The sequence below is a fragment of the Strongylocentrotus purpuratus genome, unplaced genomic scaffold, assembly GCF_000002235.5.
Source record: "Strongylocentrotus purpuratus isolate Spur 01 unplaced genomic scaffold, Spur_5.0 spur5_scaffold_4, whole genome shotgun sequence".
In the NCBI taxonomy this organism is placed as follows: domain Eukaryota; kingdom Metazoa; phylum Echinodermata; class Echinoidea; order Camarodonta; family Strongylocentrotidae; genus Strongylocentrotus; species Strongylocentrotus purpuratus.
This window is the reverse complement of record NW_022145610.1, coordinates 18619391-18763569: the sequence shown is the minus strand read 5'-3', so window position 1 is coordinate 18763569 and position 144179 is coordinate 18619391. Positions and strand designations below refer to the sequence as shown.

Here is a 144179-nt window from a genome sequence, read left to right as displayed (position 1 = left end):
CATTTTAAAGTAAACATTGACATTAACTATACAGGAGGCGAATTACCCCCGCATCAAGCGTCCAATACTTGTTATCAATTCATCATTAACAGTTAGCACGTAAGTCAACATGCCGAAGAGCTGTACAATCGTTTTTTAACACTTTAAAAGAATGATGTGATCATTTCCGGAAATTGTATTACTTTACAACCAATATAACATCTTAATTTCTCCATTGTATTTCATCCAAACTGTGTAAACGGCATCATTTTATTTTTCTGCGCTTGCGTATCCGCCCTATTAACACGCAAATTGTCTGTCCTAATAGTATTTAACCAAAAACAAGAGTTTTAAGACAGATTATAACTGATGACGTATGGGTTGTGCATTCGCTATTTGCTAAAACCCTTTGTTCAGGTCAAAGTAATCGGATTTTAATACATTTCCAAGCGATTTTGTAGTGCTGGGAGCACGGACAGATGTGACAATCTCGTTACCTCGTTATCATTCTATTAAGAAAGTGATTAATGCATCTACTGTGTCATCTAATTTAATGTTTAGAGATTTCGAGAACGATATGAAGACATTTTTTTACTAGTCATACGCTTTCATTTTTAATGACAATTTCCACTTTTCGTCATATCGTATTTTGACATCTTTAGAAACCACAAGCGTTAAAACAAAAATGTATATGTTTAGACATAATATTACGAAAAAACAATGTTTTTTTGTTAAACAAACGTTTTCCATCCTAGTAAATTCAACTAAATCCATTTTTTAGCTTGTTATCATGCCCTTCTGAATATCCGGGTAGTTAAAAATTGATTCTATATCCATCCATATCTTCATTTTCATTTTCTTTATCTTTCTTTCTTCCTTCCTTTCTTTTTTGTGTAATCCACAGAAATCCAAGCTCTGCTTTTTTGTTGATTCTCAATTTCCTTTAAAATTCGACTTAGTTTATAACAAAATATATTATCTCTTAACTTAAAAATGAATGCGTTTATTACTTATCGACATTAAATATTGTATAATTCAAAATAAGTTTCATTTTCTATTTTATATTGCAAATGTCATTTGATGTTTATTTTATGTAGGTATTTTTTAATGTTTTGATTGGGTTTTGGAAACAAAAACTATTTGAATTGAATCTGATTCTTTACATTCTTCGAAGTATAATTGTGTCCTTTTTTACTTCTTTGATTTTTCTTCTACTGTGTTAACAATGTATTGTCTATCATGAAAGTATGAAATGCGAAGTATTTACTGAAACGTAAGTGAGATTCCTGTCAACCAAAATTATTTTAAACAGCGCATCTGTTAAACACACAGTGAAATTCAACATTTTAATAAAAAAAAAATCATACACCATTAAATCTAATAAGAAATCACCTTAGTATATTATGACATATTCTTTGTCCGTTTACATCCTAAATAATGGATTGTTTGATTTTCCACGCCAAGTCTTATTTTGAACGTTTTAAACATAAAATACACCATTAAAATATGTTAAATGAAAAATCACAATATATGCTATAGGACTTAAAGTTTATTTCCTTATTTTTCTTTATATGCATTATAAAAAGACATTGTTCAATTATCCACATCATTATTCTAATAATTGCGAGTACAATATTGTTCATAGTTATAAAGAAACCTTTATTAATACTATATCTATAATCTAGGTGCCTTATCCTCAATGACACACTGTGAAAATGGATATGAAACTGTATAAATAGGTGAAAAAAACGCCATACGTAGTCACATAGACGCCACATAGTCGCACATGATCCACTACACGACATACATGTAGGTATTATCTTGAGACCTTCATCGACTAGTTTGTATAGCAATCATTATTGCTTGTGTTTATCATCAAGATCTGGGACACGTACCTTCGCTATAGGAAATGAAGTGACATCATCTTCTTTACACGGAAAATGGCGTCTTAAAGGCTATAACAAGCTTTGGATGGAGGTGGTCGACAAGGGGCAGTTTTTACCTCCTATATAATGGCCTAAATAAGAAAAAAAAATCACATATTCAATAAAACAGTGTGCAGAGCGTGTAGGGCTTAGAACAAGCTTCTAGAAAATATTTTGTTAAGTGATTTAGTTGATGAGTTATCTAGTACATTGTATTTTACTCTATATTCTTTTTCTATACGAACAAGTTATTATTATGATTGAGAATTGAGAAGCACTGGATTTATACTGGAACCGGAAATGAATTAACATTTTCATTACAAGATAAATTATTTGGTTTAAGAGGTTCAGATTATTATGCATTGATTGTGGTGCGACAGATGGTGTATACTTGCACAATAAAGAAACAATTGCCCGACTTTGATAATATTAGAGTTTCGTTTATATATTATTTCAAAAACGAAAAGTATATTGCAAATTCGAATTGTAGAAATAATAAATTCACAGGAATAATAAATTCACAGGAAAATGGTTTCAATTCAGGAATTGTTTACTTAAAATGATATTTTTTCTGTATTTTTTTTCTTTCCATGAATATCAGAAATGAATTATTGATTTGTTAGTTTTCTGTTAACTCAACAGTTCAACAATTATCTTGAGAAGACAATTTTATTTATGTTATAAATGTAAATTACCTTGAATATATATTTGTTAATAAGTTTCAAATGAAAATCAATAAAATCCCTGTGGAGGGAAAAATATGGAGAAAAATATGATTGAGAATTGCTTTGATAAATACTTTAACAACAAAGAAAAGCTTCTATAAAATCATTATTATGTATACCCGTGGGTTCCCGAGGGAGGGAGGGGGTGTAGGAGTGGGGTCTCCTCTATGTCATTTTTTTGTGCATCTAAATCTAAAAAAACTCATTGTTGCGTCTGTATTGATGCAATCTTTACATCTTGTTCGGGTGCGGCCTATATCATTACATAATTATCTCCTATAACATTTTGAAGAATAACAATATAGTTAACCCGATCAGTAGACCATTTCAAAATCATAATGACGCGATACATCTTCGAGGTGAAAAATCTTTCCCTCCGAAAGCTAGATCATCCTTGAAAAGTGTCACGCGAAAATGCGTTAATGATAAAGTGAGTTGATAAAAAGGGCACGTAAAAGTCAAATCTATATCCAAAAGTCAACCTTCGCTTGCCGCTATCTCTCTTGAATTTTTTCTTCAAAGTATTTCTGTAAGTTATTTTTTGGATAATGATGGATTTTCGGACAGTCAGCTTCGATTTTCTCAAATTTTGTAAGCTAGAAGGATTCATTTGATCCGATTGATAGTGTTTTGTGACTTGTAATCCATCCGATATTACTTTCCTGTCTACTTAGCTGTATTTCTCGAAAACGCCATACAATCTATAGGATTTAAAACGGGTCTATTCTGGATTTATGTATTTTTTACCTTTTCAATCCGGCCGAAAATGTATTTTATCCAAACTGCGTTAAACCCCCATATTATACCCCTTCTCTCTATTATTTTGGTGAACAATCTTCCCAAATTCATACGACAGTCACCCACTCCTGCAACGTTCAAATCTTTACTAAAAACGCACCTCTTTGGCCTTAATCAATTAGCTTAAACTGTCCTTACTTACGTTCTTTGTTTTGACCATGTTAGCTATCTCTTTATTATGTTAATTACTATTTTAAGTTATTCGTTTTTAGTATAGTTATAAGAAATATATATTTCTCTTTGTTGATTCCTTTTACGTGATTATAGTTCTCGACATTCATGCCTGTTCATCGCATAGAGAAACTTTTGTTTTATTATGCGCTTTATAAATATTGTATTATTATTTATTATTTTTTTAATCGTTATCTTTCGGGGTCTTTTTCATTCCGTTTTTTTCTTCTTCCCGCGAACTCTCCACCTTCTGTCTTATTGCATTTATTCAAGCAGATGCAAACAATTCCACGAAACCCAGAAGTCCGATATGAAACTTGGTTATCTATCCTTGATTATAGTTCTCTCATTATCGTTATATTAGATATTTGTTTACGTTTCCACCTCTTCCCTCTTCTTCATTATATGGTCCGTACCACAAATGTCATTTACAAGGCGTGTTGGGGCTGACGCCAAAAGCCGTCTAAATATCGATAACTTGACATCGATACCAAACAACAATCGCCCTCTTGTTTAATTAGGCCTAGAATCCTTTCATATCCTCTCATTGCACAGACAGTCTTTTCACAAGTCAAGCTCGTAATTTACCGATCGATCCCATGCCATTTCACGCTTATTGTCGCGAGGCCTTCTCTGCCCAAAATAATCAAACATAATCGTTAACATTTTACCCCTGACGTCTTTTACGATCTGTCAACTCTCTCAAAGGGAACATCCCCGGCACGAAAGGTCAGGAACCGGTCGACAAAAGACTCACACCACAGTTTACGAGCTTAACCCATCTTCCTCAAAGGAAAGATGGGTCTCCATAACAGTTTGGGTTTCTTACAGATAATGTTGGCGTCGGATCGGGGAAGAAAAGCCCAATGAAAAGAGATAAAAAGATCAATCCAAATGTCATTTGGGAACAAAACATTCAGTCGATATCATGGTTCCATGAATTACACGGATGAAGAGGGAACACAAATGGGTCTGGGTAAGTTGCAGTCATCCAACTGATATGTAATTATAAGAATAAATTGTAGTTTACTCAAGTAAACGAGGAATTGTTAACTCCGGCCACGGTGTTTATCGGGGCATTGACATGAGCGCTGCATCAGAACATTTCATGATAGCTATGTTCGTTTCTTCATCTCAACTGAAAAATCATTCATCATTGAATGAAAGAAAATCAGAAAGGTCATGGAAAGGGCAATATTCTACTGACCCTGGTCGATTCCCCAAATCTAACCAGGGACCTCGATTGAGGGGCGGTAGGGGCAGCCACCTTGTATTTCGAAATTAACCGCGTATCCAATACAGCATATATTACAAATAAATGCGTCCATTTTCCAATCCTGAAGATAAAATCAAAGCCCCTTTTTATAGTTAGAACATTTTTTTTGAAATTGTCTTTAACATTTATTTCATCCCTCTTTCACCAACACTTTTTTTTGTTTATAGTTCGGGGATTTTTTTTTTATTGTGTTAATCTATTTTATGAGTTTTGGTTGGGGCTGTCGTATTATCAAGCAATCTGCTTACGATGACAGTCCTTCTTCCGCAAATAATTTTACAATGTATTATAATGTTCGAGAAAATTTAGTATTTATGACAGTTTATCATTTCGTTTTTGAAAATAGCAATTTATATATATATATATATGTATTTACTCATTTATGATTCATTGTCAGAAATAACAATTATTGTACTTTATTTTATTATTGTTATCGAAAAACTGTGTACTTACATGAATGCAGAAGAAAATCAAATCAAATAAAAATCAAATCAAATCAAATATACACCGTCTGATGAGAGCAGAATGTCATGAAGACAAATAAACGCCCTTCTGGCTCTCAACAGACTACAATCTATTAAGTTTTGCTTGTTAAATTTCTCCTTTTTGGTATACTTAATTTTGTTCAACACAACCGGATATCTTTCATTTTATTTCCTTTATCATCCATCTCTGTTTCATTCTTAATTTTAGCAGTAAACATAGAACTTTACTGCGATGGTTGGCACTTTTCACACTAATCTCATCTTTAAGATAACACTTCAAAGCAGAAATCGTTGTTATTCGATATGATATAAATCATAAAACAAGTTTCGCTTTTATTTTTGTCAAATAATTTCCGCCCTCGACACTCGATGGAAATAGACATTAAGATCGCAATAATTATCTGATGGAAAACATGAGAACCATTTTCTGGTTCGATGAGGATTGAGTCGACAGAATAAGTGGAATATTGTCCATTAACACAACGACCTTCGTTATGTCATAGTCATTATTTGTAAAGTCGATGAATACAATGATATTCGTCTCATATTATCGGATGTAAGATACCATCACTAAGGTGAGGTCCTCTTACCGCTAATTATATTTTTTGAGTCTTGTAATCATATCCAAGTTGTCATTGTTTGTCATAATGATATCCCTGCTCTTAAGAACACCTCGTGGTCATAAACGGAAGACTATATATAATTGCTGAATAGTTACTACTGAATAAGTATTTAATAGAATCAGTTAGAAACATGAGAGCATTATACACTTTTCAGGAAGAAAAGTATAATAACGGACACGAAGGAGCAATTTAAAAGATGGTCTGTAGGAGATTGCCGCACTCAAGTATTAGTTTATTCAAATCTAGCCCTGAATAGTACGCCGGAAACCAGACAAATTAAAGGGGAAGTTTGCTCTGATATTAAGTTGGTTTAAATAACAGCAGGAAAATATGAGAAAAACAAATTTAGTGAACGTTTGAGCAATATCTGATTGAGAATCGGAATTTTAGGAATTTTTTGAAGTTGTCATCAGTGAAACACGAATTTGCAACAGTGTGACGTATCTTCCGAGCTCCTCTTCAGTTTTCTGGAGAAAATTTAATAAACTTTAATTTTCGTTTTTTTTTCTCCAGATTCTGTCCGGTTTTATTCTTCAATCATCTTTCTCCCTTACAGCTGTATAAAAGCATATTTTGAAAGTATTATATTAGGGTTAATGTATGAATGACCATTTTCTGAATGGATTTTTTTTTAAAAGTTTATTTTTTGGTACAGGGCAGAATTGGAGGGAACCTCGCACGATACGTCACAGAGTTGCCAATGTTTGATTGATTAAAATGCTCAACTTTCTTGTTTTTCAATCGGTTTTCGGTCAAGATGTCGCTAACCAGTTCCTTTTGATCAGGGTGTACTTCCCCTTTAAGATATCTCAAAGTGAGTGAGGGGGAAATGAAGGACAGAGAAGGGAGAGAGGGAAAAATAGAGGGGGAGATAAGAGAAAGTGGAGAAAGAAAAAAGTGGGAGGGAGTAGTTGATGTTGGACCCATAATTATGTAATATTTCTATGTTGACCAGAATAATAACAAAATAAAAACAATTATACGTTAGTGCAAGCATATGCAGTTTAAGTTTGAAAGTTTAAGCGCCACGTTACAGCAAAGAAAATACCATAATGAATATCATAACATCCACGTGTATGTTTTTTTTTTTTTTTGGGGGGGGGGAGGGATATTATCATATACCTGTGCAAATTATTCCAAATTTGACAGACAACATTGTGGCATACAAACAAGTACATAAAAGAAAACATCCTAATAGACATCGCTTTTACGTCATGAATATTTGTTGTACAAAAAGTGGCGTTGACCTTCGGCAGAATACGGAAGCTTATGCTATTCCATTACCTTCATGTAATTTATCATTTGAATAAGCTGTAGTTGAATAGTCAGGCAAATAATGTGGGTGTATCATCAGACTATATACTCAATATCAAACGATGTACAATTTGTTATTTAATAACGACAGATAACAGCGAGATACCTTTATTTTACGGTTGCCCCCCCTACCAATTTGAACTCACGGTAACAAAAATGCTGTAAAAGGTAAGATGGTATGCTAAAGCTTTGATAAATCCTGTTATATCGGGATTGGTTTATTGGGCATAAAGCCTGACTTGCGTTGGAATTGGAAACAACTTCATTCTTCTGTTCACACAGTGCTAAACATGACAAATCTTCTACACACATCATCACCTCTTCAAAATCATCAGCAAAACTTCTCGCGCAGTATTTATGCAAAGCCAACCACGCTTTGAAAGTCAGATCGCAGATAAGCTGCTCAAATCAAAAAGTCCATTTTACAGTAAACTGAGCGGCAGATAACTTTTCTCTCAATGCATTTCTATTCAGGCCGTTAACGCGAGGGGATTTGCAGATAATGATCTCTGATGGATATCGCGCGATTTTAGGTGCGAAGCGGAATCGGAATCGCATTATTATTTGACTAAAATATGAGGTTTGCACGAGGTACGGTGAACATGTCGAATGACGATTCCTTCAGTGCAGTATGTATTTATGGTTATTCAAGATTTGTTGTGATAATCCCTCCTGAGTGTTCGTTGTTTTATAATTTAAAAAATATATATAATGAAAACGAAATCGACATTTAAAAAAAAGATCCGAAATACAATGCACGCAATAAAGAATTTTATTTTGTTTTGCTACTAATATTGGCGTTTCAACGGGTTTGGCAATGTTTTTTTGCTTTATTATTAATTTCACTGCATATCATTTAATATCGTGTCAATAGATTATTTCCTTTTATTTACAGGAGTTTTAATTAAATAAAGATACAAACAAAACATTAACATTTAGATTCTGATTATTATAGGCCCCTATGTCTAAATTGGAAAAGCATAGACTATACAGTCAGGCCATTATTATAATTAAGGTATATACCTAAATTGAAAACATATGAATTACTGTAGTGTAATGTTATTTTCTTTACATCAATGCTAATGATTGTTTGTAATTAATATTGTGATTTTTTTTTAGGGAGCGAACAATAATTCATATGTCATGATTCTAATAAGTCACTTACAACACATTTTCACCTATTCTAACTAAAATAAATAACTAACGCTATACTTAGTCTTCCATGATCTGATTCGGAATTATCTTCGATACACTCATAATATCAACCAGTATCATTATCAATCTAAGTTACCGCTATTTATAGGTAAACTAAAAAATATTTTGTGTTTTTATATTCTTGAAAACATTTTCCTATACAGCTCATTGTTACTATAGAAATAACAACAACAACAACTACAATAACTATTTGCTTTACTTGATATCATTAAAACAATTGTGTGAAAAGCATCCACGATTCACTTTGCCAATAATGTAAAGGCTTTGTTTGCATTAAGTGAGAGAAAAGGAGAATATATCTGATAAACTATTTCATCTTGATTGCATGCTTTCGATACTTGTCATGCTTGTAGATAACAAAGATATTTCCGAATCCCATCATGAATTCACCATATTCGAATTCAATCAAATGAAAATGAATAGTGCATTTTTGTGAAAGGGGAGACCGACAAACAGAAAAGAGTAAAATAAAACATGAATGCACGGGATATTGCTGCGATTAAATGCAAGAGATAAAATCAAGTTTTACACGGTATGTCACGAATAAAGCATGTAATAATAATAATCCCTTTAGCTATGTACATCGAGGTTTCTGTTATAGCATAAAGAGGTACTTTTGATGAATAATTGTGGTTGATTTAGCGATTAATTGCACTAAATTTAGTCCAAGGTATAGATGGAATACATAGATTAATATTCCCCTCGTATACGTAATGATAAATCGCAGTGAAAGCTTGATGATGTTTATCATGAACATTTTTCCCCCTTTTTTGTTATATAGTGCTGTTGTCTAGACTCTCGAGAAATATGATGTAAGGTGATAATGAAGCTAGCATTATTGTGGAATAAAATGTATAACTTGTATAATTATCCCTCGATGATAATCTGTAATGATGTAGTTGCTTCTAAACCTCGCCCATGGGTTACCTAAGGTAATTTCGATTGTGACATCACAAGTTTGGTATGACCAGAACATTTTATTGATAAAAGGTTCAATCATGTTGCCCTAACTTTCCCAATCGTTTCATTGAGGTATTCAAAGGAAATGTTGAATATGTGATTTTGCATTGACAAAACTTGTGTATCACGAATATTCGAAGTGTACGATATATTGTACACATGATTATCTTAATTGAAGTCAAAGTGAACGGATTTATGTGCGGTTTAATAATCATTTAAAAAATCAATTCCAGTTGTATTATATTCATGGAGAAACAAAAGCAACTATTTTCTTTTTCCTAATTTTCACATATAGGTCTTGATAGATTTAGAATTGTTCATATATTTTATTATCAATATTCCATATTTTGTTTAACTTTAACAATTGAGATACACAGAGTGAAATACAAGTTATGATAACTTTGATACAACTCATAATTACATAAGGTGACGTCAAACTGTAAAAAAAAATGGTGGGATCCATAATTAGTATAATATGATTGTCTCTTTGTATACGATTTCTTGGTTTTGGAAAAATAATTGTCATCGCAATTTTATAGTAGACTTGTTTCCGATGAACATGAGAAAAGAAGTAATATATTTGAATTTAAAAGAGAGAGAGAGAGAGAGAGAGAGAGAACTATTGATCTTAGTCAAAAAGAATATAATTAAATTAATTCATTTAAGCAAATAATTATTACAGTATGCTACCCTTTCAAAGTGGCAGAATAATAAGGGGTTCGCTAACAAGGGGTAAAGAAAATACATCGGAGTTGCGTAGGCGTAATATTTAACTCAAAGTGACCAACGCATCGTGATAAAACTGACAATAGTAATTATTGACAACGTTGCGTCCAAGATTTTTTTTCCTTGTCAAATCGAGGCTAATGTAAAATCTACAGAATGATATGGTTGACCAGGATTAACGCTGTCCAAATGAAACCATCACAAATCCTTCACACCAATGATCATTTGTTTCTCTTTCTCCCCCTCTCTTCCTTTCTTCGTTTTTTTTTTTTTTTTTAAGAATTCGCTCAGCCATTAGGAAATACACGCATCTGTGTGGCGTGGGGCGCTAATTGTTTCCAAATTTGAAAACCACGAGCGTCTAATGGTTCGCCGTCTGTTGAGCATTTTCTATATGATCGTCTTACAGCAAGACAGATTTGATCAGATGGAATCCCTTTTAAAAAAAAGAGCGATTCTGAGGATGAATTGAAGAGGAGTGAAGGGGAAATCTGCACCCCAGGCAGTTCGTCGGCTGTCATCGCATTTCCAGCATCATTCGAGTTGTTATTTTTCCACCCGTCCGCCGTCTCTTATGGTCGTTTAATGGGGTTTTAATAGCAGACCCGTGGTGCGGGGCCAGCGGGGAGGCGAGGGATATAGCCTCGGTCCCCGGGCGCGGAGGGGTCGGGTCGTGCGCTCGTTGAAGCCGGGTGATGGTTGAAACACACACAGGGGTGCCAGCAACGCTTTCCGCCATCTCCACTCGGGCGTGGCCCCCACAACTGTTACCGTTTTTTCTCGTTATCCTTACCCTTTCAAGCCCATGTCAGTGCATTTTAACGCATGCTACAGCAATTATACCACCCTCAAAATGTCATCAGGAGAGAAGAGATCCTCTGATATTTAGGTTTACCCTTTTAACTCTCTCTCTCCCTCTCCCTCCCTCCCTCTCCCTCCCTCTCTCTTGCCAAATTTCGAACGGAAAAATAGTGGTAGATGCACGCGTTTGCAAATTGCGAACTAATAGCTTCTGCTAATGGCTAAAATGGGCTGTACGTTAGGGCAACACGTGTGTGATGATTACCGTTATGTCACGAAAGGGTTTCGCAACGAGCAAGTAACGACAACATAAATTCATGTAAGATAATAGCCCATTGATAACATCAAACGTGTCTCAGGCATACCCACCGTTTTAGAAGGGTAATCACCTTTCTAAGTGCTTTCTCTCTCTTTCCTCCTTTTATTTTCCTTTTTTAGAGGGTGGTGGTGGGTGGTGGGGGTAGTTCGCCGAAATGTATCAATTCCGTTCTTCAAAAAGAGACATTTGCAACTGCTTTCTCAGAATATGTTCATTTGCAATTTACACATGAAAATATAGACACTCGTTTATTTTTTTTAATTTTTGTCATAGGTTTTTATTCTCTTCTCTCATAAAGAGTTTGTGTACATGATTTATAACATTGTATATAGAACCCCTCATAAAGACCGATTTCAATTGTATGATGATACTGATTTAGCTATGAAATATATAAAATATAAATATATTAAAAATACAAAATGAAAATATAAATGTAACCTTCTCAAAGACACTGAGTACGACAGAAAAGGCTAATGTTTTTTTTAAATAGACGTTAAAAGACTATATATATATAGAATTGAATTAATGGATTAAAATGTTCGAGTACTTGAAATAGGAGAGAATTGAAAACAAATATGAATGACTTTGAGTTGTTTTTGTTTTTTTAGCTCATTAGATGTGTGAATTCAAAATTGAAACTTATGAAACTTTAAAGTGCAATTTACCATAAAGAAGAACAAAGAGGTTATATGAAAATGATGATAATAATGATGGTGAGGATCGTAATAATGAAAGTAATAATGGTAATGAAAATAATAATAATAACAATGATAATGATAATAATAATAATAATGATAATATCATTAACATTAATTACGATGATAATAATATTAATGGTAATAATAATAACTGTAATAACATAATTAATAAAGATTATGATGATGATAAAAATTGTGATGATTATGATGATGATGACGACGATGATAATAAAATGCAATTGCTCACATAACACCTTTTCCATATATATTCATAACCAGGTGCTGCTCACTAGATATGCATAACTCTAATTCCAGAATAAAATAATGAATAAATAAATGAATGAATATCTAAATAAATAAATAAATAAATGAATAAATAAATAAATAACTTGGAATATAAGAAAGATATAAAAAATAAGGTAATTTTAATTACAAAATTAAATTGAAGAAAGAAGATGACGTTTTGTCATTTACCAGTGGGGTAGCATGGGTCCGACTTTGGTGGGGGCACCAATCCAGGTGGATGAAATGCTAGAGAACTCGACCCCTTCCTTTTACGGAGCGGGGTTTTTCATATTTTCACGTTGCCTTTGACCGCCCCCCCCTCTCTCTCTCTCTCTCTCTCTCTCTCTCTCTCTCTCTCTCTCTCTCTCCCTATCCCCCTCTCTCTCTCTCTCTTAATTTTTGTTCGCCATTCGAGGAATGGGGGTGAATTCCTACAGTGCCCCTGGTAGCTACTCCACTGATTAAAGTAGAATCTATGTTTGCGTGTGTATAAAACTATTTCTCTCAAATTATGTTGATTAGTTTGGGAGATGGGGGACAAATAAAGTTTAAAAGAAACAGTCAACCAAGGGAGAGGATGAATAATTAATTATAGAATGTCCCAACTTTTGGTTTTCTTCATGTAACGTAATTATATGTCATGTAATTCGTGAAAGGTTATAATAACAACTCAGCTCTATATACAGGCTGCCTTCGACCAGAAAGAGGTCGATAAGAAGTTCGATTCTTTCCCAAAAAGCGGTTGATTCGATTTTGCCTGTGAAGCACATAATTCCTTTTTTATCACGAAATTAAGCATGTGTAGGACATGCAGTATTCATTAATCGTTTCGACTTCATTCATCGCAGCAGACATGGACGGGAAGGAACGAGGAAAAATAATAATTCGTGCTTTGCTGCATGGTAATCAATAGTAAAGCGATCAATTTGAACTCGGTGTCATCTGCTAAATATACAAAACATCGCATCAAATATTCATCGTTTTTCGACAATAAATTGCGCGAAGTGTTTCGGCTTGGAGGTCACTGGCGGCAAATACCCGCCTCTTCTTCCTCCACCGATGGATAACTTTAAAGGGACCATATTACATTATAAGTGCACAAAAAGGGGGGCCTTGGGCTGAAGCCCCCCCCCCCCTCCCTCCGAGAATTTTCGATTTACCGATACTCAGGTAGCAATGTTAGTAGTGATGTACATTATAGATGTAGTCTTTTCATCTTGTCTAGTAGTACATTTTGAGAAATTACATTATATGTCCTCGTCACTATCATAATGTGTTTAATAGTTTTGCTCGCCTGATTCGCTCGCTCGCAATTTAGAAATCGACATTCATGCAAGAGAGACGTCAGCCCCTTGACGAACTCGTTCCCTTACGCTTATAACTATGCACCGATGCATGACTTTAAAGACACCATACAACATGGCCTTCAACTATCTTCTAATGCGAGCATCAGTGTTTCATTTTTTTGTTCTTTCTTTCTAACCATCGATCCGGGTTCTCTTCACAGCGCGGCCTTCTTCCTTCTTTCAAGCGTCTAAAGATGACGGTTAATTGTCCCCGATCCTAACCCAAACACGCATTTGGAGATAATGCCATTGACATTCTAATCAATTAATCAATTAGTTGAAGAACCTCATGTCCCATCGACCCAACAAGGGGGAGGGCAGGAAATTATTAGACAAATACCACTGCATTGACGCACGTAATTGACAAAAAGCGAAACAGTATCATGGTCTATTAATTAATTTTTTCTTTCCTTCATTTGCCTGACTTAACGAATTTTTGCACGCGAGTGGTGTCGTAAGAAAATCGAAGGCGTGAGCGAGGCTATCCAATATGGTGGCTTTATCAAGTACCAGCCTTGGAAGTGCGGTTCTTACCAGCAAATTACACTTGAATTAATTATGAATTCAAAATACCGACATTGTTTGCGAGGAAAAGGCTGCTGATTATCTCTTCAAAATTACTTCTGCCAAATTGGATTTGCTTGTTTGTAGTCCGCTCACTTTCATTAGAAATCGTTTAATATCCAGTGAGTACAAACGGGTGTAGGATCAATTTGTTCATTATAAGATATAGCTTGTGGCGACCGTTCATTTCCTCACACATTCTCTTTTAAATTTAAGAAGATGTCAGGAAATTACTCTGTGCAATGTGATAACTGACTTACTGATATCTCTTAGAATTGTTGTATTTTAAAGACATACCACACACTCCGAATGAGAAAGAGAGGAAAGCGTTTGTGGTAGATAGAGAGAGAGAGAGAGATAGAGAGAGAGAGAGAGAGAGAGAGAGAGAGAGAGAGAGAGAGAGAGAGAGAGAGACATCAGACAATAATAGATTATAAGAAATGGAGTACGGAATAGGAAGAGAGAGAGACAGACATAGAGACAGAGACAGGAAGAGACAGAGAGAGAGAGAGAAAGAGAGAGAGAGAGAGTCTAAGATATTGAGACAGACAAGCACAGCTGAGAAAGGGCAAGTTTGAGAAACGGGAGAGAGAACGACATATACATTACACCAGAGAGAGTGTTGGAGGGAGAGGAACGAGAGAGAGAGAGAGGTTTAGGCAGATAGAGTAAAGAGGGAGGGGTGGGAGGGAGATATACAGATGAGACGGGGGCGGGGATGGGGTTGAGAGGGGATGTATGACGTTAATCTAGAAAGTTTTCACGCAATCAAGGCGAGAAAAGACGTGCAAAGTAGCTCTGATTACGTCGGTGATGAGTTCAACCCTCGCTTGCCAGAGGTAGGCCTATGAACACCTGCCAAGCAATGACATAGCTTCAAAACAATGATCTAACTTCTATTTAAACAGATGACATCATCATCACGACGCATGCAGTTCTCGGCCACATTCATATCCTCATTTATAGCTGTACTTTAAAAAAATTGGTGTTTAAAAAAAAAAAAAAAAATCGACAACAGTGTGAAATGTTGTTAAACGTTGCTAACTCGGCACCATATACCGTAATGTGGTGCCGAGTTCGTAACGTTTTTAAATTATAAAAACATAATCCAAGTTGGACAAATATTATTGAAATATGGATGTAGGCCTTTATGCATATTGGCAAAAAATGATTCAATTTAGTCTACTAGTATTCAATTTTCATAAACAAAAAACAATTTATGGATGCTTCATAGAAATATGTATTATCAATACTTATCATTGGTTAATAAATGGCATTCAGCTATGAATGGTAATATGACAATATATTTTAATGTTATTATTAACAATACATTAGAGTGAAATTTCAAACAAATTTGAATAAATTAAAAGTAGCATTTAAACAGTATAGCTCACTTTGAATATGGTATCTGATAAAGAGTGAATAGCACCTGATTAAGAACCATAAAAAATATAGACAATAATATAGACAATACTCTTTTTGCAATCAATGTTTAATGGCAGTAAATCTCATGTCATACACTAGAGCGAGTCACACCGACTCCAGGCCAACCGATTCTCGGCCATTGGGGAATTGTTATTTGTGTCCGGTCTGTTGTCGCTCTGGCGTCGGTCTCGTCAGTGTGACTTGGGCGTATAAGTGTGAACTCTAAATCTGTTTTCTTTCGGGGTTCTGGGTGGTTTCGCTGCCTGTCGGGACACGTTTTTTAGGATGTCCCTCCCGGCTTCTAGCCCGACGAGACCCGGTGAGGTGAAGCCTATGCCCCGGTCAAACTCAGCGCTCCCAGCGGTTTGGTCTCCAGACGTCTCGCCTGGACGGTCATCCTCGGAGACCGTAAAAGAGCAATACGCAGTAGGTACCATCATGTAAACAATAATACGTTTGTGGCAAAATCTAATTGAAATGATACTGTATATTATGCTCAACTAATGGCGGACTCGGGGGAAGGGGGAGGGGGAAGGGGGAAGTGTGGAAGGGGGAGGAGGAAGGGGGAAGGGGGAGGGGGAGGTGGAAGGGGGAATGGAGAAGGGGGAAGGGGGAAGGGGGAAGGGGGAGGGGGGAAGGGGGGAAGGGGGAAAGGGGAAGGGGGAAGTGGGGAATGGGGGAAGGTGGAAAGGGGTGGGGTCTTTTGATTTTGTTTTTTCTGTCTATTTATTGTCATTGTTTGTTATTGTTATATGATGTTTTTGTTTGGTTCTAAACCAAGTTTCAAATACAATGTACAGTCAAACCGTAATACGCTGTGAATAAATGCATTTAGGCACATCTATAATTATATGAGATGTGGAAGAATTCGATACATTCCAATTTTTTTTTTCCAGTGGCGTATCCAGAAAATGTGTGTGTGTGGGGGGGGGGTGGGGTGGGGGGGGGGGGTTGGGTGGTCTATATATTCTTTTAACAGTCATGACACTTCCCGAAACAGAAAGATTAAAAGGGCAACCGTATTAGAAACAATAATACAATTGTAGCATAATCATCTACATGAGATGTAGAAGAAGTGAGTCGATGCATTCCAGTGTCCTCACCAGTGGCGTATCCACAAAAGGGAGGGGGCTCTAATTTATCGTAACAATACCCAAATAAGGTACAGTAAAGGAGCCATACAAAAGTTCATCCCACGGCGTCAACAATACTACATGAGGCACATCTAAGTTAGATGTTGAAGAAGTATATGCATTCCAGTGTATTTTTGTGTAGTTCCATATTCAGAAAGGGGCTCTCTGATTTGCATTAATGCATGTAATACGTAATGGTGCAAGACGCAGTAGGTACCATGATGTAGATAATAATACAGTTGTAGCACATCTAAATGAGATGTAGAAGTAGTCAAAATAATTACGCAAATCAGTAGTTTATTTGTCAGTGGTAGATCAAGGTTTTTTTTACGTTGGTTAGTGTGTTCGTTTTGTTTCCTTCTCTCTTGCTTTCCTTTTTTATGTGTGTGTTTGTTTGTCAATTGCTAAAAGAGAGAGAAAGGGAGAGAGAGAGAGAGAGAGTGAGTGCGTGTGAGAGAAAAAGAGAGACAGGGGGGGGGGGCACCATACCATCCTCGGCAGAACGTCAGTGCCAGGTTACGCACTGTAGAGACTTCACGCTAACCAATAAAATATTATTATAATGTGCCAGTGCCACTTACGATGTAGTCTGTGGGTATCTCGTCTACTTGGTCTAAGACAAAAATACTCATCCGATTGTTGTATACTCATCCGATTATGTTTAATTCTGTTTTTCAGGAGGGAACGTGTATATCTTGTAGAACAAGGAATAGAGCATTAAAATATTTTTTCTCGATTAAACATCAAACGCTGTTCTGATTGGTTGAAAGTCAAGTTGTGTTTGACTTTTAAAGTAGCACTTAATCCCAATCTCGAGAGCCCGAAAGACACGAATTATGTTAAAAATGATTATGAGTTAACGCCCTTCTGGATCTCAGCCCTCATGCATGACATAGCCCCAGAAAAAGATTTCCTTGTCATAATGCTAAAATACCAAGAAAAGCATTTCTATAAATTCGCTCATGACCTTTTGACTTCAGATGACGCCATCTTGAATATGCTGTTGCTTTTTCCGAATTCTCAAGCATATCGGCATAGCGAAGTCAGTTGGAGGTTGTAACCTGATCTCGTAATTTTGACAAATTCTCTCCAGCCCGGAAAAGGATGGCCCTTGATGCTTCCACCAAGCGTAAACGTGGCAGATAGCAGCGTGACGGACGGACAATAATAATCACACGTTTCCCGTATCATTTTTCATATCATCGGTTGTGGTAAAAGGGCGTAAGTCGCACTGCCTCGGCGGGTGTCAGTGTGGATAAGAGCAACGTTTTGACACTTAACATGTTTTGCGATAGCCTTAAATGAATTGAAGGTTTCATAATTCTTGATTTGTCTGTCGGATCTTCTTGGTATTAAATTTACTATACATCTGATGTTATCATGTATATTTATGTATATTTATATATATTTATGTATACCATCAACCAATGAGGAGAGCCTTTTCCAGAAACTCAGTTTATTTTGGTCATCCACAGTTATTAGTTGATGTCTTCTTTTCTTTTGTGATTGTATTTATTATTGTACTTTGTTTCCTTGTATTCTTTGTTATAGTTATACTCCTTTATGTTCCTGGAAATGAAAACAAAACCAATATTCTCATCGCAGCCAGTGGATGAATTACTAAAGATTTTACAACTTTAATAAACATACAAACAACGAAAATATACAAGCCTACAAATTCTCCTAAGATAAATAATTATGATTTACATATAAATATGATTAACTTCACTGTATATAGTCTAAACTTTTTCATTTTAGATTACCATGTGTCACTGTTGAAAGTCGTCTCTAATTTACTCCAAAAAATTGAATTGAGTCATTCCGTTCATCACTTTTCTCCGTAACTTAACCTGATTTTAATGAACTTAGGATTAATCTGAGATTAATGATGATGTCAGAGCAATTAACCTTCTTATGTCGCCCCCATCATGCCGTTCTAATCTCAAGTTCTCTTAAATGGTTTGCTAATCAGATGTCAGGTCTTGCACTTTAAGAGGTCACTATCAATAAGGTGGTCTAGTCATATTTCGTCGTAAGAAACGATGATTAAAACACCATTAATGAAGCGGAAACGGCCGGGTTAAGTTGATGGTACTTAGACCCTTCTGTCATTCACTGTGCAGTGTCATAGAATCAACGGCGTAACATGAGGTCATTCGGGAAGGGAGGGGGTAGGGGGTTGGTGTCACACGGAGGGGGACGCTGGTTATACTACGTTTGTACAAAGCAAGGGATCAAAGTATTACTTCATGGTGAGGGTGTGTAAGGTGTGTTTCATTTGTGTTACCACTGTCTATTTTTTCTTCTCTCTCTCTCTCTCTCTCTCTCTCTCTCTCTCTCTCTCTCTCTCTCTCTCTCTCTCATTTTTTGTTATTTGAATTAAGGGAGACACTTACACCATAGCCCCATAGCTACACCCTGGTCAAAAGTGAAAGGATGTTAGCACCGTATGAGGTGAGTTCTGCTTCATCACCGATGTCCTAAATTTACTGGTGTCCATTTCAGGAGCATTGGGGTACCCGCAGGAGGAACGGGGGAGGAGGGGGGGGGGGGGGGGGGTATGTGCCCACTCCGAATCGAGTGGTGACAACAATATAAAGACCAAAAAAAAAAAGGGAAAAAAAAGAAAGGGGAGGCAGTAAAAAGGGCGAGAAAATAAGACGCCTGGAATACCTCCTGCAACCTCTACTTAATCAGTGGCCTTGTCACTTTACCATGTAAGACCGGTGCCGCCCCTAAGTTTCGTTTTCAGTGCCCCTTCAATGGTTGGTCTCTCTCTACGCCTCAGATCAGGAGAGTATTCGTGGCAGGCGCGGATCCAGGGGGGGGGCCGAGCGGGCCTTGGCCCCCCCCCCTGCAAAAAAAAAAAAAAAAAAAAAAAAAAAAGAGAAGAAGGAAAAGAAGGGAGAAAGGGAAAAAGAAGAAAAAGGGAAAGAAAGAAGAGGAAGAAGAAAAGTAAAGGGGGAAGAAGGAGATCGGGGGGGCCGAAAGGGCCTTGCCTCCCAGGCTGTTAACCCCCCAATCAAAAAAAATAAGAGAGAAGGAAGGAAAGGGAAAGAAAAAAAAGGAAAAGAGGAGATACTGGCGTACTGATAGAGGGGGGGGGGGGGGGAGGGGCTTGGGGGAAATCAAATTCAAACGTGGTTTATTTCTGATTCCACAACGGTGTATTACAAATAATGCTGAAATGACATAATTTCCGAAATCTTTCCTCACTTTTTAGTAAATTATACGTTTGTATGTGTTTGTCTGAAAATAAAAAAATTCCTAAATTTACAACCAGGCAAAAAATATGATTCTTGAGATTCCTACATGTCAGGGCCCGAGGTACGGCGGGGATCGAGAGTCTCGAGGCATCAAAATATGCTCATCTGACCGTGATTAAATGCCTAAAACCCCTAAGCTTCCGGGGGCTTTGCCCCCTGGATTCCATCTAGGGCCCTACGGCGGGCCCTTAGATGATCATCTGACGGTAATTTAATGCCTAAAACCCCTGATTTTTTGGGGCTCCGCCCCTGGACCCCACGCCAAATAGTGACTTGCCAGTGTCACAAAATAATAAGGTATACACAAAAATATGCTCATCTGACCTTAATTAAACGCCTAAAACCCCTGAGCTTCCGGGGCCGGCTCCGCCGCCTCGACCCCACCTCTTTGAAATTCAGACAAGGATTAAGAGTATAGAGAACGGTACAACGCATCGTTTTCTTTCTCTAATAATAAAACGTCAAAGCCTCGCGCAGGAGCGGAGGAGGGGGGGGGGGGGGGGCTGAATTGAGACGAGGATTCAGAGGCGAGAACGGTAATACGAATCTTTAATTATTTAATGAAACGTAACAGCTTATGCGCTTCGCGCGGGATGGAGGGGGAACTAAATTCCGATGAGGATTATTTTCGAGAACGGTACAATGAATCGTCTTCTTCTCTAATGATTAAATGAAGATAAAAAGGTTCCGCGCTTTGCGCGGGAGGGGGGAACCTGAATTCAGACGAGGATTAAGAGTCGAAAACTGTACAACAAATCGTCTTCTTTCTCTAATGATTTAATGAAACGTAGAAGCTTCCGCGCTTCGCGCAGGAGGGGGAGGGGGGAACCTGAATTCAGACAAGGATTAAGAGTCGAGAACTGTACAACGAATCGTTTTCTTCCTCTAATAATTTAATGAAATGTAAAAGCTTCCCCGCTTCGCGCGGGAGGGGGGGGGGGACATAATTCAGACGAAGATTAAGAGTCGAGAACGGTACAACGAATCGTCTTCTTTCTTTAATAGTTTAATAAAACGTCAAAGCTTCCGCGCTTCGCGCAGGAGGGGGAGGGGGAGGAACTGAATTTAGACAAGGATTAAGAGTCGAGAACTGTACAACGAATCGTTTTCTTTCTCTAATGATTTCATGAAATGTAAAAGCTTCCGCGCTTCGCGCGGGAGGGGTGGGGGGAACTGAATTTAGACAAGGATTAAGAGTCGAGAACTGTACAACGAATCGTCTTCTTTCTCTAATAATTTAATAAGTCGTAAAATTTTCTGCGCTTCGCGCTGGAGGGGAAAAACTAAATTCAGACGAGAATTATTTTCGAGAACGGTACAACGAATCGTCTTCTTTCTTTAATAGTTTAATAAAACGTCAAAGCTTCCGCGCTTCGCGCAGGAGGGGGAGGGGGCTGAATTTGGACAAGGATTAAGAGTCGAGAACTGTACAACGAATCGTCTTCTTTCTCTAATAATTAATAAATCGTAAAATTTTCCGCGCTTCGCGCGGAAGGAGAAAAACTAATTTCAGACGAGAATTATTTTCGAGAACGGTACAACGAATCGTCTTCTTTCTCTAATAATATAATGAAACGTCAAAGCCTGGGAGGGGGAAACTCGCCCCCCCCCCCGCATTACGTCACTGTTGGTCACCATAACGTACCAATATTTGGCTCGCATAATTTCAAATTTGGGCCCCCCCCCTAAGAAATCCTGGATCCGCGCCTGATTCGTGGAGCACACGTCATCATTAATTAGACCTTCTCGCCGTAGCTCCACTCATCTTTGTCTTGTCATGGGTCATCTGGTCAGGAGTACTTGACATGACGCTGGGACAGGACCTTGTTACAGTTCAAATGGTCAATTCCACGTAGGGGATCCGTCCGACCAATGCGGTTTCAGTTTTCAGTTTCATTTTATTGTTTCCTTTTTTACCTACATATATAATTAAAGTGACTCGGTAACATTGTTGAAGGTTGATGAAAAAACTGCGTAATATTTGTATGAAATGCTACTTATTATATTCCTTCTACTGTACTTACCCTTTAACATGCACAAAATCCTAAACAAATTCTCAAACCACAGAGATATTTATGGTTTTCTTAGAAAGGCGTCACTGTGCGACTACCTCTAAAAGTAAATTTTCCCAACCCATTTTTTAATTTTCCCAACCGTTTTTTCATGAAATAATTTTTGTTCAACACTTAGATGTCTGGAAACGTAATAAGAGCCAATTCATTACTTTGTGACGATTAACATTCACCTTAATTTTTATTAAATTGTAATAAAATATTTGAGAGAATTAAGGAATCAATCGGATCATTTTTTTTAAAAGTTTATAATTAATAATGGCCTGTTTGTTTTTACTAAAACTTTCAGATTATTTGAAAGCATTGAAAGCAAGAGAGAGAGAGAGAGAGAGAGAGAGAGAGAGAGAGAGAGAGAGAGAGAGAGAGAGAGAGGTCAGGGTGGGGGAGGTGATGGTGAGAGTCATTGTAGTTTGCATGATAACATTTAAAACAAAATATACCTTCGTTTAATATTTTTGTGAATGTAACAAGAAAGGTTCACATCGTCTTCTGTTTGTGAAATTTAGAAATTGAACAACTCAACAAAATCTAAGACGGGCGAATAGATTCAGACCCGCAATGAACTGATGATGTCACCTTCTTCTTCCTTCGCTGTCCACTCCCATCTCCCCCTCTTGCGCCTCGTCGCCAATTTTCTCGTCAAACTCGGCGAGGTTGAGCGTGAAAATGAAGAGAGTAAGTGCCACCTGCTTCAGCCGAACCCTCAAACGAACGCCGACAAATTGGGGACGGTTACCATCTATCCACGTCCGATAATAGGGGAGACCCTTTTCACCTGGATTGGACCAAGCTTCCTCCCTTTCTCTCTCTCTCTCTTTCTATCTATTCCTCTCTTTGTCCACTACTCTCCTTTCCTTTCTATATCTCTCTCCCTCTCTCTCTTTGTTTTTCTGTGTTTTTCAATCACTATAACTATCTCTCGTACTTCCTCTATTTCTCTCACCACCTTCCCCTATCTCGTTGTCTTCGTCGCATCCCTCTCTCTCTCTCTCTCTCTCTCTCTCTCTCTCTCTCTCTCTCTGTCTATCTGTCTCTGTCTCTCTGTCTCTCTGTCTCTCTACCTCCATCTTTAACTTTTCCTCTTTTTGTCCATCTTTCTCCCTTTCTCCCACCAACTTCGTTTCCCCATCTCTTTCTCTTTCTTTCCCTTCTGTCTTTCTTTCTTCATCTTCTCTTGTCTATATTTCTCCATAAACCAAGCCTTTCCCATTCCCTTTATCTTTCTTCCTGTCTTTATCATTTATATCAAGATTATCGGTCTCTCTGCCTCTGTCTCTGTCTCTCTGCCTCTCTCAATCTTTTCTGACTCCACCTCAGTCGTTTTATCTCTCTTCTGTTTCTCGCTCCATCCCAAACATGACAGAATGTTTGGGATGGCTATTAATTAGAACACACCGCATGATTGCCCCGCATGCTAAGCTTGCTTGAGCACCGCGATTGCCCTTTTCGCATTCAATGAAGTCATTTTGGCACGCGACTCCTCTTACCGATGATGTCTTAACGATCTCAGTTTACCCTCCTTCCATCCTCTCCTACGCTCTCTCAAGGGGGGCATGATGCGGTCTTTGGTAGGTGAGAGGGGTGTAGCCCTGATGATATCCAACCCTCCTAAATCGTAACAGGGTAGCTTTTCTCCCATTTACCATATTTACACTCAGTGATCCAATCACCTCTCCCGTCTGGCTGTAAGCATGTCTCTGTATCACTAAGTCTGTTTTTCATCATTTCACATCCTCATTGGTTTGCTCTAAACCCAATTGCATCATCCTCTTTTCCCACCTTATTCTATGAATTTCAATGTTACATCCCTTTTTCTTTTATCGAAATTTTGTTTTCTTCAAAATCTTCCAATTTTCCGGCAATAAATGAACTTTTCATATACCAGTCAACACCGATTTATACGCTATATAATTAGTATGACGGTCGTAAAGCAAAGTGACCATCACCCACCTGCCTACCAGCTCCCAATTGATACTACCACCACTGGAATATGGAAGGGGGTAGAGTCATTACCCTTACTTTCCCCTCTCTGCGCTCCTGCCCACTTGATGTTGGTACCCTCTCCGTCTTGCAAGATCTCTTTAGCTTCCTCTCCGCTACCAGCCGACGAAGATGATGATGATGATGATGAGGGCCCGTGCTCTTGCCCGGTTGAATCAGAACCGTTCAGGCGCGGAGCCAATTAAGTTTGCCAAACGTTAAACTAATAACTTCGTGTTCTCTGTCGCCTTTAAACCTACCGTACATTTGTCTTCGCGCTAACCTTTCTTCCCAACTACAATGCACTTTTTGCTTACTTACATCACACTCACCTAATCTACTTAAGCGTCTCGTAACTTGTGCTTGTCTTCTTTAGCGAGTCGCACATGTTATCCCAAATGACAGGAAATTAGAATACCATGTTACGACAAACCAGCAATTTGGCCGATAAAATCAGGTGAAAAGCTGAAATATTTAGTAGTACATGTAAATGAAGTATAGTAGTCGCTCTATGCAGAGGGAATATATTTCATTTTCCACATAATATAAACAATGACAAGATAACTACAATAATACACGTAATGATATAACAGAAAATTATAGAGATATCTTTGACATTTTTTTTTAAAGTCTTAATTGTAATATGCGAAATTATTTAGTTACAGGAAATGAAAAACAAACCTACTTTGGAAGCAATGCTTGTTAGGTGTAGGTTCACACGGCTTTCCCGTGAAGAAGTGGTCTTTAAATGATTTATGATAGTTTGTTTGAAAAAGAAGAAAACAACACCTTTATACCTGAGGGAATACATGTAAGCCCCCCCCCCCCACGACAAAAAAAAATTGTTTAAAATGTCACAAATCTGATTTTTCAGAATGTCTTTCCGTTGTATATTAGATTGAATTACTTGACAGTAATGTAAACGGTTTAGAATGTTGCCGAAATTTAGGATGATTTGGGATAGAGTACGCTAATTCATATGTTTTTATTGATGTTTTCATGAAGTCACACACATATATACATAATATATATACATACAATATACAGATATTCATCCATTTGATGTTTACAACCAGAAGTCATTTAATGGATCATTCTTTCTCTGACCACCAGACAGTTGCAATAGGCAGTCGTCATGTTCTATTAACAAATTGTTTTATGCTACATTTATAATATGTCCCATAGTCTGGAAACGCAATTTTCGAAGAAAAAAAAATGCAAATAAATTAGATCACTGAAAAATGAAATATGAATGAAAATTAAAAAAAGAAAATAGGAAGTTAGCAGATGAGTGCATTTCTGAACGTTTAGTTACATTCGTTTCGCGCTCTCTCTCTCTCTCTCTCTCTCTCTCTCTCTCTCTGTCTGTCTGTCTGTCTCTGTCTGTCTCTCTCTCTCTCTCTTCTTTGCAGAATAATAAAGTAATACAAAATATAACGATGAGACCTCAATATATGTTTCTTCAATAAAGTGCTTTTCGTTTGTATTTCCCGTACAGACATTTTTCGTTTAGGCCTATTCACTTTTCATGACTGTCTCTCTATGAATGTAATGAGTGCGTATACCATCAATGACGAGCCAGAGAGACAGTGATCAAGCTTCCTGGATATATTATAAACCGAAATGTAATCACCATTCTGAAGAAAACGATTTACACCTCCACAAATACCACACTTAAACACAGACCCATCCACATTTCGCGTTCCATTTATCTCTATAACTGACAGTATTTTCCCCACAGCCGCATATCTATGTCCAGTTCTAATGTCTCAACAGAGCGCAACACGGAAACCGTCCATACCCAGTCGTATTTAAAGCAATATCATGACACACGTTTTGGTTGGCTACCTCCATTCAAACTGATAATCGAAGCAGTGTGAATGCTCGTCTGGGGGTGAGTCCCCAAAGGCGCTAGCTTGGAAACGGTTGAAATTGAAAAGGCAACGGACCTTTTAAAAAACTGGCGCTTGTTGCGAAGGAAAATGAATTGAATTCTTTTAAGCGTTGAAACCGAGGTGCTAGAATAATTTTAGACCAATGGAATTAACATTTACACATCGCTGATGTCGACTCGGTTAGAAAAAAAGGAGATCTACAGAATGATTGTCGCCGTTTTTAATATTTTGTAACCGTGTTAACGCGAACTGCAGACGTCAACAGAAGTTGAAGTTACAAAAAGATTAAAATAAACGAACATCTATGCTCGATTAATTCAAATGTCATGCAAGCATAATTATAAGTAGAACATAACATTCGTCAACTACATGCGTTTGACATAATTATTTTTTGTAATATCGACTTATCTACCATGCTACTCGAAACGATTATGGACAAATACATAAATATTATTGGGATGAAAAAGAGCAGACCACGCTGTTTACACGCGACAAGGTCACACATATTGTCTCAACTGTTGGTTCAATGTCATTCAGGTGAACTAAACATATACAATTATTTTTAGCACATTTAGCATGCTTAGATCCCATACATTTTCGCCATTTTATAAATACAAATGAGTAGAAATTGTTTAACAAAACTAATAATAATTAATTTACTTATACATTATATTTTATGTATCTCGCCTGAACTGTTAGAAAAATAATGTCATCTCTCTTTCCTCCCCCTCTCTCTGCCCCTCTCTCTTGCTATATATTTCTAAAATATCTCTCTCTCTCTCTTTCTTCTCTCTCTTTCTTCTCTTCCCCTCTCTCTCTCTCTCTCTCTCTCACTCTCTCTCTCTCTCTCTCTCTCTCTCTCTTTCTTTCATTCTCTCTATGACGCGTGTGGTCTATCTAACCACATCCCTCAACTTTTTTCTTCCTTGAGTAAAGCACCATAAAAGAAATTTAGATTACTTGTTAAACTGGACAAAAAGAGTAGTTAAGAAATACCATTAGGGTGCAATTGTGTTGGATAATAGTAATAATAGCATCATTGATGATAGTATACAGCGCTATAGCAGTACCCTGACCTTTCGATAGACTATCACACCATTACGTGGTGGACCGTTTAATTCTAATTACATCCCACATAAACCAGCTATAACGGTTAACCGTTACCATTTTTCTTTACAACTCTCCCCCCCTCCCCCCCCGTGAATTGTAATGGACCTTCTTTCCTTTAAAAAGGAGCGATTCTATTTCCTTGTGTTGGTTTTTCTACACCGCATAAGCCTCAGACGACAATACAAATCGTTTAAGTACAAGACAATCAAAACGGTTTGTATATGCCCTACTTTTTCGTTTTCTCTTCATAATCAACTCCCTTTCCTGCACGAAGTTGTATTTTATCTGTTTGGTCAACGATACAATATATAGGTTTGGCATGTTTGATAAGAGGGAAAGAGAAATAGAGAGAGAGAGAGAGAGAGAGAGAGAGAGGAAAGAGAGAGAGAGAGAGAAAGAGAGAGGGGGAGAGTGAGAGAGAGAGAGAGAGAGAGAGAGAGAGAGAGAGAGACAGGGGGAGGGAGGGGGATAGAATAGAGGAGGGGGGTGAGAATGGAGAGAGAATATAATGATATCAGAAAGACAGGCGCAGATGAGAGAAGGAGAAATGATCGGAAACATGTGGAAGAGATAGAAAAGGGAAGGGTGCGAGAAGGGACCAACGTATACAGTCAGAGACACGAAATGAAAAAACTAGGTCGCGGGGGGGGGGGGGGAGGAGGCGAGAGAGAGAGAGAGAGAGAGAGAGAGAGAGAGAGAGAGAGAGTGAGAGAGTTATATTATATATAGACATAAGAGAACGGGAGAGATATAGACAAAGATATAAATAGAGAGGAGGATAGATAGAGAGAGAGAGAGAGAAAGAGAGAGAGAGAGATTTCTTTATATAATTATGTGTCTAACGAATTGTGCTAGTATAAATGCTGTAAATATTTGCGACCGTTGTTATGCATTTCTGTATATTGTTGTGTACTGAAAATTCATCTTATCATGCATGGTGGCCATAAATAAACAAATACGAATAGGGAAAGGGAGGAGGAGGGGGAGAGAGAGAGAGAGAGAGAGAGAGAGTAAGAAGTGGAGATAGAGAGGGAAAAAAAGGGGTGTAGTGGATAAATAAAAAGAGACAGGGGTGCGTGTGTGTGCGTGTTGATATTGGATACGAGATAAGACTGCGTGCCACAGACAGTCCGATCTCGAAGAACACTAACTTACTAATGGAAAAACACAATTCTCATTATTTAAAACATGTTGTTCATTCTAATTTGAAAGCCTTTCTGAAATTGTCCGTATTTCCATTTTCTAAATGCGACGTAATCGAACAAAATGATGTAGTAATTGCAGCACCTCTTTTTTTTTTTGATAGCAGAAGGTTATTTAGAAAACGTAGCATGGGGTAAATTCGTAAACTATTCTGGAAGAGGGGAAGAGAAATTATCGAAATCTGATTCAAGTTCATGAGCTGATTATGATGCTGTCGATTGGAATTAGAGTCGCTTTTCCACAGTTTATCCATTTTCGATATTATTTCCCCGTCAGTTGCCCCTTTCACTTACACCGAATCAATCTGCCATTATGACATTAATTCGGATTAAGAACCTGTGAGAGTGTTTCTATTTGGGCCCCCATGCTGCTTTGAGGGGCAATTTAAAATTCATAATCATTTTTCGAGGCAATGATGACTTTCCAATCAAACAGGTCTATGTGAAGAGCTTTGTAAGACACCCATAATCCGTGAAAATCTGTCTGAGACCGGCTTTATTCCAACTTTCGGCCATATGTTTCGAATTGACGCAACGCAAGACGCGATAAATAGTTTGTAATATTTTGGAGTGAGAGGAGGAGGAGGAGGGTGACAGTGTGGGATGTTGCGATCTGCTCGGGTTTACGGGATATTTTTTCCTTACCTTTTAGCCAGGCATTGGATTCAACGGGTGGGGGAAGCGTCGAGGACGTCAGTCATCTCTGCGGGGCTTAAAACATATCATTTGCGAGAACGAAGGGCTTACAATCGCTCTCGTTTAATTCTAATTACAGTTATAATCCTGGATTGCGATCCCACTTCGTTTTACGCCTGCCTCGTCCTCTCAACCCTACGCTCGCCTCAGCTCCCCCGGCCGTACGCCTCGATCGCTCGGACAATAAACCAGTCAACAATAGCTACACCGACCATTCATCATTGGACGAGAGTGCCAGCGCCCCGCCCACGTCCTGCTCCGCCAACCAATCACAAGGCGAGGTTGAGCTCTTGCATATGCATGACCAGTAGCACTCGACCAATCGTATGTTGAGCTCGTCAAAAAGTAATCAGCTCTATGATTGATGCGGATGAGAGCTATCTTCGCAAGGGGCAATATGTCTCCCCTGTTTACACTATAGCATGGCTGCGTACACAATAGAGGAGTGGTAGATATATTTGAGAGGGACTAGACTCGACCATTTCGGGTGTTATCGTAAGGGGATTAATAAGAGAGGCAATGATTGGAGTGAATAGGTCTTTTTAGTATAACGATCCCCCTCTCTCATCGTTTGATACAGACCACCGACTCGTACAATCACCATTCGTGACACCTTAGCTGAGGTCACTCGCAACGAGCTGGACAAACTGGCCGCCCAGACCAAACCCTCATCTTTAAATCAATTCCTCCTCCTCTCTCTCTCTCATTAATTTCGAGAATTATCATTTGAACTATCATCGCTATCATCACCACACCCTGCATTCCCACTCGCAATGCTGGAACCCAACTAGTCTAAGTCTTTCGCGTCTGACAGCCTTCTCCGATTCTCTCATTCCAACCCGGCCTCTTCAAATATTGAAGCATTGATCATCTATAGAGTATCGTGATCGAAGCTCATAACGATGCGATCGTCTGTCTGGTGCAGTGTGTAATTGAATGCAACGCCCACTAATTCACGGATAAAGATTGGACGCGTGGAACACTTCCATAACATCGCCTTCAGCCACGGAAAGACCCGGCCGCCCTCCCTCCCCCACTCCCGTCACAACCGACTCTCAACAAACTATACTTGTCGTGTTTTCTCTCTCTCTCTCTCTGCGACAAGAACTGTTCATACCGTTCGTAAGCAGGGATTCTTTCGTGTCACACTGGAAACCACTGTGAACCTGAAAGCTTGCCAACAATTATCTGCCCTTTCACCATCTGTCAGGAGAAACAACGGATCGAATTTAAACGGTAAGTTAAGAAACATTTTACCACAAATTATAACATATTGCATCTCTAAATTATTAAAATTGATGTTTGTGAATAATTTTTGAAAGACATAATTTCGTCAGTTATATTGTTTGTTGACTTATTTTCTTGTCGATAAAAACAAATGATTCCTTTGATACATGTTCACAAAAACGAAGAGAATATCAGCCTTCAATGTTGACTTTATGACTTTCTGTTCTGATTGATATCATGTTTGATTTTATTTGGGCGAATACTGTTCTCTCAATAAATTATCAAAGAATATCTAATGATGTTGCAAACAAGCAATCTGTCATTCTTGCAAATCATCTTTTGTACCAGTGTATTAAATGACGCCGATGAGTTGCTTGTTGAAACCCAACTTCATTTTATTGTAATCTAGAGATTTTCTTTCTGTTTCTATATTTCGCCAGGTTTGGAGCCGATGTTACTCTGGAAAAGTATATAGCTTATCTTTAAGGTGTGATTTTGATCCTGTTTTGGTGATATCAGAAGCCAGTGTGCAACATCTATTTCTTGGTGAGGCAACAATAAATGCTACCTGACCAGATGGAATCGTCTGCGGAGTCGCCACTCCGGGAAAACTTGTCAACAACATCCCCGGGACTGAAACACACCGGGAATACAACAGTCAGTATGCCTGTAGCCAGCCCACAGCCTGTAGGCACCCATAACAACAACAGCAGCTCGACCCGGGACGAATGCTCACGTTGCAGCTCGCCGGCCTCGTCGCCGAACTCTTGCCCCGCCAGCCCGGCGCACAGCACCAGCGATGCCGGGTCGGTGTCGCCCTCCCCTACGGCTGCAGCAACGCATGTCGGTTTCTCGCCAGCCACCACCCACCACTTGCCACACAGGCAACACAAACACATCCACCACCATCATCATCACCTTAACATCAACAACAATAATAACAACACCATCAACCACATACGCGCGAAACATGACTCTGGGTCAGAACTGTTCATTGGTAAGGTCCTGGATTCGAATCCCGCTCACCAGCTCGGACTACCCCCTCATATTCGTCACCCTATGTTATCCCAGGGTAACCTACAGATTCCCTTACCGGTACGTAACCCGGTCGCCGCTCCGCCATCGTTCCTCATCCGGGATATCCTCGGAGATCTCAAAACGCGGGAAACTAACTCAAGAACTGACGCAGAAATTCGCGAATTCGACAGACGATCAGCATTCCACTTCAGGCACTCTGATCTATCGTTACAGCGAGCTGATAAAGACAATAAGGACATTGATGACGATGTCGATGACGATGACAGGCATAGTGAGACGACGTCGTTGAAACGATCACTGTCATCAGACGATCTTACAGATTCGAAATCGAAAGACAACGATTACGACAAAGGTAAGTCTATACCGACTTCATTAATATGCTCACCAATCTGTCTTTCAATCTGTCATTCAAAAGAACCTTCTAATCACAAAGCTCAACTGCTTATTTTCTTCAAGTTTATAACTTTTTGTAATCATTGAACAAAATCATAAACTAAAATCTTGTGTAGCATCCAGACTGTAAACTGTACTTCTATCACTTTCAATCCGCTGTCTACTCCGGTACCTTCAAAATTGAATTGAATAAGCATGCAGTTTTTGAAAGCGTTTGTAATGTATCTGTGACTGAATCACGTTTTCGTCTTTGTACAACCTTTAACGGCAAGACATGAAGACACATTCAAATCAGTGTTGTGTATGGTTGAACAAAATACCAATGACTTATTTTCGATTGCAACACTGTAAACTATGCATAATGGATACACAGCGCAAAGCGAAGCAGACCATTGCAAAACTAGATCTTCAGCCAGATTTAAAAAAAGCAACAACAAAACATGTTGACATTCATTTTATAAATGTTTTTTTCAAAATTAATTATGCGCTAACGATGTAAAGCTGTCAAAATAGATACCGCAACTTGGATATACCAGAAATCAAATTATTATCATTGAAGATGTGAAAAACGCCTACATGTTTACTATACCAACGGCTTAATAACTATACTTTAATGTATTAATTTTCGATACCACTAATAGAATAAGAATAATTACTCTTCTTTTTAAAAACAAAGAATATTTGGATCTCAAATTGTAAAGAAAGCGAGGGGTGGGAGAAGAAATATACTAATGTAAGTCTTGTTATACAAACTCCATTGTTATCCTGCATACAAATGAAAGCATAAAGGTGTCCATAACATTAAAGTAGGCAAGCGTTGACATGCAATCAAGAAAAAATGAAAAACAATAACCCTCCTCGTCAGCCTTCTATACATGACTAGTTACCTTTTCTACTTAACAAAAATATCCACTCCATAATTAAGCACAATAATCTTATTCAAATGCTGAGTAAAATCACCGTTAAAAAAGGTTATCCAGCATTCATATATCAAGATAATTGATCTTCTGACATGAATATTTCTCAAAGAATAATTCTCATCATTATAGACTAATGATAACCTAACTCTGGGCAAGCATACTTAAACATCGAAGTGAGAAAATTATCCAGCCCCCTTTACAGACACTCTCCAACTTTTGAGAGCTGATATGTTAACTCACAAACCCCAAGAGCGAGTTAATATCTTACACTATAAGGAAAGGAGTGAAGTGAGAGTAACGAGTTAAGTATACAGACATTGCACCGGGTGCAGCTCACTGGGCATGCATTTTGTAGTAGGCCTGTTTCGCCTGAACAGACCGGCCGCCCGTCTGCCGTGCCCCGAACCCGTAGCTACACAACACGCCCGGGTTCGTGTATACATCATTATACGCACTTATAATACGAATTTACGAATTGAATCTTGAATATGAAATATGTTTAACGACTACTGACGCTCAGTAAATGCTAGCGTTTTCATTACTCCCTCTCCTCACCGAAATATCCGAAAATACAGACTATGCATCTATTGCGTGTATTATGATAATGCAATGAACATTAATATTCACGTTATAGGTAGGCTGCGAGAGCTGCAAGTAAAATGAATATGCATCACATCCATGTTCCCAGTGCTCTGTTCTCTGCCATCATCTAGAAATATTTTCTTTACCTCATCGTCGGTACTTTGTCTCATTTTCTAAAGGGCATATATTAATAATTCCCTTTGAGATTAAAAAATAAATAAATAAATAAATAAATAAATAGCAGTATTACCCCCCCCCCCGCTTCCTTTTTAGTTTGCACTTTCCAAACTTCCAACAACAACAAAAAGTTCAAAAACTATTATATTCTTTTAAAAAATCTTTTAAAGTTTCCTCCGGCTCATTTCATTCAGAAGCCGTTTGCATTTAAACTGTTTATAATTATTATCATCATCCTGAATCTTATTCCTTAGTGCAAAAACTGAGTGTCTCTTACTATAACCTTTTGCATAACTGATTAGTTGTCGTTTACATGATACAAGATTAGGAATCAATAGAAAATTTCATGCAAGGAATTTATTTAAAAGTTATTTTGAGTTATTATGATTATTACATATTTATTAAGTCAATATACCCCATTTAAATGAAATAAATGGATAGTATTTATGATAATTATCCTAATAATTGGAGTACTGCGGAATACATATCGGTATGCTACTCTGTCATTTGATTGTAGTTTCCAATGAATTAATATCGCTTTTGTTTCTTAACGGCGTTGCCATCTGGCGTTCTATTTAGCGCGCAAAGATAACACATGAATAAAAGAGACAATTTTACAAGTACTAACTATATTTTGTTAACAGGGTACAATGTTATTATTCGGTGTTGACATTACTTGTAAATATTCGTTACAACAATTTTCGTGACAATTCGTAAAGAAATATTTTGTCCGCGATATTTTAAACATGCAATACAATAGATAAAATACAGTGGCGACAGGGGTGGATAGGATAATCACAATTGTCAGAAATAGCTGTAAACTATTCTCAATTATGTTTTGTCTAACCTCAAAACCACTCATAGCTTCCTTTTCTCTGAATGTCTGTCTTGCTTCTTGATTTTAGTTTTCCCATGAAAGACAAATTTTAAATGGTCGGGAGCAAATAATAAATGATAAGAGACGAATAGAAAATATGACAATTACACTAATGATACAACATAATCTTATTTAATACATTTTTTATTTTTTTATTTACCTGATATTTTTCTTCGTTCTTGAGAACTCAACGACAATCAGTATTGTTGCTTAAAGGTCAATTAATTGTCGAGTTTGATATTTCATCCATAATACCCGGACATCTCTGTCCTCATATTCAAAATCTTGTCATCCAGTTGAGGAGAAAACTGATTATTGAAATTACATTCAGTAACGATCGTTATATGACATTTTTTATTCGTTTTTATTATTATTATCTATTTCATCTTTCTTTTTCCTTAACTTTGGCTCATTAATTTTGTTGTAACTAATGTCCTCAGACTGAGTTTCATCCTCTCCTTGTTACTCATTGTCCCTTCATAATTGGCACCCTACTGATGGTTTTCTACCCATATTCATATCCGATGGAGGGTAAAATTAGACAAGATGAGACCTTGAAAGTTATCTTTTATCCAAACTACATCAAAAGAATACCCATTGTTCACATTCCAGGTACTGAAGGTCATTAAGCAGAGTTCAAGCTTCTAAACAATCCATCCGAGTATTATACGTCATTACACATCATTAGCGAAAACATGAAAATAACTAATAGTGCTGATGAAGTTCTTTTAGAAAAGTTTTGATCAGCGAACAATCTTCCCCATGGTTTGCTAGATGATGATGATAATAAGAGCCGGCTCATCAGCAATAATTATGTCCCAGCAATACCTCTATTATTCATCGACTTATTGTTCAAGTTCTTTTGGGGATACATAATCACTGTCCGTAACGAAAGATGCATGCTTTACAAGTTTTAATCATAATATTGCACAAACAGGTATATATTATTCATTGTTTTGATGATTACGAAATATCTTGGTCTTTTGAAATACGTCTTACAGTGGTTTAACAAGCATGTAAGATAACTCCCCGTAACAGCAACAATACTTTATTGCCGAAGTTTATATGTTAAGAATATTTTGGTTAAAGGAAAATAGGTTGTGCTAATGATCTAGCTTATTATAAGGACTTCGGTAGGATACAATAGATTGAAAATTAACTGATCATTACAAGTGCCCCTGAGTCCCCCCTATTATTATTATTATGTTTGATTGAAATTATAATGAATACTAACAATTTACTTGTGGATCTTTTGAATTAGGTGAGGTGAACCCCCCCCCCCCCATTTTCTCGCTTAAATACCCCCCTCATACGTAGTCAATTATTCTGGTATATTCCATAATTAGACTTATAGTAGGCTAGATTCATGAAACATGAACAGATGAAGAGTTTTCCCGTTGATTTGGCTTGTTTCTTTGACACAACATAATGAAGCTTATGCCTTTTGTTTTCTTCCCAAATGATTCTCGTCTTTTTTAATCATCCTTTGAAGTATACATATAATTTCTCTTGAAAAGGGATTGGATGAAAGCGGGAGGCACAGAGAAATAACGAGCACAAAAACCCCTCCCTTGTCCGATTTACCATCCGTAACATCATTGCACAATGGATGAAAGGAATAAACAATGATATCATCATCGAAATGAAATTATTGGTGAAAAGAATACACTAATTTGACCTTGTAATTTGCACGGTACCTGCTTTTGTTGTTATTAATGTGTTCCATCAAACTTTATTCAGAAGAATTTTTAATACTGATTAAGCTAATCTATAATGCACTATTATAGAGAGAAAAGGGACGATGAGTTTTGTTTTTTCCCCGTTGAAATAACTTTCAGCGACTTGTTCTTATGAAATTGTGTCTTTAGAAACAACATGACATTGTGTAGATTTAGCCTATATTAAGCTTATTTGTATTGGATACAGTCTTTTTAAGAGAGAAGAAAGGGCGATGAGTTTGATTTCCTTTTGACATCAATTTTTAATTGATCTTGTGAAGATTTAATACTAATTTGGTAGGCCTAATTAGAAACACGAAAATAACCTAAATTGATCACATAAAAATCAAGCTGCTTGCAATTAGGCTGACGGTGTCTAATTTCGATGAAGATTAAGAAGATGACGATATCCTGTATGACGTTGATAATGACGTAACAATCAATAAAAAGCCTCTTAATTTGTTATGAATATGAAAACAAATTATGATCATTTTATGATCACGAATGAAGGGATAGTACTGTAACTTTAATAGTTTACATTTTTGGGTATTTTTATCCCTTAGTTTCATTTAGGTTGTCATTATCTCGAGATAAACCCCACATCGTTTTACATCATTAAAAGATACAATGGAGTAATGTTTTCTCATAAAAACTATGACTTTCATATATTAGATCAGTTGGAATCACCGCTTTGATAAAAATTGATGTTAAAGAACAATTGCGCCGTAGGCTGTCGATTAGAGTGTCGGGACCGAGAAAATGCGTAACAAAATATCACCAGCGCTGATTCCGCATGCAAGATGTAATATGTGAAATTGGAAGGCTAACACAATTAAAATTACTGCTGCCTGCACAAACACTGCACTAGCTCATACATACATAACGTAATCGGCGTGTATTAATATTCTTCATTCGGTTTAATCATCTCGAATCAATAAGCTTAATTCCTTGCTCATGCACTAATCATACTCGTAATTAGATATGTTAAGCGGGTGCAATCATTTTTTTTCCCTTTCCATTCGGGATATGTCTATTATTATTTGGAGCGGTGGAGCGTGTGTGAAAAGCGTCGCGTTGTTCGACACGTCGCACGCCGGACGCGCTGGGGCGACTTCTTGCCAGTATGGCGTTAGGAGTTTGCGCGGCTTTAACACACCATCGTGTCAAAAGAACGACCCACTTCCTACCACTGTGCACAGGTACCTAGCATTTCATTACTGTTCTTTAACAAAAAAGTTTGAGTCAATATTGCTTGTGACTCTTTATCTGACATCATTTTTTTAATCATGAAGTGGTCTAATCATTTAGATTAGGTTTAAAGCTGCGTCAATAATTCATTCATTTTTTCTTTTCTTTTCTTTTCTATTTTTTTTAAACATCACAGTCATCATGCACAGACAAAAGAAACCTCACCACTATTAAGCCTTTATATTCCCTATTCACAAAAGCCAACATATTCATAATAGTCTATCCTAATTAATATGACCTGTGCTGTTACGGGTCAATAAATAATTCCTGTTGCGCAGCCGCAATGATGTTTCAAGGTGAAAATAGAATTGTAATATTAAAAGCTACAGGCCTATGGGTTACCAAGAAAGACAGTAAGACAATGAAAGTAGAAAAACAAAAACTTAAAAATCATAAAGTGTCTCACGATGCAATTTTCTTCTTTTCTTATATTACTGTGCATGCCTATAAAGACGCAGCGGGTAGTGTTTCATTGGCAGTTCTCACTTGAAATGAAGACGTATGTTTTTCTTAGAAAAGCTCGTTCACTCTATCAAAGAAATCATAGTTTAGAGGTTAATATTTATTCAGGTAGCATACAGTGTATTCCCCACTTCCCCGTGTCATATTCATTCCAATACAAACATTCAATTCATAACACCAGCCACAAAGCGCTCTTAAGAGAATAACACGCTCTCCGCTCGTTAAACGAAAAAAGGTCCCATCATAAATTAACCTTCTAAACACCAAGAAAAGAGATTCCTCCTTCTTTACTCAAGACTGGAGATCGTGAGTCGACTCTAAAAGATATTTTCTGATCCATGAGTATTACTACCAATTTGTGAATGCATTATTTACTGGCTAACGAGGCGAAGGGAGACGAGGAGCTAGTGAGTGCATACGGCGGTCGCAAAGCGCCAAAGGAAAAAAGAAAATAACTTTCTTCTGATCGTTCAGTCATTCCGTTGTGGATTCGGGTACCTATGGGTGTCGTTCGGAGAGTAAACACCATCAAAATGATGACAAATCGTGGTCGTTAGAGAAACGCTTTAAACTCTCCAAATTCAACCAGGATGAGGATAATGGGCGCGGTATTAAAGCCAATGAACTGCCGGTGAATTATAGAGAGCGTGACTCTTCGATATATCATATTGGAATGCTAAATAGGGTTATTAAAATCTCCTGAACTCTCAAAACGACCCACCCCGAATGAACATCTTAATTGCTTCGATAGATCAGGCTACGATATCGAAAAGATGCATGGATCTGTTTCCAAACGCAACCTGAAAGGCGAGTCTCTTTTACGCGTTTTACAGAGAGGATACCCATATTAATTCATAATTTCTTTTCTGTCGCTTTATATGGTTGCAAATGATCCCTATAAGATGCCAATTTGTTAATTCGAGATTAACACGGTTTACTGAGTGTTTAACACGATGACGGTAATTGCCGTGTAAGTGATGGCGGTGTAACGTTAGACAACCAAACTCTTAATCGCTGAGCAATTAAGCTATTATACTTGATTAACAGTGTTCATCCTGTCGTGATAATGAAGGGAATTACCTAGCTGCTGTCTAAGCCCGTTGCCTAATTAAGTACGATGTAAAGCTTATTATTGGACACCGATGCTGCGTATACTAACACAAGGTTGCGTCGATCGTAAAACTCCACTTTTCCCTTGCGTATTCAAACTGAATATAATTATATGGGTATATTATGCTGAACAAAAAAAAAAAAAAAAAAAAAAAGACCCAAAATCCAACAGAATTGTAATACAATTTGTTCCCGAGAAAACACCATGCTAACGATTTCCCCTTTACAATAAACGTCTCGCGCGAAAGGATGAATTATATCATAAAACGAATTTCAACCCCATCTTTAGATTTTAAGATTATGGCTAGTAACCTTTGAATTTAAAAGCGATGAAAATACACGCACTCTTTATATCGAGATAAGAAATTACTCGAACCCGCATGGCATTTATTTATATCTTAAATGCTCTTCAAACACTTAATCTGCTAATGAAATTCATGAAGTTTCGAGATAACAATCGAAACAAATTTAATAGTGTTCTGATTGTAGCCATTTAACTGTCCTAATGCGTGATTTTGTAGACGATGCTTTTCATCAGACATTGGTTTTTTTGTTGTTGTAATAGACAGATAAAAAGCCAAGATAATGTCGGCATGAACTATTAATGAATAATTGATGAGTATTTACGATTTATAAATGATTCAATAGTATTAAAAGTTCAATTTCTGCTGAGTGCTCTACGGAGATATTATGAAATTCAATTCAAACTTATTATCAAACACAATTGACATACTTCAATAATGTGTTTCATAATAGCTTTGATGACGACAAAAACTGACACACACCATATTTATTTTATTGTAATACGTAATACGTGTACCAATAAAATTTGAGTACTGATAATAAATATAATTCTAATTATTCATTATTCCCCACTTTTTCCTCTCTACCTCCCTCCCAACCTCTCTTTCTTTCTTTCTCTTTAACTCTCTATCTCGCCCAATCTCTGTCTATCTCTCTCTCTCTCTCTCCCTCTCTCATTGTGTTTCTTTCTCACTGCCTCTTTCTGTCTCTTTTTACGCCCTCAAATTTCTTCTCTTTAAAATCTCTCCCCTCTTTCTCTCTCTCTCTCTCTCTTTCTGTCTCTCTATCTCTGTCTGTATCCCCTCTTCTCTGTCCCCCCTCTCTCTCTCTCTCTCTCTCTCTTTCTTCCTTTCTCTCTCTCTCAGATGGGGACCCTGATGACTCAGAGACCGACGGTTCGGGGAGCAAGTCGAAGAAGCCTCGCAAGGCCCGAACAGCATTCACAGATCATCAACTCAACACACTGGAGAGAAGCTTCGAGAGACAGAAATACCTCTCAGTACAGGATCGTATGGAGCTAGCAGCTAGTCTTACTCTCACAGACACACAGGTCAAGACATGGTATCAGAATAGGAGGTGAGTTCAAGTTGCTTTCAAACGTTCCTAGCTCTGAAAAAATAAAGTCACCTGAATGTTGCGCATGCCGAAAAAGACGCGCTCATTCTATGCCGCGCCCATTAACTTAGTCTATGTTAACCGACTACACTTTGAGCCAAAGCAATTTACAAACAGTCGAACAGAACAATTAACGCTGCAAGATATAATTATACTTGAACATTATTCATCAAGCAGGGGAAACTAGTATCAGTAAAGCGCCGAAATGACAGGGCTGTATATTATAATGCAAGTTTTTGTTGCGCAAACACCTCTCTTTTCACACTATCACGTTCCTCTCTCTTTTTTGTACTGCTTCGTTTTGAAACAATGTATTCCCCTAAATACTCCTATCATATTCACTGATCTGCTGTTTAACCATGCATCTAGCTCCGAAATACGGTAGACGTTGCAAAGATCTTTATCTCTCCTATTCAATATTCATCGTATTCCTATCTGTTAGAGATGGGAGACAAACGATTCGATGAGTTTAGTTTGATATCGCTGGGTCCAACGACGCGACAGTGATGTGTTTACGCATCTAAAACGATTTACCTCAACTGTAATGCCACAATGCAAAATAACACAGTGTATGGCACAAAACTCAAGAAGAAAATAATTCAAGATGGAAAAGAACAAATCTTGGAAAGTTTCACCGCGTTTACAGAGAAGCGATCGATGAGAGATTTAGTGAAGATGGGTCAATGATAACTTCGGACGGAGCTGGCGCTCTTTAACTCTGGAGCGTAATGCATCAATCATGATAAAAAAAAAAAAAATTGTCAACCACTTTTAATTCTCGAATATTATTTTACGTTATGTTGTATAAAACACACAAATGTAATGCTTAGATTACTGTAGATATGCAATATGATTTTAAAGAAATAATAGAACGCGGACAAATTCATTAAAAAAACAAAAATCTCAAATCAAATTCAATCGTTTTCTGTGATACTGGCAGAGGGGAGATAAGGGAAAGGGAAGCCAAGAGGAGGAGAGGAGGAGATGAGGAAAGGGATAAGTGTATCTTTTATATCAATCGGAAACACTCTCAGGCAAATACTGCCATTTGTCAAATACTCTTAGTGAGTATGAATGAATAATCAGGCTTTTTCTAAAAGATTCCGTAGCGGAACTACTTCAATATTTATGCTTTATACGCTGGCGATTGACGATAGCTTTTTAGAAATCTTTCAGAGCCCGTCATCGTTTTCCCCGTATATCCGAGACGTGTATCCTCAATACAATCAATATGCCCCGAAGCTGTTCTTAAGTCTTCGACTGCCGATAGAGGCTTGGAGCGATTTATAATCATGAACCGCTTGACGGTATTGTGAGCGTAACTCTTAATCATCTAACTGCATGGAAGGAATTTTTTCTTACTAAAAGAGGGAGTTCCAGTTCTGTATTGATACGAATAAACCTTTTTTTTCTGGATGGCTATCTATACGACCTTTTAAAAATGTCTTGTTTTGATAATGTTCTCTTCTGTTTCTTACGTGAATATCTTCCGATCCTTATTCGAAGGAAGATGGTTTCGTTCCATCTTCTTTTTCGCCGACTTGTATTTTGAGATCATCCTCCCGCCCTCTCTTTCTCTCACTCTCTTTTTCTATCTCTTTATCTCCTTGTCCCCCCTTCCCTCTCATTCTCTCTATCTCTTTCTCTCCTTGTCTCTCCCTCTCTCTCTCTCATTCCCTCTTTATCTTTCTCTCTCTCTCTCTCTCTCTCTCTCTCTCTCTCCCTCTCTCTCTCTCTCTCTCTTCATTCACATCTTCTCTCTGTACTTATACCCCAGAGCGAGGCTTAAGCCCTGCTGTAACATCACCTCTAATACACGATTATCTTCATGCTGTAATTATAATGTTGAAGCATAAACGCGTTTATTGCCTGATATCTATCCTTTATGTTAAAGCATTGTCTAAGATTATTCAGTAACCTATCAAAAGTTCACCTTTTTCGCCTTTTTCACCATCTTTACATTTTCTTCCACACTCCCTTCTTCCATTACTCGTCTTCCAGACTTCGTCCCTATTCCTCTCATCCTCTTATCCCCCTCTCGCTCTCTCTCTCTCTCTCTCTTTTCCCCCCTCTCTCTCTCTCTCTCTCTCTCTCTTTTCCCCTCTCTCTCTCTCTCTCTCTCTCTCTCTCTCTCTCTCTCTCTCTATCTCTATCTCTCTCTTTTTCCCCACTCGCTCACTGTCTCTCTATCTCTGTCTCTGCTCTCAATCCCTCTCCTCCTCCGGGAACATGACCTTAAAGTTTCCGGATTAGTTCCTTCCTCCTTTCAATAGTAATAAATATCTAATGAAACGGTAAAAATGAGAAAAAGAGAGATTATTTTATTGTACAGCTAAAACAGGTATATATTACTTTTCCAACATCGTTGAATCGGAAGTCTGTATTAACTCCCATTCCAAGAAACGTCTTTATTGTTACTAGTTCGGTTTGCTCCTTCCAGCAATACTTGATACACTTAAAAAACAATTATTACAATTCTCTTTCGTTCTTGTTAATGCTATATTATGACAATTTTCTTTGAAAATGAATTGTCTTCTAAGTAGCAGGACCTGTTGATGCAATGACATAAGTTATCATTAATATTGAAACCATTCCTTACACAACACACACACACGCGCGCACATCACAATATAGAACTGAAACAGGATATACTTTCTAATATAAACTTGATAAGCAATTATACTTTTAACAGATACCACAATACACACATTTTGTGGATATTGCATTTGACACCTCGTAAAAATAATCGTGATGACCGCCTTTCAAAAGCATGCCAAAGTGGACGGTATTATCCTTATACATTATTAAAGAATTGTATTCATTCATTTTTTCCTGAAAAGACTGGAAGTTCCTATTTTTCGAACCGCAATTAATTTCCATCCTATTAAACAATGTCTAATACATGATATACTGAACGTTTTCTATCACAACTGGATATCCAATTAGTAAATCACTCAATGCATATAAAACTTCAACTTAAATGCAAGAAAGACAATTATCGTTAGTATTTAGGCAGCAGATCACAGCGTGTATGATTTCAATGGCTGCACGCTGTTTTCCCCCATTTGATGTGCATTGTTACGATCAGTAATGTCGGTTAACCAATTGTGTTTTTTTGTTTTTCTGCAATGCTGCACAATTTTGGGTCACAAATCGTTTCTTTCAAAAACAGGCAAGCGACAAAATTGAGGTTTATGCGATTAATGGAAACAGAGAGAGAGGGTAAAAGAAAGGGAGGGGGGTCTTTCCCAACCGATTGCAAAGGATTTTCAAGTGCAAAATAGGGCGCGACAATCGTCAAAAACAGGGTTTAAGCGGGGAACAAAAACGTGCTCTAAATCTTTGAAAAAGCCGTCGGGGGTACAATTACTTTACGCCTCGATAACAATAACGGGCAACACAAACAAAAACAATGTACCCCCATCAGCATTTCCTGCGCCTTTTCTTCATCCGAATTTTTCGGGTATAAAGCGGGAGTTAAGAAAAAAAAAGTATTTTTTGATTAAGAAAAAGTATGACAAGTCGATGTACTTTGGGGTCGGACTTTGGATCCTCTAGATGCTGGCATTATGATAAAGGTCTCATGACTGTGTGTTAATTTGCTCTCTCTTCCTACATCTATTCCGGATCCCGCTGTTGATTTTGTACATCATTATCTCTCAATATCTCTCGTGTTTTATTGATATCTACAATTTGTTATTGTAGTTATACTTTAATTCATTTACTGGGCTAGGCTTCGACATTCCCGAGAAATTGTACCCCATGAGCCACATTCCTTTCCCACTTTCTTTTTTTGCGACCATTCCCTTTTTTCTTCACTAAAATAACAAACATTTGGTGAGCGTTTTGCACCTGTGAAAGCGATCTATTCTACACAATAATTAGTTTACTTATGATTCCATTTTAGTAATTAAACTAATTTTATGAGTTCCTGGACCAACATCATTACCAGCGCCGACAAATAAATATAGCCTATAAACAGAAAAGCAAAACTTGATAAACAAAGAACAAATTAGCAAAAAAATAACTTTGAGGTTCACAAACCGGTTAAAAATTGTTTTGAACAAATAATATTTGAAAGCCACATAATTATGATCAATAATATGGACACCACTCAACCACTTTTAATTAAAAGGTGTTTCTGCCAAATGATAAAACAGTTTTGGAAAATGACATTTAACAATTTCTTTCATTTTCTCTGTCTTTGTAGGACGAAATGGAAGCGGCAGACAGCCGTTGGTCTGGAGCTGTTAGCCGAGGCCGGGAACTATTCGGCTTCGATGCAACGTCTCTTCGCACCGCCATTCTACTACCACCCAACACAGGGCATCGTGTCGAATCTTGACGGATTGTACGGGCTACAGGCGGGCCAGCGTCCCGTACTCCCCCGCCTCTTCTTGCACGGTCTGCAGCAACACGTCAGCCATCTGCCACTCACTCCGCGACCGCTTCATCCTCACTCTCATTGACCTCCGCGTCGTCATGCTGGCTCAACGAACCCGACGACGACGTCGGAGACGATGATGATGATGATGACGATGATGCCTGATTGATCTTCAGTGGCAGAGATTAAAGACTCTGACGGTTGGTTACACCGTTGTTCATGGAACATTTTGCTTATGACGACTCGTTGAAGAAACAAATACGGTTTATTACAGCTTCAACATATTTCATTTATATCTTCTTCATTTAGGGATCCAATTTAATTGATATTGTAGTTATTTACATCATGTTTACAACAAAAAGTTATCCATACCAGCCTCAACAGTGGACTGCTAATTCACGCCTTTGACGGCGAAAACATCTCACCATTTTTCGTCGTTTGCGTCATAAAAAATGTATCACCCTTTAAGATCTCGAACTCAGCATTCAACACGAGAGTGTTTATATGCGATACAAACTTTATCACTCATTCAAAGAGCATTTATAGCAAAATTGATTTCTCAATGAATTAAAAGGCGAGGAGAAGACATAAGTTTTTGTTTTAATATAAGAGCGAAATCATTCTGACTAAAGACAGACTTTTTGAATTATCATTAATGTAGAAAGTGGCAATGTTTAACGTTTTAGGTAAGAGATATAGTTATTAATTCAAATAATTTCGTGAATGTTTCTCGTCATAGCTCAGATTTCATTTCAAAATAATCAAATTGAAAGTCTGATCTAATTTAAGCTCATATATGTCATTTGAATCGTAAGAAAGTGAAAAGTTATCAAATGACAGATAGTAAATCTTTTTGAAACATTATTTTGTTCACCCGCAGTTTCACTTGATGACTATTTAGGGTTAGATTTGAGCATTACATTACACCTTGACGATATTATACGCATTTTTATGTTGTATCAGAATGTTTGAAAGCTTAACGTATCACATTTTCTCGATGTTTTTTTCTTGCTTGATAAGCCTATCCGTGTTAGATGGAACACCAATTTGTTAGTTCCAGTCGTAATCTTATTCAAAATTGATGAGTTTCTTAACCCTTTGCAACCAAGCTGAATTATTTGCGTGTTAGTACCAATGCAACGAGCTTTAATTAAAACATAAGAAAAAACGAAATGTTGGGCGGGGCGGGGGAGGAGGGGGGGGGGTGGGGGTGGTGGGGGTGGATAAGACCTAAAGCATGACTATTATCCTCAAAGTATTCTAAACAGTCATGATACGTAGCACAATGTGACATCTAAATTGAAACTTAATAGAGTCGTAAAAGGCTTTGAAGCCATAATACGTGTCACGATTATTTCTTGAAAGCATGATGAAATTGAAAAAAATTGTCAAGAACGACAATATCACAAAAAGGTTACGAATGGTGGAAGTGATGCTTAAAATGCTCTTAGATTTTTTTAAGATGGTTAAAAATAGTAAATTAATGCTATAGGAAGTTTTACAGCCTTCGAACAAAATAAAGTAAAATAATTATAAGGTGGCAAGGTACGTAATGACTGAGTTAGACTTGAAGCCTTCCTTCAAATTAAAACTCTCTTGAAGTTTTTTTTCATTGTCAATTTTGTCGTTTAATTTGTACTTTCAGACACTTTAATTGTAAGTATAATTCCTCTCGGCAGAGAAAGTCTCGCTATTCGAAATAACTAGCTTGCCCCCACACTCTCATCGATTGGTCTGTCATGCAGGCAAAAAGCTGTTAAAACCTTATGATCGCATTTGAAGGAGTTAATAGCATTAATAATGGCTCATATATAACTTAACATTGGCGCTGTCTAATAACATGTTTCATTGACATTTGTGATCCCAGTCGAGCAGAAAATGCCATGATTTCTTTCTTTCGCCGCAGCACAAGCTCTCTATAATACTTCTAATATGATTACGAGCGTGCTTTCAGAGAGGGATACAGAAACGCAGTATTGCATGGCACGTTTGAATTCAGTGCGCCTGTCATTTCTTAACAGCACATAATATAAGAAAAGTACAATTATGTCCCAATAATCCCCATCATCATCATTTACACCTAAAGTGATCTTTGGGATGACTTTCACAGTCTTACATTAAATCAGGCATGATAAAGCGATGACGGTGTATAGGCTAAGTGAGTTGGACTTCAGCAAAAGAGCATTTAAAAGACCATCCCCACTGCTAGCATTTTTTTGTGTTCTTCGAACAACGCTGACAAGATAAAGTGTGTAGACCTGTGTCTATATCATAATAAAATGGGACCCTTTCCACGGTTCATGTTTGTTAAATTGTTGGTAATGTCTTTTGTACGCCTGCGCTAAAATAAATAAGCGTGAGGCCATCTTGAATGCAGGTTATATGCATGATATTCCAGAATGAGTAAAAACATCGGTGACATGCTAGTATTTTATTAATCATGTGAAAATGCAAGAACTAAATTCATTAGATAAGTTAATGATAGTCTATTATACAAATAATACACATCAGTGAGGGCATTGGTGTTTTTCTTTTCCATAGTCTATGCTGATGTCCATGTTTCTGCTCCATACAATAGAACAGACCAGGCATAGCAATTTACAAATCTCATTCTAAGTTCAATTTCACTTTTCTTGCTGTAAATAGGTCTTAATTTCATTGCCAGATTCCGTGCAATTTCAATCCTTGTTTTGATGTCTGCCTCGTTTCTCGCCACAATTAGGGAATTTAATCGTTTAGTCTATCCTTATAAAATTAATAAATAAAATATAGTGAACAAAAACCTGTTTTCCTGTTAATTGCAATCAGCATTATAGGCTTTATAGCCATGGCAACCATCGAACCCCAGTTGAATTTATCATTGTGTGCAATAGTCACAGCAACATTTATCTACGCACAATCTCATACGCATACATTTAATATATAAGTATTAAACTGATTTAGAATCAGCGAAATACTTTAGAGTGTCATGTACCTATGTTTTTTAATCTGCTCCGTGGAGATAATCGGATAAAATTATCTTTAACAGAACGAACGAGGATATTGAAGAAATCATGAAATATAATCTGTGGTTATATTCTTGACGTTTTAACTAAACTTGTCATGTTTACCCCTGTTAGTAAAAACTGTTTGTTGTTTAGGGAATTTATATTCATATTTTTCCTAAAACGAAATCAACATTCCAACTCGTTTTGAACGGAAAGTCAAACTTTTTATAATGAATTCGATAAAAATGGTTATATTATCTCACGATCTTTGTGTGTGTCACCATTCAAAAGCTGTTTAAAATGTGTCTATTTTCCTATCGCTAACGATAAATGTTTTTAAAATTGCGTTTTTAAATTAGTGAATGGATAGTATAACAGTATATAGTGATATTTTGTGAAATGATATTATTGAGTTTTCTGTCTTGTTTCTCCATTCATAGAATGGTCATGTGATATATTTATTGTGATGAGCAAAGGGAAAGTGTATTGAATGTGTATATACTTTGCATTGTAAAGATGACATAGTGATCTAGCTCGGTAAAAAGACTTTGAGAGCAGCCGGTTTTTTTTGTATAAAATTTGTGATGGTTATATTCTTGGTTGAGTGTATAGAAAGATTCACTGTTTCCCCCATTCTACCTGCTGTACAGTACTATGGATCTAAATTAAAATTAACTTAAATGAAAAAATGATTATGACATGGACTATATTTTGATTATTGAGCTGCTTGTAATACTTAAACTTGTCAACGTGCGCAAGAGTGTCATTGTGACATCAGAGACGAGGATGATGATAAAGATGACGATGGTGATGATGATGATGATGATGATAAAGATGATAGTGAAGATGATGATGATGATGATGAAGATAATGCCAATGTTGTTGACGATGATAATGATGATGATGGCGATGATGATGAATATAGTGGTGATGATGATGATGATGATGATGAAGATGATAGTGAAGATAAAATAAAATAAAATAAAACGGAATAAATAAATAAATAAATAAGATGATGATAATGATGACGATGACGATAAAGATGATAGTGAAGATGATGATGGTGATGATGATAATGACAATGTTGATGACGATGATGATGAATATAGCGGTGATGATGATGATGATGAAGACGATGCTGATGATGATGATAATGACGATCATGATGATGATGATGATGATGATTATGATTTTTTTGATAATGAAGGTGTTAACGATGATTTTGATAGTGAAGAAAAATAAGAACAAGAAATGGTTGACGATGACGATGACGATGATGCTGATGCTGATTATGATTATCTTAAAGAGAAGGTTGAGTTCTGGGAAGAGGTGAAAAATAATTTGTTGATATACTCATTCTTATTATGCAAGCGTGGAAGAACATCAGTTAAGACATGTTCCCTGAAAAGCATGGCTCTTCAAATGCCTTCATATTCTAAATATGCATGTAACATCGTAAAAATCGGGGGCCGGCTTTTTACGCCACGTGTTCGTGTAGTCCCATATATATCTTTCTGTGCAAGTGTTTTTAACTTTACCAAGACTTTGCCAAATTTCTTATCATTTTGATGATTCCAGAACCTTGCAATACACACAAATTCTTATATGCTAGATGATCAACCTTTTCTGGTCGGTTCCACACCGTTTCTTTCACAATGCAATCGCATGACCAGAACTCAACTTCATCTTTAATGAGGAAGAAAAGAGAAGAAAAAGAAAAAGAAGATGGAGGAGGAGGAGGAGAAGAAGAAGAAGAAGAAGAAGAAGAAGAAGAAGAAGAAGAAGAAGAAGAAGAAGAAGGAGGAGGAGGGAAAGAAAAAGAACGAGAAGAAGAGCTGGTGGTGGTGCAAGGGGAGGATGAGGAGGAGGAGGAGGGGGGGGGGGGGGGGGCGGGTGTATACCGACTAGTAAATGCAATGCCAACTATTCATTTACACTTTCACAAAAAGATTTGAGAAAAGTGCCATCTACGGTAAAGTGAAGCGGCCTCTTGAGCAACGGACGGCGACTTGGCGAAAATTACATAGAGTATAAATAGGACAGGATAAATAATAGCAGGAAAACTCGTCGAAGGGAAGACAGTTAGAAGAAGTGGAAAGACGGAGAAGAAATGAAGAAAACAAAGAAAACCTTTTTTTTTATAAACAGAAAAGAAGGAGGAGGGGATGAGGACAGGGGAAGAGATGAAAGGAGACAATCAGCTGATGAATAAAACTGGATAACAAGACAACACTTTATGGAGAAATTACTCCCCAAGAGGGATAGGGATTGATATAATGGAGAAAAGGGAATAAGAAATAGTGATATGAAAAAGCCCAATCAGTTTCACAGACATATCTTCCTGGAGAATGCCTCATTAACAAACAAAAAATGAAATAGACAAATAAATTATAATAATGTTAAGAACGTAAAGTACACGAGCAGGATTACTACCCTAAACTAAAACTTATATAAGAGCAATTTTCAGCATGATGAAATAAAATATGTGATATCTATGTCCCCTTTTAACGTTTAAGAACTAGCCGTGTTACACATTAAAGATTACAAACAAAAAATCTCCTTTGCTAAAAACAAGTCAATTGCATAACCCCATACGCTTGAACGTTATCATCACATTTCGAACTCTCTGTTGTATCTTATGTAATCTCCACAATCAACAACACAAAATCCATGCATATTAAAAACTGGATGTCCCCGTTTCTTTCATTACGCTGTATATCACTAACATCTCTCAAATCGACAAGTAATGGAAAGATATTTCAATTTCCCCTTCAAGGAGAGGATAAAGATCAGCAATTTCTCTCGCAAAATTAGAGATGGTTTGATTGTAAAGAGGATAGTATCTTTATCATAAAGACGATAAAATCTTCGTATACCGTCTAGGCATAATTATTAGAATCACGTCTTTCCATGACCAATTTGCAAGTAGAGATATATCTTTGGAATAATTGCCATTTTGTTGCAGATACGAAAAGAATTATCTGTGTATGGATCGCGGGTGTGATAAGTCCTTCATATTAAAACAAAGTGGATGGTTAGATGAATTAGCATACAGTTTCGTATGTCTATAATTCTAGATCAAGAGGAGATAAACCATGATTTGCGTTCGTACCATTTCCCCTTTAGACAGTATTTTTATTCTTTCACTTCTCACGTAAGTTGGTTGTTTTTTCTTTCTTTGTCTCCCTTTGTGTGGCAGGATCTCTTTTTTTATTTCTTACTTAGTAGCGATTCAAGAATAACAACTCAGAGATGGATGGGGCGCGGGGAGGGGCTTGGGGATACTTGCATTCATTTTCTACATAATGCCTCGCGAAAGGGGGGGGGGGGGGAGGGGCTTGAAGGTTGTTTTTTAGTCCCCACTTTTTTTTAAATCGATCTCTCATCTTCCGTTTTCCCTAATAAATCTTCTTTCTCATCTACCCAATTCTCATTTAGTCTCTCTCTCCTTCTGTGTCTCTCATAATACCCTGTAATCTCTTTCTGTCAGTAAGCGCTCTCCGTTTCTTGCCGTCTTTCATGTTCTCATTCATGATTTCCACCCAGATATCCTCATTTACTTCTTTTTCTCTAAGTTACGACACCTTTGACTACTAAATATATGATTTGTTAGTTAGTACATAAAGCGTGTTGCAATACATACATAGGTGTTTGTGTTGTCTGATAACTTACATGTGTATGTCATGATGAAGCATATTTGTAACATTTCTTGGTGCATCTCTGTCACCATGGCATTTTATTTTAATATTGTGATCAGAATGATTGAGTTTGATGATCTATTTGTTCTCTTTCTCATTCATTTTATATTCTTTCATTTACTCATTCATTCATACATAAATTCATTCTTTCTTTCATTCATTCATTTATCCACTCGTTCATTTAATCATTCTTTCCCTCACTCATCAATTCATTCACTCTGACTCATTTAATTTCATTCATTTTATAGTCAGTAAATAGCCTTAAATCAATGACACTAACCAGAAAAAGACATGTAGGATCTCTTTTTTAATGCAAAATTTACTCATTTCAAGTGAACTTGAATAACAAAAAGAGGAATTATACAATATGTTTATATTTATAGTAACATAGGTACCACATTCCACGTTCACTGACTCCTGAAAGAGTTGACAAAATCAAATGTTAAAACATGAGATTTTAAAGCTTGCATGTATTTTGTATCTTCAATTAATCCAACAATTATGACATGAGCTGAATTACCAAGACACTCTTTGATACACGTGTTATGTCACATGTCTGATTAAAAAGCATGTATCGTTTACTCTGAGATAATCACCCAGTTATCGACAACAATGAATTATCTCTTGATCAACCAATATGCGTTGATAGTTTTAACGATTTAAAGATTTTATTCAAAACGTGTGCACTCCATGATTCCATTACAGCTCACGTGGAATGACGCACTTGTTTTCAGTTATACATCATGGGCTATTAAATGAAAAATAAAGATAATTATTCAGTTATTACAGATAGTGAATTATCTCTTGATCACTAGAATCGTTGATGACGTCTTTGCGGGATTGTAAATGTTAAAAAAGAAGTAAGCATCGTCAATCTGTTGAGCTACCACCTTTTCTCCAACTTGAAAAACACATTAGAATGAACAAAATTTAAAAGCACATATCATCGCCTGGCTGGCAGAAAGGCGTTAGCTCAAATTTCAGGTAAAAAATGAAGCGTTAAGCAAAAGGGCGTTAGCACTAAATCACCTCAAACTTTTATAAAACTGACTTATTTCCCCCCAAAAATTGTGGCCGTGTTCTACTATAACATTTCTATTAGTCTTTTAAGTTTTAAACAAATTTTAGTGACGAAAAGCAGTTTAAATATAAAACAAATGTTTAAATGCGAATAATTCGAAAAGTAGTTTGTAAATAAAAAGTAGTCGGTCGCCCGCTAAAGCCCTTCTGCCAGCCGGCTGACAATGTATTCAATAAAGTTTCTCATTGTATGTATTAGTGTAAAGATGTGTTTTCATCATTGCATAGTTTATTATCAATGTACAAAATTTTCATAATTCCCTCAAGTCTTGGACAGAGACTCAAGACCGACTTGGGTTCCGTGCGTGGGGTTTTATGTTTCTCTTTATCTTTCTTCATACCCCTTGTCCGCAAGCCCATAGAATGCCATGTCAAATTTTTGAAGGTTGAATTTCATACATTCTAGCATAAGTTCTTTTTAGGTTCATTTTGAAATGTCAAGCATTGATAGTGAGATAGTGTGTTTCTTTCTCTTACATGATGATCGATCCATCACTTAAATGTTTGAATGTCTAATAATAATCTTCCTTCTGAGCTTTAGAAAGCTAGCGTCATTCTTTACTGACATCATGATTTCGTGGTACCTTTTTCCTTCAAATACTGTATATCGTAATAATAATAACATAATATTGGATATTCATATAGCGCACATATCCACCATGCATGGTGCTCAACGCGCTCACCCCGACTCTGCTCACAGCATTCAAGGAATTCCTTCCTAACAGCTGGGTGGAGAGTGGCAAATTTAGATAAATATCTCGCCACAGGACATTATGCTGTGATGGGACTCGAACCACGGACCCTGTGATCCACAGTCCAATGAATTATCCACTAGATCACAACACCTCTACTATACCATAGATACTGTAAATACTTTAAACATACTTACAGTACACACAACTTTATTGGAAATAGTTGCCTTTTTCTTATCTCTTTGTCAACTGATAAATCTTTGACTTTCTTGAGTAATTCTCAATCCACATCACTTCTTGGTGAACAAGCTTTTCTCCTGTTACTTAAGTACCTCCTCTTCTTCTTAGCATACAGGGGAGCGTTTCACAAAACCGTTGTAAGTACAAGTTCGACGACAACTCATTGAAATGTGTGTATTATATTTACCATGCGATTCAATGGGATGTCGATGAACCTGTACTTATGATGGTTTCGTGAAATGGCCCCCAGGAGATCAAAACGTCTGGAGTCAGAAGGGCGTTACCTCTGTGTTAAATCACCTGGGGGGTGTTTCACAAAGAATAAGATTGACTTTAAGTTGGACTGAACTAAAGATCATAATTGAGAGATCAATAGTGAGAGCATCCAGTGGCATGAACAGCCTGCCATAGTTAACTCCAACTTAAAGTCGATCTTGGTCTTTGTGAAACACTCCCCTGTTAATTCAGTCCAAACAGACAAAACACTGCTTAGATATGAGTGTAAGTTTAATATAAAGTACAAGAAGGCTTTAAGTATTTTTGCAACCAGTTGTCTACCAAGTCTCTTTCTCATCTTCCTTATCACGTCGAATCAGTATCATTTCTGTGGGTGGGGTCGTTTCTCCTGTAGCATGAGTTTTCTCCTCTTCTTCTTAGCATCGGCTTTCTGCTTCTTGGAAGGCATCAGTGTTGATTCATCCAGGCCACTGTCAAACTCCGATACACTGCTCACCTTCATACTGTTCCTGGGTTGGAAAAGAGATAAACAAAAAAGGAAAATGCGTAACAATTAATATAATAATATGGTTATTGATATAGCGCCGGTATCCGTCAGGTTCTGACGCTCATGGCGCTTTACACATATTACCCTGGTCATAGCCGAGCTGCCAAAGTAACTAGTGCTCAAGCGTATTTACACCTGGGTGGAAAGTGGCAAACAAAAACTTTAAACACCCTACAACCAGCATCACACACTATTTTGACTATGACCAAAATTTTGAAGAATCAACACTTACTAATATATGACCAACTTTTGAAAGACAGTTTAAGCTACTTTTGCAACAACCTGTTTAAAAAGACCACCTGTCTACAAACACCACCATTTTTTTGTTTTCCTTGAAAAACTATTTGTCAATGATACCTGTACAGATGCAACCTGTACATAATGACCACCTGCTGATAAAGACCAAACTCGTTATCGTCTTTTGATACCGGTCTTAATGTGGAAAGGAGCATACTCTCTCCGGTAACTTTGTCTCAGATTCTGAAACAAAATCCTGGATTTAGCTCATGCTGCAATGATAATTATAAACCTTTAGGTCAGTCAGGAACTCCACGACTTTAACTAGCTGATCACCTGTCTGATTATCAATACATTTATGATTGGAAATCAAAACCAAATTTTGCGTTTGCCAAAAGGTTTTCATAGCACGACAGTCTATTGGGAAAAATGAGTATGGTAAAACCGGTCACTCAAAGATATTTTACTTTTTTGAGGCACTTCTTGATATTTTCTGTTTCAATTTTTTTAGGGCTTCAATATCATACCATATTACAGACACTGATAACATGTAGGGCCATGCATCTCAGATTTAACATTGTTAAACGATGCCTTTGATACCCCATCCCAGTCTTATCTCTCTCTGACTGGTATTGTTTTTGGTATGGGTTCTAACAGAGGCAATGACATGTTTCTTTTCTTCAAGGAGAAAAGTAAAGTTTGATACAACGATCTCAACCTCTCTGCACCAATTAATGACTGAAGAATGTGACTAGGTAAGCATGTAGGTCAGGTTAGTCTAGAGCACTAACCAGTCAAACTATTGACATTTTGTACAGACATAGGACATATCAGCTTGTTTGTGGTCTTCACTACCAAGTGAGGTTGGTTTCATGGCAATTTTGTGATTGGTTTGTGTTAACAATATATGTTTTTTCCAAGCAAAGAGATATATGTCCAATATTTCTGCAAATATTATCCACACACTCTGCAACCAATACAGCTCAATCAGATCGAACAAATTCCTTAATTAATTATTTTGGTCTATAACTGTTGCAATCTCACTTTCTGAAGATCAAATATACATCAATCTCTTTTCATCTCGATATAACTCTGACTTTTCATCTAGGATAGTTGGTATATCTCTGAAAGTTTCATCTCATTTTTTTTGTTATTCTCTCTACAGATCTTTTTTCTTTCTCTCTCTCTCTCTGTCTCTCTCTTACAAGGTTTATATATACTCCTTCTGATTCAATCAGAACCCCAAAACATATATCTTTCATCTCCATCTTAATCCAAATTCCCACCATATATTGGTTATTTTCAAGAGTCCAAAATAGAGGCTCCATCTCTTTACTGTCCGAACACTTCATCTTCTATCTGTAAAAATACTCTTTCTCCCACGGCTCTGTCTGTCTGTCCGTCTCTCCCTTTCTCTCTCATTCTCTTTCTCTCTCATCCTCTTTCTCTCTCTTTCTCTGACCAGGCTATTCCCCTGAGTGACTTCCCGCCCTCTGGCTGCTGTTAACCTGAACCAGTGGTTCCTGTTGAGCGTGGTATTGGTGTCAATTGTTGCCTTAGTCCAAGTCCCTCGCTCACAAAGTGCAACAAAGACAGCTCCCATTGTCGCTACCTTGTAAACCTAAACGCCACTCCACAAAGCCCAAGTAATCCTATGCATAAATGTAATGCGCACTTTTGTGAGAACTGAAAGGCATAAGAGGAAATGCCCGCCAGCTACAGGTCCTCTCTTGTTATGGTTCAATTTCCATTTTTTCGTGTTTTTTTTTAAGAGGGGGAGAAAAAAAAACACAGAAATCAGGTGTGGAGGCAGGATAGCAAAAAGAAATGGAAAGAAGGAAAAAGAGAAAAAAACTTGGGGCAAAAGATAGAAACCCCCGAAAAGAGGACGAGATATTTGCGAGGAGTTTATACCCGAAGAAGTTGAATTCTTTCCACGCTGTGTCTTAGTATATTACTTACGGCCTCCGGGCAAAAGACGGAGGACGAGATACAACTTCTATTGTGCGTTGCGTCAACGTTATTGTGTAATCCGAAACATGGTTTACTGCATTCCCTTTGAACTAAGCATCCACGCTACACAGAGACAAGACAAAGGATACGGGATATATCATGACTTTATGTAAAAACTAATCTACTTCTCCATGGCGCATCAAGTTTAGATTGAACAAAAGCAATCCTATACTCTTAGTGACGGAGAATAGAAAAGTCGATTTCAAGGAATGCATATGAGATATGACGGAGAGTACAGCAATGATAGTGTTACATACATCACATTTCAAATCAGATATTTCCTATGAAGAAGTGGTCCAATTTTAACAAGTTTTTGTTTGTTTGACAGAAAAAAGAAAGAAGAAAGAGAGAAAAGACTTGAAGTTTGCTTCAACTCAAAAGGTTGCTCTACTTTTCTCTCTGTCTCTCTCCGTCTCTCTCTCTCTCTCTCTCGTTTAAATATCCTGTTTACCTTTATCAAAACCTGTTTTTCCCCAAGTTTTCTGAATAAGAAAGTAAAGGATGAAATGTGAACAGCAAAAAGTTTCAGAGAATCTATCATGTACTGGTAATTTTCATTTCCCCCCTGGAAAAATAAAACAACTCAATTTCTTGTTTCTAGCCTTGTTTACATTAGGCATATATTCAGAGGTGACACACAAACAAACAAAATTGCAGTATTTGAAGTCTAATAGCACAAAAAATTCAAAGGTTTATAATGAGGATATAAAGAGATCATGTATTTTACTTGTATTTAAACTAGAAATAGTAAATAAAAAAAGTGAATTAATTCAATATCCATTTTCCACTTTACAATGCACATATGGTACATCTAAACAGCCTTATATTCATGTTTTTCTTTTGCTTTCTCTGTAACGTCTTATTTCAATTGATGACCTAGAAATTAAGGGGAGGGGGAAGATGGGGAGGGGGGAGATGGGGAGGGAGATAGTAAGAGAGGAAGAGAAAGATAGTGAGAGAAACACAGAGAGTGAAACAGAGAGTAAAAGAGAGAGAGAGAGAGAGAGAGAGAGAGAGATGTATAATGAGAGACAAGACAGACAGACAGAGAGAGAGAGACACACACACACACACACACACACAGTGAGAGAGAGAGAGGAGAAAGACAAAATATACATTTGAGCAGAGCTTCAGATGTATAGTATAGACAGGATTTATGTAGCAATGACATATCCAACTTAATAAAAGCCCCTAGAGGTCAAGAGAGATGCCAAGAGGGGTGTGAAGGGGGGAACGGTGTGAAGGGGGAACGGTCGGGCTGAATGCTTGTCAAAGACCCCCATTCAAACACTGACAGGTACAAAACAAGACATCAACATCAAAATTTACGCTGAGAGATCGAGCAACCAACGCTTGCGACCACTTTAAGAGGGCGAATTTACCGGTCTGTGGATCTTTTAAAAGGGGGGAACTTGACAGGTCTTTTAATTGGTGGCCCATATACTCCATAGGAGAGGACCTGGATTACGAGAGGAGGTGGAAAGGAAAGGAACAGACGTATTATTAGAAAAAAGTGACATGTGTGGGGAGCACGGCACACAGCTGTTCCAGCCAGCCCCATGTTGTTCTTAGGACTTTCTTGCGTCTGGTCGGACTTCTCACACTGGCAAATTGGAGACACCTCCAAGTTCAATCGAAGAGATGGAGAGAGACTTGGCTTTGGCTTTGGCTTTGGCTTTGGGTAGTGGTGGAAAAAACGGGCGTGCTTTGTCGCGTTGGAGCTCTGATACACGGTCTTAAGCTTGCCCGGGGTTGTCCATTGGTACGTGGGTTACGCTAACAAAAGAAGGGGGGCTTGGACGCAGCGCAAAAACCACCGTGGTGAGGGGGTACAATGGGAGAGGGGGAAATATCAGCGGCTAATCTCAAGCAATCTGTTATCATTGAGACTGACGTTGATGGCAACGGGGGAATGGGGAGGCAGAGAGTGAGAGAGAGAAAGAGTGAGGAAGAGAGAGAGAGGGAGGGAGGGAGGGAGGGAGGGAGGGAGGGAGGGAGAGGGAGAGAAATAAGTGGGAGAAGAGAGAAAGTGGTGGAGAGATGGGAAAGGAGAGAGAGGGAGAAAGATAACGGATAAGATAGAGAGAAAAAACGGGGAAAATAGAGAGAGAGATAGTCGTAGAAAGATAGACAAGAGGAGATAGAGAGAGAGAGCAGTAAACATGGAGAGAAAAATGAGAGAGATAGAGCAAGACAGCAGATATTGAGGAGATAGATAAATAGAGAGCAAGAAACAGAAACAGAGGGAGGAGAGACAAATAATAGAAAAAAACAGTGTAAAAGAGAGAGAAGGAGAGGGAGAGAGAAAGAGATAGAGAGATAGAGAGAGCGGGATAGAGAGAGAGAGAGAGAGAGAGAGAGAGAGAGATGGAGAGGGGAGGGCTTGGAGAGAGAAAAAAATGGAGAGAAAATAATATAATAGAGAGACAAAACGAGAAGACAGACAATATAAAGAACCATAAAACTCTCAAAGACAAATATTAGTAATCATGATGATAGTGGAGTTGAAATTCCCAATAAAGAGATGGAAATATGAAATTATACTTAAAATGGATATGACAAATATTATGATTTGTCAGGTATTTATTACAGCTTCAAATTTAATTAGAGAAATATGATACTAAAGAAAGTAGAATACAAGAGAGAAAGGGAGAGAGACAGACAGGGAGAGGAAGAGAGGCAGAGAGGGAGAGAGAGAGAGAGACAGATAGAGGGAGAGAGAGAGGCAGAGAGAAAAAGAGTAAAAGTGAGGAAAGAGAGTAGACAGGGACAAGATAAAGAGAGAGGGAGAGAGACAGAGAGAGATAGGGAGAGGGAGAAAGAAAGAGAGAGAGAGAGGTAGAGAGATGCAAAGAGAAAGATATAGGAAAACTAGAAAATAAGAGTGCATCAGGCATCAAAAGAGTGAAGGAATAAAAAAGGGTGGAAATTAAAGAATAAGGAGATGTAATGAGTAAGGAATAATGCCATGATTGTACATTTCCTCCGTGGCAAGCGCTGGCTGAAAGGATCTTAATCGGCAAACGATACCGTGGCATAAGGGCACCAGGGAGCGTTGAATAGGTGACTAATGGCATAATAACAACTCTCATTTGTCATGGGGATCAGAACTTAAACGCCGCTCTCCCCCTCCGACGGGCACCGAGCCCAGCAGGAATGGTAATCAATGGCCAAACCCCGCGATTAGAGATGACTTTTATAAATGCATTGCGCACAGCTACCACGAGACAAATCCCCGCCGCCGCGGAGAGCGTTCCCCGTTGCTCCCCCAAATTGGAGACAAAATAGCAACGCATCATCCCTCGAGAGCGCAAATCCGCTAAATTCGCTGAATTTGCTACATTCTTCCGAGCGCGGAGCGATTCTCTCCTCCGTCAGAAAATTCTTGAAATACCTTTCAGCCACGATAAAGCTGATATTATCTGGTTATCACCATCATCGCATTATGCCACTTAGTTCCTGCCCTGTGTGCTGCAGTAGACAGAAGAAAGGAAACCACATGAAAGGGAAAATAAATCAAGTCTTTGATAATGAATATTGCACTTAAATACAAATGCTCTCTCGCAGAGGCTTGTCAGCGAAAAAGGTGTGGTGGACAAATTTCAATGCCAAATTAAAGTGAGTGTTTTGACAACTTGAATGCGAATGACAAACATGTATTGTGAATAAAGAACACCACACTTCAATTCATTTTAATCAAATCAACACACTATCGATGAAAATCATGAAATGAGATATATTATCCTACTCATTCAGTACAGTAGAGTGAGAGAAATATGATTAAACTTCCTGATGTATTGGTCATCTAATTTTCTGTGATTTACTTAGTTTCAGAGTCACAAAAGGGATGACATTGCCCAAGGTTCACCTGAAAAATTCCACTGGCCATGACATCACCATTATCTACAATGTAATTCATGACCTATTGGTACTCAAACATGATTGTAAATTTACAAGCCAATGTCTGACATGAGGAGTCTTGACAACTAAAAACTAAAAAGAAGAGCATTTATTTTGCCACAATGAAAGTAGATTGATTAATCTTGCAAATTAAAGTGGTGGAGAAAAGACAAGAAAAAGATAGAGGGATAGATAGATAAGAGTTAGATAAATAGAAAGAGCTATATATATATATATATATATATATATATATATATATATATATATATATAGATAGGTAGATGAATAGATAGTTATAGATGGACAGATAGACAGATAGATAGAAAGATAGAGGTAGGTAGATAGATAGATAGAGATAGATAGATACATGTAGACAGATAAATAGATAGAGCTAAACAGATAGATGTGTAGAGAGAAGTACCCAACAAAGTGCAGAGAGAGAGAGAGAGAGTGAGAGAAAGAGAGAGAGAGAGAGAGAAAAGAGAGAGAGAGAGAGAGAGAGAGAGAGATATCACATAACAATGTCCGAAGCAAAAATGACAACAACAAAAAAGAGAAGAAACTTGTATACTTTCAGAATACATCCATTTTACTAATCCCTTCTCAATTAAGCATCCACAATGCCCTGTTTAACATAAAGAAAGATTAAATATCCTTTGCTTCAATCAAAACTGAGAGAAGAAGATGTTCTAGTAGAAATCTCAATCCACTATCTCTTTGGTTGGATTGGTATAGGATAACCTATCAGTATCAAATGACAACTGCAATAAACCACTGTAACTGTCCAATGTGAATACAAATCACTCTTAAGAAAATGATGACTGGAATGATGATAGAAAAAAGAATTGTCATTTGATTATTTTAAACTCTTGTGTTGGTAACATCCTTTTTTAAGTTTGGTTATATTATAAAATGCACTTTGTGTATTGCCTCATTTTGTTTTTCACTTTGTTTTTTGTTCGTCTTGTTTTTGTTGTTGTATCAGAGCCCTTTCCTAGAGCTATCTCGTTCCTTCTGCTCCATGTATTTCTAACATGTTACCTTTTTGATTTTCTTTACTTTCTGCAATTCTGTGAACATCATAACTAAATGGTAGTGCATAATAACGCTGTACTTGCTTTGAATAGCCAATTGTTCAATTTTCTTTAATTAAAAAGATAATTCTTAAAGATTATGAATGTCTAATCCTCCCTTTTCTTGTTTGAAATAAAATTTTGGTGAGCAGATAAAATATTACTACTTCAAATTCTGCCGCTGCTACTTCTACTACTACTACTACTACATGTATGACTATGAGTGTACTAATCCCATTGTGTGATAAATTGAAAATTGAGTCTGAGTTTTCAGAATGTAATTGATTATCTTTTTGCAATAAAATAGTAATCATTTTTGTCATTGTTCTTTAACAAAATTTGTTTACCGGTAGTGAAATGTAAAAGGGCTCCATGGAAGGTCAAAAAATGCAATACTAATGACAATCCGATGCCTTTGAAATGAAAAACATCACTTATCACTTGAAATTCAGTAATGCATCAAAATGCTGTATCACTTTGTCAGCTTTCATTTCACGCTTTTGTAGGGTGAAAATAAAATATTGAAAAGAAGGCATTTAACAAATTGAATTACGACATTCTAAACCAGTGCCCTTTATGCAAGGTATTCCATATGTGATCGTGTGCGACAGCAAAAACTGCTTCATGCCTTGCAATGAAGTTTATTTACATGGATATATTCATTGCTGCTTTCAACATGCTTAACGAATGAACGCACATGGAAAATTGCCTTTTGGATTAAACTTTTATTTACAATTCAATATTCTGATGGTTTCATTCAAGAAAGAGCTATTATTATGTACCGGTTAATCGCTCGCTCACGGGAAATAATTCTCATGCAGATGACAAATAAAAACAGTTTTTAAAGGTGCACGACAGTTTCAGGTGCGATCAAAATTGCATTTGAGTTAGGGCTTACAGAACTATGGGCTGATAAGTGATAACCTCATATTCATTAGTAGTTAACACGTATTTCTTCTGTACAACATTTAGCTGAATTTTAGATTCAATTAGATTAGATAATCTGTATCCTGACAAACTTTATTGAAAGAAAAACAAAAAGAGAGGGTAAAGTCTTTTAATAATTGAATTCCTAAATAAATATAAAAACAATGTTAACTTGCAAAATGTTAATGTAAGTAAAACCTATTTACTCTCATTTTGTTCTGGAATGAAATTTTCACATGGAAAGACATTTCCATAGCCTTTTTTAAAAATAATCTTACATTAAAAAGCATTTGAAACTGCTCTAATTTTATTCCCCTTCGAAATACTTGCTTTTAGACAACCATCAACTCTCTAAGGTATAGTAACATTGTAAAATAATTTACTAATTTTATTGTGATTCAACAATGTGGCATCAACCCCAATAAATTTGATATCTATAACAGAAACTAACAAACGGAACAAACAAAATGAAGAACACCAAGAAAACAAGAAGAAAACAAGAAGGCAAATAAAAAAACTACCGCCACAACAACAAAATATAAACACTAAACAGAGAAGAACCACAATTAGTATAATTTCCCTGTGAAAAGAATAAAGATGCATTATGTTGACATTAGTTTGTATCAAATCTGATCAATTAATAAAATTGCATTTTGAAGTAGCGATAAACCGGAAACAAAAATATAAGCTATCATAAAACATTCAAATTCCCTTCCAATATAAAATTGAAAGTCATTTCCTTCATCAGCATACAATTTCATCCATTTGTAAAAGAATTCCCAAACAACATGCATTATTCTCCCCCCCCCCATCAATACAAAAACCTGCGAGAATTTCTCCGTCATCACACCAAATTAACAAAGTAAAGTGGTAGTGTAATCACATTCAAAGCCATTACCGAGCTAACAAATTGACAACATCAAAAAAACATCGCGACAAAAATAAGCCTCCCAAGCAACTCACAAAGCCACTAACACAATTAGGAATGGCTTGTAATTGTACACTTCTTCCAAATGTTGTCCCAACTTAATATCAGCCATCACAAACAAATCTGAGAGGCAAATGCTGACAAAAAATAAAAAATTGGTAGTCAATTCTTTTGACAGTTGTATTCATTCCAATTATAATCCCCTTTAGAGATCTCTCTCTGTCTGTCTCTCTCTCACTCTGTTCAATCATCATCTCTGCTATTTTCCTTTGTGACATCACTGTCGGTTGCCTTGAGTCCTACCTGCGTTTGAAAGGCATTATCCTGCTCATTATGATCATCCTGGTGAACGCGAAGGAGAAGAGTAGCGGAAGAGATAGAGAACAAAAAGTTGTAGGGGGAAGGGGTGCAGGAATGGACTAAATCCGATACCCCAGTCACAAGCGCAAGACGGGGTCCTGATTGGTAATCTGGGCTCGACGCTAACAGGTGCCCAGGAAACCTGAAAGCCCAAAATCAAAGTCCAGACCCCTACCCCCCCTTTAAAAAACAAAAAGTTTTCATAAAGGGCTCATGCATATAGATTGTAAAAAAGTTTGATCTCGACCCCCTTCCATAAAAAGTAAGTGTGGAGTCTTGCGACAATAAACTAAACTAAAAATGAAATTATTCTGAAAATACTGAAATGGTAAGGATATTGGTTGGTTTGGAATCCGTTTGGCAGAGGTGTGACCCATTTGGGGTATGACCTGGCAAAGCCAAGAAAGAGGGGGGGGGGGAGGGAGACAGACAGTCTCCTATCCCTCTCCCACAGGAACGACAGTAATCACAAATATTATCGTGGGTAAGTTGTTACTTCACACCGTGACAACGGAAGGAAGAAGCGTCCATTGTTCACTACGTGTTCCATCCCGCCCCAGGCTACCGGCACCAAGGCATCTTCCACTCCGGGTACTCCCAATCCAAAGGACACTTGAATCGTCCTCTTAAGAGTGCCTCCTCTCTTTTCTTGGGACATCCCATTCAATCTACTCCTCAAATCCTCATGTGACTCTAGGCTCAATGATTAAAAACACATCTCACTTTGCACAAATATATATTTATAAATTGTGTCTTCTTTTTGTTCTTCTTTTTTGAGCTAAGTGCCATACATCCCTGGTGTTTATTATTCCCCTGAAAGTCATCTTCATAACGATGGATGATGCCAATTAGCAGATGAGTAAACGAGTGCATAGAGATGTCCTTTCCTGCCCTCAGTCTCCTTGTTCTCTTGCCCTTTTTCATATTGTGATATTTCTCCTTTTTTCTATTTCTCTTCTCTCTGTCTCTTCCCCAACACCTTTCTGTCTCTCTCTCTCTCTCTCTCTCCCTCCGTCTCTCAATCTCTGTCTCTCTGTGTGTCTCTCTCTGTCTCTCTCTCTCTTTCTCTTAATTTCTATTTCTGTCTTTCGTTTCAATTCATTTTGTTGCATTTTTCAGTTCTGAATACGTAATAAAAATCAGTACAAATTCAAAGATATGTGAAGAAATATGAACTTATTTAAAAAAAAACAGAGCTGGCCAGGGCTTCAAGATAAACAAAGCTTGATGCCTTGTGGACCCTGACAATCAAATACAAGCATCTTGGTGCAACTCTCTCTTACCCAACACCTCGCTCTCTCTCTCCCTCTCCCTCCTTCTCTCTCTCTGTCTGTCTGTTTCTCTCTCTCACCTCACCTCCTCTCTCTCTGTCTCTCTCTCTCTCTCTGTCTCCTCCTCTCTCTCTCTGTCTCCTCCTCTCTCTCTCTCTCTCCTTCTCTCTGCCTACTTTTTGTCATTTGTATACTAGTAATGTAGGAGATGCTTCAACAGATTGTGTATCACATGGTTTGTGGTTCGAGTCACACCCTGGAACTCAAGTCCTTTGGCAAGACATTAATCTACATTTGCCACCCTCCATCCAGGTGAAGTAAATGGGTACAGGAAGGAAGAAATTCCTTGAATGCTTCAGCGCCTTATAATGGCGGCTCCGTTATAGGAGGGGTGATAATATTATACTTTGTATTTGGTGCAGTAGAGTACCGGTATATTCATATAGTAGCTGCGCTATATAAATGTCTGTTTAAATTTTGTATTATAATTATTATAATACATTGCAAGTTTAAAACAATCATTGATATCTAGCCTTATAAAACTAACACATAACTAACACTCTGCAGAAATACTGCTAGGACATGCTGCCTATACTAACCTGATCTCAACTGCACTTTCTCAAACACCAAGCAAAATCAATCCATCAAACTACCGTCTATTATTAAAAAGAAGAAAAAAACCCAAACTTGTCCATGAATATATTAATTCCTTAATCATACTAATCCCCCACTTTTCCTTTTCTCCTTCCCCTCTATAAACAAACCATTTATATCACAGCCTATTACAGTTATTGGTGCTGACAATTTAGGGACGTCAGTAGTGGTTTCCGCACGAGCGCCGGTCCCGTACCTTTGGCTGCCTCACATACGGTGGGCGCGCTACGCACGAGAGATCTCTATTCAACGTTAAACAATGCCCTCTGAGCAAGCACAATGGACCACCAATCTGTAAATGTTTTTCCCATTCTCTCCCTTTCACCATCCTAGAATAACACAGACTCCTCCATGGGCACACTTACATCACAAGAATAACTATCACCGTCGATAATAGGAGCCGTAAAGCAGCAACCATTAGCATATTACTTGTTAAAACCAATCTCAACATGTCCTCTAAAGCGATGCCCACACATCGTTTTCAAATCAAATAAATTGCTTCTGATGTCGATTGACCCTGAATGCTTGCCTATGCATCTTTTAAGACTCAGCCAATCGCATCACGTCACCCTCATAGTGCAGATTTCCATCAAGAAGCACCGTTCAATTTTAATAGGTGGTAATCTATCACTCACCAACACACTTTCAAGAATCCCAGGCAAGGCCGATACCTCAACGCTCAATCAATCGTGTCAAATAATTTCAATTAATCTCACTCCGATTTTCATTAATCTGCCCTCCCTTTTGACTCTATATCTGAGGAGTTAATTGTCTGTAATCTGCGAAGCTCAATTGACACCAGCTCCAGAGAGTATCGCAAACAATAAATGTCTAGAAATTGTTCAAAATTATTGATGATACCGTATTAGTTGATGAGGCTGTTTTGGAGGCTCATATAAAGGACCAAGGATGAAGGGAACAATGGACTATGTATTTTATCAGCTAGAGTGTTTGGGGGTTCTAGTATCTTTTTTTATTGGAGGAATAATTAATAGCAATAATGGCAAAAAGCATTCCATGGTCGAATGGGTTTTATTTTTTAGTCAAGATGAAATAGTCATGGAAGGTTGAACCATCTCTTAACTTACACCATGGAACCAGGCCAATTAGATGAGTGTTACTAAAACGTCCTCCATCACGATCGATGCACGCAGGTAAAATATCTCTTTTGAACAGAATAATCAGTAACTGATTAAAGATCTATTTCCTCACTTAACCCCTAGAGAGCGACTTAGTTTATGAACTTGTGTCACAGACATGAAAAATCATCACACCAGTCTTTCATCTTCTTTTACTACTTTAATTGATCTTAACTGAATCACTCATAAAAATTTTCATCATTTCTAAGAGAAAGACAAGATTGTATTTTACAAAACATATTAGTATCTGTATCTATATAAGCAGTCTCAGGTAGGGAAAGTGTTAAAAATGTAATTGAAAATTATTCAAAAAGTCTTGCTCTTGTGTACAATTTCTTCTGAAAAATATTGGAAATTTTGAACCAAATCAATGCCTCCCCCTCTTACTCTCTCTTCCCCTCTCTCTCTCTCTCTCTCTCTCTCTCTCTCTCTCTCTCTCCCTCCCTTTCTCTGTCTCTCTTTCTTCCCTTTCCCTCTTTTCTCAACCCAGGTGTGGTTAGCAGGTACTTCATTAAAAACAAAAACCAAAAACCGAAAAACTCTTTGTTTCCTCAGTCCACAGCCAAGCAAGATGACGATTACCCACTCAAAATGGATCAACGTGAAGATGTCATCACTGCACAATTTTCAAATGAACTACTAGCATCATTATCAACAATAAAATTGTGCACGATAATGTCTCAATTTCTCAGAATATAAAAAATAAATGCGCCTGAAAATGTCAAACTCTCTCCATCAACCCACTTTCTGCTCGCATAAATAAAAAGGCATGAATGCATCCATGATTAGAATCATATTTGTGGGTTCAACCCTGATATCATGGAAATACACCAGTGAAAATACAATTGGTAATTATTTCTTTGTCATCTCCCACAGTTTCACTTAACTAATTGATGCTCTAAATAATGAAACACCTTGTGTAAAAACACAAAAAGAATCAGTGTGTCCCTAACAAAAACCCCTAGCTCATTTAATCTAAACTCATATAAATAGAATATGCGTGTCCTTGCATTTTGTATAGAGCCAAAAGGATAGCAACTTCCGATGCTAAATTGATTAAAATTTCCCTCACACGGTTCAGAAAAAGTGGCCTCTTTTAATGAAAAGCATACATTTTTAAGCACAAGCACTGAACATGTATTAGATATATTTTGTTCACAACTTGCAAAAGGATAATGAAATTGTCCATTTTCCTTTCTTCTGGATCCTCTCCTTTTGACATTTTCACCCCTAATGCTTTATCAATGAAAATCCGTTGATTGAATTCTAATGAATCTCTGAATTTAGAAAAGTATTTCTGATTGAAATTTTCAATATTGAATGAACCCACCTGATTGTTTTCAAGTCACGTACATATATATCAAGTTGAATTGAAACTAGACCTTTGACTGCACAAAGTCAAAAATAATGCATACGCCTAACGCGATTTAACAAACCAAAACAGAAGCAATCTGTAAGACTACGGTTTAATTGTAATCCATTATCAGGTTCTCAGAATATTGTGATTACAAGCTGAGTTTGACGGTAATTTGTATATTGGTTCTAATAATAAGGAGATCATGAGCTATTTTTGTATACATAATGAGCCCTGTGATCTTTGACCTTTGACCTTGTGACCCCAAAATCTAATCAGATCATTGGCTTAGCAAGATACATACATGACCTAAGTTTGGCAGGAATCCATCAATCAGTTCTTCACATAACGCGATCATGAGAACGGGACGTACGGACGGACAACCCGAAAACATAATGCCTCTGGCTACTTTGTAGCAGAGGCATAAAATCCGACAAGATATCTACCAGTATCTCTTACCTATTTTCGAAGACATCCATAAATAATGTCATTTTCCTTGAATTTCTAAAATGATTTCAATATTTGATGAGAGATAATCGAAGAAGAATTGGATTTTCATCTTCTTTTAATTTTTGATTTTATAGCATTACATAGAATTCAAAAGTATTAATCTGTATAGATAGAAATTTGTGAAGATAACAAACAAATGTATCGTGTATGTTTAAATGATGTCTAAATTTTAATGTTATCCACCCTGCGAGGATCATTAATCTTGTTGAATCAGAGGTTTTCATAAAGGCATCGCTCAACAATGATAAATCTGAGCTGCATGACCCTACGTGTTATCAGTGTCTGTGATATGATGTCACATTGAAGCCCTAAAAAAATTGCGCTTCAAAATGATCATGAAGTGCCTCAAAGAATTAAAAATCTTTGAGTGACTGGTTTTTACCATACTCATTTCACCCAAAAGACTGTAGTGTTATAAAAACCTTTGGGAAAAAGGACAATTTTATTTTGATTTCTAATCATAAATATCTTGATAATCAGACAGGAGATCGCTTTTAAAAAAATGGGGTTCTTGACTGACCTAAAGGTTTATAATTATCATCGCAGCATGAGCTAAATCCAGGATTTTGTTTCAGAATCCGAGCCAATGTTGCGGAGTCACTTTGAAAGTGTTGTCCTGTATTTTCTTCATTCAAGATGGCTGACATCCCTCCCATTGAAACGTTTGCAAACTTTTAATATGACAGCTTTGCGAAATAATTCCCAGAAACCATGTACAAAACAATGTATAAAAACTCACTGTTTTCTCTTGGTGCCCCTTCCATTGGTGTTGCCTATCCTGTCATGGATGTTAGAGGGCGCTTCTCGCAGTCCAAAGCTCTTGGCAGCATGACCCAGGTGAAGCTTCTTGATGTGCAGGATGTGTTTGAGGGATGACGGGTATGTGGCGTACGCACGGATGAAGGAGTGAAATGCTGTGAAGGTAACAAAGATAACATTCCTCTCATGATAAATTCAGTGTTATTCTGTTTATAAGAGGAAAGGGAGAAGAGCTAAAGTATTCCTGAGATTCAGAGCATTAGAAAAAAAGGAAAATAAAAATAGTCTCTCTCAAAACATTTGAAGCTCACTATTTCTGTTTACTATTTCATTCTCTTTCTCTTTCTTTCTCTCTCTCTCTCTCTTTTTCTCTGTCCGTCTCTTTCTTAAAACATTTTCGGGAATAAAGATAAATGTAAACTTTGAAATTAGCGAATGTGCCATCCATACGCGCGAACCATTCACAGCAAAAATTAGGAATCTCTCAAGGCAAAATTAGGAATACAAAATAGCCTCTATTTTGAATACTTTTATACAGAATTTTTCAGAAAAAGAGAGGAATATAGGATTTAAAACAACATCTTAAAGGCGAAAAAATAGAAATGGTTTGCAGCTATGGTGCCATACAGTCCATGGTAAAGATTAGAGAAAATGTGAGAGTCTCGAGGGAAAGAGAGAGGGAGGGAGGGAGGGAGGGAGGGAGAGAGAGAGAGGGAGAGAGTGAGAAGAGAGAGAGAGAGAGAGAGAGAGAGTGAGAGAGAGAAAGAGAGAGAGAGAGAGAGAGTGAGAGAGAGAGAGAGAGAGAGAGAGAGAGTCAGAAGGAGAGAAATAGAGAGAGATTTTACTTCCCCATGAGCAGCCCCAGAGCTTACCTTTCCTAGCTTGCTGTGTGTGCGCTGTGTTAGTGAGGACATGATTCTCGTATCTCAGCTGGAGGTTGGTAGCCGCTTCCTCTACGGATCGCTGCCTCTGACCCTTGAACTGTCCATGGATGAAGTCCTGAGCTTCGGAGGTCATCAGGCTGGACAGGATGTCGTCCAGTGGCTGCTCTTTGATTCTAAGATTAAGAAACCAAACCATACATGAATTATTGATTTCTTTGAAACAACTTGATTGATTCAATAAAATGTCTTATTTACAGCGTATTTCCAAACTGACTTGGTTTATGTGCTTCATTATGGCCAAAACCATCATTTTATTTCACTCCAGATAGTTATTTGTCAAGATTACCATTTTAAATGGAGAAATTACACAAACAAAATGAAAGGCTCAGGACAAACCCCCTCCTTTTCTGTTATAAACTTTCCAAGGATAAACAGGTCATTGCCTCCATCTTGTAAAATGCCCCATTCAAAAGAGATTTATGTTTTGATTTTGCAACATATTTTTTCTGTCAATACAAATTTAAAACATATTCATAACATGGGACAATATATATATATATATATATATATATATATATATATATATATAAATATATATATTAAGAGATGTTTCAAGATGATGGGGTACAACATTAAGCCTGGGTTAAGATACTGATTCCTACTCTGCCAGTCCGATTGATTGCATAGAAGGCAGTAGGTTTGTGGTTATTTCCTGAAATGCATACCGGTATCCAAATTTTAAGCTGTAACATTAATAACAAATACTAATAATCGTTCATATTAAGTGCTTTTACAGAATACTGATCAGAGTGCTGATACAATAAAAACAAAAAATGTGCTTAAAACAATTAAAGTAAGTAAGTAAAGTATAAGCTTATTAGCTTGGTTTTTACTTGTACTAACAAGTGCTTTGTCCACACACCATTCCAGCAATTCATGACACTCCTTGTAGTTACTCGCCTCACCTACCATCCCAGTATAGCTTCCTGAGGGAGCTGCCAAAGGGATTACCCAACCAAGTACCAAGCATTGAACACTATTAGTTGATCAAGCTCACCTGATTTGCTGTTCCTCCAGTATCCTGATATATTCTACTTCTGATGGGGCTAGAAAGAGTAGGGCTTGTCCCTCTTTACCGATCCGAGCTGTCCTGCCGACACGATGAACGTAGTCAGCTGCAGACCCTGGTATGTTATACTAAAATCACAAGACAGAAAACGTAAGCTATGAGGTACTTTTCCAAGCATTTACTGAATTCATTAATATCATCATCGGTTGTCCTTCTTATCATATTTGTATATTTTGTGACTTTATTTGCTCAGTCAAACCTGCTTTTAAGTGACGACCTGTCTACAAAGACCACATTTTTCTTTCCCTTGAAAAAGATTTCTCATTGAAACATGTACTCAATGAACCTGTACATAAAGACCACCTGCCTAAAAAGACCACTTTTCTTGTCTCCCTTGGGTGGTCTTTATAGACAGGTTTCAGGGTACATGTATATAAATCTCCATCATTTCTCTCTCTCTCCTTCCCCTCCCCTCTCTAACTCCCTTTCTCTCCACCAATATATCAGATGCTCTCATCAGCCTCTTCAATCCCTTTCTTTTTGAACACGTAACATCAACGCTTCAATACATGAATGTCAATTTTCCCATGTACCTATTGATTAAAAATCTCTTACATTTACAATGTACATATCAATTGTGAGTTACATAGTGTAAATTTAACTCTTTCATTGTAAACCGTAACTCTTTCTCTCTTTCTTACCTGTACAATCCATTTAACTTTTGGCAGATCTAACCCCCTTGCAGCCACATCCTATGAGAAACAAAAAGGTAATAGGGGGTTGGAACATGCTTTGTAACAATTCTCAGTTCCATGTTTAACACAAACATTAATATTCAGTTCATTCCAATTTCATCCAAGCTGATTTGCATTATGGGTTTGTAGAGTAGTGTGCACAACTCATCTGCACTCATAGAAATATAATATCTATCAATCTCATCTTTTCACTTGTGATACTTTGAAGGCACAAGAAAATAAAACTTAAGATACAGTGCAACTGCATATTAAGTGACAAATTATTTGTCATTTATTCAGTACCACTGTCTTTTAATAAATGTTGAAGTGCCACACATGAGGAAATTCATACGTGCTTGATTATTTTCTGCTTCCTAAAACTGTAATTTCAAGGAAATCTTTTACACCATCATGATATAAAACATTCAGTGAGATAAACCATGAGGTGTTGTCATTTTGGGGTTATCCCGACTATGGATCACTAAAAGTAGCTTCAAACAGTTCACTGTGCAACACTATCTATAAGGTAGCCTTTATTAGCGTATGCTGATTAGTAAAATTAATATCATACCATTAAATAAGAGCAAGACTTACTGTACACAAGAGGACGCCTTTCCGTGCTTCACTAAATGCATGATACATCTTTATTCTGTCCTGTAAAATACACACAAAACACATGATTTAAGCCACTTGAGAAAAATCAATATTCAATTAACCCTTTGACTTCTGAATTCTGTAATTCCCATTGGCTTATTACAGGAAAACCTGGTTCCTGTTGGAAAAGGGTTAACATACATTTCCAGTAGACTGAAGTATACTCAACACATCTGGCATAGTGATTCACATTAAAATCATGATTTTCTCTTCCAGTTATAAAAATAACATGAATACATGCAAGAACATTAATCTTTTATATTGTGAATGCTACACAATTAATAAATTTGTACTCATGTATCATCAGACACCATACTCTGTAATATCATATTCTTATGTAATCATTGTTATATTATTAAACTATAATATTAGAATATAAACATTTCTAAAACCAAATAATTACCGGTTGAGACATACTGCCATGAAGTCTGAATAGTGGCATCCCCTCTCTCTTTGATGCTGTCCCATCCTCTTTGAGAATGGAACATCCCTTGCAGGCCTGGAAGAGTGTGTAGTGAAAGTCGACCGATTCACAACTTGAGAGGAAGACCAGCATCTTACATCCCGAGGGACTCTAAAATATCAAAAAGATTTTTTTTTTTTAAATTACATATTTTACAATTTAGGACAGTAATAATTACTGTGACAGTTTTGATTCGGAACAGGTCAACTAGAAGACTGTAGAAATGGTTAAAATAATTTCACATTCAGAAATTGGTATGCTACAAAGCCAGACAAGTTTGTATTATAAATTTCTCATGTGAATGACACAAAACACTACCTAAATTCAATCACACAAGCGGTTCATATGTTCTTTATCTTCTATTATGAATGATATGTATGTGTATCATATCAATGTTGATGGGTATTAAAATTTTACCAATTGCACAAATAACAAATCATCTAGACTTAAACCTCAAAAGTCATTAAATATTATCAACTGCTAGCCCCACCCCCCCCCCCCATATCAAATCATCAGGATGTTACGATATTGATTGTTTAGTAGTGTTAAAAACAAACAGTACCATAGCCCTTACAAAATAACAGGGGGTGAACTGTGAAGAGAAACATAAAACTCATAGTATGAATAAAACATTTAGCATTACCGGGGAAGAAGTATGTTTTAAGGGATCTTTTGAAATTGACAAGACACTAATTCTCGAATAGAAAGGGGGATACTGTTTCACATTTCCGAAGCAGTCACTGTTAAACACTAAGACCTATTTAAGGCCTTGTCTTCTTAAAGTGATTTGATATACAGTATGCAGCTTAATGATACCATAAACCAAAAACTGGAAATTACAAAGTCAATGCACTGTTTAAAGCCCCACTGCACAACTTTAGCTACTTGCTCCCTCTATATAGATGCCTAATCAGTGACCATTGGTCCCCAATGATCCTCTTTTTTTCAATGTTAATTGAGAGCTGAGTTGATGAGATAACCACCTGCCAGTGACCTTTCATGGAGGTCTAATCCCTCCTGGCCAAACTAGTGCAGAGGGGCTTTAAATGATTCATGTTACTATCCCACATACCTTAAACCCGCCTGCTACTAGGGCTGTGAGAGCCACCAGTCTAAGCTTGCTGGGTACAATCGCAAACTGCTGCTTCAAGCGTTCTGGAACGGAGAACATCTCCGCATCTTCACCAATCTCTCCTTCACCAGTCTCTTCGGCCTGTGACCCGGTCTTTGCAGGCTTCAGCTGTTCTTCTGTTGATGAAGACGAAGCCGACCATGGCGCTGGAGGCAACGCTTTGTCTAATTGGTGTTTTGCAACATCGATGAAAACAGGGTCCTTCAACGTGATGTTTGCGAGTCGTTTCACACCTAAAGATGACAACAGGGGGGTAGCCTTAAAATAAAATATATTCAATAGTGCAAATTCAAATTTTTTAGACTTTTTATAAATTCCACATCAAGACCATGAAATCTCCTTGATAATAGAAATCATGAAGGATTTGAATCAATATGTTATGCCTTCTAAAATAAATTTTACAAAACATTTTCATAGATGCTAACGGCTTTCCATAATTGTTAAGTCCAACTTAGAGGTAAGTTCAACTTAGGATCTATGTGAAACACCCCCCAGATGAGTTCCAAACTTTCACAGAACATTCAACACATGTAAGCATATCTTTGACCAAAGTTTTCAGTACTGGCATTAACTCTTTCGTTGCTTTCTTTACTTCTCTGCACAGTCACTCATTTACCACACATGAAAATTTGCACAAAACAATAGGCACCAATTGACAGAAGGATTGATTTTCCTATCTTGACTGGCTCCATGGCAATCCCTTTAACACCGGTATAGATTAATCTTTCACTAGATGCAGTCAAATAATCTTGGAGCCTTTGGTATATCTATCCCATAATGAATATTATATTACCTCTCTTTAGAAATCTAGCCATCTGATTGGTCGGAATTTCAGTCGTGATTTTAGCCATTTCCCTCATACCCGCCTACCAGTCAATAGTCTTTGGAAAAGTGCCCTCATAACCGCCTACCCGTCAATAGTCTGTTTAAAGATTGAGCCTATAAAACAGCCCGCCCCCTCAAAGCAGTCGATATCTCTATACAATGTGGTACAGAGAGATTATTTGCGTGGCATAGGAAGAATTAAAGGGCATATGAATTACAAGAATTTGTAGTATCAAAAAACTTATCAGTTTGGGAAATGCTATCTCTCAACATTTACAGGAAATTCAGGTGGAAAGGTGGCACATGGAATATTAAAAACAAGTCATAGTGCTTTCCTCTGTAAAATAAGTAACACTAGTCTTCTCTTTCTCACAGCTGATATATATTTATGATGCATACCTTCTGATAGTGTAGCTGAGACCAGGACGGTTTGTTTCTGGTTCTGGCACTGCTCATTGATAGCATTCAAGATAGTGGTTACATCCTTCTCAAAACCCAAGTCTAATAACCTGTAAGAAAGAATACAAGTCATAAAAAACAGCCTCTGAGGATCAAATACTTCAACAAGCTCGGCTTCTAGTTAGTTCCTCTTTTCTCATGCTATTTCTATAATATTTGTTGTTTCATTGTATTATTTTTTGTAATATACTTATTCATTGTATTATGTTTTGCATGAGAAATAAAAATCATTTGAATCAACCCCAAAATATACCCCCTCTCTCTAAAAGCCAGCTTGTACTAAGGAGACAATGAGTACCAATGACCAATGATGATTGAAAATTAAACCAGCAAATCTTGCCAGTGTTCAGGTGAACATCATATGTGCAATTTTGCACTAGAGAAAATGAGACTCAACGTAATAATAATTATCATCACCAATATCATTATCATCATCTTCCTCATAATCTATGATCCTTCGGAAGTTTAATTTACATCATTATCAGCATCATCTTCATTACTTTCTTTGTCTTCACCATCACTACCACCATCTCCATCATCACCTCCACCAACCATCACACCATCATCATCATCAAAAAAAGATTTCTCTCTCCCCCTCTCCATTGTCATCATCATCATCATCATCACCATCATCTTCTTCATCATCATCATCATCATCATCATCATCATCATCATCATCATCATCATCATCATCATCATCATCACGATCATCAACACCATCATCATCATCATCATCATCATCACCATCATCATCATCATCATCATCACCATCATCTTCATCATCATCATCATCATCATCATCACCATCATCATCATCATCATCACCATCATCTGCATCATCATCATTATCATCATCATCATCATTATCATCATCATCACCATCATCATCATCATCATTGTTGTGGTACTATATGAACAACATCAATAGTTCATTGATGTGCGTAATGAGGCCGCGATTGGCGGAAGGATACATGAATAAAGCACTTTCAAGATGGCCACTTATACATGAACCTTGTCTACAGTGATCTCTTATTTATCCGTTCATCTGATCTTTCAACATGGTGGCAGCGGTCAAAAGAATTGCCATATCTATTACTATTGAACTGCAGATCACATAGGGCAAGCAATAATCTTGAATGACTTATGAAAGATTGATAAGGGACGGTTTTTGAACTGCCGACAATCACACTGCACAGCCAGCAGAGTAAACTCACAGCCGCGTCTCCAATATGACTTTGTGTCGGCGTAAGGTTGCGCACTATATTACGCGGGAAACACTACGAGTAGACTAGTGTATTGACTGTCAGACTAAAGCCCTATACATTCAGGACCAGAACTGATGCGGAGGCAGAACCAGAGCCTAGAGGCTCGCCAGGAGCAGAGCCTAGAGGCTCGTCAGGAGAAGAGCCTAGAGGCTCGACAAGACCAGAGCCTAGAGGCTCGACCGGGACCGGGAACAGTACAGCTCTAAGGCCGCTACCTCGGACTTCCAGCCCTGCACTGCATTATGGTTTTGGAACTAGCCGCCACTCGGACCCAGAGCGTCGTGTTGCGGACCGTGCAAGTAGATCCAGGACTGATTGCTGGACTTGGCCGGATCTGATTGTGGAATGAAAACTAGATTAGACTCTCAATCAAATGGACTATAATCTAAGCAGACATATAATGTTTGGACTCGGTTTGAAACAATTAAACCATAATTAATGTGCTTTGTTTGTCGTATAAAACTGGACTAGAGTCTAGTCTAGTCTAGGGGTCTAGATCAAGACCTAGCCTAGATAGATAGTCTAGACACTTTTTTCTAGTCTAGACTCCACTTATGGATCTAGACTAGACCGAGTATGAGAATGAGTATGACTAAGAAGGTGTAATTTGATCAAAATCTACTTTCACCTTGTTCTATATTACTGGACCTGGTCTAGATCTGGACTAGGCCTAGTCTAGATTTCTAGATGTGTTTACTTTAGACCTTAACAAGTTCAATTTCTACATGTGGACCTGTCCTAATTAAGTGAATGATACACACATATCTCTTACATGTATGTAGAAGTGCTGATGTACTATTACTAACTTAGATCTAGATCTAGATCTAGTGGTGGTAGACTCTACTGCCACTGGTACTATAGACCAAACAGTGGTCCGTGGTATCCCCTTAAAGCGGGTCCAGGACCAGTTGTCTTTGCTAGACCAATTACACAAGGGGGTCTAATTGTCTATGGATCTAGACTTGATATATTTTGATACATTTGAAGCTACATTTTGAAGTTGTACATATAGATCTAGTCTATAGTGTAAATGCTAATTGCTATGTAGGCCTACATGTCGATTTAAGTCACAATTCATGTATTACATGTAGTTACCTGTGTACTCCAAGACCCCATTGTAGAAACCAGGACCATGGCTCGCTATCCAGAGATGAAGTGGGACCCTCAGTGTGGTCTCGCTGAAGAATTCACGTTATTTCAACAGCGAATGGAACTTTGCCTTCTCGATAATGAGATAACTGATACTACAAAACAGGCAACAAAAATAAAGATAGCTCTTGGGAACGAAGGGTTACGCAGGATAAACGCCTCTAGCCTCAGTGTAGAGGATCAGAAGGACCCAGGCAAGCTATGGGCCCTAATCGAAGGCCAACTGAATGTCAAAGTGAACTTCAGGATTCATCGTCTCGAATTAATGCGATACAAGCAGATGTCTGGAGAAACGATCGACGAGTTCGTCAATAGATGTCGGAGTAAGGCAAAGGAATGCAAATTCACCGAGGGGGAATTGAGTGAAAGACTCATAGAGCTGGTGATTTCGTCTACACAACTCGAGTCATTTCAGAAAGACCTACTCGACAAAGAAAAGGGGTTCTCAATTGATAAGCTTCTTGAAGAAGGCCGCAAATATGAGGCCATTCAAGTCGGTAAACAGTGCCTGCAGACGCTCCACACCATTGGAAGTGGGAACATTGATGCTGTTAGTCACGACAGTAGGCAGAAATGCAGGAACTGTGGTCTTTCACACCTTCCAAAGAGGTGTCCAGCCTTCGGGGACCTGTGCAATTCGTGTGGCGTCAAAGGACACTGGGCGAAGATGTGTCGAAAGACGAAAGAACAGGTCAAACCGAAGATCCCTCCTAGACGTCCACCATCACAAGACAGGTGGAGCTCACAGCAGAGACAGCCCAGAAACAGGCAGTATAGGCCTACATCCTTTCATAGCAGGAACCAGCGTAAGGTTGACGAAATTGGACCGGACGACACAAACCAACCGGACGGTGGGGAACGCGAATTCCACATGATACATATATCGCTAAACTCTATTGACTCGGAGGAGACCGAAGCATATGCGAGTATCAACATCATATGTCCAGACCTGAGGGGTCATCATCGCCTCAATGCAAAGGTTGACACAGGAGCCAGCGGTAATGTTCTGCCACTGCGGACGCTGAAGGACATGTACAGGGCTCGATGGAAAGATGTTATCCGTCCCACTACTACGCGACTATCTGCCTACGGAGAAACGCCTTTACGCTGCTTAGGCACCTTGATGATGTCGATGATGTATGAAGGGTCGCCTTGGGTCGTAGACCAAACATGGTATGTTGCGGACGTAAAGGGACCAGTCATTGTCGGACTTCCTACTTCCAGAAAGCTAGGGATTGTTACGATTCACACAGTAGAACAACAGATGGGCCTGGACAGTCCAAATGATCTTCCTCCCATCAGGTCAGCTAAAGACCTACAGGCGGCTTACCCAGACCAGTTTGACCAGATTGGGAACTTCAGTGGCAAGGCAACGTTGCACTTGAAGAAGGATGCAACTCCATCAATTGATGCGCCTCGAAAATGCAGCATCCACCTGAGGGACAAGCTCAAGAAAGAGCTGGATCAGATGGAAAGTAACGGCATCATTAGGAAAGTTACTCATCACACAGATTGGTGCAGTTCCCTCACCACAGCCCTGAAGAAGGATGGGTCATTGCGAGTCTGCCTTGACCCCAAAAGGCTCAATCAAAACCTGAAAAGATGCCCTCACAAGATTCCAACTCTAGAGGAGCTCAATCCTGCATTCTCACAGGCCAAGTACTTCTCGAAATTGGATGCAAAGGCAGGATATTGGTCAGTCCACCTGGACGAAGAATCGCAGGAGCTTACTACATTCAGATCACCATTTGGAAGGTATTGCTTTCGCAGACTTCCATTTGGACTTTCGGTGAGTCAAGACATCTTTCAACAAAGGATGGACACAATCCTTGCACAGGCGCCAGGCTGTGAAGGTATAGCTGACGACATAGCTGTATTTGGCAAGACTGAACAGGAGCATGATGATAATCTCTGGAGACTGATGGGAGTTGCACAAAAAGAAGGTCTGGTGTTCAACAGTACAAAGTGTGTGATCAAGGCGAGAAGCATCAATTTCTTTGGTTCACTGTACACAGACAAAGGCATACAACCAGATCCTAGCAAGTTGGAGGATGTCAGAGAAATGCCTACACCACAGAACAAGGACGATCTCCAGCGAGTGTTAGGGATGATGACCTATTTATCACCATACATCTCAAACTATGCTGAAAAGTCAGCAATACTGCGTGATCTTCTGAGGAAAGATGTTCCCTTTACCTGGCAGGAGGACCATGAGGAATGCTTTCAACGATTGAAATCAGAAATTTCAGAAGGAAAGTGTCTACGGTACTATAACCCCAGTGTCCCAACAGTACTAGAGGTAGATGCATCGCTCAAAGGACTTGGAGCCTGCCTCCTTCAGAATGAAAGACCAGTCGCATTCGCCTCAAAGAGTTTGTCAGATGCACAATCAAACTACTCAAACATCGAGCGAGAGACATTGGCACTTGTTTTTGGGATCACACGTTTCCATTCATATCTGTTTGGTAACCAGTTCACAGTCTACACTGACCACAAACCACTCGAAACGATCTGTAGAAAGCCCCTGGGGAGTGCGCCTCCAAGATTACAGAGGCTTCTCGTCAAAATACAGGGCTATGATTGTGATATCCTATACAAGCCCGGAAGTCAGATGACATTACCAGACACACTCAGTAGGTTGCCAAACCCCAGAAAGAGAGGAGACGTCATCGTTGAGCTCCATGTAGATGAAGTCATGGAATTAGAAGAGAATCATGACAATGATCTGGCAAGCTTCACACCTATGAAGCAGACACAGCTGCAGAGAGAGACAGCAAGCGATCCAAACTTGAAGCAGCTGAGTAGAATTATTCACGATGGATGGCCAGACGTGATTAAGCAGGTTCCAAGCAGCTCAAGGATTCACTGGTCATACCGAGAGGAACTGGGTGTCGCCAACGGCATTATCTTCAAAGGAAGACAGGTGTTGATACCTTCAACGCTGCAATCAGACATCCTGGAGCAGCTACACACGAGTCATATGGGTATAGAGAGAACTCGTAGACTAGCAAGGGACACGGTATACTGGCCAGGCATCAATAAGGATATTGAAAACCTTGTCAAGACTTGCCCTGCTTGCCAGGAGAACCAGGATCGGCAACAAAGGGAACCACTACAACCGCACGAAGTTCCAATGACGCCATGGACAAAGGTAGCCACAGACCTGTTTTTTCTTCATGGAACTGAATACTTACTCATTACTGACTATCATTCCAAGTTCCCTGTGATCAGGAAAATGCACAGCACCACAAGTGCTTCAGTTGCTACCGTCATGAAAGAAACCTTCAGCCTCCTGGGAGTGCCCTCCGAAGTTATATCTGATAACGGACCCCAGTTCATTGGAAAAGCTTTCAAAGACATGTGTGAGTCATGGAACATCAAGCACACCACCTCATCGCCGAGATATCCGCGCTCCAATGGCCTAGCTGAGCGGATGGTACGCACCATAAAGACGGTGATTAAGAAGTGCAAACAGACAGGACAAGATGTCCAAAAGGCACTTCTCCACCTTCGAGCAACGCCTCAATCGGACCTGCCATCTCCTGCCGAAATGATGTTTGGGAGGCAAATGAAGACAACCCTTCCAGGTCGCCATGATCATGGCAGACAGATGAGCGATGTCCACGACCAGCTCCAGCGAAGGCGGGATGTGATGAAGACCGACCATGACAGACATGCCGGTCGGGTACTGTCCCTCCTGAAGGTCGGCCAGAAAGTCAGAACTTTGCATCCAGACGACAATACATGGCTGCCGGCTGAGGTTTCAAGAGTTTGCCCAGAACCAAGATCATATGAAGTGACAACACCAAATGGCAGGGTGTTAAGGAGAAACAGGTCCCATCTGCGAGAGATGCCGATACAAATAGAGACGGCAACAGCACCCACACCAGGGACAGAGCATCTTCCAAGAGAGGATGGTGACAACTGCACAACACCCGCAGGAACACAGGATTTCGATGGTTCAATCCCTCGTTCTGATTCTTTTGCCTATGTCACACGATATGGTCGCAAGGTTAATCCCCCATCTCGTTATCAAGAATAAAAACTTCATCGATTAATAGATTGATAAACAACAACTATACTTTATTTGTTTAATGATTTAGCATACCCGGTAGAATTACACTGATGATAGTAAAACCTCATATTTGACATCAGGTGATTCAATTTCTTAATCAGTATACATGTATATAACCAAAATGTTTTATATAACTGCCACGCTTAATATTGGCTATCTTTCAACAGAAAATCTCTTCTGTATACAGAACCGAATTTAACAATTGTATGTCGTGCTCGTGCATGATATTTCTTCTCTCCACACAAATGACCAGGTATTATGGTTTTGTTACGCTGATTTGTCGTATTGCTAAGTCCTAATTGAAATGGGATGAAAAACGTTTTTTCACAGGAAAATGTTGTTTATAACTGTTTGCCAGAAAGCAATATGGAATCACTTTAGTTTATTCCAGCAAAAGTTATGTAAATTATAAAAAGTTGAATTACATTATACAAGTATGTCGATTCAGCGACAAAAATATGCCTGTTATAGTGGAGGACACTATTTTACCATTCTAAAATTTGTTTTTCTTGTTGAAAGGTACTTGTAAGTTTTAGTTGAACAGTTTTTAGTACTGTGCTTCTCCAAAAAAGAAAAGAAGAATATGTTTGGAATGTTTCCTCTTGTTGAAATTTCTAAATTGTGTTACTGTTTTAGTGGATAATTTCCGTCATGTACAGTGCCTATTGAGCAGGGAAGATATAACTGGTTAATGAGAGCACTATCAACTTGTCATTGAAAGAAGGGGGATGTTGTGGTACTATATGAACAACATCAATAGTTCATTGATGTGCGTAATGAGGCCGCGATTGGCGGAAGGATACATGAATAAAGCACTTTCAAGATGGCCACTTATACATGAACCTTGTCTACAGTGATCTCTTATTTATCCGTTCATCTGATCTTTCAACAATCATCACCATCATCATCATCATCATCATCATCATCATCATTATCATCACCACCATCATCATCATCACCAACCATCAATCCACCCCCATCCATCAATCCACCCCTAACCATCAATTCACCATCATCATCATACAAATATCCTTCTCTCTCTCCTCATCATTGTCACCATCATCTTACCTATCAGCCTCATCTAAGATGACCCATCTCACCCTTGAGAACGTAAGAGCTTCGGTTGTGTTGATGTGATCTACCAATCTACCAGGAGTGGATACCAGGATGTTGATTCCTTTTCGTATCCTTCCTTTTTCCGATTTCTTCTTCTCTCCTCCCATCAGCACACCAGGAACAATCCAATGAAATGGCTGGTACAAGAAAAAAAAAGCAGAGACTTACTGATTTTACTTTTTATTAAATACAATCATCCTCTCCTCCACAATATAATGAAACAACATAACAATACAAAGAGAATCAGTAACCCTCCCCTCCCCTTATCATAGCTTTAACAGCAGAAAAGTGGGATCTTGTGAAATGATATCTCTTATATACAGTATGTTATCTTTATGGCTTCCCTTGGAATCTGTAATTAAATAGTGCAGAAATAGCAAATGCAGAGATTTGCTGATTTTACTTTTCAACACAATCATCTTTTTCTTCAAAATAAAATAAAACATCAATACAGTATCATTCATCTCTTTTTCATTATAACAGCAGAAAAGTGGGATCTAGAGAAAGGATTATCTGTTGAATATTATCTTTAGGGCTTCTCTGGGGTTCTGTTATTACATAGTGCACACTAATGTGGACAGTTCATTTTTTATACGCAAGTGACTGTGTTTGCTCTATTGAGTATGGTTACAGTGTAGCAACCTGTAGTGTCACAGCTCAACACACTTCATACACAAATCATTCAAATGCTTTTAGTTTACTTTATTGCATCAAATGCAAATGCACCTGCTACATATAATCAATTCTACAAATGTAGAAACCATCTACATTTAATATGGAGGAAACAAAAACTTACCTTAACAAGTTTTACAAGTGTTTCAAAGCTCTGACATGCAAGCTGCAAGGAAATACAAAGAAAGGGATATATTATATTGAATGTATAGTTTTAGGCACCTCAAAAACATTATACACAAGCTACAAAACCAATAACCCTCATTAATTGTACCAATGTAGCATCTGTAGCTTCTTCATATACAAAACTAAGAGTATTCTGTATGTAAACTTACTTGTTTCCTTCATTTCGAAAAGCCACCCACAAGAATATCTCTCATTTAGTTCATTAGCTTATTTCTCGAGTAGGAACAAAAACATAACAAATTATGATTTCATAACCATCTAATCTCTCTCTCTCTCTCTCTCTCTTTTCACTCACTCACTCTCTTTGATAATTTCCATCTATGTTGTTGTTATATACGTTTGTTCTCCCTCTCTCTATAGGCCTGTCCTCATCAGCTTAAGTTTGCTAAAGAACCTGCTATTTTCAGACTCAGAAGATTATCTTGAAGCTCGAAATTGCGTCTTCACCAGACCGATAAGCTTATCACAAACTGGCTCGGACGGGCGCAAATTAGCCCGCTATTTCCCAAATAGCGGGATATTTTGGAAACAAAATTAAGATTTCTCTGTATATTTTCTTGACCAAATATTTCACTTATTACAACTGCGGGCTGTTGAAGACGCAAATTTACTGGCTAATTTGCGATCGGGATGACTAAAATAGCGGGTTATTTGGCAAACTCGAGCTGATGAAGACAGGCCTTATCTGCCCAAACTTCTACTCAGAGCTTACTATCTTACCTCTCTAGTAGGGACCAGAATAAGAGCATACGGTCCATGTAATCTTTGAACCTTAGGCTGAAGACCCTGCAGCTGTTGGACGACTGGAACAGCATAAGCCAAAGTTTTTCCTGCAAAATAAAAAGTAACATCAAGTTAACTTCATGATTCTAGAAGATTGAATTCATTAATCTTTGATAGTGCTGTATAATATAAGAATAAATCTGTTTCATTGCACCATATATCCCAGGTTCCTTTTTATAACTTTCATCTTGTTTGGCATCTGAACCAGTAGATAAGATGCAGTTATAAGTATATCAAAGTTGGGGAGTGTTTTACAGAGATTAAGATCGACTTTAAGTTGGAATTAACTATGGCAGGCCATTCATGCTACTGTTTGCTCTCATCATTATGATCTTTAGATAATTTTTTTTTCTTCAATAATGAATTATCAAAAAATGTAAATTCTGTAGATTTGTGACCACGATTTGTACGTCCCTTGAGAAACCAATGCTAGTAAAGGGTGAGAGCAAACAGTGGCATGAACGGCCCTGCCATAGTTAAGTCCAACTTGAAGTCGATCTTAGTCTTTGTGAAACACCCCCCTGAATCACCAATACATTATACAGACTCTCTCATGTAAAACGAGGTATACAACTTTGACAGACACATCCAATGCGATGATAGGGACACATTCACAACTAAAAGCACCTCTTAAACTCTACATATCTGTCAGAATTCCTGCATTGACCAAGGTACTCAGGACTTCAAACAGCATCGGAAAGGCCTATATTTTCTGAAAATGCTGCAATCTGTACAGAAGTACCAGAATAACTGTTTGTATTTACCTGTTCCTGTTTGTGATTTGATAAGAGTGTCTTGTCCATGCAGCAGAGTGGGGATGGCTCTCTGCTGTACAGTCGTCATCTGACTGAAACCGAGATTCTTCTCAATATTTGATATCTAGGAGAGACGACACAGTAGAATATGAGTCACTACAATTTCATAGAGCTCCCATTTTATCTACACACAAATCCGCATGAGAGAATTACTAGAATTATGGACGTTTAGGCCAATAAAATGAAACATGGTCTTGATTTTCAATGAATGTATGACTTATTGTTTTTTTCAGTGGTTGACAATTTTTTTTTTTTTAAGTCCTTAATTAACAATTTCAGATAATAGGAAACCGAGCAACACTTTGTTACCTTTAGGAATAAAGCTACTAGAGCAACCCACTGAAGAAAGTCCTGTAACTAAATAAAGACACTTAAAAAAACACTTGCACATTTTATATATGCTTTGGATTCACTAGCCATAGGTCTAGCCATGTTCTACTCTGACCAGTGGAGGCCCACCGAGCTAGCACAATCACTTGGAAATGTTGTGACATTTGAGTTGTCTAGAGAGAGAGAGAGAGAGAGCAAACAATAATTTTGAGATCTTTGAGAGAATCAATGGACATAAACTCACCATGAAGGAATGCAGCGGGAGTTCACTGAACTGTGTTGATGAAAAGATAGCCTCCTTATTCTCAGTGACTTTCTGACTGCAATAAGAAAAATAAATGGCTGATTACTTAAAATTTAAAGATTAATCAGTAAACAGTGTAAACATAAAGCAAACTACTGCTACTTCACTGTCAAGAATACTAATAAGTTTCATTTATAATACAAGTCAATATTAGTAATATAACAAATGACAAGCTACATGTACCTGTGTATTTAGGAAACAACTCTGTACTAGACGAAGAGTGCATTTTAATAATTAAAATAAAGGTTGAAAAGTATGAAAGTGTAGCTTCAGAACTTCTTTGGCTCACAATAATAATAATAATAATAATAATAATAATAATAGCCTAATAGTCCACTCCAAATTTTATTAAACCGAAACGGAAATTCTTTTTGCCCAATTGATCGTGAGCCCGGCAGCCACTGAGCAGCGCCAGATCGACGTTGCTCTATCCCTTATTGTTGAATGCCAAACAAGGTAGCAACAACTCCCATCTTTTAACGTCTTTTGGTATGACGCGGCCGTCGTTCGAACCCACGACCTCCCGGTTATGAGGCGGACGCTCTACTGACTGAGCCAACAAACTGGTACAAAGCAGTGTGAGATAATAAACTTGATGAAAGGGATCAAGCATACATCATGCATTCCTATATAATATAACGAGGGAAAAATTGTATCAGAGAAAAGGTATGATGCAGAAGTGGGGAGATGGAGAGAGAAGAGAATGATTTATTCTTACCAAGAAGAAGAAGAAGGAGAAGAAGAAGGAGAAGGAGGAGGAGGAGGAGGAGGAGGAGGAGGAGGAGGAGGAGGAGGAGGAGAAGGAGAAGGAGAAGGAGAAGGAGAAGGAGAAGAAGTAGAAGGAGAAGGAGAAGGAGAAGGAGAAGGAGAAGGAGAAGGAGAAGGAGAAGAAGAAGAGGAAGAAGAAGAGGCAGGGAAAAAATAAAATATTTATTTTTCGGGGGCTACTTTTCAAGCTTGCCTGCATAAAAATAACACTCTAAAATTGTTTTGCATTGAACTCTATGCAAATTTACGGGGGCTCTTTTCTGATTTTCGGGGGCTCTTTTGGGCACTTCGGGGGCAAATTCGCTCTGAGCCCCCATGTATTTTTTTCACTGAGAAGAGGAAGAAGAAGAAAGAATGAGCGAGATGGCAGGATTGAATGAGGTATGTATGATTTGGAAACAAATTAGGAAAATGCAACTCACATTTTAACCTGAGGTATCTCTGGGTTGTGTCGAAAGAGAGAAGAAATGATGTTGTTGTTTGGTTGACCAGGCTGTTTGTTTTTGCTTTCTCCATCTTTCTGCTTCACTCCTTTCCCTCGCGATCCTGTCTGTTTGTCATCTAAAAAGTTGAAACTGAATCCCGAGCTCTCATTCTTTGCATCATCATGATTTGAATTATTGTTTCCTTTTTGGTGTGAGATGTTGTCCTCTCTTCCTTCTGTATTTCTTTGTGGTGTCTTCTTCTTTTTCTTCAAAGTTTCCTGAGGAATAGGAGGCTTCTTGACCTACAGAAAAAGACATTACAGACAAGTTGTAAAGATAGTAAGTTACAAAAGAAGTAAATAGATCTGTACTGTAGTTCACTCCCTTTTGTCTCTTTATCATTTTCTCTCTCTCTCTCTCTCTTTCAATTTATTTGTCACCAGTTTCCACACTCTTGCTTACTATACGTATACTATAGGGTATAGATATAGGCGTTTATATGTTCATACTTTTGAGACTAATCTTATCGATTCTAATTTTGATTTGGCAACCATGCGCAGTTGAGTTGACATTTGAAATAGTTTTTTTGAATGAATATTTTTGCTTTTTCATCATCATCATCATCATCATGTCAGGTCTCATAAGTTTATAACCAGTCTATAATTTGTCTAGAGAAACAATTAAGTCTGTTATATTACTCTCTTAAAAAACAAACATATCTTTGACTTTGACATCTATCTCATTTCCAAACTAGTATCACACTCAGCTCAACACAATAGAAATGGACACTACTAACATGACAAAATATTGTATGAATGGGACTGAAATGAAATATTGTTGATAGTTTTCAGCTGACGGCTTACCTTATTTACTGGTTCCACATTGGATACAAGGTTTAACACAATTCCACCTCCGGTGCTATCCATTCTCAACGAAGTTTCTTACATGGAATATTACAGAAATGCGTTTCCAATTTGTTTAAAAAAGTAAAATTGGGCAGTAGAACCGTAATCGTAACCGTGTGGATGATGACACGAGCAACGCATTGCGTAATCAATGTTGCACGTGTGTGTACTGTACGTTCGAAGTGTACAGTATAGTACAATGTATACAATATGTGTAGGCCCAGTGTAGATACAAATCTGTCAGCTGTTACGTCTGTATCATCGGCTGAGGCAAGAGTTGTAAGTGTGGCTGTGAGTCTTGTTGTCCTGTTTTGTCTATTTGTTCAAATTTGTTTATTTGCTGCATGTGTGTAGTCACTGGATCGATTTGACAATAACATAGGAAATTGTAGTACGTGTAATTTAGATTGAAATAAAGACATTCAATTATTTTAAAGAAAGTTGTGAAATGTGAATTAGCAATTTACCCCTGCTATATCTAGTGCTACTCTGCTCTGTTACCTCTTCATCCATGCCTGCCTTCCGAAATTCAAAATAACCTACTTCTACTATCGCTCTTTTTTCTACACAAAATTGATGCTTCTCGTTCTAAGACTCTCCAAAGCTCTAACCGGTCGGATTTTAAACATTTACTTCATTTGGACTCCAGTCCAGGAATCTCCAAAACAGTGGAGGGATCAACTAAGAAGAAGAAGAAGATGTGTTTACAAAAAGTAGAATCTAGACCTTTTGGCTATTGCATTTATAATGATGTATATTAATTTATTTTTTCTATGCATGCTGTATAGTAGGGGGTAATTCAAAACTAAATCTAATTGTGTTTAAAAATATATAGCTATGGATGAAAGCTGTAACTATTGCACATATACATGTACATCTAGATCTAACGCATTACCAAGGAGATGATTGACTTCTAATTGAGATTCAAGTTTGCCTAAATGCCTAGTAACTAGTTGGTCTAATTAACAAACGTGACAAAAAGTCTGATGCGTGACAACCAATTTGTTCATTGGGATTTTGACAACATTCATCTAATTTTTCTTTTCAGCCAAGCTGCATTGTATCACCAACTGGATTCATTACTGGAATTATGTTGAGGTGTGCAGTTAAAGCTGGAGTTGAATGCTGTCCAACATGGATGAGTCGCATCTGCAGCGGGACGACTTCAAGGTTAAAATTCCATCACATCATTAGATCTGCCTCGTTAGACCAGAGAACTGTATCCTCATCTTCCTCATCATCCCTTGTCTGGAGACGGATAAAGACAGATCAAAAGAATTCTATATGTCGTCCTACAGACAATGTTTTAAACTCTGGACTGAAAGCATGTTTTTGTTCAGGACAATCAGATGACGGCTCAGCAGCTAAGCAGGCTCTTGGTAAAATTGAAGGTAATAAGTGTAATAAGTTATTAGTTTAAGAGATTTGTGTAACATGAAGATTCATTATGTTTTAGACTTTTATTTTGAATGCTGTTTGCTTTTTCTGATGGGTACTTGTCATAGACTTGGCTATGTTTATACACCTAATTTTTTGTAAACCCCTCCAATTCTCTTGAAAAACCACATATGGTATGCCTTTCTTATCGACCATTAAATTTTTTTATAAGAAGGCAACAGGTTCCTTTTCAAGACTTCACAATCTCAATGCAGTACTCAACTTGTTAATTACATTTTACATTCTCCAGTTTCAGTGTTATATTGTTAATTCATTTATTTTTAACAACAAATGAAGGTCTTTTAGCACATGTAGATGTAGATCTACAATTGATTCAATTTCAAAATTCACGGTTTTCCAATACTAGGGGGCATTTGACATTTTTATCCTTTACTGTGTTTTGATTTCCATGATAACAGGTAAGCTTCATCTTGCCTTCACATGTAAAGTGTGCGGAATGCGTACAGCGAGGAGCATCTCCAAACAGGCCTATGAAAAGGGCGTGGTCATTGTCAAGTGTGGTGGATGTGAAAACAATCATCTCATCGCTGATAATCTGGACTGGTTCAAAGGAGCTCAAGGAGCTGGGAGGTAAGGAAAATTAATGCGAATCTTCAGAAAGAAAAAGGTTATTATAGCTATAAAAGGGAAATGTAAAGAGTGAAAATCATAACCTTCAAAGTCTGTCATTGAGGCAGGGCTCCAGCTCTTGATTCACTTTATTTAATTGCGCTTGCTTTCATTTTTTTGTAAATCATTATTTCTTTTTAATTTACCAATAATAGAATTTTATAATGTGCTCTCAAGTCTCAAGCTCAGGTAAGGATTGTTAAAAAGAGGGAGAGAGAGATAGAGGGAGGGGGGGGGAACTATCATTCCCTTTAAAGCCCCACTGTCCTACTTGTAGCTACTTGCTCCCTCTATATAGAAAACTTCCCCAATTGGTGCCTGTTGGTCCCCCATGATCCTCTATTTCTTATGTTATTTGAGAGCCGAGTTGATGAGATAGCCACCTGTCAGTGACCTCGCTGTGTGGTCTAATCCCTCCTAGCCACAATAGTGTTGATAAGCTTTAAAGGGTATGTTTTTGGTTCATTGATAAAAAAAGAATAGCTTAAAGTAAAAATATTGTATTTATACCCCATGTGAGAAGTAGCTCAGTTTGTAATATGTAATTGAGAATATATTTTCATCTGTTTCAAACTTGAACATACAAAAATATAAAGTATATACAGTATAAGACAGAAAGAACTGTCTGGTATGGGTCATTCTTTAATAAAACTGAGAGGCAGTCAGAGGAGCCAGATGTAATCTCAGCGGAACAACCGTCAATATCAGAGACTGATGCTTTCGGTCTAATAAAATACATTATGTGCCTTTTTTTTCTCCAAATTCAAGTCAATGCAAAATATCCAGCTATCTGATGTAAATATTGTAACTTTGTTTGAAATGCCAATATTGAAAACACTTTTGACTGTATTTCTTTTTTTAAATAGGAATATAGAAGAGATCATGGCGGCTAAAGGAGAGAATATAAGATCCCAGCTGACCGAGGATGACATGTTAGAGATTTCAAGCCTCGATACCGATACTCTGAGTGATGAGAAAACATGATGGGTTTAATCAAGTGGATCATTCAAGCTGAGAAAACATGATGATTTATACTTAGTGGACAGTTTTCATCATTCATCTAAAGCAAGAGGATAAAAGCTTATTCTGCCGAGAAGCTGGACTACTACTGAATGTTCTCTCTGAACTTATTTCTAGAAGCAGGAGAACATGTTTTTTTATCTTTTTAAAGAATTTTGAAGAATCTACGGACGCATCTCTGGCTGTACATAGAGTTGTGCATATTCAGATGTAGTCTCATTCCCAGACTCACTTCAGACTTTCCATTTGATCATTATTTTTTGTTGTATTTCCGAAAATAACAAAAGGAAAGAGGATACAGTGAAAGACAAAATGAATTAATAATTTGATGTATAAAGACGCCAAAAGTTTATGACCATTTTATATTTCTATTTGATTCTTTGATTGTGTAAAGTAGTGATACGTGTATTTATGTGTTTCTGTGTACATGCTGTGATTTTCAACTAAAATTTGTTGGTGTATTTCCCTTGTACATTACCTGTAACAGTAACAATTTTGGGTGGATAGGAACAAAAATTGGACAAGTGTTTTTGAGGCTTACTTTTTCTCCCAAGAATGTTTCAGACCCCTTCGATTTATCAAACACTTGAAAGTGAACGCATAAATAACAAGGGTCTTTTATCATTCCTAGCGTGATACACTTATTTTCAATTCTTTTCCCTATTTATCTCATCATGATACTAAGTGTATCTTGATGTAACCAATAAGCTGAGGAGTGGGCAATTGTGAGAACACAGGGAGTGGTTCACAGGAATAAGAGTGAGAGACAGAGAGAGAGAGAGATAAATGAAGACAAGCACAGAGAGAGAGAGAGATGAAGACAAGCAGAGAGGGAGAGAGAGATGAAGACAGGCAGAGAGAGAGAGAGAGAATGAGAGAGAGAAAGATGAAGACAAGCAGAGAGAGAGAAAGAGAGAGATAGATGAAGACAGGCAGAGAGAGAGAGAGAGAGAGATGAAGACAAGCAGAGAGAGAGAGAGAGAGAGATGAAGACAAGCAGAGAGAGAGAGATGAAGACAGGCAGAGAGAGAGATGAAGACAAGCACAGAGAGAGAGAGAGAGAGAGAGAGATGAAGACAAGCAGAGAGAGAGAGAGAGAGAGATGAAGACAGGCAGAGAGAGAGAGAAAGAGAGAGATGAAGACAAGCACAGAGAGAGAGAGAGAGAGAGAGAGAGAGATGAAGACAAGCAGAGAGAGAGAGAGATGAAGACAATCAGAGAGAGAGAAATAAAGACAAACAGAGAGAAAAATAAAGACAAACAGAGAGAGAGAGAGATGAAGACGTATAGAGAGAGAGAGAGAGAGTGATGAAGACAATCAGAGAGAGAGAAATAAAGACAAACAGAGAGAGAGAGAGAGAGAGAGAAATAAAGACAAACAGAGAGAGAGAGAGAGAGAAATAAAGACAGAGAGAGAGAGAGAGAGAGAGAGAAATAAAGACAAACAGAGAGAGAGAGAGAGAGATGAAGACAGGCAGAAAGAAAGAGGAATGTGAGAGGTGGTTGAGTGGCTATGACTATGAGGGTAAACTCAATTACTCAAAGCACTGCTCGTTGACACTAATTCATTGTATACCAATACCTACACTTTATTTACAGCATAATACATGTTCCGTAACATAACGGGTCAGACATCTCAATTTAGTTGGACAGTCTTGGATCAGTTTTCACAAAACTCTATGATCCAAAGAAAACGATGTACATAATTATCTCAACCAATATTAAAACCTAATTCTAGTTCTATTTCAAGTGATTAACTTGAGGGTTCAATTTGTTTGAAGAAAATCATGATTCCTAAGACAAAGAGCCGAGTTGGTGCGTAAAAGATAAAAAATGGACTATACATTTACATTTTCTGTAAAACAATATCTTCTACCTACATGTAAATCCCCCAAAAAAATATGGTCAAAATTTCAACATGGGACTTCTGCTTTGATGCTTACTGCTTTATTCCATGATTTCAGAGTTCTGACTGGCAATAATCTATTCCTATGCAGCAAAGGCCAGTAGATTTGGTCAATAACACTTGTATAAAATAAATAAAAATCAGAAAAACAATCAATATCTCTGCTTTATAAAAAAATAAAAAATTGTCCATGGTGTTTAATTTAAAAAAAAATCTTGCTTCTTGAGGGCTTTGTCTTAATACAGAATTGTGATTGATCCAAATTAATTTCAAGTCAACTATCAATTGCAACTCTACACCAGAGATAACTTTGTGAATGGCTGGCTGACTTTCAGTTGATTTTGATCAATTGCAACTCTTTATAGTAGGCCACTTCTTCAGAATAATTAAAAACTGATATCATGACCAGAATCTCAACTACCGTAAGCCCTTTCAACACATATTTTGGAATGTGTCTCCTAGTATCAAAGTCCATCATGTACTGTATGAACAATCATGAGTGCAGGCTTGCTTCTTTCACAAATGTATTCCAACGTTCAGTAGAAGTAAAACAAATAAAAAAAAAAAGATTTGAGGCAATTGCAATGCCTGTATTCCTGTGTAATGTATTGCTATTTTATTTAAAAAGAACTTTAAGCTCTAAACATTCAAGTTTTCAAACATTCAAATTTGTCCTGATGAAACTGATTATCAATTCTGTTTGTGTTCTTAACATTCATCTTTTTCCCAGTCCACCAGAAAATTACCCCAGTACATTTGCAAAGTTTTTTACAAAACCGCAGGAATGCATCATTCTCATTTTACACAATAACAAAGTGGCTATGTTGAGTACCTGTCATTTGAAACCAGCTACATACATGAACATAAATAAAAAAAAGGGGAGGACACGTCTGACCTCAAATGCCTATAAACAGAAAACAAAATACAAATTGAAAATAAAATTCCCATTCAGGGATAGCTTCTTTGAGATCACTCCCATGCCGATGTTAAAACGAGGTTGTGTTCCATCTCGAGGCATCGTCGGAGCAAAACCTGGAACATGTTTATCCTCCTGCATACTTCCTCAACATTGACAACCCAAAGTTTTTCTCCACGACTCAATGTCTGTTCAACTGATTTTGCTTGAAATCAAGCTTTGCTCTGTGTTGCCTCTTTCCGAGCAGCGTCCTGTAATAACTGTGTGTCGCACTCGTCTGCCGGCAGCTGAACGTATCGCACCACTGACCCTCGGATGAAACAGTTCTTCACAGAAAGCTGGAGACAGAGAGATGGAAAAAGCAGAAAGTATGGTGGCATCTCTACTTTTCAATCAAGCTAAACAACAATATAAATTACCTGCCAACCTTTCACAATGAAAATAAGGAATCTGCTTTGCCAAAATTAGGAATACAGTGTACATGTATGGCACATGTTTTTATACAATTTTTGCAGAAAACAAGAGAAACATTTGATTTATCACACTAGTTCCAAGAAGTGCTGTAGCCGAACCACGCCTGACCACGCTACGTCGCGATCGCAAGCCATATAAACAATAATACATGTGCGTGATCAAAACAGGTTCAGCTCAAACCCACTCAACAAAAAAAATAATATTATAATTGTAACCATATCGGACAAATTTTACAATATAAACAATGAAATAAATATATATTCTAGTATGGTATTTATTTATCCAGGGAAAATAGGGATTTTATATTTTTCCTATTGAAAATAAAAACTTATAAAAAAACAGTTATTGACAAGCCTGAGTTTCTGGTCAAGATGGCAGCTTTCATGACTCTAACATTAGAAAAAAACCGTCTCGGAAAATCTTTAAAAAATATCATTTATCGACAAATTGAAAACATGATTCTTTTAAAATTGAAAATAAAACATGATTCAAGACGGAAATACGAATGTAAGTAGTATTTTTCTACGCCAATAATTACGTTTAGAGCAGTTTTTTAATGTGAAATTTGTGCTGGTTGGAAGCATGGTGCAGAAGTCCTCCGTGTTGGTCGGGCCCGGCAGGGCGGGCAGCCCGCCCAGTGCCGACCACCGTGGCTATAATGCTGCTTGCTATTATATTACCGAACCCCGAACCGAACCAAGTTCGGGTGAAAAATTGCCGAACTCTGCCGAACCGAACCGAACACGAACATAGCATCTGACTTACAGCACTAGTTCCAAGACAGAAAACAGGAATCATTCCTCCAAAAAATAGGAATGCTTAGAAGCTATGATAGAAAGGTCAGTGAATTATCTTATCAACAAGAGTTTGTTCTAATTTCTAACAGCATTTTTTATAATGAGGTTCCAAGGTATTTGAGCAAATAGGCTTACCAAAGAATGGAAAAGCTCAAGGCAGGGCTGACATATTTTGTTCATCCTCATTCAAATCACAAATGAAATCAATATGTTTTAACAAATATATCATTCTATTCAATAACATAAAAAGATTAATGAAAAAATAGAAACCTGGCCAACTTAATGATGCAATGGCATCTCAATTTAAACACAATCACAAGTTGAGTTTATGAAATAAAAAAACAAGGAAATTTGCTATTTCAGCAAATATTTGATAACATTCCTGCCTTTCTAGGCAAGGGAAAATTAATTTTCTAGCTTCTTGTACAATTGTCCTAAACTTTGCCATCAATCCCTTTATATCTTCATCACATGTCTCTGCATGCAAATACTGGGCACTGTTTTATAAATTTTTTTATCAATAATAAGTTACAATACAAGCTACTAAAACTGGAATTTGATTGGTTGCGAGCAAATTTGTCACAGAAATTCAACTTTTGTTATTGTTTACAAGTCTTATGAAACAGGGCCAAGGTGTCTTTCTTGGTGATCTATCAGCTGACTTACCATATGTGGATACCTCTCTTGGTCTGTCACTGATATATCTGTCAGCTTGATGTTCAGAAACTGATCCACCGAATGGAGCGTTCCACCAATACTGAAGAAAAAGATTAAACCATTGATACATAGAAAAATCAACATCCAATCTTACAGAATATGTAATCTATATACAATCAAACCTGTCTTAGTGGTCACCTCTCTATAAAGGCCACCTGTCTACAGTGACCATGCATGTATTTTGTCTCCCTTGAGAGAGAGAGAGAGATGTGTGTTGTAGAATCTGTCTGCAGTTGCCACTTTTTCTGTTACCCTTGGGTGGCCTTTATAGACAGGTTTAACTGTACTAACATTGAGAACAGCTTAAAGGAACACAATCAAATGTCAATTATCCCTCTTTCTAAATACATGATTATAGAGCATAAACATAGTTGAAAATTTGGCTGTAAGTACTGGTAAACTGTTTGGGTAAGGCACTCAACCAACTCCAGTTGTGAAGAATTAATCAAGCCAACAATTATCATTTAGAACAATTATACAAATAAGATTAACCCTGTCAATAATGTTTATTGCCATTGACTTAGAGTTAGACTCTTAGTCTTACTCCTTTACAGGCATATCACAGAGTTGCCAATTTGCAAATCAATCACAACGTTAGAAATCTGTTTTTTTTTTTCTTCTCAGAGTTTTTAATGAACACCCCGAGGCATTTCCATATTTTCTTGCTGTAATTAAAGCCAGTTTGGAATTCAAAATTGACATGGCAGCCATAAGTGTTTGGGGCATATCTGGGCATTGGGAGCAATCAGCAATTCGCTCTCAACTTTCTTTATCATTATTACTGTTAGCATATTTTCTTCCATCTGATCTTGCAGGTTCAAAGAACTTTGATTACAATTATTTTACCTGAGATCATTCTTGAGCTCCACTATCACATCTTTGCCCACCAAGGACTTGAAGAAAGAGTAGAACAGCTGAAAATAAAGACACATAAAAGAACATGACAGGAAAGATGTTCACAATGCCCTGGAATGGGGCCCTATCTTTTTGCATCTACATGAAGGCCTATGTAGAGTCTACATACGTTTGTAGACTAGATGTAAATGCACCCTTTTCGGCCAGGGAGTTGTCAAAATATATTCAATTAGACAGTTGAGGAGACCGATGGTGAAAGAAATGTCGAGAACAAATTCAAAGAACTGCTTGCACAAAAACACTTTGTAGAGGAGTTTCAATGATAAATCATGGCTCTCTATTACTAGACTCACAGTATTCTAATAATGGGATAACGCACAAACTTTGTTTGATCTGGCATCAATTTTGATTTGACTTGACTTGAGAATGAGATCGCAATATCTCCAGAAATCTTTTTGATGATAAATTTTCTAATTCTAATTGCACCAAAGCCCAAGCCAAGGTCCAATTTGTAGTCCAGGGCTGCGTCTCACGAAACCGTCATAAGTACAAGTTGAGCGACATCCCATTGAAACGCGTGCTAAACTTAATACACACATTCCATGGGATGTCGCTCAACTTGTACATGTTGTACTTATGACGGTTTTGTGAGACCCAGCCCAGAAATTTTGCTGTCCAGGACAGCAAAATTTCCTGGGGGCCGTTTCTCGAAACCAACTCCATGACAGTCATATCTTTGTCGGCGACCTACGGAGATGTCATGAAGCGGATAAACCGTTTCACAAAGCCATGACAGACATGATATCGATATATCGCGATACTAGCAGCTCAAGAACATAGTCTTTGTCACGATCCATTTGATTTATGAAGAATAACCCAAAACAAGTTTTGGGGCTAAAATTGTTAAAAATAAAATATATAAATATAAATTCTCCTTAAATAAATAATAAATAGTGTCATTATCATATTTACATCATCAAATGATTTGCATATTTCTGTAAAGATTCTTAAATTGAAGAAAAACCGGTGAGTGTTTTTTTTTGACAGTCGAATAAAAAGTTAGTTGAAGGATACCGTAATGTGATAGTTTATCAATACATACTTTTTTGTTTATTGTGACGAAGAATTTTAGGCAAAATGTCTTTTCTCAGCCAGTTTTTAATTTTATTCTAGAGTCTCATAGATACTCGTTATATAATTGATTTGATATTGAAAATATAATTTGGAAGAAGTAATTAGAGAGGGAATAATAATGCACATAGGCCCCAAAGGTATGATGGTATCCTAAGAAAAGACTATGGATCGACTATGGAAAACGATTCGTACCTCTCTTATTTATATGTTATAGTTTAATGATTTGTGATTTAATGTTTATTTTCAGCTTTTTAAAGTTTCTGTATAATTTGTATTCTCACTTTTGTACATTTGCATTTCGCATCCCAGAGAATTACGTACCAAACTCGTCTAGACTCTATATTTTTCTCAAAATGATAGTGAAACTAATCGTCCATTTCGCGGCCCATGGAATGGCAACAAACTGAGTTGTGATGGCGCTTTACAGCAATTAAAAAGATATGACAGGTTCGGAGCAGTGACAACTCGCTTGTCACAGAAGTTGTCGCTCATCTTGGCAAAGACGGCTTCGTGAAACACTTAGCTGACAAGTTGCGCAACAGTGGCGAGATGTCGTTGATCTAGTTATGACCAGTAGGGGCGCTGGTCCGAGAATGAGGATCGTCCTCATATACAAGGATATCCTCATAAACGAGGACAAAATGCGTCCTCAAAAATAAGGGTTGTCTGCATTTTTGAGGACGTTTTTTTTCATCAGCGCTCTGGGGGTTTCATGTTACAGAACGGCCTGCTGGCGATGCCAAAAATGGATTCCCTGGGGGAAAATAACCCTAGTTCACCGTCTACTTTTATGGGTTGTCCGTCTTCCCAAGGATTTATTGCTTATAATGTGAAGGTCTCTGTACAATGTCAATGTAAAATGCATCAAGAAAATCATTGCAGAATCCGTTTTTTGGATCGCCAATGTGCCGATCTAAAATATGAAACGTGTCCAAAAATGCAGACGGTCCTTATTTTTGAGGACGCATCAGTCCGTGTTTACGAAGACGATCCTCGTTTATGAAGACGATCCTCATTCTCGGACCAGCGCCCCTACTGATGACGGTTTCGAGAAACGGCCCCCAGAAATGTGCTGCCCCTGCTTTGTATTTCATAAGAACTGAACTAGAAATTGAGAAATCATGGATCGAATACAACATTCATGATATTTTTTACAAATCTCCACAAAATATTATCATACTGCACTGCACTGCTAGCTGCTCAGCTCAGCAAGTGTCGTGCCGTGCCTGTGCTGTGCCATGGTGCATGGCATGCAATACAAGTGCAGCAAGCATACACATAATGAACACCTACGCCAGAGTTTCGGCTAAAATCGTAGGGAATGTCCGATGAGAGGCACAACCCACGAGTGCGGAGGGAAGGATTGGTAACTACCGCATCTGCACGATTTTACAGGTAAATGAATAACAACAACAGTAGCCGAAACATAATCATTAATTCACAAATATACAAAGTGTAATAAAAACTCAATTACATACCATTTTTATCCGTAAGATGTGAACTATTATGTATTAAACTTGATTTTGCCGCGGCCAAATGTCTTTGGAAATGATGATCACCACAAACGACTACACGCATGCGCAGATGTGGTAAAGAAAAGATTTTTGCACCAAGTGAAGCTAACGTAGATGTGACCTCCACAAAATGATAGAATTTCTTGCCTTTGAAAGTGTGATTTAAAGATAGTTTTGACTGTAAGTATGCCTTGATACTTTATGTAAATAAAATATTTACAAAAAATGTGATTTTTCATATTTTTCAGTGTAATAATAACTCTATTTTGTAGGATATTTTAAGGAAGTTATCACTTGTTTACATGGTCCCACATACTGATAGCGATGTTGTGTAAATAGTGCAGTGTGTAGCTGTCTTTGGCTTTGCTCAATTGTGCATTGTGTTGGTGTTGACATGTCAATGTTGGGTGACTGTGAGTGACAGTTGTGAATATAATGTCACCTTTTTTTAAATTTGTCTCTCATATATTAAAAAATTAACAATGTACATGTAATCAACGTAATTTACAGAGTCATAGCAGACGAGGTGACTCGACTAATGTTAATCAAATGAAAATATGAAATATAATTTAAATAATCCTTTGACTTTGTTTGTGGTGTTGGCATTAGACTATTGTGAAGTCTGAAGACAACAGTGCCACCACACGTTCATCCCAGTAGACATTGTAGAGTTTTATGTAAGTCTTCATTTCATGAAATATTTGCCTGTGATGATGTGGCCTTGTCTTGGTTTTACAAAACAGTGTCAATGTACTTTGTTGGTCAAGTTGGATTATCAAATTAGACAAGATGTACTGTAGATGTCTTTGACTTTTTCTTTGATATATTCTGTTTTAACCTTTCGACTCTGAGACATTATGGATCACGATTTTGGATAATCAGTTGCTAAAAGTTTGGACTCCTTTTTAGTCCCGGTAGCAATGCCTTGCATTCTGACATTGACATTTTAGATCTCAATGTCACCATCATTCCTTGTCGTTAAAATTGTCCAAATTTTCTTTAATTTTGGTATTAATGGATCCAATTTTTTTTTCACAATATGAAAGATCATGGATCAAAAAGTACATTCCTTAATATTTTAAAGCGTAAAAGCTCTATTATTATTCCAAATTGGATCTCATATATTCTCTATCCCGTTTGTCAAGTCATGTAAAAGTTTTTTTTTTTTTACAGTATTAACTGAAAGTGTGTCAACACAAAAGAGTTGGGCAAAAAGAGTTTGCAAGCCAACCTGTAAAGCCATCACAGTAACACACAATGAGATTTGTAGCCCTCTTACATGACTATTTCATAGAGCTATTCACTGAAAAATGACTCAGAATCCATTTTTGTTCTATGTGCTCAAGGAGATAAGAGAATGTGACTGTAGTGTTATCCCTATTTTTAGTGGATTACTTCACTTGATTACAGACACACTCTATTGTTCTTTCTTTGGAGAAGTGCCAGATTACTTACAAACTTCAGGGGACATAACAGGACTATTTTTTAGTGATACTAATCATTTTTCACCTTCAGAATCTTTATGAGTTTTTCTTGTCTTGTGTTTGACACCCAATGTAAGAAGTTGGAACTTTAACTATACTTTGGATTTTTTCCTTTTTGCAGTTATTCTAGAGTTGAGGTTGGATCATAGATGAATACAACAATGGCAGGTGCACAACAGGTGTTTGAGACGCAGCCCCAGCAGGCTAAGTTTGTCTACATATCAGATCGCCATCCCAAAGACACTCTTGAAATGACGAACATTCTCCGCAAGCAGCGCGAGCTCTGCGACGTCGTCATCAACGTGAATGACAAGAAGATCTATGCCCACAGGATAATCCTGTCAGCCTGCAGCCCTTACTTTCGAGCCATGTTCACCGGGGAGCTTGCAGAGAGCCGGCAGACGGAGGTCGCCATCAGGGACATTGACGAGCGTGCAATGGAATCATTGGTGGACTTTGCGTACACGTCCACGGTGACTGTCGAGGAGAGCAATGTACAGACTCTGCTTCCTGCAGCGTGTCTTCTGCAGCTGTCTGAAATCCAGGAAGCTTGCTGCGAGTTTCTAAAGAGGCAGCTTGATCCGTCCAACTGTCTCGGAATCAGAGCCTTCGCAGACACACATGCCTGTAGGGATCTGCTCAGAGTCGCCGACAAGTTCACTCAACATAAGTTTCTGCAGGTATAAATTAATTATTAACCAATGTCGTACCCTTATTTTGTAATCCTCTAGCAATACAAGGGGATATTTTTTAAAAATTTATTTGTATCTAATATTGAATCTGTAAAGTCTATGGACTTATTCATCTTATGCAGTAGCTCTAATCTTTTTTTAATTGCACCCATGTATGTGTTTATGACCTGGGTTCCATCCTTGGTAATAAGTTGCTTACATTATGATTATACTACGTTTATAATCCAAAAGTTTCTTCTTTATCATGAATTAGGCCACTTAATAGGTGTGCCCATAATTTGAGTTCATACTATTTTAATTTTGTTACAAACTTATTCATTTAATTGTAGATAAAAAAGAGAATATGGTCCCATATCAATACGTTGCTTGCACATGAACATCCAGATGAGAAAATCGAGGTCTGGCCTCTGGAGTAGTTGTATTTATGTATAAATGTGTATTGATATAAAAACATTCTTATCATCGTATCTCCTAGGTCATGGAAAGTGAGGAGTTCATGCTGCTACCAGTCAATCAACTCATGGAGATCATTTCTAGTGATGAATTGAATGTACACAGTGAAGAGCAGGTTTATAATGCAATCATCTCATGGGTCAAATATAACATTCCAGAGAGAAGAACACACTTAGCCGAGGTATGGTATTTCAAATTTCTACTTTTAAGTTGACCCCTTCATTACTAAGTCCACATTTTGTGGATCACTTCAACCTTTTTTATGCAAAGAACTTTATGTGATGAAAATGCAGCATATAGAGTACAAATTTCTTCACAACATTGGCCCATTTTAATATATTGCAGTGTATATCATTTAAAGAAAAATGATCATTAGATCTTTAAATTGATTACTGATTGAAACTGAGTTTCGGGACCACAATGTTGTTCAAGTTCAGCATAATTTCTCATGTATTTATCTTGCTATTTATAAATTTTGACAGGTTCCACCAATATTCATGAATTAAAGCCCCTCTGCACTAGTTTGGCCAGGAGGGATTAGACCTCCCTGCATGGTCACTGACAGGTGGTTATCTCATCAAATCAGCTCTCAATTAACATAAGAAAAAAGGGGACTAAGGGGGGCCAATGGTCACCGATTACGCATTGTTTGTTATGTAGAGGCCACAAGTAGCTACAAGTAGTGCAGTGAGGCTTTAAGATGTACTTTGCTTGGGAGAGATACATATTTCACATAATATACTCTTCTAACATTTTTTTTAAAGGTCTTACAACATGTGCGGCTCCCTCTACTGAACCCCAAGTTCCTGGTAGGGACAGTAAGCTCTGACCTGTTGATCCGGAGTGATGAGGCCTGTAGGGACCTGGTGGACGAGGCTAAGAACTATCTACTCTTACCTCAGGAGAGACCCCTGATGCAGGGTCCTAGGACCAGGCCTAGGAAACCAATACGGTGTGGAGAAGTGCTCTTTGCAGGTATATAGTTGATCATTGTTCCTCCCCCCTTTCCTCTCCCCAGACACATTCTATGTATTATGCATGTAGAAAAAAAAATGATTATGATCATGATGGATGATGTATGACCTTGAATTGTATAGAATGTTTATGTATTAGCTATGGCGAAGGGTGTACATGCGGAGAATCATATCATTAATCTTGGTTCATGACACATCCTTACATGTTGTCATCTTTGTGTCTTCTGAGGGGAAAAAAAGGAGTAGTATTTAGAGTTGGTAATAGCTCTGTATCAGGAGGCTATTGGATGACACTTTCTGTGGGAAAACAATCCCACTTTGTAGGTTCATAGAGGAGTAATAAAGAATAGTATAATAATAATAATAATAATAATAATAATATTCCGCTTATATATCGCTTAATACAAATGTCTTTTAGCGCTTTACAGATATACTACTACCCCGGTCATTGGATTCAGTGCTTGCCCGCACACACTGGGGAGCATTCCAGCCAGTCGCCATTTTACAAGCGCCACCTACAAAATCAAAACCAATTTCAGATTTAGACATACTGAGTAATACACTATAACAGAGTTACAGATCCACTTTAGTGTTTCTGTATGAAATGATGCAAGCTGTCAGATAATAGTTTCAAAATGATTTTGCATTTGCAAATAATCCCTCTCACTTGCATGGAAAGGCTAATTGAATTGAATTGTATTCTTTGTATTTAGTTGGAGGTTGGTGCAGCGGTGATGCTATCTCTAGCGTCGAGAGGTTCGATCCACAGAGCGGTGAATGGAGGATGGTAGCACCCATGTGTAAGAGACGGTGTGGTGTGGGAATCGCTGTGCTAGATGACCTCTTGTATGCAGTCGGAGGTCATGACGGGTCATCGTATCTGAATAGCATCGAGAGGTGAGTCATTCAAGCTCCGCTAATCTTGAGTGCTCAATGTAAATTGTAAACCTGGAATTTTAGGGGCTTCCAAACCATTTATTTTGTATTACATGCTTAATTTAGTTTGAAATGTTTGATTAAATTAAACTGAAGTGAACTGAGAACTGAAAATTGTTATCTCTTCTGATGGCTTTTCCTTTTACTCAAGCTCAGAATAGAATCAGAACAGAGAATACAAAACCATGAGGCTGAGGTACTATTAGAACCTAAAACGACAGTCAAGCTCAATGTGGTTTACAATAGCCCTCGTAGAACTTGAATCCTATCTCGCCTCTCTTTATTCAGAACTTTAATTTTCTTACTATTTACCTGTAATTGATATTGGCTATTTAAAGACATTTGGAAATTTTTATTGTTAAAGACCATATCCGAACTTAAAAATGAAATGGATGAATTATATATCAACGGAAAGCTTATAAGTCATATATTACAATAATATCAATTACATGCCAGTTTAGTGTCTGTTAGAGGAGTATCAGCTCTCTGAAAACTCAAAATCTAAAGCTTTGAAAATCAGAAGTTGTCTACCTGAAAACTTGCTAGTAACTTGTAATTTGGAGGGGTGTGGAAAATGAGGTTTTATTTTGCTTTTGTGCAGTAATGAAACGGTAAATAGTTTTATTCCTTTATATTTGTATTCTACATTCATTCAGTTTTCCGTTTATATCAAGTTGTATTTTCATTGGATCGGGTCATTAAGTATCATCCCCAATAAATCAACTTTATCTTCACTCATCAGATATGACCCTCAGACAAACCAATGGAGCAGTGATGTTGCGCCGACGAGCACATGTCGGACGAGTGTGGGCGTGGCAGTCTTGGACGGTTACATGTATGCTGTAGGTGGCCAAGATGGCGTATCATGTCTCAACATTGTAGAAAGGTACGATTCTTCTTATCTAAATCCTTCAATTCTGTCATAGATGCATACTGCTTCACACACAAATCACCACAGGCCACATTCTGTATCCTCTCCTTCCTATATTTTCTGTCTTCTTGTTAATAATATTCAGCAATTGAATTTGTGTATTTCCAAGTATGGTAAAATCCTTATCACATACCGTACATGTATATATTAAAATGTATGTATTATGCATCCAAACAAAGCCAATTATTGTTGATATTGAGACTAAAGACACTAATTGAATTATAAATTCTTTCTCCAAGACCTTTCAAAGGCTGGTGATCTAGGGCATCTCGCTTCTTCAGTTTGAGTTTGAGTTTGAGTATATTGGTTTCACATTTCACATGCAGATACAATACAGATAACAAAATATACATAAAAGACATATTATTTCATAATTTAAAAAAATGATTATAGTAGTTGACAAATTAATCAGACTACAAAGTAACATATCATCAAATATCATCTTGTATAACGTCAAAGCGTTTAATCCCTTTTAGATACATTATCATCTTTATACACAACTAATATCTGTACAACTATCCACAAAAATGTTTTTGCTTTTCCTAATAATCTTTGTTGTGTGTTTGCTTGGATCGATTTCAGATATGAACCACACGCGAACCGTTGGACAAGAGTAGCTTCTATGAGTACCAGAAGGCTAGGAGTGGCTGTAGCTGTCCTAGGTGGCTTCCTCTATGCTGTAGGTGGATCAGATGGTACATCGCCTCTCAATACAGGTAGGTGTATATCAGACAGTAGGTGTAACGGTTGGAGAGGCTTCCTGTTTGCTGGAGACGGATCAGAGAGGACTGCAGATCAATTATTACTTTACCACTTCATGCTCTAGAGCAAATTTTGTACAAGAGATAAACAATCAAGTTCTTAGTTTGAGGCCAAATATACAGTGCGTCCCAGAAAAATGAAACCGAGAACTATAAATGTTTTTTTCATAACTGAATTAATAATTTACACATATTTGTAAAGCTTAGATCCTCCTCTTTCATTTGATGCAACTCATATGATGCATGAAGTCTTTCGTCTTCTAGAAATGTGATTTTCTCTTTGAAATTCAGATACCGGTCGCTAAATGACTTTTTGTACCCTTTCTTCAAATTGTTTTTAATCACTCATGTATGAAAAATGTATCATATGAGTTGCATCAAATGAAAGAGAAGGATCTAAGCTTTACACATATGTGTCATTTATTAATTATAATTGTGATTAAGTTATGATAAAACATTGGTAATTCTCGGTTTCATTTTTTTGGGGACGCACTGTATAAGTTCCTTTTGGAGCCTACACGTGTATGTTACTACTTAATATCTTATCACCCCCAAAATCAAAGAAATAAACAAGAAATTACCAAACATTCATTTTCTTTTTTGTCCAGTTGAAAAGTACGATCCTCGAACAAACAAGTGGACTCCGGTGGCACCGATGGGTACGAAGCGCAAACATCTAGGATGTGCAGTCTACAATGACATGCTGTATGCGGTGGGTGGAAGAGACGAACAGACTGAATTGAGCAGTGCTGAGAGATATGATCCTCTCTCCAACACGTGGAAACCTATAGTCGCTATGAACTCGAGACGGAGTGGGGTAAGTTGATGATGTTTTAAAAATTGGCGTTCTTACAACCTTGTGTTTTATTTATCTCTTGATGTAAAACACATTATCCATGGTCACTGGTACAATTACAATCTTTATACTGGGGAGTGTTTCACAAAGACTAAGCTCGACTTTAAGTTGGATTTAACTATAGCAGGTCATTCATGCCTCTGGTTGCTCTCCCTATTGGTCTCTCTATTATGTTCTTTAGATAATATTTTTACCTTCAATATAATGAACCATCAAAAAAATGTAAATTCTGTAGATTTGTGACCATGATTTGTTTGTCCCTTGAGAGACCAATGCCAGTAAACGGTGAGAGCAAACAGTGGCATGAATGGCTTTTCATAGTTAAGTACAACTTAAAGTCAATCTTAGTCTTTGTGAAACACTCCCCTGTTTTATTTTCGATGAATATATGTACCTGTCTCCTAGCTTGGTTTTAATTCTGCACCCCCTCCCCAAATCATGATCTGATTCGTAGAGATTGATAAGGAAAGTATGATGTTCTAGAAGATGAACAGAAATTTAAGACCTCCTACTATTTGATATATTAAAACAATTAATGACTTTTTTACTGTGATAGTTGTAAAATTACTCAAGCAATTAAGAACTGTAATCCAGTTGAAATACAAATACTGTGATTTATATTCCTTACTTCCTAGCAGGTATTATTGGTGTTACTTTAAAGCCTATCTGCACTAGTTTGGCCAGGAGGGATTAGACCTCTCATTAAATCAGCTGTCAATTAACATAAGAAAAAGGGGACCACGGGGGACCAACAGGTACCACTTTGTTGGCTATATAGAGGGCGCAAGTAGCTACAAGTAGTGCAGTCCCGCTTTAATAGGATGTGTTGCTCAAAATGCTTGTATTTTGCTGCTAAAGTAGATCTTTATTTTGTTATCCATCTCATGATCTGCCTAATGTGATATTATCCCTGTCATTTTTATAACGTTATCACTTTGATTGCCTACCAGGTTGGACTTGCTGTAGTGAACGGTAGACTGATGGCCGTGGGTGGGTTCGATGGCACCACGTACCTCAAGACGGTAGAGGTCTACGACCCGGATACCAAATCATGGCGTATGTGCGGCAGCATGAACTATCGGCGATTGGGAGGAGGTGTCGGGGTCGTCAAACTTCCTCAATCGGAATCCAATGTTTGGTAGCACAGGACTATTTCAGACTTTTTTTCTTCTTTTTTGTTTTTTCCAGAATGTGTGTTATATGAGCTGTACGTTCAGTGTAAATCATGGCGTATGTGCAAGCAATGAACTATCGCCGATTGGGAGGAGGTGTCGGGGTCGTCAAACTTCCTCAATCGGAATCCAACGTTCGGTAGCACAGGACTTTTTCAGACTTTTTTTCTTTTTTTACCAGAATGTGTGTTATATGAGCTGTATGTTCAGTGCAGTTTAGCGCAGTATTATAGGGTGTAGGTATTTCACAGATCGTCTACTTGGAAGCAAAAGGATGTTAGCTTAGTGAGTGGGAAAATGACTTAAAGGGGATGTAGCATGGCAAATACTGGTTAACGCCATCTACGACTTCTTTTGGACAACTGCATTTTAATGAATGGACTTATGTTGTTCGCGAAACAGACCAAAATATCTCCACACGCTTCGGTTTCGCATATGGAACACGCACATGAATATTGCGGTCGCGTCATCCGTAGTCGTATTATACCCGATTGGCTTCGAGTCAGGCCACGATGGGAAAGACAAGTAGTCTCGTCATGCTACACTCCCTTTAATGTCCTTCTGGCCTCCGAGCTTATGATGTATTTGTTGCATTGGAGATGTTACTCTTGGATATTGACCCAGTTCACCCCTCCTGGTGTAGCTGACTGATTGAAGGAACCATTTTTTAGCGACCGTAGAAGAATTGCGCCTCCCAAGAGAAGATGTACCTGACAAGTGTGTCAAGTCAAGTTGATAGCCCTAGTAGAGCTCAGATCAGATCACCAAACTCGAAGGGATATGATTATTTGAAAGCCATACTGTACTAGAAGCACGACTGCAAAATCCCCTCTAGTGACATCTCAGGTCAGCTGTAACAGTGTGGTTCCGTAATTCGCTGCTTCCCTAGCTGCGCTTTTGGTTCTTGCATTGAGTCCTACGTCTGCAAAGTGGGAATTAGGTTTCGGGTCACGCACTGTTGGCAAGTTGACTATGAAATGGCACTGCAGTAAACTGTATGCTATGGCAGGAAGTTAATCAGTTCAATATCTCTTTAATCAGGGATGCCAGTTTTCAGGCAATAGCCTGAATTCAGGCCCTGGCAAGTTATTTTCAGACCATAGTTTAGGCATTTTTGTGTACAAAATAGCTCATTCTAGGTGATTTTCAGGCCCTCTGATCAATACTAACTGGCATCCCTGTTTAATGCATATTCATCTACCATTATACCTGGTAATATATGTGGGTAAACACCTTAGATTTGCCCTTAAAAGAAACACTGTTGAGTTACACTTTCAGTTGACAATTACTGCTTTTCGAAACAGTTGATCGTTGAAAGTGTTTGGTATCATCACATTTTGTAGTATTTTACTAACAACAAATGCAGCAAACATGATTAGATATACACGCCTACATGTTCATGTCTATGCATTTATCAATGAACATACAGGCACCTGTATATATCATGCCATTCATTGTGAGCACAGATAAGATGATGCATAGTATTACTTTAATTTAGGAAGCATAGTAGATAGAGAGCTTAGTGTACATTACAAACCATGTACATACAAATGAGATAGAAATTTACGTGTAAATATTGTGAATAAATCACTGGAAGAGTCAATTGTATTCAGTATCATATTAACAAAGAAAAAGCAAGAAGATTTGTACTGAAAACAGTAAATATTGTTTCTTTCTAAAACCGTAGACACTCTTGGTAGATAAGTTGTTTTATAATTCACACTGCAAATTTTTAAAGGGGTGTGTGTGATAACGTTTCTGTATTTTTGTTATTGTTATTGTTGTTGCCATTGTCTCTCCATACTCTCTCCTTTGTAGACTTTTCTTATATAACATACACTTGCCCTGTAAGTTTTCCGATAAAGGCAAAGCTTTTGTTTAATATTTATGTTATCAAAAAGCATTTCATTGACTTTTGCAGTAGTTTGTCTCTAAAATCTATGACATTTAAACACTAAAGGGGATTTTTATTTGATTTGAATAGATAAATAATAATGATAATACACAAGATTTATAAAGCACCATTATCCATTCTAACTTAATGCTCAAGGCGCTGCTATTAAAAGGAGAAGATCTGTCATATTTGTCTGAACTTCATAGAGGTCAGTACCTTGTGTATGTGTTTATACAATTCCATCTATAATAGTTTTGGAAATGACTTACCATGCATAGATGAAATGAGCAAAATCCACTGCAAAGTTTAAATCCAGTTTTCTTGCTTTACCAAGTTTTGTTAAGACTTACAGCGTGTAGTCTATTCTTAAGAAAACAATTATGAATTTCTCTTAAAATTTGCTATTTCTGTGCTGCAATGTGTAATAGTGAAATTAGAAAAGAAGAAGAAAACTTTTGTTTGGCCATTCTTCTAGAATTTTTTTTCCTGCTTTTTTGAGAAGGATGAATTAATTTGGTTTTTGCTTGATGTTTGGGACAGGAAAGTTTAGTAGATCCTTGATTTCTGCTTGTAATGGAATTTTTAATATCACCCATACTACCAATATCATACAACTATTTTTTTTTAATACCGATACATTGATTTTGTTTCTTCTCAAGACTTGTCTTTAGCATGTAGCAAAACATGCATTAATTAGTAAGAGCATGTTTGTTTATTGTGCAATAATTCTACCTTAGTAAACCTATCTTTCATCGCTCACATGTACCTGTACATGTACCTGTATATTCATATATTGTATTTATCACTTCTTTTGTAGTCGTTATCACCCCAAGAGATTGTCAGTGTAAGGGTTCGTTCAGATATGATGCAGCAAACCACCGCAAAAAAATGTCTTAATTTGTGTAAATGAATGGCAACTTCGTGTAACAAAGATCCTGCCCTTCTTCACTGATCTCTGTGTTATAACATACAGAAATGTGAAGTGTAGTATTACACTTAGCATCATCATAACAAAACATGAGTAGACTACATGTATGTCTTTCTCTTGAATCCCCAGAAAAGTCAGAGCCAGACCAGTGAGACGCCAATTGTTAGCCTCATTGGCCATTGATTAATTGGTCTGTAGCTCTTTGTTGTGATCACCCATTTCTTGTTTCCATGACATTTATCCATGGAAATGTGGTATTCCTCTCTGATAATTTTGTTAGTCTATTGGTCCTTTCATAACTAGGTAACGTTAAAGTATTAATAGTTTCAATTTTCAAAATTTTGTCTCCTGAAATAAATCCTTTTTTTCCCCAGTAACACACCTTATATGTATATTGTACTTGTTTTTTTGTGTTAATTTTTCAGCACGGTTAAGTTTTGTAGCTGGAAATTAATGTCCAAAGCTTTGTGGCTGAAAAAATATCCATTCCATGTCATGTTAAGATTTTTTACAAATTCGTTCTTGTGGAAAGTCAACCTTCACTAATTTGTGTGAAGATGAATGCTGCTTAGCTTTTTAATATAGACCATCAAAAATAAAAACAGTAACAGTTGTAAATGTAATTGATAAGAGCATTATGTACAGTAATGAAGCATATTATGCCAATTTTAGATGTATAACCCGCATTCTAGTCAAGGTTTTGATTTGATATGAATTATAGGAGTATACAGCATATTTCCTTTCCAGGACCCTGTCTCGTAAACCTTGTTATCCATAACAAATGCTCGATTTCTATGACAAATTTGATCTCAGCCAATCAAATGCCTCGATCTAAGTAGCTCATAACAGTTATTGTAACTAGTTAATCTAGAAAAGGATAAAGATTATCACATACTGGTATGTTAAGGTGAGAATGATGGGCAGTGGTGTGATTTTAGATTAGCAAAATGATTTTTTTTTTTTTCCTTCTCATCTTCCAATGTGTGAATTATTCATTGAAATGCAAATTTTATTAATGAATCTTGTTCAAATACTCCAAAATAATTGTAATTCATTTCAGAGAATTTTGATTGGAATTTTGATGATATTTTGTTATGCTTCCATTACAAATGCAAAGTCAAATCTTTAAAAGTGTTAATGCAATTGAAGATTAGCTTAGAAATAGTAGAGAAAGCTCTATCATAGCTTCGAGCAAGTTCGTGCTGAATAGTGAATTCTTTCATTGTTACATTTGTTAGGATACTTAAGAATTAGAGGTGAATATTGTGAGAGAAAAAAAACTATGCCATTTTTTGTGAATTGAATTTAATTTGTCCAATTTTGTATGTTCTTAATTATTATTTAGGTGAGACCTACAGATATACAAATGTACACTTTTGTTTTGATTGTCTAATTTTCAGTTGTGTTATGAAATTTTGTATTTCTTCATCCTTATAAACTTGCCAAACATGTATCATTCATTTAATGTATAAATACACCCCAAAGAAGATAACATTCTTGATCATGTAACTATAATATTTCATAATCTAAAATCATTTTGCATTTAAACTCTACATTCTAAATTCATATAAAACTAACAATACATCATCTCCTTATAAAAGAAGTGATCATTTATGTGCAAATTTGAATACCGGTAAGGAAAAGGGAAGAAAAGAATCTATCCGGTAGTCATATATTCTGTGGTGAAAACGTCTTAACCAACAGTTTGTGTACAGTCTTATGCACATTACCACAAGAATGTTATTGTATATGTAGCGTATTAGTTATTTATTTATCTCTGTCTAATTCATTGAGAAACTGAACATGACAAGGTGTGAGAAAAATGAGAATTGTATTATTCTGAATAAATGAACAAAAATGTATTTTTACTGTGCTCAAAATGCTTTCATTTCGAAGAGAATATAATCTTCTGGTACATGTACACAGTTTCATTATTGTTTATTGTAAGGTGTTTTTTTTAGAAGCGTTTCAATCATATATTACCGTTTGGGAGCCTCTTGAAGTCTTTAGGAGTCCTCTGGAGTCTTTTGGGCCATTCTTATACAATGTACATCCCCATTCAACATTGTCAGTCTGGTAATAGGCCCAGAATCTTATGAATCCCATGAGGGATATTTGAGGGATATTGCATGGAACTATAAAGCCGACAGCCGTCTCTGTGTTTTGTTTATAAACATAGTTCTTATATCATATTGAGATACATGTTTATTTCATTTATAAACTATTACTTTAAAGTATATGCTTAACTGTTCAAACTACTTGTTGTCAGGGGACCTGTATTGTACATGTATATCTTGATTATTGCTTAAACTCCATCCACTTTTGTAAAAGAAAGTCATATAAAACACAGCCTGTATTGGGAATGCACATGTATGTAATTTATCTTGTATTACCAGTAGCTCCTATCTAAAATCTGTTGTAAAAATATTTTAATTTACAGATTTGACCTCAGGTGATATTCTGACAAGGATGTTATATTTTAAGTGAATGTTAGCTGTCAAAACAATTCAAAATTAGTACATGTCATTCATTTTTATCTGCGCAGAGATAGCTGCACTCTCGTAAAGTTAAGAGAGATCTGCGCAAGCACCAATGGTTAGTTTGTTATTGAAATTGACTATTATTGAAAACATTCTTCTAATGCAGATGAAGTTGTTTCTGAATTAAATCTCCCCAGAAGTGTCCACATTTCAACCAAATTAAAAAACCAGTGCTGGGTTTCAGTCAAGCCCAGATTTAGTTAATACAATTGGAGCTGTTTAGACTGAGGAGTTGGTTGTTTTATTCAACGCATCTTTGACCAGTGACGCCCTTTTTGTACAAAACTTTTAATTGATAACATCTTTTATTTATGTACCAACTTTGCAATGATTTGAGTAGCTAACAATGGTTACTGTATCTTGTTATTGATATCAAGTTGTATAAAAGGAGGCCCTGATTTAGACCATGTGAGTGTGGTATATACGGTATTGTTTAGTAGTGTGAAAGGACTCAAGTCTTGTATGGACTGCTCAGGATTCTATGAACTGCTTTATTGTTCCACAAACTACATGCTTCAAACTATGTCAAATAAAGCACCTACATGTATTAAAGTGCTAGATCACAGGGGTTAGGGAAGGGAGGGGGGGGGGGTGGACCATGTGATATTGATATACATGTGTAATTTGAAATGGAATGAAAAGGAAACTGTGATGCATATACATGTACCATGTGATGTTGATAATGATATACATGTAATTTGAATGTAATGTATATTCAACATGGGTTGTTTGGATAGACAGAGAAGCATGATATGGAAGATGGAATAAAGATATACAATATGCATAAACTTCACGTTGCCGTGGTTGTAGTACATGCTGTCCAATTTGTTGTCTTGAGATGTAGTTGCAGAAGATATCAGAAGAATGCAATAGTTGATATATGATGGAATGGAAAATAAATGTGACAGATTGAGAGAGAGGATATATAGAGAGAGAGAGAGAGAGAGAGAGAGAGAGAGAGAGAGAAAGAGAGAGAGAGAGAGAGAGAGAGGGAGAAGGAGAGAGAGAGAGAGAGAGAAGGAGAGAGAGAGAGGGAGAGAAGGGAGGGGGAGTAGCAGAAAGGAAGCAAGGTCAATGAGGATGGTAGCAAGTATTAAGGGAGAGAGAAAGAGTGGGGAGAGATAGAGATTGAAGGAAAGAGCACACAAAGAAGAGAGGGGATTGAGTGTGAGATGGTAGAAAATGTAAGGCAAGACCAAGAAGCATGCAATGGAGAGAAAGAGGGTAATAAGTAACAATGAAAAGAAAAGAGAAAGAGAAGAACAGTGTAGACACAAGAGGTAACTTTGTAGGCCGGGAGGGACGAGGTTTATATTATGGTTGCAATAATTTCAGAAAATCTGTTCACTATAATTTCCCTACCTTAAAGGTACTATGTCCCATTTGCAGGCCAAAAAATGAAAAGGTTAAATTCCAACGGTATTTGAAAGATAATGCTAATTTAGAACTTCCCTAAAAAAAAAGGAGGCTTGAAAATGTCTTCAAGTGGGAAAATAACGACTATTAGTTGTCAAATCGACTTAGGAGCTATAGAGCCAATAAGTAATAATCTTGATTTTCAGACCATTGTACCAAATGGTCATACGTTTTATGCTGCGCAAAGATTCAATCAGTTTAATTTTGGCCATTACAAGAAGTGGGTTATTGATGTAGACAAATGCTCTTGTACCCTTTACAGCTCATTACCAAAGAAGGAAAAAAAAGCCAGTCAGTCACTCAATAGTGTCTGTCAGTGAAGTCTAGCAAGTAAACAGCTTTCTTTGCATAATTTGAATATTAGGACATTGCTAATGTTTAAATTTCACAGATAGGACATACATGACATATTCATAATTTCTGCAAAGTTCTACAGAATTTGAGGTTGGCTGCAAAAGGGACATAGTATCTTTAAACTACTGCTTACATAAATACTGCACAGCCTATGTGAGTTATCTAATGTTATGTGGGCACAACTTTGCATTGCATTTAGTTATTATCTAAGCAATTTTCTGAAAAAGTTTGCAACCCAACTTGTATAAAACTCACCAGCCATTAAAATTAGGTCAGCACACAGGATACAGGTGATACTTTCTACATTTATTTATTTACATACATGAAACAACAATGTACATTTCTTACAATAACTACAAGCACATTATGAATATATGCTCAAAAATACCTATCAGCATTTCAACACTGGTATTTTCTATATGAACGTCTTACATCTCATATTGCATTAATTTCACTAAATTATATCATGGGGTTTCATTTTTCCCTTCCAAACACCGAAAATCATGAAATGATTTCTTGAAGATCAAACTCTAACACTATAACCAACCAACCCTCCCAAATAGTCATGAGAGGAGGACAGAAGCTGTGACAAATGCACAATTGTACAAGGCAGGACAAGATCCGGGGAAGGTATTCAGTTCCGTATCTATGTCAGGAATATGAGTATTTTACTTACAGTAGATAAAATACTAAATTTGGTATTGATGAGTTGAAGCTTTTGGCTAAGTATTTTACCCTAAATTCAAGACAGCTTACAAATGACATTTGTAAAGCACTTCATACTTCAATTTTTCGAACTTATAGTGCTTTACCGATCGTGATGCTATCCATTAGATTTCAAGCACACAATGAATATGTGCACCATCTCCACTCACGGGCTGGTATTCCTAGTTATTCAGCACATACTTCAGCGATAATTGCTCTGCACTCTTTATCTATTTCATAAAAAATACTGGGTTTAAGGTGACAGTTGCAATCTGGTTTTAGATTAGGCCAAGGGTTATGATTGATATACTGTAGTGATGGGTCTAGGGTTTGGAATTTGGTTCCAAAATGAAAAACTGGTGACAAATTATCTTATGACGGAGCATATGTAGAACAATCACGTTCTGAAACTGAATGTTCAAATAACATCTTAAATGCACGATCACATCTACATGATCGCCAGGCAACAATAAACTGATTGTCAATCACAATTCACAATGCTGTACATAAGAGATAACTGTAATTTTGTAATTGATTGGTCGACGGTCGAATGATTTGGATCAACAGATTTTGAAAATCAAAGTGATGATCTGCATCTTCACAAGTCCAAACATTGAACTGGTATACAACCACTACTTCTCTCCTGCCATAGCCCATCACATTCAATGATTATCTCCCTTATGCGAATGGCTCATTATTGTCATATATCATTTTTCTCTGTCATCCTAGCATTTGGTGATAATCTCCCTTATGCGAACGGCTCATCATTGCCGTATATCATTATTCTTTGTCATCCTGGCATTCGGTGAAAATCTTTCCTATGCAAAAGGGTCATCATTGTCTTATATCTATTATGCGAACAGGTCATCATTGTCTTACATCTCTTATGCGAATGGGTCATCGTTATCATACACCACTACTTCTCTACTGTCCTTTGGTCTTGTCTTGGTGATCCCACCAGCTGTGTAAAAGGAAACAAAAAATAAAATCAATTACAACCCTGTCACAGAAAAACAAATAATATATCTTTCTGTTGTTTTAATGTTGAGTGCTTACTATATAGAGGGGAACTGAAGAGAAATCTCTAGATCCTTCTTATAAGGCCTGTCCTTATCAGCTCGAGTCCAGGAAATTAGCCAGATCAAGAAATAGCGGGCTATTTGGCAGGTGAAGACGCAAACAGTGAGCTATTTGCTCTGGAAATCTTCCCAAGATATCTTGGGCTAGTTTGCAAAATAGCCCGCTATTTGTTGGTCTGCCTTCACCAGGCCGAAGACTCGCACTATGCACAAAGGCTGAGCAAATTTTTTGAGTTCGGTTTCGAGATGAAGACACAACTTGTAACTTCGGGCTAATTTCTCCGATCACAAAATAGCGGGCTATTTGGCCAACTCGAGCTGATGAAGAGAAGCCTATTGTGTCTTTAAGCCCGTCTGCACTAGTTTGGCATGGAGAGATTAGACCTCCCTGCAAGGTCACTGGCAGGTGGTTATCTCATCAAATCAGCTCTCAATTAACATAAGAAAAAGGGCATCATGGGAGATCAATGGGTACGGCTTAGGCATTGTTTGCTGTATAGAGGGCGCAAGTAGCTATAAGTAGTGCAGTGGGGCTTTAAACTGTCAACAAACAAATCTGTTCATCTCACCTATCTTGGTCCAGGGTGAGTTGGTGTTATTCTGGACTGCTTCTAGAGAAGGCTGTCTCCTGGCCATGGCTACTCTGACCGTCATTCCATTCACCATGGTACCGTTCATCTCTTCAATGGCCTTATCTGCGTCCTCCATTTTATCAAATGTGATGAAGGCACGTCTGATACATAAAATAATCAAAATCATAAACCATAAAGATGATAATAATGACAACAACAACATTAATAATAAGGATAATAATAACAATAATGATAACAATATAATTATAAAGATATATTGACTGCTATGAGAGTCATCGCTGTTTCTATAGGCTCAAGGGGACATTACATTCTGATATAACCCTGAGGCGCAACGGGGCGGGCGGCGACCCGAGGGGAATTCATTTATGCGGCCCGTTAACCGTTTAACTATTGACCGGTAGGCAAGCATGGCTAAAATCACGACTCCAATTTTGACCAATCAGATGACTAGATTAATTCAACAAACTAACCAAAGGTATGTTGTATTGGATAGTTTTATAGTGCTTGTCATATCTAACATATATGGGGCACCAATTTCGGTGCATTCAAGAAATTCCTTCCTTCGGGCAGTCATTGGACACCTGGGTGGAGAGAACCCACTACCAGTACCTTTGCATCTCCAGTCACTGCAGTCTAGTGTTAAACCAATCGACCATGACACCTCATCATCTTCATCTACTTAAGGGGCCCCTCTATGGGAGGGGGAGGGAGAGGGGGGATAGGTGACCGTTGGTCAGGACGTCTCGTAACTATTCTTTTTGTATCTCCATCTGTAGCCAACTCCAATTCAAATTTTCTTTGTTTAATTTATGCAGTCTATATATTAATTCCTTGGTTAGCTTCCCTTTCTCCTTCATGGGGAACCCAGATCTTAAAGGGAGTGTAGCATGACGAGACTACGTGTCTTTTCCGTGGCCTGACTCAGGGCCAATCGGGTATAATACGACTACCTACGACCACCGCATTATTCACGTGCATGCACAATACGAAGCGTGAGGAGAACTTCGGTCCATAGAAATGTCTTAATAGATCTCTATGCTTAGGTCTGTTTCGCAAACGCTAGCGACCGTTTAATCAAGTCCATTCGTTTACGTGCAATTGTCCAAAAGAAGTCGTAGATGGCATTAACCAGTATGTGCCATGCTACACCCCTTTAAATGAGCGCCTTCCAGCATATAACAAACATATATGGAGTTTGCATTTAAGACAAATATAAATGAACATAGTTTCTCCTTACTGGGTGTTTTACATATATTCTAAGAAGGCTTACTTTCTTTCTACTTCCAGTGAGACGTTGGCCATTGTACCAAACCTGCTGAAGGCTTGCTTACACAGATCCTCGCTGATCTCAGGAGAAGTTACAAAGATTGTGTGTCCTTGCTTTTTACCACCTTCTTGATCTACAAGGCAAAGGACAAAATTAAAATAATTGTTAATTTCATAATATTGATGAAGGATAATACAATAATCACAAGAGAAAAAAATGATAAGAGGAAATGTTATTTCAACTTATTTGTTGTATGTTGAATCCTTAACTGCTTGGACCCTAATGACGTGACAAAGTAAAACATATCCTTTAGTATTTTGTAAATAATTGCTCAATTCATACATGAATGAATTATAAAATAAAACCATATATACCTAAGGTTTTACTAAAGTTTGTAACGATTGGTAATTAGTATTCAAGAAACATAAAGTGGGACATACATACATGAGCACATACTGTTCTAAAATATCGTATAGTTCTACTATCACGTATCTTTGTGAGATGCAAGTGAATACATTCAATTTGTTCCATGATTTTACCCCCAAAGTATATTAATAAAGCTCAAGAGTTACATCATCCTTTTCTGCACATTTGACATTACACTGTAACACTACACAAGAATAAAAATTCTGCTATGGATACTTTTCATGGCAAATCAAGTATATGTCGCCCATCTACATGTATAACAATAAAAAATCATTACACACAAAAAAAACTAACAGGATATGAAGATCTGACTCCGCGTATCGATATTCTGTAGAGTTTGAGAAGCTTATACTTACTGAAGCCACGTTTCTCATCCTCAAGAGTTCCACTGCTCACAAAACTGAACATGATGGAGCAAAAAGAAGTAAAACAAACATGAGATGACACAGCAACAAGGGCTTTGTTTACAAATATATTTATATATTACAAACATTACCGGTAAATCAAAATCTAAATATATTATGAATACTACATCAAAATCTAAATATATTACAAATATTACGTTAAAATTTAAATATATTACAAATATTCAAATATTAAAAACATTAAAAACCTTCTGTGTCATCAAAAAAGTAGAGAGAGAGAGAGAGAGAGAGAGAGAAAGAGAAAGAGAAAGACGGAACTAGAAAGAGGAATAGAAGGAAGAAGAAAAAAGAAAGAAAAGTTGATCAGGGAATACACGAAAGAAAAAAAAAAAAAAAAAAGGTGTGACAATATAATATATCAACGTCATTTTTAAAAATTTGTTAAAGTCAAAAGAGTAAAGTTATGCCAATCCCGCAACACATCAAAGTTCAATGCAAATAATTTTGTAACTCAAAAGGATTATATGTAGATTAAAAATTAAAAAAAGAAGCTCTCAATTAACATAGAAAAAAGGGGACACGGGGAACCAACAGGCACCGATTAGGCATTGTTCGATATATAGAGGGCGCAAGTACTGTAGCTATAAGTAGTACAGTGGGGCTTTAAATATTGTCTCTTTGAATGGATAGTAGCATCCACGTAGCCCTTAATTACCTGTCATAGAGACTCTTTTTAGAAGAGTCGACACTGGGTGATGAAGATTGTTCATTGGCACCCCTCAGACCCGATTTATGATCATCAAATGGTTTGTAAGAGGGTGCAGCACTGACAGGCTTGTCTTGATTTCGTTGTCTTTCTAGGTTGCGAGACCTCTTGAAACCCTTCTCTTTATTCTCAGGCTTGTTTGATTTGGAGTGCTGTGCATAAATGTGAGAGAAAAACACAGACAATCATCATCATCATCATCATCATCATCATCATCATCATCGGCAAGTCCCAGGTCTGTTTAATACAGAGATTGGTGGCCATGGCCATCCATTTCTGTCTATTATCTGCTATTCTTAAAAAGCAGGTATTGCTGATTTCAATTTGGGTTGCCCATTTGTTCAGGCTTGGCAAATATGTGAGACATTGCTTTCTCATGCTTCTCTTTCCAGCAATTTTCCCCATGAATATTGTTTTGTCTAGATTATCCTTTCTGTATATATATGTAACCAACAAATTGCATTTGCCTCTTTCTTATTGTGTTGTTGGTTTTACTCTTGCTTTTCTTTTCTGAAAACTTCTTCATTTGTTATCTTTTCTGCCCAGGCGATAATTGTTCCCTCCCCCCTCCCTCCCTCCCTCTCTCTCTCAATGCAATATACCATATGTACCTGAGCTGCTAGCACCTTCTTGGCAAGTTCCCTTGCATCCTCTTGACTTGTTTCAGCAGCTAGAATGGAAAGCAAAGAAATACCATTTGGAAACATGACACTCTAATGACTCTATTCTCCTATAACAGCACCATGTACCCCCCTTCCCGGCTGCTATCGACACAAACATTCATGATTATGATAGTTGGCCTCTGCATTTATTTTGATTTTTTGACTTAGCTCCATACTTTCAAGTTTTCAATTATATATGCATTTTTATGTGTGTGTATTTCAGTTGTCATTCTTTATGTAAATCAATTATATTATATACTATTATTCTTAATTGAATGTTTTGTATTTGATTTATCAATAAATGCATAAACATCTTCTTTAAAAAAAAATATTTAAAAAAGAAGTTTACAAAAGCCTTTTGTATTTTACAGAAGGGTGTCATTTTGAAAAGGATTTTGGAAACAAAGTTTCTATATGGAATCGGTCCAAAGTATAATGGACAAAAAAAAAGGTAAACATGAAAGAAATATACATTCAAAATTCAAAAGTACTCCACAAATTAAACACAGATTATAGAATCAAAGCATAACTCTTTTAATTCATCTTCTAGCCAGCCTCAAATTTTGCCATAATTGCTACATGAGACACTTGAATAATGGATGAAATTTATCTCTGAATATATTCTGGTATTCTTAAAATATGTACTCTCCCCTTTCTTTAATTTTTTTTATACATGTCACAGGCAACATGTTTTTTTGTTTTCTTTTTTTTCCCCCTTTATTTAGAGTACGCTTCCTTTCAACTTGAACATTTTTCTTGTCAATAACATACATGGGCAAGATTTTTTTTTGTTTTTTTTGGGGGGGGGGGGAGGGGGGGGGGAGACCACTAAAGATGAAAAAGATATCTAAGATTTACACTTTATTTGAAGATGTGAACATACAGTAAGCTGAGAAGAAATGATACTTACGTCTCTTTGTAGCCTTTGGTTGGGGAGTTGTTGGGGTTTGAGGATTTGATTTGCTCTGTCTTAGTTGCTGAATCATCTTTTTCTGTGAGGAAAAATTACGATCAACAGAATCCACATAAATTGTTTAAACCCTGATCCAGCAAATCTCGACGGCCAGCAAGTAAGAATAAACTAATGAAGATAGATCTTGATCTTAGTTATTTTATTCTTTATTTCATTTTGTTCTTTACTTTAAATACAATTCTAGTTTTGTTATCAATTCATCACTGTATCTAACACCTTATCTAATTCTTTGTCCAGTGAAGTGCTCTAAACTCATTTCCTTGTTATTATCATTACAAAATTAGGCTACCTGGAGCTGTATGAGGCCAAATAACAAAAATGTGTCCTTTGTCCCCGCCATTTCCTTTTTGGCCGCCGCCTCCTTTTGTTTCTTTTATTTAATATTCAGAAGAAAAAAAACCCAAAATACCCCCAAAAGCCAAACAAAATACCAAAAAAAGCTGTGGTAGCAGCACCAAGTTTGAATATCTTCAAAAGATTACTTGTTAATTATTGGTCTAAATTCCAGTGTGTTGCACGTGATCCATCTCTCTAGTGTGCCCTCAAAGTTGTTTTCGTCTGTTAATCACAACCATAAAGAAGAAGCGACCGGAAGACCAACAGGACTACCTTTTCTTCCGTATATTGTTGATGTTGATGATGATGATGATGATAATGATGATGATGATGATGATGATGATGATGATGGTGACAATGATGAGGAATTGATGATGAGATGATGTGATGGATTGATGATGTGAATTGTGTTGATAATATAATATCATAAATGATAATCAATTATTAATATAGGCTTAGATAAAAGGAGTGGGTTTTCGGCCACTTATGAAAAAATCCTATTTTTTGGACCCTTTACTTCCTATTTATCATTTCTTGTTCAAATCATGAAGCAAATATTATTATTATTTAAACAAAAAAAGAATCCCAGAAAAAAATCACGAATTGCCATGACAATATTCATTTCAATTTTCACTGTTTCGGAGTCAGTTATCGGCATAGCAAACCCGTTTTCGGCCGCATGTACGAAGTCAATAGGAGGCGAGCACGCGCCATGCATTTCTGCGCTGATCTATAATACTAGCGGGCGGAGCAGGTATTCCACGCCGGAGCTCCCCGGAGCTCGCCAGGCCGAAAACTAGTACTGCAGTGATCGGAAATTGGAATCTGAATTAGACAGAGATATCGTGTGTGCGTTGCAGTGTCCGGCTGCATTGATTTAATACACGCGGTGAGATACTTTTGAGCTTGCGATTAGCACAAAATCGGGCTCTTAATCTGAAAAATACTTGAAATAAAGCTCATTTTATGGTACCCATATTTCTTACAGACATGCATAAGATACTCGATTTTTCAGATTCGGGTAGCGGGACCGCCGATTACATTGCTAAAATGTGATATTTTAGGATATATTTTTCATTACAAATGTGGTTCTTCAGTGACTCTGGCATGGTATGGTATGTGTGGGATGTGGGATATGTGATATGCTGTTATGCGATGTATTTTAAAGGTATTTTACCATGCATCCAACCAATTGGCCGAAAACTGAAGCTGGTCGATTACCCCCTCCTTTACTCGTCTCTAGTCTAGACTAGGCCTAGACCGAATTTTCCGTCTCTTTCGTTCGTTAGCCTCTTATTGGGGTAGGGTCGGCTCTCTCTTTAGAGACGGAAGCCGTTTATACACATGTCCTTGCTAACGCCACGGCCAGTTCTGGTCGTAGCGTTTTGCCCCCAAAATCCCCCAAAATGTCATTTTACCTCGAGCATGTTATATTGTAAATTAGGCCTAGGCTATAATAAATCAGTTCCACTTACCAACTTGACTGAAATAATCAGTTTAATAGTCCCTTTTTAGGAAATTATGGGTCGAAATCGGAATCCATGTTGAAAAAGATTTTCAAAATGGATTTCGATTTTGACCCATAATTTCCTAAAAAGGGACTATTAAACTGATTATTTCAGTCAAGTTGGTAAGTGGAACTGATTTATTATAGCCTAGGCCTAATTTACAATATAACATGCTCGAGGTAAAATGACATTTTGGGGATTTTGGGGGCAAAACGCTACGACCAGAACTGGCCGTGGCGTTAGCAAGGACATGTGTATAAACGGCTTCCGTCTCTAAAGAGAGAGCCGACCCTACCCCAATAAGAGGCTAACGAACGAAAGAGACGGAAAATTCGGTCTAGACTAGGCCTAACCATAATAATAATCATCATCACCATCATCATCTAATAATATAAACAAAAACAGAAGATAACATTTTACAGATCAATTAGGTTTTTCGACAAGTAAGTTAGACATATCATGGCATGCAGTAACACAAACTGTGCAATCGTATATTTTGGGTGTGGGATTTACAAACACAAAACCGAATATATGGGACAATATATTGAGCTTACCTTCTTCCTTAGCTTCGCAAACTTTTTCTGGAGCATTTCCTCTTCTTCTGTGAGTTTGTTGGAGTAACCCATCGCAAAATATTTACAAAATACGGGGAAGAATGTATCAGGAGACAAGAAGTTCAGGAAAACCTTCTAATTAATTAGAGATAATCTATCGCTTGAGCTGAGCTTTTTTCTTCTTTTCGCTCTCTTGCACTGCTGAAATAACAGACTAATTTCTTCCTACGTCGATTTATGAATAGGGACTCTTCGATTTGCGTGGACTGATAGATACGTGTGACGTCCATTCAAGGCAGTGCATTAAAAGGACGTCGATCGTAGCAATCCTGCATTGTCTTCGTGCGAATCTAAAAGTCCCTAATGAGCGAAGAGAGGTCATCGATCCCGATATAATTAAAGCATAACCAATGTCATTAACGCAGACGAGACAGTGTTAACAAACAACAGAACTAAATACAAAACGCCGCAAATTTCTAGCTCGGAGGAATGGAGGGGAAGGTCGAATATTCTAAGGATGCCAATGCCGTATCAGGACAGTGCACAGTAACCCTCTGGACATTCACCCCCGGAAACTACCCCCCCCCCCCCCCAAGGACAATAACCCCTCTGAAAATTACCCCCAAGGACAACGTACCCCCCGAGTGAGCCCTTAGTTTGGCCCTCGAAAATTTGAAAAAAAGGTAAAATTAATGCGTTTTTCCCCAGGGGAGGGGGCCCCCTGGATCCGCCACTGAATTGTCCTGGGGGGGGGGGGGGTGTTGTCCTTTGGGGTAGTTTTCCGTTGTGTAATAGTCCTAGAACCGTCAAAAGCCCCTGCAGCAGCTGAATGCGTGGCTACTTTCAATATTATTGTTTAAATAATCATATTTGATTTTAGATTTTAGTTAGATGAAGTTGAGTTCTGGTCATGCGATTGCATTGTGAAAGAAACGGTGTGGAATCGACCGGAAAAGGTTGATCATCTAGCATATAAGAATTTGTGTGTATTGCAAGGTTCTGGAATCATCAAAATGATAAGAAATTTGGCCAAGTCTTGGTAAAGTAACAAACACTGTACACAGAAAGATGTATATGGGACTACACGAACACGTAGCGTAAAAAACCTACCCCCCGAGTTTTACGATGTACATGACATATTTAGAATATGAAGGCATTTGAAGAGCCATGCTTTTCAGGGAACATGTCTTATCTGATGTTCTTCCACACTTGCATAATAAGAATGAGTAATGCTCACAAATTATTTTTCACCTCTTCCCAGAACTCAACCCTCCCACTTTGATTTAAACAAAAAATTGGGCTCGACCCCCTCTCACCCGTGAGAAAAAAGTATCCGATTCCTCTTCATTCGATTCTAAATTGGAGGGGTATTATGCAGTAGGCCCGCCCTGTTCTCCAAAAGCTTCTGTATAGGGTATACCCGGGATATACACCCATTCTGCTCTGAGATTATCTTGAGATTTTAATTTCACCCCAGGCTAGTTGGCGCCAGCTTGGGGCATTTCGACCGATCCATAGATCTGTTTATCTTAAAACAAATCTCATCTCTCTATACCCCCTCACCCTTACTCCCCTCCCGTCTCTTCACTCTCTCTCTCTCTCTCTCTCTCTCCCTCTCTCTCTTTCTCCCGCTCTCTCTCTCCCCCTCTCTCTCCCTCTCCTTTTCTCTCTTTATCCTGCTCTCCCGGCCCCTCTCACCCCTTTCACCTCCATTTCCTGCATGTGTGCCTACCTTTCTTTATTTTGGAAGTAATGTCTCTCATTTTGTTTTCTTCTTCAAAAGAACGTCCATTCATGCCTTTCCTTGAGGCAGTCTCGGTCTGCGTTTTTATTTCAATATCTGTCATAATTATGAATAGCTCTGTAACTGTATCAGTGGAGGATCTATAGGAGGATCTGTAATGGGCTGAAAGGCGGGTTATTTTGTTTTCTGCGCCATGGTTATAATGTTGCTCATCAATAGTTCCCCTTTCCTCTCTCCATTCGTACCTTCTTTCTTTCTTTTTTCTATATATCTATCTTTCTACCTATCCATCCATCTATCTATCTACTTCTCTCTGTTTCTTTGTTTATTTATATATATAATTATATACATATTTGTTGTTGTTTTGTGGCCATTAGAGGGGGATGCACTATTATATGCCACCATATATAGCTCATGGATTTACAAAAAAGTATGCCTCAAATAGGATGAACCATCATAAATATTGGTCCTTTGTGAAAATTGTCTTGCATTATTTGTTGTCCAATATAATCTTTAAAGATTTCTGAAATACTGCATGTTAACCTCTTCAAATTACTGTTTTAAATCAACTGTCCAAACACACAACCTGTACCTGACACAACGGCCCGAATTCACAAAGCAAGGTTTGAGCTCAGACCAAGGTTTGACCTCAAACATTTTGACCTCAAACAAACCTTGACCTCAAACAAACCTGATTTGTAAATAACAAAGGGAGGTTTGGCGAAACAAAAGGAGGTTTGAGGTCAAACCTTGGTCTGAGCTCAAACCTTGCTTTGTGAATTCGGGCCAATGTCTTGGTCGTGAAACATGTAAATGAATGCCAACTGTGGGCAACAAACTGGACCTGCCCTTCTTCACTGCAGGCGCGTAGCCACGGGGGAGGGGGGGGGGGGGGCACGTGCCCACCTAAAATTTCCAAGATCGGTTGATTTTGTTTAAGACCCCTTTTTTTTTACCTCGATCGATTACATATAGTGCCCCCCCCCCCAAACATCGAACTCTGGCTACGTCGCGGCCTGCTTCACTGAGCTCTGTGTTACAAACTACAAAAATGTGAAGTGTATTGAAGTTTACGTCATCATAAACAGAGAAAATTCTTATTCTACTTTTCTATTCTAGTAGACGATTGTACCTGCGTGGGAGTCAGAAATGTTGTATCAGACACATACCGAACAAAGGCCACTCGAACTCGAACGTCTGGACTTTGGTTCGACAGACCTTTTTTCAATCACCTATACATTTTTTCTCAAGTTCACCGGGATTGTGACCTACATTTACTACACTTACTGTCCTTTAAAACAACGTAGGGTAAAGTTACTGATTAACATTATGTCGCTGGATCAAATGATAATAGTAATACAATAATAATGGTAAATTTCATGAATAAATGTCGAATATGATAGTATGCTTTGAAACGGGTACTAACATTACGATCAAATGAACATCTCTTGCCTGAAAATTGTTTTATTGTTTGCCAGCGAGCGATCATAATTCAAATGCCTAATGTATATCTTTTGTTACATCAAATCATGCACATGTAGGGCAAGTACGCATTATTATACAAGTTATGATGTCTTAGTGAGCACATTTTTTTTGTTTTGGTCCTCGAAAATTTTAAAATTTGCACCCCCCCCCCCCCACTTTGAGCGCCAGGGGGGGGGGGGGGGGGGCAATCCCCCCAAAAGGTAATCACGTGTTTTTACATGAACTTCTGACATCTTGGCCCGAATTCACAAAGCAAGGAATTTGAGCTCAGACCAAGGTTTGAGCTCAAACCTCCTATTGTTTCGCCAAACCTCCTTTGTTAAAAGGAGGTTTGGCGAAACAAAAGGAGGTTTGAGCTCAAACCTTGCTTTGTGAATTCGGGCCTTTAAGTTTAGGTACTCAATTTTTGGCGTCTCAATTTAATTGCAGCTTTGATCATACCTACCCATGCATGATTGAACCCTGTATATGCATGGCAGTAGCAAAACCGATTTGGATCGGGTGCTGATATAATAAGGCTCACAAAACCACGTGACTAAAGACCAATAAGTAGGGCGGCCGACGTGGTTGTTCTTTGGGTTCAGTTGTGTGCGTCAATATTTGACGGACAATCGAGGAAGCCTCTGGATCCAGTCAGACGTTATCTTAGCGGATCGGAACGACCGACAACTAAATATGAGCAACTGACCATTTCCGTGTACGGATCTATGATCTAGATGAGACCATTACAAAACGTATTTAAAGCTAGTTAAGTTCAGTCATACACCGAGAGACTATAAATCTGCGGAGAAATTGTTCTTATTCTATTCGAGAAGACGGATTTAATTAGAATCTTGCCTAGTTTTTGTTCTACTATAGTCTACCCGGACAGCTTTCGCCATGGCATCGGAACGGGACATTTCTAAGCGCGTTGAGAGTTGTTCTGCTTTCGAATTTCAGTTGAAAGACACGATGATAGCGATTTGGAGCAATGAATACGATGAAGATCACAACAAAGAGGTAAGCTGGTCAATAGTATAATATAATTGTATGTATGAGAGCATTAGCACTACAGCATGATCTTAAGAGCCTGTTGTATATACCTCCTAATCCTCACTATACCACAGTTACAGCATTGTACCAATTATTGACAAACGATGCCTATTAAATAATAGTGGGTGGAGGTAAAAGAATCAAGATGTTACATCGAAAGTTAGAATATATAGACTCAAGGTGGTTACCCTATAATGCCGATATACGTCTTAGTATCGAAGAGACTCATAGTACGTTCCGGATTCATTCCTTTAACATACCTGGCCATATACGCACTAGCATTGACTCTCTATGCTTTGCTGGAGTGGCCATATCTAGTGTATTAATGTAATTGCAGATTTACAGGGTTAGCTTTGCATTTATGTTCATTCTTTATGGGATGCCGTCTGCTTGGGCAGTATTGGTGCATTATGTGACATCATTAAAACATCGTTATTTTTCTGGCGAATCTCTCGTATATCCCAGATGCTAAGGACCCAGGTCGGAATTCCAGTTGAAACCAGTAGGCAACTGGTACCAGTTAAAACTAGTAAGTCAACTGGTAATTGAAACAACGCTAACTGAGACCAGTTGAATTACCAGTTGATTTACCAGTTCAATTACCAGTTGATTTACCAGTTGAATTTCCAGTTGAATTACCAGTTGATTTACCAGTTCAATTACCAGTTGATTACCAGTTGATTTACCAGTTGAATTTCCAGTTGAATTACCAGTTGATTTTTCAGATGATTATCCAGTAATCAATCAACTGATAATCAATAATCATTATTAGCATCTGGCCACCAACTTGACCACATATACTAACTCTTGCAATTACCCCATCACAATGATCATTTGAAGTAGATTACAGATGTGTATTGTGTGATTTGACATATATTGTTCGTGCATACATATATACAAATTTATACACTTTATTTCTGGTTAGTAATTACATATATATCAATATATCTCATTTTACGTCTTAAATCAGATGAAAAACATGATCAGACGTGTGTAATATATTTGTCAATAATTAACTAAGAAAATGTAAATCACAAAATGTATGTGCATTGTCACATTTGCTTGAAAGATCATGATAATTATATTTTCTGTGAAAACATGCAAATCATGAATATTCATAAGATACATTGAACTGGTTTTTCAACTGGTAAATCAACTGGTATTCGTACTGGTTTTCAACTGGTAAATCAACTGGTATTCGTACTGGTTTTCAACTGGTAAATCAACTGGTAATCTTACTGGTTTTCAACTGGTAAATCAACTGGTAATCATCTACTGGTTTTCAACTGGTACTCATCTACTGGTTTTCAACTGGTAATCATCTACTGGTTTTCAACTGGAATCAACTGGTAATCATCTACTGGTTTTCAACTGGTAAATCAACTGGTGATCATCTACTGGTTTTCAACTGGTAAATCAACTGGTAACCATACTGGTTTTCAAATGGTAAATCAACTGGTAATCATCTACTGGTTTCAACTGGTAAATCAACTGGTAATATCAACTGGTCTCAGATGTCAACTGGTATTTCTACTGGTTTCCAAAATGTATCAACTGGTATCAACTGGTACCAGTTAAGACCAGTTGAGACCAGTTGAGACCAGTTCAAACCAGTAGATACCAGTTGGAAATCCTTACTGGTTTCAACTGGTATCAACTGGAATTTCGACCTGGGGAGGTGGTTGAATTGTATTTTTATGAATCACCCGACCAGTTTCTAATGATACATTAGTTGACATATCTGTGATTTTCTTTGAATTTACACTTTAATACAAAGGTTATGCTTTCCTTTTTCTCTTCAAGGGTATAATAAATCTTTCGACTGCACACAACGAGGCAATCCAAGATCTCATCACTGAAAAGGTAAAGTTACTCTTACAGTCATGATGCTTTTTCATCATCATGTATCTTGTCGAAATGGCGTTAAGTAATATTATTTCTGCATTTTTCATAGAGACATTATTATATTTTCATATGGAAACGTTTGCTTAATTGCCGGTTATGTCTCATAAAAAAAGCTGACCGCAAGTCCGCTAACTCCCACCGTGTTGAGTGCATTGGGTCAAGGGCCACTGACTTCATCGGGCAGGAAGTTCTATATGTGAATAGGTAAATTCCGGCAACAACATGCGAACGATCAGAAGAAAGCTAACGATTCATTTCATTCATTAGCGGCCCACCCCAAAGCCGCCTGACCACAATGAAAAGAGTGAGGATCGACTTGCGAGAGCGACCGAAATGCAATCGAAAATCGCTATTTTGCTCTTCAATTCTCCAACGCAAAAAGAGACGATATTGTGCGGGATTACTAAGTTTTTTCCGACAAAAGTACAGAGAAATTGCATATCATTTTTTATATTATACTTTTTGAAAGGTTACCCAAGTGAAGAGTGGCGTACGCAAGATTTTTTTTTCAAGGGGGGGGGGGGGGGGGGGGGAGGAACATAATTTTTTTTTGGCCCCAAATTTTTCGCAACGACTCAGGGGGGGGGGGGGGTAGGTCACTTTTGGGGGGTCACCATTTGGTACCCTAAACCCCCGCTGCGTACGCGCCTGCAAGTGACTCCTGGGCACCCCATTGCTGGAAAGAAACGCACTTTTTTGTTGTTAAAAACTTTACTTTTTCATGCTAAAATGCTTATTAGTATTATGCACGCAAGTCAGATTGAGCGGATGATAAGATCACTTTTTTTTGTGGCCCCAAATTTTTCGCAACGACTCAGGGGGGGGGGGGGGGGGGTATGGTCACTTTTGGGGGTCACCATTTAAGTTTTTTGTTGTTGTTGTTGTTTTCATCAAAAATCACACACATAAACAAAATTGAGGGGGAGGGGGTTCAACCCCCCCCCCCCCCCCCAAAAAAAAAAAAAAAACCGCTGCGTACGCGCCTGCAAGTGACTCCCGGTCTCCCCAAGGTAATGAATGGTCGAAAGTCGAGAGAAGGTTGCGTTTCGGTCAGACAACAATAGAGGGCACATAGAGAGAGAGAGAGAGAGACAGACAGACTGACTGACTGACAGAAGGAGAGAGCTGATGTAAAGAAGAAGGCGAAGATCAAAATTGGATACCCTCTTGTTCCAAGTATTAATCTTATCGTATGGTACAGGCCTGTTTTATTCGATCTGAATTATGGATTGAATTAAATCTGAATTATGAATTGAATTTGATTTGGATTATGAATCGGATTTGATCTGAGTCGTGAATTGAATTTGGTCTTCATAATGAATTTAATTTAATCTGAATTATGAATTTTTTACAAGCGCGTAGTTAGGATTTTATTTTAGGGGGAGGGGGGGGGGGGCGGTAGTAATCACGCGTAGCATGCCAACTTAGTCTGAATTATGAATTGAATGTTAGTCTGCACTTTGTACTATCGCATTTCGTGTTATTTATGTTCAATTCCATTGTATTATTCTGTATCCATTTGTATCTTATTGATGTTTATAATCTGTAATTTACTAATTTTGTATTGACATGCAAACGAAACAAATTTACAATAAATGGACAATAACATTTGAATTGAATTGAATTGAATTGAATTTCATAGTAGGTCCATGGTTGTACAAACCTGATTGAACCATCTGGAAGATTAAAAGCTGTCCAGATCCAGCGCTAAAGCTAAAAAAGACAACACAAGAAAGAAGGGGACAATCTTGAAAAGCAAAAAAAGAAAGAAAAATAAATCGACAAACTAAATCCAGCTACTACAAGCATAATAAGTTACATAGCAAAAGCTATATGCTCAGTCCGGCCCTCCCTGTATCTTAAAGGTAAAGACCAGTTTTTGGAGACTCCCCCTCTCAAAAAATGAAATGGAAGCTCTTATTACCAATCATGTGAAAGACTATGTTTTGATTAATACGTGATGATACAAATTTTGCCGGGAAACCACATACCGTCTGATTCTAATTGATATATTTGGTAAATTATCATATCAATCGCAACTTATTTGTGATTGATATCAATCACATCTATGTACATAAGAGATGGGAGACTGCAAACTTGTGATTGATTTAGGGACTTGATATTGATTCGGATCAATATCAACTCTTTGTAAGACGGGGCCCTGGCCTGGATAGACACGCGAATGCACTTCAACATTGAACATTTGGACATATATTTCTGCTTTTTGCGAATTTAGGTTGAAGTATTGCCATCTCAAACTCTGAAGGCATTATGTAAACAATATTGAATGGAAATTGCACTCAAAACCCTTGAACCGCAATTTTACCACTACCGGTCTATATCTTTAACCTCGTTTCGCTACTTCCATTCAAAATCATTTATTATTTTTGACAAATATTAGTTGAACCAGCCAGACTTCATGACGTGGGACTCAACGATGCTACCATACAATGGGCATCGCAATGGTAGTCTCCGCCTCCGGAAAGCCTTGTCCGAGTTCTTATCTTACTGCAGTGGTCAGAAAGCTCCAGAAACTCTCGATCCGGAAAAGGTATATTTTCTGACCGCATTGCCAATTTGTCTCCCAGATTCCATTAAAAAAGAGAAGATTTTGACAGATTTATATATAATTTCCTTATTTGTTCTACGATTTTTCTCACACATTCACAGAACTATTGTTTGATTTTTCTGCTTCTATTATCAGGGTGGAATTCCCCTTTAAACGACGATGTTTTATTTTTTTTTAAATTTGTTCAACGTCTCGATATAATGCTATTTGAATATTTTGATGACAATAAACGACACAGGGTACTATTTTTGTGTAACGTAAAATGGCAATCACATGCCAAATAAATGATTATCAGTTGCGGGGTTTAATAATTTAAAGAAAAGAAAATGTTAAAGAAATCATTCCTCTTCTTCCCCTACTTCTTCCCTTTCTTCATCTTCTCCTTCCTACACCTAGTCAAGGGCGTATCTAGGGAGGCGGGGGGGGGGGGGGGTGGGGGTGTTTTGGGTGTTTTAGGTGTTCAGACCCACCCCCCTTGGCAAAAGGGGGATGTTTCAGAACCCCCCCCCCCCCCCCCCCCCCCCGCCGCGTATTCACCGGCTTGCTGATTCGCGGCTAAATGTTTTCTCACGAATCGGGCAAAAAATACCTCCCCCTAAAAATCCTGGCTACGCCTTTGATCCTAGTATGTCAATAGCAGCGCAGTATCATAATTGTTATCATTGTTGTCATTATTGTAAGTATCATCAATGTATTGAGATATATCGTGAGTTTTCTCGCGTTATGGATTCAAAGACCAGTTTTAGAGGTTTGTATTGCTCCAGTCTTGTGTGTTTATTACTATCCCTGACAACTACCCTCTAGGACAACCACCCTCTAGGGAAACTACCCCCTAGACAAGTTCCCCAGCAAACTACTCCCAGGGCAACCACAACTACACCCGGATAACTACCCCCAGACAACTACCCCTGGACAAGTTCCCCACACAACTACCCCGGCTGAGATAACCATCCTCCAGGGCAAGTTCCCCCAGACAACTACCTTCTTGGGCAACCGCCCTCTAGGACATATACCTCCTTGACATCTAACACCCATACTATGGTAATTGCCACCCAACTACCCCCGGACAATAACCACTTAGGGTAATTATCAATCGGACAACAACCAACATACATACTGGTCCGGGGATAGTTATACTAGAGGGTGCTGCCCTAGGGAGTAGTTGTCTGGGGTATTTATCTGGGGGGGGGGGGGGGGTGGTGTCCTAGAGGGTGGTTGTCCTAGTGGGTAGTTGTCTGGTGGTATTTGTCCTAGGGGGTAGCTGTGTGGGGACTAATCATCCTAGAGGGTAATTGTCCCGGGAGGTAGTCGTCCTAGAGGTCGGTTGCCCTAGGGGGTAGCTATATAGAGAGTGGTTACCCTAGGGGTGGTTTACCCGGAGGGTGGTTGTTCAGGGGGTAGGAGTCCTATAACCATTTTGACTTTGTCTACTACTCGCATTACTGTTCATGCAGCCACACTTTTCCACACGTCATCTTTAATAAATGTGGATGACATTCGCGTATGAGGGAAGTAATTGAGCTAAAATGGAAGGCCTGTATTTCAGTATATACCCACTTAACATGAGGATCAGCTAACGTCTCTAATCTAAAGTCAACATCTCCCTCAAATATGCACAGTGGATTGTACAGTTTGGTCTTTCTTATTCTCATTCGTATAGTTCATAGTTCTGAATGGAGTGACGTCGGCACTGAGTGCGATGGCTTACGTTTTATGTGATAATGGAGGTATATATATTTACTTTATGCTTCTCACTCAATTATTTGTTCTCCAATATCTGAAATACAGCACTAATTACAATTTACGGAATTCCAATACAAATCTGATAGCAAATCAACTGCTCCTGTCACTTGTAAAGAATGACCGTTTCCAAATAAAATCTCGAATTCATATTAGGGAAGATTGAGGACTGTCGGGGGAAAATGGGGGTATTGCAATTAAAATATTATTAATCCGGGCACATTTTCACGACATGTACCCCCCCCCCCCGGAATACGTTCTTAAACGTCCCGGCCATATCACCGCCCCCCCCCCTGAAACACAGAATAGGGGGGGGGGGGGGACCCTATACGTATGAACTGCTTTGAGTCCCCTTCTCAATTTAAGGTCCTTGTAAGAAAAGGCAAAAAGCAGATATGATGACCACATTTTTATGCCACATGTTTGTGTGGTCCCATATACATCTTTCTTTGTACAGAGCTTGTTACTTTTCCCAACTGAAAACAGGCCAAATTTCTTATCATTTTGATGATTCCACATCCTTGCAGTACACATCAATACTTAACTGCTAGTACAATATCCATTTTTTTCTGATTGATTCCACACTGTTTCTTTCACAATACAATCGCATGACTTTATCTTTAACTTTATCTTTAACTTGAAGATCTCATACATATCCTTTGTAGTCATTACGATTGTAACGTTTCCATGTTCACACTTGCCTTCACAAACTACGTTACTGCAGACACCATTTTGACTCCTGCTCCCATGTATGGAGCTATACCACGTGACCTTCTGTTCCAGTATGGAGCGAAGACATATCCAGTGCATCTTAGCAGCAAGGTAAGTCTGCATTTTTTTCAAGTTTCACTAAGGTGGAAAAAAGAGAAAATATATCATATTTTGCTATTTTGCCAACCAAAGAAAACTTCTCAAATGAATCCAGATTACTGACAGAAAGTTAAATATCATCGCACCCCAGTCCCGGCCTTAGCGGGCTCCTGGTTACCCTTTCTTATCTGAGATCGAGAAACTTGTGTTTTTCACTTTTAACGTACTCTTCTAGACTTTTAAATAAGTTCAGGACCCATTGAGATAAATTTTAAAGGGATTTGTTTTCTCTTTCATATTGAAGGCAGGACCAGATGGAAGAGAACCGTTTGAACTGACAGTTCCTCTTCTTGAGTCAGCGTTGGAAAAAGCAAAGGAGGAGGTATGTACAGTGGCTACAGTCCACGCGACGGACATCCCGTGAGAACGACAATCGGCTCTAATGCTAATTTATAATGGTTGTTCTGGGGGCGTTTCATGAAACAATCAGTCGGTGGTTTCATCGACTAATATCATTTTCACCGACAATTTTATTGTCACCGACTTTTTTCCAGGCCTATGATTGGTCAAATTTAGTCAGCGCTGACAGTTATCGGCGGAAAAATGTTGATGAAACGCCCCCCCCCCCCCCCCTGGACCCTGTTTCATAAAACTTGACATCAATAACACGTTACAAGCTACTGTTATAAACTACTGAAATCATGGCATCCGATTGGCTGAGACCACATTTGTCATAGAAATTTAGCCGTTGTTAAAATAGATAATAATTTTTTATGAAACGGGCCGCTGTTATGTTTGTAGCATATTTAGATACCCTAAATATATTTGTATCATGATACTGGTGTAGACTTGTCGTGGTCTAGTGGATACGTTGCATATGACGGTGGTTCATATGGTTCACGGTTCGAGTCCTGCCGCGGTACTAATCATTTGCAGGCGCGTAGCCGGGGGGGGGGGCACATGCCCCCTAAATTTCCAGGATAAGTTGCATTTTTTTAGACCCATTTTTTTTTACCTCGATCGATTACATGTATGTGCCCCCCCCCCCCAAATATCAAACTCTGGCTACGTGCCTGGTCATTTGGCAGTTCATTAATCTACATTTTCCATACTTGATCCATTATTATTATTATTATTTTATCATCATTGTTCTTGTTCTTGTACTTCTTCGTAGTCTTCTTCTTATTATAATTATCATTATTAGTATTATCATTACTATTATTACTATTTACTATATAATTATTATCATCATCATTATCATTAATATCAATATTATCGTTACTATGATCATTATCATTATCATTATCATTATCATTATCACTATTATTATTATTTTTTATCATTATTATTAGGGACATAACGTCAGAGCTCTTTTGCTGGTCAATCCTGTCAATCCGTATGGAACTGTGTACACCAAACAACAAGTTTTGGAATACCTCACATTTTGCAAAAGGTATGTTTTCGACTGAGATACGATATATAGATGCAATGAAGAATAATAATAGAATAGTCGACCGCAGGCCAGGCGCGGATCCAGGATTTCTTAGGGGAGGGGGCCCAACTTTTTTTTTTTTTGCTCCCGAAAATTTGAAAATCGCGCCGGCCGAAAAGTCGCTCAGTTGGGGGGGGGGGGGGGGGGTAGTGAGCACATTTTTTTTTTTTTTTTTATCCTCAATTTTTTTTTTTTTTTTTTTTTTTTTTTTTTTTGCTCTCGAAAATTTGAAAAAAGGCGCCGGCCAAAAATTCGCTCAGTGAGGGGGGGGGGGGGGGGGGGGGGGGGGGGGGGGGGGGGGGGGGGGGGGGGGGGGGTAGTGATCGCATTTTTTTTTTTTTGATCCTCAAAAAAATTTCAATTTGCACCCCCCCCCTTGAGCGCCAGGGGGGGGGGCCCAACCCCCAAAAAAGGTAAAAATCACGTGATTTTACATGATTTTTTTCTCAAGGGGGGGGCCCGGGCCCCCCGGGGCCCCCCCTGGATCCGCCACTGCCGCAGGCAGATGTGCTAGTTCCCGAGAGCCTATAAAAAGCCACACCTCGAATATTAAAGCAGTCGAATTGAAACAAAAATCTACCAAGAATTCTTACCTTATCCTTTTATTGAGTAAAGATTGGTTTAAACATCACGTAAAATCTAACGTCTGTTAATCTTCGCTGGAAAATGACTGAAAGTTTCAATGGAGATCGCAACCAAATTTAAATATTTTTCTGGTACCCGGAATCTTGCAGGAAAATCACCCATGAACTATTGACTATGTGTTCATCTCTTTGCGGGAATATCCCAATTCACGACTGCAATTTCGACCAGTCAGATGGCTAGATTTCTAAAGAGAGGTATATAAAATAGGATAGGATATGTTAGGCAGGATAGGATAGAATATAATAGAATATGATAAAATAGAATAGGATAGAAGAGATTACCTTGCGGTATAACAAGAGATGTTAAATGCCTTATATTCTTACTAAATTAAATCAGAGAATGTGTTTCTGAATATTCAGACTGTACCCCCAAAAGGAATATTGTAATTGCCGTTTTATATACGTTATTTAATTACTATCAGGTTTACCTAAATATGGTTTGCCAAAAATTGCTTAGTACATATAGTACGTTTAGTGTCAAAACAGTTGATTTGATATCAAGTCTTCTGTATTTGATTTGACACGATGCCCATTTCCATATACTTATTGAATTGAAATCATTTCTATGTATCTTTCGCGTATTTTGTACTTATTTGTTATTACACTGTCTTCATTCTTAAACATAAATATACTAAAATGAAGTTTAAACTTCCGCCAACCTTAGAATTGAGTAAGTTGGTAGAAGCTTGAAATACATGGAATCAATACTTCAAACAATGAAAGTTTTTTTCATCATTCATGGTATATGTGAATATATGATACAGAGTGCAAAATACAATAATATTTTTTTCAATGTAACAAAGTAACTTAATCTATTGTTGTAATATATTTTTTTCATTTACAGGCATGATCTACATTGTGTGCTTGATGAGATCTATGCTGCTAGTATCTATGACGAGTCTGTAGAGAGTTCCAGTATATTCACCTTGCATTCAGATGAGCTACCGGACAAGACAAAGACACATGTCATATGGGGAATGGCAAAGGTTAACAATTTACGATCCATTTTCATGGTTTGATAGTTTGTTAAAATTCGACTGCTAAGAAAGCATGTGCATGCCTGTCAGTAAGCAGCAGGGGACCAACGACTTTAAGTCCTCTCCGAGGGACTTGGTGATGGTGATTAGGCCCCAATAAAAGGCCATGGCCCAAGCCCATTCCCCCTTCTGTAATGCCCGGATCCGCCCTTGTGTTGGCCCTACATACCTATGTTTTCCCTAAATAATATATCACATATTTCCTACCTCTTATTTTTACAGTGAAACAACAAACAATAATTTTATTCTTCACCAAATCCTGATTATCTATTTATTCATTTATCTGTTTGTTTGTTTTTACAGGATTTTGGAATGCCAGGTTCTCCATTCGGGGCCGTATATTCATGGAATCCTCGGGTTTTAGCTGGCCTAGGACAATTAGTCGATTTCTACCAGATTCCAAGTTTCATTCAAATAGCTTTGGCAAAATTACTTGAGGACAAAGGTAAAGAAGTGTCATTTTCGTATTTACATCTTTTTATACCCGTATAATACAACTAAAAGACCTCCGATGAGATTCATCTGTTTGGTAATGTATCAATTAGCAAGAGCGCCAGCTATGTTGAAAGTCTGAAGAAGCTTGAAGATCTGCAAGTGAAATTTAAAAATACACGATAATAATCATTGTGTAGAAGAACTAACTTAATACTCTCAAAGAGTCTCTATGTAACAAGTCGAAAATCCTTTAAAGGCCCACTGCACTACTGGTAGCTACTTGCGCCCTCTATATAACAAACAATGCCTAATCGGTGACCATTGGTCCCCCATGATCCTCTTTTTCTTATGTTAACTGAGAGCTGAGTTGATGAGATAACCACCTGTCCAGTGACCTTGCAGAGCGGTCTAATCCCTCCTGTAAACTACGGCAGATAAGCTTTAAGGAATACTGTCTTATAATAAATCAATCGCCTTTAACATAGATAAAGTAGAAAAGCAGAGTTTACCTTTCTTGATGAATTGGAGAGTTTTTTAACCTTTTATTTCACATGAAAAACGATAGATAAACAAAACAAAGCATATGAACAAAATTGATATTCATGGACTACAAATACACATACACAGTATAAGTTTGCATTTACACTAGATATTCTCGAAATTACATGTGAAAAAAAGGAACTTGATAAAAAAGGCATAGCTTGTAGAGTTTAAGTTCCTCAAAATAATTTAGGTTAGGGTTAGGGTAATATACAATTTTTTGTGATTTCCTGTTGATGTACCATTTGGGGTTACATATGAATGTCTTGTTGATAAAACGAATAAGGTTATACATGTTTATATAAATATATTTATATATTTTTTGTAATACTTAGAATGGTTGAAATCGTACCTTCCAACTCACAATAAGATGTTGATGGAATCGGCAACTATCGTAATGGAAACTCTGAAAGAGCTTGATGTGCCATTTGTGAAACCCAGTGCAGGGTTATTCATTTGGGCTGACTTTAGAAAGGTGGGTATATTAGTCTATGCTATATAGTATTTATGGCATTTTTTTTAATTCACAAAGTACAAACAGTTGTATTAAACATGTATCTAAAATGGCTATGAAGGTAATTTTAGACCCCAAAATGTGTGAAATTTAGCCAATACGATCATACCAATTCAGATCCACTTTCCACAAAATATGGTGAGCGTATATTAATTAATTAATTAATTAATTGATATTAACAATACACAGGCCGGGTAGTCGTGCGTATTATAACCAACACGAAAAAGCCAACAAAAAGCCAACATTGGCATTGGCTGGCCGGAATAAAACATATAAGACACTATCTCGTTTTTCAACGGGTAGTTCAAATTAGCGAATATTTTATGGATATTTCAGCCGTCTCTGAACCGATCAAACAAAGATGATTTTGTCGAAATGTAATATGTTCGTGCGGTCTGTTGTCGGTCTTGCCCGTGTGAAGAAGGTATGAATCTTTGTTGAAATAAAGCCCGGATGAAATGTCGGGACAACTCTTTAGTTCTACAACTCAATGACAGGCAATATCCTTCCTCTTTCGATCATGCACGCAGATCATCACGAATGCAAGCAAACAAACCGAGAAGCAGTTTGCTTTCCACTGTCTTGACCACGGTCTCGGTCTCGCACCAGGGGCGGCCTTCTATTACAACGAATTCGGCTGGATTAGACTCGTCCATGCCCTACCGAAATGCAAACTCATCGAAGGTAACAATGAAATACTATTTACATTTTTTTTATGAGAGTGTAATTATACCTTGATATCATTTTTATGCGTATGAGGCGAGGATTAGGACCGGGGGGGGGGGGGGAGGGGGCTTTTCATATTTGGTTTGGACGGTGGAGTGCCGCTCAAGCCTCGAAACCCATACCCATTTTTCAAAATCTATGGGTGGAATTTGCAAATTTTGCACAAAAAATTGAAAAAATTGACCCATTTTCAATGGTATTTTCATTAAAAGTGGGACCTATGTTTAGGGATTTTTTGTGAAAAAGTGACCCATTACAGCGGCAGTCCCCGTATGTCCTAATATGTGAGTACCCCCCCCCCCCAACCAGGGGGATTAGGGAGGGGAGGGTGGTGAGGGGTCTGCAGCTTCCTGAAATTACCAATATTCACAGTAAAAACATTTAGAAAGGGGAAATTTCGAATCCAGGTAAGAGACTTCCCCCGACATATTTATATTTGTAACCATGCGTCTATGTCTATATTGGATCAAGAAAGCTCACTTTAACAAAAAATGAAACGTGATAATTTAGTATTTTTTTAGTTTTCAATATCTTTTCCCTGTTTCCAGGAATGAAGAGACTTAAAGCGGCATGTGCAACATTCCAAACGAACAACATCACTCATGCAAACTGAGGCATCAGGGAATAATCTTCAGACAGATCGGTGGCGTAGCGTGGATCCATGGGGCACTTGTGTCGTGGGGGCGAAGGCGCATTTTTTTGTGTGTGAATGAAATCCGAGAGAGCAAGGCGGTCGAGTTAAGTGGGGGTCACTTTCGTCATGTTCCGTTTCCCTTCACCCTGTAACAATGCCACTCAATTAGAGCCGAGACGCAATGGGAATGACATTTTCAAGGGAATTTCGGATGTGACAGGGCAATCTTTTATCAACCTGTCCCATAACAAGTCATGTACAATAACATTTTGACCTGTCCTTTGACGAAACATTCAAAATTTCCCTCCACGCTTATAGTGTCCCCTCCCTCCCATCCTTCTGCTACGGAGGTAGTGACATTCATTCCAACGGTGAAGTTTCGAACCCCGAAATAGTAAAAAATTCAGAAAAATGCACAACACTTCCTCATTAGGAAATATCATAGAGTCTTATGGATTAATTTTGTCAGAATGAAGAGTTGTGGATGTCCTTACCGTCTTTCGGTCATTTTAGGAGACTGGCGGCCATTCTGGACGCATTGTATGTATGTGGTATGATTAAATTCTTCGACTCCAAAAACATAGGTTTAGACAGCACAACGAAATCTCTAAGATGGATATATTGTTATCTTGTTTTCCTTTCCTTTCTTTTCCCCCCTTATATATTGTTTTTCTTCTCCCTATTTTACTTTCTCTTGTCTTATAGGTAGTTGAAGTGTTTGTACTTTGCTTATTTTAATTAATTCATTGTTGTGTGCTTATAATATGTTATATTTCTTTTTGTATTGTTTTTCATTCTTTAATGGGCGATCCAACTTCACAGGTTTTCACAACCTTCATGGAAAGCCCCGCATTATATAACCTTTGTAAACATAGTTAAAATTTACTGTTACTTTGTATATTTTGATTTTATATTGCGAAATAAAATTGAATTGAATTGAAAAAAAATAATATAATGATTTATGGCTATTTTTAAAGTATTGGCGGCCATATTGGACGCCATTTTGAAAACGGGCCCGATTTTTCGTAGATTTTAGTATGTTCTTCCCGATGTCCAACACTAACGGACACCGTTGAGAAAATGTTTGTTGCAATTTTCGGAGGTCAAATTCTATATGGTATTGACCTGAAAAATAACTGTCATGCTGCAATCAAAAAAAATTCTTCATATGTGGATAATAACAATAATAATAACATACATTTATAACGCGCAGAAAACTATGCAAATATATTCTACTGCGCTGCAAGAGTTCCTGATGTGTTTAAATGTATATGTTCTTTCCTAGCAACAATCAATGTATGCAATTTGCATTCTGACTATTGAAATACATTATGCGTCAGATGTGAATGAAATAATGTGTAACGAGGCACTTAACACAGATTTGGGCAATATGTTTGATTAAGTTACGAAAATGATTTATTTGGAACAACAATAGATCAGTCTTGCCGTAGTGTTTTGGACCCGCTGCAGTCGCCCTATTTGGGAGTTAGGGAGTCCATAGACTCCATACAGTCATATACAATTACCCGTTACAGTAATATCACTAACTAGACATGAAAGCATAAACTGTTAATCTTTTTATTACTGACCGAATCAAAATACTATTGAATACGTCGTATATTATCTATTACATCCTGCATCAAAAATTTGTTGGCTTTTGATTGGTTGAGAGCTTGTCACATGACCAGAAATATTTGACCTATTTTTAGAAAGTACTATATGAGAGTACTATTTTGGTTTACTATTTGGGAGTTGAAAAAAAAATGTGAATTTTTTTTTTTTGAATTGAGTCATTTTTTTTTCTTCAAATCTTAATTTAATGAAAACAAAATATTTTAAATCTTTTTTTTTAATTTTTAAAAAAAAAATACATTTTTGATGCAGGATATAAAACAAATATACCATGCCTTCTATTCGAGGTACTGGTTAAACTATGGGCCTCGGTGACTCCAAAAGTACAATTTGCTTCGGGGCTGCGCCCCTCAGCAAATAGTACTATTGGAGTCACCTCTTGCGCATAGTTTTAACCAGAACCTCTCAAGGCAGTGTATATTTGTATACTATGTGGTATGTTAATTTACATATGTTGGTGATTTTTCAATCTATTAGCAGATTTTGCGATTTGTAACTTGCATATTAAATGTTCATCGAAAAAAAAGTAATCCTAGATTTCTAGCACTAAGTAATGGTTTTATAACAGAACTTTCGACTTACATTCCATCTGCTGCCATGTAGCATGAGTTTGTTTTGTTGCACACGCATCCACGAATATAATCACCACATGCTTCTATGGTTGAGATGCTATGCCCTAGAGCAAGTACATCAGGCGTGAAAAACAAGTACATCTCTGTGTCATCTGCGTAACGGTTGCATGATATTCAAGGGAATTTATTTTGCTATTAGTAATGAAATTGCTTTGTGTAATAATAATAATAATAATAATAATAATATTTAATTTGTATATAGCGCTTAAAATACAAATGTCTCTAAGGGCTTTACAATACTATTACCCCGTTCATTTGATTTAGTACTTACCCGCACACACTGTGTACAGAGTGAATAACAGATGGTCCAGCCGACGGGAAACATGAAGTAAATTACTATGATTGAAAATAGATATTGTATGTAAATAATTTTTTTTTGCTTTTGGAGCCCATGGAAGAACAGGACCATTTTGAAAATGG

At 37.7% G+C, this 144179-nt stretch overlaps 8 protein-coding genes across 8 annotated transcripts; 5 read left to right on the top strand and 3 right to left on the bottom strand.

The window, feature by feature from the left end:
* Positions 1-29458: 29458 nt before the first annotated feature.
* On the top strand, positions 29459-45457 carry LOC580358 (barH-like 2 homeobox protein). Its single transcript, XM_780421.4, has 4 exons — positions 29459-30225; positions 30657-31606; positions 39911-40121; positions 44371-45457. Exons 2-4 carry the CDS (start codon positions 30778-30780, stop codon positions 44627-44629), a joined length of 1299 nt encoding a protein of 432 aa, XP_785514.3. The 5' UTR covers positions 29459-30225; positions 30657-30777; the 3' UTR covers positions 44630-45457.
* Positions 45458-53643: 8186 nt separating this feature from the next.
* Positions 53644-88319, bottom strand: LOC115929339 (probable ATP-dependent RNA helicase DDX31). Its single transcript, XM_030998135.1, has 16 exons — positions 88122-88319; positions 87256-87560; positions 86006-86081; positions 85381-85495; positions 84554-84663; positions 83772-83813; positions 82928-83112; positions 75311-75420; positions 74027-74319; positions 72895-73065; positions 72432-72491; positions 71805-71855; positions 71092-71231; positions 70023-70207; positions 69131-69305; positions 53644-53987 (listed from the first exon to the last, which is right to left on the bottom strand). The coding sequence occupies exons 1-16, from the start codon at positions 88182-88184 to the stop codon at positions 53840-53842; spliced, it is 2229 nt and encodes a 742-aa protein (XP_030853995.1). The 5' UTR covers positions 88185-88319; the 3' UTR covers positions 53644-53839.
* Positions 88320-89217: 898 nt separating this feature from the next.
* LOC100888892 (DNL-type zinc finger protein) lies at positions 89218-91674 on the top strand. Its single transcript, XM_003725446.3, has 3 exons — positions 89218-89554; positions 90020-90191; positions 91097-91674. Exons 1-3 carry the CDS (start codon positions 89254-89256, stop codon positions 91212-91214), a joined length of 591 nt encoding a protein of 196 aa, XP_003725494.1. The 5' UTR covers positions 89218-89253; the 3' UTR covers positions 91215-91674.
* Positions 91675-92814: 1140 nt separating this feature from the next.
* LOC115919051 (U6 snRNA-associated Sm-like protein LSm2) lies at positions 92815-99616 on the bottom strand. The gene is made up of 4 exons (XM_030998137.1): positions 99528-99616; positions 96907-96974; positions 96010-96100; positions 92815-94410 (listed from the first exon to the last, which is right to left on the bottom strand). Exons 1-4 carry the CDS (start codon positions 99528-99530, stop codon positions 94285-94287), a joined length of 288 nt encoding a protein of 95 aa, XP_030853997.1. The 5' UTR covers positions 99531-99616; the 3' UTR covers positions 92815-94284.
* A 23-nt stretch (positions 99617-99639) lies between these two features.
* Positions 99640-110511, top strand: LOC115929340 (kelch-like protein 20). The gene is made up of 9 exons (XM_030998136.1): positions 99640-99743; positions 101169-101727; positions 102215-102373; positions 102957-103167; positions 103880-104063; positions 104845-104988; positions 105616-105749; positions 106403-106611; positions 107601-110511. Exons 2-9 carry the CDS (start codon positions 101197-101199, stop codon positions 107790-107792), a joined length of 1764 nt encoding a protein of 587 aa, XP_030853996.1. The 5' UTR covers positions 99640-99743; positions 101169-101196; the 3' UTR covers positions 107793-110511.
* Positions 110512-115241: 4730 nt separating this feature from the next.
* Positions 115242-124405, bottom strand: LOC115929255 (negative elongation factor E-like). Its single transcript, XM_030997918.1, has 8 exons — positions 124189-124405; positions 121728-121809; positions 120767-120825; positions 120105-120307; positions 119381-119424; positions 118602-118731; positions 117308-117471; positions 115242-116620 (listed from the first exon to the last, which is right to left on the bottom strand). Exons 1-8 carry the CDS (start codon positions 124258-124260, stop codon positions 116544-116546), a joined length of 831 nt encoding a protein of 276 aa, XP_030853778.1. The 5' UTR covers positions 124261-124405; the 3' UTR covers positions 115242-116543.
* A 3533-nt stretch (positions 124406-127938) lies between these two features.
* Positions 127939-133944, top strand: LOC100889838 (1-aminocyclopropane-1-carboxylate synthase-like protein 1). The gene is made up of 4 exons (XM_030997208.1): positions 127939-128416; positions 130253-130312; positions 132756-132995; positions 133744-133944. Exons 1-4 carry the CDS (start codon positions 128297-128299, stop codon positions 133942-133944), a joined length of 621 nt encoding a protein of 206 aa, XP_030853068.1. The 5' UTR covers positions 127939-128296.
* Positions 133945-134367: 423 nt separating this feature from the next.
* LOC115929195 (1-aminocyclopropane-1-carboxylate synthase-like protein 1) lies at positions 134368-142300 on the top strand. Its single transcript, XM_030997686.1, has 9 exons — positions 134368-134650; positions 135388-135485; positions 135778-135855; positions 136826-136926; positions 138454-138595; positions 138950-139091; positions 139957-140096; positions 140666-140819; positions 141410-142300. Exons 1-9 carry the CDS (start codon positions 134623-134625, stop codon positions 141472-141474), a joined length of 948 nt encoding a protein of 315 aa, XP_030853546.1. The 5' UTR covers positions 134368-134622; the 3' UTR covers positions 141475-142300.
* Positions 142301-144179: the final 1879 nt, after the last annotated feature.

Excerpts from the sequence above, each read along its gene's own strand:
- LOC580358 (XM_780421.4), top strand. The coding sequence starts at position 30,778 with ATGCTACCTGACCAGATGGAATCGTCTGCGGAGTCGCCACTCCGGGAA. Across the intron at positions 31,607-39,910 it reads AGACAACGATTACGACAAAG|ATGGGGACCCTGATGACTCA; the intron begins GTAAGTCTATAC and ends TCTCTCTCTCAG. Across the intron at positions 40,122-44,370 it reads ACATGGTATCAGAATAGGAG|GACGAAATGGAAGCGGCAGA; the intron begins GTGAGTTCAAGT and ends CTGTCTTTGTAG.
- LOC115929339 (XM_030998135.1), bottom strand. The coding sequence starts at position 88,184 with ATGGATAGCACCGGAGGTGGAATTGTGTTAAACCTTGTATCCAATGTG. Across the intron at positions 83,814-84,553 it reads TTCTGGTCCCTACTAGAGAG|CTTGCATGTCAGAGCTTTGA; the intron begins GTAAGATAGTAA and ends ATTTCCTTGCAG. Across the intron at positions 73,066-74,026 it reads TAGTAGCAGGCGGGTTTAAG|AGTCCCTCGGGATGTAAGAT; the intron begins GTATGTGGGATA and ends TTGATATTTTAG.
- LOC100888892 (XM_003725446.3), top strand. The coding sequence starts at position 89,254 with ATGTTGAGGTGTGCAGTTAAAGCTGGAGTTGAATGCTGTCCAACATGG. Across the intron at positions 89,555-90,019 it reads GGCTCTTGGTAAAATTGAAG|GTAAGCTTCATCTTGCCTTC; the intron begins GTAATAAGTGTA and ends CCATGATAACAG. Across the intron at positions 90,192-91,096 it reads GGAGCTCAAGGAGCTGGGAG|GAATATAGAAGAGATCATGG; the intron begins GTAAGGAAAATT and ends TTTTTTAAATAG.
- LOC115919051 (XM_030998137.1), bottom strand. Across the intron at positions 96,101-96,906 it reads GAGCTCAAGAATGATCTCAG|TATTGGTGGAACGCTCCATT; the intron begins GTAAAATAATTG and ends CTTTTTCTTCAG. Across the intron at positions 94,411-96,009 it reads AAGAGAGGTATCCACATATG|CTTTCTGTGAAGAACTGTTT; the intron begins GTAAGTCAGCTG and ends CTCTGTCTCCAG.
- LOC115929340 (XM_030998136.1), top strand. The coding sequence starts at position 101,197 with ATGAATACAACAATGGCAGGTGCACAACAGGTGTTTGAGACGCAGCCC. Across the intron at positions 102,374-102,956 it reads GAAGAACACACTTAGCCGAG|GTCTTACAACATGTGCGGCT; the intron begins GTATGGTATTTC and ends TTTTTTTTAAAG. Across the intron at positions 105,750-106,402 it reads TACATCGCCTCTCAATACAG|TTGAAAAGTACGATCCTCGA; the intron begins GTAGGTGTATAT and ends TTTTTTGTCCAG.
- LOC115929255 (XM_030997918.1), bottom strand. The coding sequence starts at position 124,260 with ATGGGTTACTCCAACAAACTCACAGAAGAAGAGGAAATGCTCCAGAAA. Across the intron at positions 121,810-124,188 it reads TTGCGAAGCTAAGGAAGAAG|AAAAAGATGATTCAGCAACT; the intron begins GTAAGCTCAATA and ends TTTTCCTCACAG. Across the intron at positions 116,621-117,307 it reads CTCACCCTGGACCAAGATAG|CTGGTGGGATCACCAAGACA; the intron begins GTGAGATGAACA and ends CCTTTTACACAG.
- LOC100889838 (XM_030997208.1), top strand. The coding sequence starts at position 128,297 with ATGGCATCGGAACGGGACATTTCTAAGCGCGTTGAGAGTTGTTCTGCT. Across the intron at positions 128,417-130,252 it reads ATGAAGATCACAACAAAGAG|GGTATAATAAATCTTTCGAC; the intron begins GTAAGCTGGTCA and ends TTTCTCTTCAAG. Across the intron at positions 130,313-132,755 it reads AAGATCTCATCACTGAAAAG|TTGAACCAGCCAGACTTCAT; the intron begins GTAAAGTTACTC and ends GACAAATATTAG.
- LOC115929195 (XM_030997686.1), top strand. The coding sequence starts at position 134,623 with ATGGCTTACGTTTTATGTGATAATGGAG. Across the intron at positions 135,856-136,825 it reads TGGAAAAAGCAAAGGAGGAG|GGACATAACGTCAGAGCTCT; the intron begins GTATGTACAGTG and ends CATTATTATTAG. Across the intron at positions 140,097-140,665 it reads TTTGGGCTGACTTTAGAAAG|ATCATCACGAATGCAAGCAA; the intron begins GTGGGTATATTA and ends TCATGCACGCAG.